Source organism: Protomyctophum bolini (genome assembly GCF_963924005.1).
Source record: "Protomyctophum bolini genome assembly, chromosome: 10".
NCBI lineage: Eukaryota > Metazoa > Chordata > Actinopteri > Myctophiformes > Myctophidae > Protomyctophum > Protomyctophum bolini.
This window is the reverse complement of record NC_137871.1, coordinates 10,443,091-10,587,269: the sequence shown is the minus strand read 5'-3', so window position 1 is coordinate 10,587,269 and position 144,179 is coordinate 10,443,091. Positions and strand designations below refer to the sequence as shown.

Genomic DNA, 144,179 nt, shown 5'->3' with positions numbered 1-144,179 from the left:
GCCACTTTGGCCTTATGCCCTTCAATAACCCAATTTGGAACCCCTTATGGTGTTAGCATCATGTTATGCTTTAGCTATTGAAAAATAGCAGATCTACAAGCTCATAGCGCGCCACCGAGTGGCGCGCTACGAGCTTGTTTAGGTCTGCTATTTTTGAAGAATCGTGAAATGTGACATGAAAGTGTTTGAGAACGACTGACATATAGACACAAACATAGCTTTTTCAAGAAAACAGTCAGGATTTAGAAGACATTTGCAGAATCGTTCCAAGGTCAAAATGGGTCAATAAATGATAAAAACCCAAAGGCCACAGTGGACTGTACTGCCCCATGCAGTGTGCCTGCATGCTGATTTCACCGTTTCTCCTTTGCTGACACCAGTGTGTTGATATTCAGAACTTCAGATCATTTGCTGTTATCCCATTTTGGGGCGGGAACCCCTTTTGGTGTTATAGCATTATGTTCTAGCTTTAGCTATTGAAAAATAGCAGATCTACAAGCTCAGACCTGCAAGCTACGAGCTTGCAGGTCTGCTATTTTTGAAAAAATCTATAAGAACCACTGACATAGAAACATATAGCTTTTTTCATAAAACTCAGTCTCAGACTATACAGTCCTCAGACAGACTGTATCCTACTGTATATGCACTGCTTTCCCACCGTCTACAGCAAATCTCTTCGCCAAAAATAGCCGATCCACAAGCTCACAGCGCGTCGTGATCGGCTGTTTTTTGGTAAACGTTCACCCAGAATATGCAATGGGGGGTTCAAGTGGTTCAAATGAAATCATCCCTACCCCTTCAATTCAATTCACTTAAAATAATTGTTTAATTTGATGGCTTGCTGCCCCCTGGCACAACCCTGCCAATGACGTCCTTGAGGTTGTTCCAAATGAACCCTTTAGTTTACAGGTCTAGTATTGTAACCCTGAGAGTTACGGGGGGGGGGAAGGGTCCTTGAAGGGTTGAAGGTTTCAGAACCAGCGCCATATATGAATTCAACGCCGTCGCTATTCCTGTGGCATCTTTTACTGTAGTAGTAGTAGTAGCTCATCTCTGTATAAGAAGGGACTCGGTGCGGGGGTGAGATGGGGGGAGCGGTGGGGGGGGGGGGAGTCTATAAATACATTGGAGTAAATCTAATTGAGAGTTCAGTGGGTTTGTGAATGTCGGTCAACCCTCCAGTGTCGGCGGCGGAGCCTCGCCCAGGCTGCACTGTGTTAATTAACAGGTGTTGACTTGCATTTGTCGCACAAAGCCACGATTGAGTGTGTGTGTGTGTGTGTGTGTGTGTGCGTGTGCGTGCGTGCGTGTGCGCGCGTGTGTGCGTGTGCGTGTGTGTGTGAGTTGGCCCGCGGCTCCTCCAGCCCTGTATCAACGTAATTTTCACGGTGATTCATATTCATCTGATAACCTATTAAAAGTGAGATCACGACTTCACATATTTGCAGGCCTAATTGAAACTATAAGAACGTGTTGATTTATTTACATGGCATGATAGCGTGTAATAATATAATATAATACAATTAGAATATACAAAACGATTTGGCGTGTCAGCAATTTTAGCTGAGGTTAGACAGAGATTGTCTTTGGTTACATTTAGGGGAAGGATTAGTGTTAGGTTACTCTGGTTAGCATCAAAGCAAACATACCCCCGGCCTAAAACACATATATCGACGATATACCTTGCATATAGCTGGTGCCGTTTCCTTATTTGACTGTATAGTTTCCTATTTCTGTTGGTTAATCGCTTGAACCCTAGCGACCCTGTTCTGGGTTTGGTGGAAATAGCTGAATTACAAGCCCACAACATGCCTCAATGCAACGCGTTGTGAAGCTGTTTTCGGGGGAAGATATTTTTGTGTATAGGAGGTGGCCTATATAGAGCCCTGGTGTAATTCCGGTCAACAATGTATACAGTTAAAGTTGTTTTTAACTAACCAAAATGTAGAACATGTGCATGGCATGTCTGAATATTCCCAGCGCAGTTACAATGGAGTTTCATAGCACAACAATCTAGTAAAAGCACCAGGTTTCAGCCACTAAAAATAAAAGAGCAACGTCTTCTTTTCCAGACTCACCATTTTGAGCTGATGTTCAACAATCATACAGTGTATGAAGACGAGGCAAGGCAGGGTCAGTTAAGGCAAGGCAAGGGATTTAGTTGACTCTGTGTTTAGAAAGCAGACCTCTCTCAGACCCACCTGAGAGATGTTTCATGATGTAGCACAAGATCAGAAATGTATTTTGGCCTTAAATCATTCAATGAAACAACTGTAGTATTGTGAAATCAATTATTTTACAGATTAGGAGTAGTGTAAAGATCTAACAACTTGGATGATATGGTCCACTTTCCTGGTATTAAAGGACCCGAGTGTTCTGAATCAACTCGATTTTTTTTTAGGGAAAGCTGTAACGCAAGGCAGGATGGAATGTCATGGAGGCCATGGTCGCCGACCGTAGCCCCTCCGTTTGGTCTTATGCTCCTCAAAAAATGATATGCCCTCCCTGGCACCTGATGCCACAGTGGCGTTATTATGTTAACCTTAGTTTAACCAGTAAAATCACATTGAGACTGCGTCTCTTTCACAAGTGGGAACTGGCCAAGAGGCAGAAATAAAAATTACACTTCAATACCACATCGTCAATGTTACATTTTGAACCAGCAAATACAACATCCAAATGTATCCCACCGCCGTTCTAGGAAAGCCCTGCTGTGATTGGCCAGTAGTCGTTGTGATTGACAGTTCTCGTTTTTGCGACCAGTCAAATTTACTCCTACAACTACAACCTATCTCAACCCCTCCCACGGGGCAGCACACCTAAACCTAACCTTAACCCATGTCTCACCAATGACTAGTCTAAACTAAGTATGCACCCCCCTAAACCTAACCCGGACGGCCTAACCTCAGTAAAACTATGCCTTCCCGGGAGCCAATCAGACACATGGTGAGGCGGGTCTACCCTAGAACGTTGGTGGGATTCATAATCACGCGCCACAGATGGTCCACACGGTCCCAGCTGATTGGGGCAGTGTCCTCTGCTCTGCTCTGCCTAGTCTACCCTGTCCATTTTATAACACCATTGTCTTTTGTTGAGATTCTCCCCATCTCCAAATGAGTCAAGTGACTCTGATTAGTCCAGAGCATGTATGAGCATGGTATTTTGTAAAAAAATATACCAATACATTATTTCGGTAACATAAAATGCATTATTTCCGTGGACTTAAAATCCTTGCTTCATTTGATGGCTTTCCTGTCCTGTCATTCGACCTTTGTACCCTCAAGACAATGACAATATCAAAGGCCAAGTGGCCTTGCCCCTAAATAATATGAACTTATAACCAAACCTAGCATCAGACAAGTCGTTAAACCTTGATATATTCTTAAGGTAGATAGAGGTTGTGGAATAGACAGAGATATCAGTTTCTACAGTCACAATATAGCCTCAATAGTCCAGAATGCCACAACAAGTGTGGTATGCTGTTACCTATGATTATTTGTAAGCCCTTGTGTTGATGAAAAAGTGCTTATTTTTGCTAAACGATGTACTGTACGTTTACCACATCTTTTCATATTTGGGACATGACACATTGGGACCTCTCTAGCCCTCTTTTTCCATCTCCATTGTTCTCAGTGTAGGAGTGTGTTTGTCTGCTGGAATAACAGTGAGTGTTGCGGAGGTTGTGGAGGGCAGAGAGACACACAGAGCCGTGCTGTTGGAGAGGCCGGGGGGAGAGAGGGAGGGAGGGCCGGGCGGGCGAGGCCTCTTGTAGACGGAGCAGCGTTTGTCTTGGCCCAACATTGCCAGCCCTCTCTCTCTCTCTCTCTCGGAGCTGCTCTGTGGTCAGCCGTGGCTACGGAGGCAGACATGCACATTCCCTCCAAGCCTATGGACATACCACCTCCTCCCCGCCCAGGGCCACCCCCCCCCCCCCCCCACCCCAGCCGGCCGGCTGGCTCCCAATCAGCAATGTCTCAAGACAGGCCCCCCCGTTCAGGACGCCAGAAGGATCACAATGTGTTCCAACTGGCTTTGCACAACAAACCAACTCAAACCAAACATGGTCCTCCTCCCTTATCTATATCACCCGGGCTCCGATAAGGACCAATGCATTCAATGGATAACAAGTCAGTATAGAGCAGTGTTTCCTAAACAGAAGGACGGTATAGGATGTTGGGATGGTGGAATGGTATAGATTATAGGGCGACCAAACATCGTGGTTTGGCTGGGATCGTCCCGATTTCAAACTGTGTGTTTCCCAAGTTCCGACAGATATCTCTAAAGCCCCAATAAGACACAAAGTGGTTAGGACTGTAGGATGGTGGGATAGAATGGTAGGATGGTAGGATGTTCGGAAGTATACACTGCCCCTCCCAGCCAATACGTTCCATGGTGGACTGGCAGACCGACGATAAAATATTGACTTTGCTTAGAGGAGATCTTTTAAGCCATCAAATCTCGAAAATCTTGATCAAATTTGACCAGCTCAGGTGTTTTCTGTGCTTACAGCGGCTGCAATCCAAACCATTTCCCGCTTTCATAAGAAGCACCTGTGTTTGGAGACTTAACATTCCACATACTTATCTGACCCCAAAAAAAAAAAGGCTCTTGTCTGAAACACACACACATGTGCTGAATAAACTCAGACGGAGCATGAAGATACATATTTTCCAAGCGGTATTTATAACAATAATGTGTAAAATGGCAAATGGCCTGACATTCACTTTCACAGCAACTGTATTTCATAAATATATATATATGATTTCTATATATACATTTGAGGGAATCTGCCTGTGTTCCAATGTTGCGTTCACAATCGGGTAGCCAAGTCATACACTCATACTGCATGTGGAGTATGCGGAAGTGCCATTATGTGCTCTGCCTGTGGTCTGACCTCACTCACTTCACCTCTGCGTTTTCTGCCTGTCCTGTGTTCACAATTGGGTGGCCAAGTCAGAGACTAGAGCAGAGTATGCGGAATAGAAGTACCGTTTACACAAGTGCTGTGCCTGTGCTTTGACTATAGGGTTGGGGACTCGGAACCGGGTCTGAAACAGAACCGGTTCCGAGATTGAAGAACCGGCGCCGGTTCCATGGTATTCGCATTAGCGGTTCAGCAACCGGTTCTTGACTGTCTTCATTTGGCCCACCTGTGTCGGATGCAAGCGGCTGTGGTGACGTCCGCCACCTACACGTGTGAGAGGGGTGGATACACCCACTGATCTAGGACCAGTATAGGCATGCAGACTTTAGGTCATTACACACTGGCGAATTAGCGACGCGATGCAAATAAGCGATCTGAAAATGCGCAATATTGCATGTTGCAGTTCGCCTGCGAATCTCTGCAAAATACGACACCAGAGCGAACAAATAAAGAGCGAAAACGGTCGCATTTTCCGCACATTCGCCACTGATGTGGAAGCTTGCATGGACTTCAATTGGTTTTTTTTAAATGCGAATTATTCGCACTAATATATCGCATCGCCAATTCGCCAGTGTGTAATGACCTTTTGAGCGAGACGGTCAGACGGAGACGAGTGTAGAAGTGTGGTTGGACTTTTCCAGTGGGTGCAAATCTTTTGTGCAAAGGTGGTAGCACGTTGACTTTAAGGACACCTCACCACAGAAACACTGTGTCGCATCGTGTGTCGAGTCTCCGAAGATCTACACCACCGCTGCTGTGTCAGCAGCGTTGAACATCATCGACATACGCTATAAGTCGTGTCAATTTCCTAGTAATCACGCCAGGGAATCACTTTATTAGGGCCCGAGCACTGCACAGTAGTGCGAAGCCCTACTGAAATTGCAATGATTATTATTATTTATTATTAATACCCCAATGAATCGCGTTGTTGAGGCGCTAAACGTAGTTGAAAAGTTGCAAAACTTTGCATCACACTTTGCACACACACATCTCAAGGTGCGAAAAATAATGGCTCAATAGCGCCCCCTACACAGCTTTGTGCTTGAAGCCCCACAAACCAACCAGTTTTTATTGCTATATTTAAATAGTTTTGAGAAACAAATTGTCCCAAAGTGACTGCAAAAGATTGCTTCTGTTTGTTTCAAAAAGCTTCATACCCTATAATACAACTCAATGCTGTACTCCCTTCAACTGTACAGTATACTTTCCCAAATTTCATCCGTTTAAAATGTAATATTGGCCAGCAACTCTACCTGTCTCCATTTAAACTCTAGTAGCCTCAAAAGTTATTAGTGCAGCCGTGCCCGGCAGCCGGCGAAAACTAGAGTTCTCAGCAGGCCCGGAAATTAAGTCCTATAATAATTACCTGTAGCAGAGAAGGTCCTGTGTTGTTGGCACTATTTGGGAACCGTTTGCTTGTTGTGACAACTGCATGGTGGCTTAAATATAACTAGTGGTATACGACAAGCCGGCTCAGAGCTCTGCTGACAGACATACAGGCACGCACGCATGCCTGCACGCACATGCATACACAGTGTGTATGCATTCTGTGTGTATTACACACAGAATGTAGGCCTACATGAGGTTAGGCACTTTGGTAGGTCCAAAAAGCAGCGTTGTAAATGAGATAAATTGCAATGAATGTGTTATCAAGTTCCACCACGTCGTCCACAAAGGGCTAAAACTTTCACATAAAGTAAATGTGCCAGGATGTGACGAAATGAAAAGGTTTGAGAACCATTAAAGGAGGTGATGAAGCTAGCCAGCTGCAGCTACTAGTAGCATGATGTCACCCTTTGGGGAGTGGCGGTATATAGTCCCAAAAAAGGCTCTGCTGTTGAACGATGAAAACGGGTGAACGGGGGAACGCATTGGGGGAGTTGGGACCCTTGCTTGTCACATTAATTAGCAGAGGTAGTGTGGTTCTATTTATAGAGCTGGATTATCCATCTATCAGCCTAATTGAAGCAGTCTGTCCACTGTCTCCACCAAGCAAGATCTCCTCGCTCTCTCTCTCTCTCTCTCTCTCTCTACCATGATTCTACATCGTCAATGTTCATCTATATATACTGTATGTTTGAGCCGGTAACAAGTTGTGAGCGCACACCTTGTGCGCAGTTCAGTTCGGCCAGGCATACGCCGTGGTCCGCGACGCATGCCGCCTACATGTGCCCGTGCTCCGCGCGGCTGCGATGCGTCACCGACCCCGACCCCTTGCATTTTCAACCCAGTTCCGTGTTTTCCCTTTCCGCGATGCGCTGCATGGCCACGAGATTATACATGCCATGTGGACAGCAGACACACAACATTCACGGAGAGACGACGACAACAACAACAACAACAGCAGCACGGAACAACAACAGCACACAACCTGCCCCAGCACAGCAAACAGTCGGAACTAAAGAAACACAGCATTGAGAAAGTTTATGGGATTCATTGACAGTAAGTGAATGAATGAATGTGTATATAGGTTCCAGGGGAGGTCGGCGACCCCGAAGTCTTTGGGGAGGAGGTCGTTTGCCGTTCGTCTTATACGGCGCACATAATACAGGAGCCTGAGAAATGGGAGAGGGGGAGAAAGTGTTCCACTTTAGCGACGTGATTGTAGGAGTTCTAGTGCCGATAAAGCTCCTTTGAGGGGAGCAGGGAAAGGAGCTACTATATGGAGGTGAATAGGGTGGAGGACGGGATGCGAGAAGCCTGTGGGAAAGTGGCTTGTGTGCGACGCAGCGAGGCGGGCGAAACGTGGAGGATTCTGGGTGGTGTGTGTGTGTGTGTGTCTGTGTCTGTGTGTGTGTCTCACTCGGATCGCACCGTGACACAGATTTGTAGTAATAGACAGAGACCCACCGGAGGAGGAGTTTCTAGTTTGTTACAATTGTATAAATCAACACTGAGAATTGTATTGTATTGTATACTCTCTCTCTCTCTCTCTCTCTCTCTCTCAGTCATACACAGGTGTTCATCTCCTATTAGAACAGGATATTATTGGTAGGCCCTGTGGGGATGAGAAGGTGTTTGAGTTGTTTTTAAGAGCAGCAGTAGAACAAGGTCTCTCTGTGTCCATCATGGACCAGCCTTTAAACTAACCACAGAGACAGACACGCTTTTTACCCTGCGACTGTTTCCCACAGCGCGCACACACAGACACACACATATTACCCCGAAACACGCACATGCGCGCGCATGCACAGAGTTGCGCACACCCACGCACACACACGCACATGCACGCACGCCCGATCACACACCGAGTATATATGGGCGTATCAAGTTGCACCTTGAGTTTAATTGGCCCAGCAGTACAGCGCTCTGCTGTCGACAATGACAAATCGTTCTTTCAGAGCCCAAAGAATGTGTGGCCAGCCAGCGCCATGTCAAAGGACACAGGACCACAGCAACAAAAAATAATAACATTGAATTGTCCGCTGGCTGCCGTTCAACTGTTGTCGTAACTGCAAAGACATTTGTTGAGGAGAAGAGATTTTGTTTTTATTTTTTTAAGATTGGGAGGTTTATTTATTTGGCTCCTTCCTCTGTTTTAGAAGGTCCCTGCTTGTCTGAAACCAGTGGCAAGGACCTGTCTGTCTGTCTGTCTGTCTGTCTGTCTGTCTGTCTGTCTGTCTGTCTGTCTGTCTGTCTGTCTGTCTGTCTGTCTGTCTGTCTGTCTGTCTGTCTGTCTGTCTGTCTGTCTGTCTGTCTGTCTGTCTGTCTGTCTGTCTGTCTGTCTGTCTGTCTGTCTGTCTGTCTGTCTGTCTGTCTGTCTGTCTGTCTGTCTGTCTGTCTGTCTGTCTGTCTGTCTGTCTGTCTGTCTGTCTGTCTGTCTGTCTGTCTGTCTGTCTGTCTGTCTGTCTGTCTGTCTGTCTGTCTGTCTGTCTGTCTGTCTGTCTGTCTGTCTGTCTGTCTGTCTGTCTGTCTGTCTGTCTGTCTGTCTGTCTGTCTGTCTGTCTGTCTGTCTGTCTGTCTGTCTGTCTGTCCGTCCGTCCGTCCGTCCGTCCGTCCGTCCGTCCGTCCGTCCGTCCGTCCGTCCGTCCGTCCGTCCGTCCGTCCGTCCGTCCGTCCGTCCGTCCGTCCGTCCGTCCGTCCGTCCGTCCGTCCGTCCGTCCGTCCGTCCGTCCGCCCGCCCGCCCGCCCGCCCGTCCGCCCGCCCGCCCGCCCGCCCGCCCACACTTCCTCTCCTTCAGTGACACAGTCTGCTCAGACCGGACCACTCACTCATTTCAAGCTACTGTACTATCTGTTATTTTCACAGTTGGTCCAAGTGCGGAAAGGTTTAGAAATGAAGGGGGAGGACATCCACACAATTTGTATTAATATCATGACAATATAATGTAGGTATCATATCATGATAGTCATAATGTAGTCACAATCTAATCTAATCTAGTATACAATAATATAACGTGCAATAATGCTGAAATATTTATTTCTTGTCAGGCCTTTTTATATCCCCCCCCCCACCGCCATTTGTATTTCCATTTTCTAGGTTATATTAAGATATTGTAAAACACTTTCGGATTTGTCCAATACTGTCCAATACTATTAGACTGCTCACACTGTTTTTCTTACATTCCTATTCTTTACTTTAATAGTGGTGGTTATACCCTATGCTTTTTATTGCTGTATCAAATCGTTTTTTTGCTTTGTATATGAGCAAAATACCACGGCAAATTCCTTATTTTGTATACGTGAAGGGAACACATTGGACCCATAAGCAGATTATGAATAGATTCAGATTCTGAATAGAAGAATGTTTGTGTACATGCATGTTTTCATGCACGCACGCATGTTTTAGTCCACACGCGTGCGTGTGTGTGTGTGTGTGTGTGTGTGTGTGTGTGTGTGTGTGTGTGTGTGTGTGTGTGTGTGTGTGTGTGTGTGTGTGTGTGTGTGTGTGTGTGTGTGTGTGTGTGTGTGTGTGTGTGTGTGTGTGTGTGTGTGTGTGTGTGTGTGTGTGTGTGTGTGTGTGTGTGTGTGTGTGCGTGCGCGTATTTTTATGGGTTCAGGAGAGGTGTTCCAAACCCAGCCTAAATGATTATGTCGCATGCCGATAATAGCCGACCTACATCTCACAACATGGCGCAGACGCGCCTTGTTGTGATCTTGTATACGTCGTTCTTTTCAGCACCGCCGAGCAGCGAATCGTGGCTTGACAGGGGACATCTCTGCACATAGCTGGCGTTCCAGAACCCCAAGAAGTCCTTTATTACTGATATCCTCCTGGCCTTTCTCATAACTGGGATCACATATTTGTGTGTCTGCCTCACAGCGTTCTCCCAGACAGACCAAGCGAGCACAGAATGGCTCCTGAGAGACATAACTGGAGTACCAGTGGTGGAACAATAACAATAACAATACTACAAAGTCGAAAAGTACAAGTAAAAGTCAGAAATTCAACATTTTCCTTTTCAAATGCATATTGGCCTGAAGTGTTTAATCTCTGCAGGAGACCATAGATCACCTGCATAGGTGGGAGGGATTCAGGCACGTACCACGAGACAGCACAGCACTGACAGCAGCTTAAGTTTACGGTTGGCACAGCTAAATACATTCATAGGAAGAGTAACATCATCAGAATAACAAAAGCATCAGTTATTCATTTAAAAAAAATCACAAACATAAACAGGAGTAGGCTTTAATACACAGAAGTTAAACAAACCAACAAAGAGAAGTATTGGTGAAAGACGACGTACTTCGTAGCAATATACCACAACATGGAAATACTCTGATACAAGTAGAAGTCAGCTTGTATTCAGGGTACCAACTATACTCAGTACTCATTATGCAGAATGTCCCATTTTTTTTTTTCATTCAGAAATTGCTGATCTACTGTATAGGCCTACTGAAAAAGAAAATTTCTCAAAAGATTGTAAGTACTGTACTTGATGTACTTAGTTTATGTACTTTCCACCACTGGCAGAACACATATGGAGTTACAAAGAGAAGAGCTCATTTATACTAAAATAGCCAATCTACAAGTTCTCAGCGCGTTCACAGTGTGACTTTGTGTGAGCTTGCAGATCTGCAATGTTTGAAGCGCAACATAAATCAAGCCCGAGGAAAGAACCCGATAATTTTTCAGGCTTTACTCATCCAAGGAATGAGTTGTTGAGCGTTCAATGAATTTCTCGGTGCTTCCAACACCCTGGCGCCGGCCCAGAGCGACCACAATCCCTATACTGTTGGCTCCGGTACTGGAGCGGCTCAGTGGATTAAGCGTGTTGCTCAAGGGTACCTGGTTTGTTGTTGAGCGAGCATATAGGGAGCATTAACCGCTGCTTTTTCCCCATCCACGTTTTTACCAGACGGCCCAATAGTGATTCCACTTGATGAATATATGTCGAAGACAAACCCGCTTCTCAAACGCTTCCAAGAGGCTGCTCCAAGTGCAATCAACCCAGATTCCAAATGAAACGTAGCTCTTAAGGCCACATGTGCTGCACATTTGGTAGGCTAAGATGGTCTATTTATTTTCTGATGCTCTATGTGTGTATCATATTATCCAAGGCACAAATCGCTTTTGTGCGGACAATGGAGGTCTATTCTATCCCATTCAATTCTAAATGCCCGTGTCACAAAGGAAATGACACAGGTACCGAGCCATGAGGAGAGAGTCTTCATGCTCGTTCATTTTCTAGTGTTCTTCATGCCATTGCTTCACTTTAGATTCTAAATATTTCTGTCAAAAACTTCTATGAAATCCTGGAAAAGGTTTAGAACAAGGGTCTTCAACCTTTTCCAGGATTTCATAGACGTTTTTGACAGAAATATCGAGAGATCATCAGTGGTTACATTTATTTCAAGGACCTCCCTTAAATTCCTGACGATTACAAATGGACAACATGCCATCCAATTGATTTTGATTGGTATCATTAAAGGTAGTTTAAGTGATATTTATTGTTTGGGTACACCAAAAGTTTGTATACTGTCAGAGTTACAGATTTGTAAGTGTCAATTTAGAGTCTCTAAATAGGTTTCTAAATTGCACTGGACCCGCTGGTGTGCATTCATGTTTTTGTTTGTTGCCTATAAATGTGTAGCCTGGCTTCTGGCCACTGCAAGGCTTATAATTGGATTCATGTTCATGTGTATGCTCAGACATTTAAATACTTAAACCCTCAATAAACCTAGTAAACATGACCTTTGGGCTTTGGCTATGTACTTGGTCTGATGTTTTTCTCTCTCCACACCTAAACCCTTCGCCCGAAAATCTACAAGCTTGTGCGCTTGTATATCTTATTCTCTGCGAATGTTCCCCCCAGAATAGGGATGCTCGGGTTCAAGTGGTCAAAAATGATTTGTGTTCCTATCACTGCAAAGACTTGTCGGCCCCCTTGTAGTAACACTGAGGACGCCCGGACCCCCTGTTGAAGTCTTATGCTTTGGAACTTCCTCCTCCTCCTGTGAGAATTTGTGCGTCCGCGTGTGGTGGAACATTATGTTTAAAACGTTGACATGTGACTTTTTCATCCTCCCAGCGTCATGTTGTTTTCACAGCTGCGCGACGCATCACGTAAAGCCCACAGGCAAGACACGCCACCAGAAATTCTCGACATAAGCGAGGCCGAGTTCACGCTAATCATCTCTGTCGATTTCCCTTCAATTCTCATGTTGTTATTATCCCTTTTTGCTCTCCCCCTCTCTCTCTCTCTCAATCTCTCCCTCCCCATGCATTCTCTCTCTCTCTCTCTCTCTCGCTATGTCTCTCAGACCTGGCAGATAACCTAGCCATGGATGACTTCACCTTCCATGAGCAGTTGCTGACCCCTCGCCTGGCCTCGCCTGGCGTCAGAGGCCCTCCTTCTGCCGCAGCTCCAGTCTGGAAGGGCTTCCTGCCCCCTGCTGCCCTTCTGACACTGTCCCTCCTCCTGCTGGGTCAACACTGACCGCTGACCACCTACGCTCCCCAAATACACCCCCCCCCCCCCAAACATGTGAATGCTGTGAAATATCCAAATATCACAAACATGTACGTACAGTAGCAGTAGGTTTTATAGTCGGATGTACAGAACGATCAACCATCAAACTCATCAAAGCTGGGATACAGAAAATGATCTTAAAGGTGCTGTACAGTATATTTACTTATTTGTTTATTTATTTATGTATTTATTTATTTATTTATTTATTTATTTATTTATTTACTTATTTGTTTGTTTATTTATTTATTTATTTATTTATTTATTTAAAAATAGCACTCATTGCTAATAGACTAGAGTGTTTGTTCAGTAACAGGAACTCATAGGATGCAGGATAGTAAAAATAAGTGAAATTGGAAATTAGTGCACAAAATTGGAACTGGAACACAAAGTGATCTTTCTGGGGTTCTCTCTCGTGATTGGATGAAATGTCTAACCCACCTGAACATGTATTTAGGCCACAGCGGTTACTGAACAAACACTGGCAATGATTACGATCGGAATATACTCGTGGAGCTTTAACAATTAACTTTTTATTTTAACTGTAGTTTACTTACAATCTCCTTTAATCTCTCTCTCTCTCTCTCTCTCTCTCTCTCTCTCTCTCTCTCTCTCTCTCTCTCTCTCTCTCCACAAGTCAAGTGTTAATTTAACTCTGAGATGGTGTAAAAACTGTAAATGGACCCATACTCATACCCGGGCCGTACCAAACCAATGGGCCTCATCATGAGGGTCCCCCTATTTCCATTTGTATACTATGAGAGTTCTAAATGGAGAAATTAATACTGAGCATTTTGCTTTGCATACCTTCTCTCTCTCTCTTCCTCTCCCCCTTTGTCTCCTGTCCTCATTGGTTGAAGAACCAGACCTTATTTTGTTAGGCTAGAAATCAGGCACGTGCACACATAGGAGCCAACCACTGCCCTAGCACCTGCCTCGTTGCCTTCATAGGAGAAAGTGTCCTTTTTATGCCAACATGAAAAACATATTTTGTCTTGTCTTTTGTCAAACCACATTTACGCTCTGCCCTGCTCTCATTCCAAACAAAGTCTAGCCTAGATTGGTTTGTTTTCCGCTCCTGATAAGTCTGACAAACTCGATTTGTTTTAGCACATCTACACTGGTTGGTTTTCAACCTGATGATTGGCAGAACACTACAATTTGAATGATAATATAATATTGCATAAAATAATGTAAAATGTCATGGTATTTTTTCCTTAAAACAAAACGAACGTATTTCCCCAGTGTCTCTGAGACATCCGTGCGTGTGAAACGATATTTTCTCACATGGTTGCTTGCTATGTCTATCTCATGTATTTATCGCCCCAAACTGTGAACTTGCTAGATTGCGTTATTTCGCTACGTTCTGCTTTTTAACAAGGTAATTGGTCAAATGATTGGGCATCCGTTTATTTTTGTAGGTTCTGTGTGCGCGTGCGTGCACGGGTGTGTGTGTGAGCGTGTGCATATGCATGCGTGTTAGGGCACCTGCCCTCCCTAAAGGCTGTACACGGCCCTGCTATAGAAATCAATAGAGGATCCGTTGTGTAAATAGAAAGCTGTGCTACAGTCCCATGGTCAGAGATGCCACCAGAACTCCTGTCCCGTCATCCAGTGTGACCACGCTGCTGCAGTGTGACACATTGGCAAAGGTTCACAAAGCAGAGCGTCTCCTATATTACTGTATGAGCAGGACTCTGTCATGGACCTGTGAACGGCCAGGGTTTTTTTCTGGACGACGGACACCCAACAAGACATTAACGGAGGGGCAGACCTTTGAAAAGGCTGTCTGTTGTGACTCCCCCTTTCTCAGCTGCGGATAATTGGCCCACAGGAGCAGCCTGCAGTACTAGTGCACGCAGCGGTGGACTTCAAGGGGTTGGCATGTCACTGTCACCTCCATCTCCCCGTGGGCTGAGGTGACAAGCCCTTTGAGACACGTACTTTAAAATGCTTCTGCTGTAAAGTGAAAATGCTCTATGTTCTCTTGTTCCCTATTCCTCTCTCTCTCTCTCTCATTGATTTTATGATGTTTTGTGAATCCAGTGCTGCTACTGTTGTCATTAACGGTTTGAGCTAATTTACCTTTCTGACAATAGTAGAGCGCTTCTGAGGTTTAATTAACCTAAATTTACTTGACATACTGTAAGTAAATTTCTCCTCTCTTACCATCAGTGCTTACATTATTTGTTACCATGTTGCATTTTATTCAGTATACAGCCCTTTGTCCAAAGGGCTGCCATAGGGCTACCATTACAGCCTGATAACAATACACATATGTATATTTCAATGTGTTTATGTCACATTTAAATACTGTTTCATTAAGTTATTATTATACAATTTCAAAAGGAAATGTCCATTAATGTCCACACACAGAGAAACGTGAAGGGTGGGTATGAGAGACAATGTAAATATGTATTGGCGATTGACGTCTTATGCTCTGTAGTTTGCATCGGGCAGGGGCTCAAGTCTTTTTCAGGTCTGGCTTGTGGATCTAAACACGAAATGCACGGGTTCTCAACGTGCCAACGTCCCCTGAGACTGGGAGGTCGAGGTTCAATCCCCGGCCGGGTCATACCAAAGACTCTAAAAATGGGACCCAGTGCCTCCCTGCTTGACACAAGGGATGGATTGGGGGTAAGTCCCTGCGACATACTAGCGTCCTGTCTAGGCCGGGGGTGTACTTGTACATCAAGCTGCCTCACGCTACAGAAACAGGAGATAGGCTCCTGCCCTATGGGCCTGCATGGCTCTGCAAGGCTACTCACTTACGATGTAGATTGGGATCCCGGAGATAGGAAATCTTGAAAATTGACCAATGCCTATCAAACTGTTGTAGGTCCTCGACTAACTTAAAGGGGTTGAGAATCACTGCTCTAATGGACTTACATTTGTACACGTACCAGACTTTGTCTGGTCCAAACCCAGGAGTCTAATTTGTGTTTACATAATTTTGAAATTTGAAACGAGATGAAAATGGGGAACAGTGTCCCTCCCTCTCTTTGCTCATTAAAGGTTCCAAGCCAGATGACTTGTTTGAAGAGAAAATGATTAATAAGTGAATGTCTCTTTACTTTTTTGCATCCCAACTGATCTCAGTGCAGCGAATGTCACGCGATCATTCATGCTGTCATGTTGAGTATCCAGGCCAGGGAACAGTGTTTGTATAACATGGTTTTGTTTGTTTTACTCCATGTTGATGGGGAAAACAATACCATTAAGCAAAATAAAGACAAAACTTGTTTTAATGAGTTCAGATTTTTTCCTAAGTATAACTGATGCAGGCTATGCATATGCATATGTGTATTATGTTCTTTTTCCTTTCCTAGTGACTTTTCCTTGACCTTGATGCAAAACGTCATGAGGTCATGGAAAGATGTGAAGGAGAATTCATAAGAAGTGATGAGAGGAAAGAAACAAAAGGTCCCGAGCCAAATTTAAAAGCCTGATTTATCGTTGGTAAGTCCAACTGATCCTTTTCATTCAGTGATTAGAAAAATAAATATTCATAGCCGATGTCACGGACTGATGTAATGGCTATGTTGTCATTTAGAAGAAATGTTCCAGAGATGCTAAAGTAGGCATGAACACACACTGCTGTGAGTACATGCAGAGAGAACTAAAAACTTCTGTAATTTCACAATTCACAGCTCTCTGGACATGCATGGCATGCTTATCTCAAGATAGGTCACACACACACACACACACACACACACAGGCACAGACACACACAGACACACACAGACACACACACACACACACACACACACACACACACACACACACACACACACACACAGGCATGCTTGAAACACAGGGCACACCCTCTAATTATATGCCAGGGTTACAACGAGTTAAGAAACAGTGTGTTAGATTATGCTTTTATTACATTATTCTGAATTATGGCTCATATATGTCTTCTATATCTTGTGTGTCATTTCTGTTACAGAATAAAATGTATTATGTTACTTTCCACCACTGTCAAAAGCATAAACGTCCTCCAGTCCTCTGTGGGCTAGCCGTTCTGTTAGCCCGGACAACCTGTCATTATTTCCTCTGGAGTCACCTGCGCCAGGTGACAGACACTCATTCAACAACTCACATAATTAAATGAGCTTCATTAGGGCTTAATTGTTTGTGTTTAGTCTGCGTGCAAAGCTGATCAGCTTTATTGGCATGGGCCTGTGGCCGCTCTTCTTGACTCACAGCTGCACACATAACACACTCGCACCGCAAACACACTTCAAACCCAGTGTCCCTTGAGTTGCGCTGTAACTTTTCACACCCACCCAGGCACACACGCACACACACACACACACACACACACACACACACACACACACACACACACACACACACACACTTTTTAAGATGGAAAAGGGAAGCTGATGATTAGGAGATGAGCAAACAAATGCATGCAGGCTGCAGGGGGAGCAGCCAGGCAGCTGACCCACGCAAGGCAAGGCAAGGGGGGGGGGGGGGGGGCTTTGGGTGTTCTCTGAATGCTAATGTGAGAGTGGAGAAAGGGCAAACAGGCTCATTGAAATGCAGAGCCCTGGTGTTTTCTTAGGGTAATATTGGGGCAACGTTTGAAACGGCACACATTATGGGAGTGAAAGGTCAATTTGATGTTAGTCAGCAGTAACAGTGGGAAGAGCTCGCCACCAGGAATTGTTTGAATTTGACTCTGTATGAGTGAGTGCATATCATCACTGCCAGGCAGAAACCTTCTCCATATTTCAACTTTTTATGTTTTTTTTAGGAGCTTGTACATCTGCTACTTTTGAACTGTTTTTAAATTGAAGTATAAGTGGATTTTAGAGCTATCGAACCAATGAAAAGTAATAAAAGTATCAACAAGAGCTTGTGATTCAATAATAACTACATTGGATCAATTGGAACACAGGTACTTTTTTCCATTTCCTGATTATTATTATTCTTTTTACATACAAGGTTTCCACCCGACAGCAATGATATTATGCAGATATCCCCAACATTTCATGGTCACACATGAAGACGGGGAGGAGGTAGGGGGGGGGGGGTCATCAAATAACGTGTTTTTGTTTCATAAATGATTGCCCTATCAGTATGACAGTCACACAAAAAAAAGCAGCGAAAGTAACCAATATGCTCACATTGCGTTACACTCTAAGCTTGTTTAAACTTCTGTTTAAACTACTTTTTGAGCGGTGCCTCCGCTCCATTACGCAGCTATGTGTGTCCCTGCACGTGTTCCGAGCACAGAAAGCTGCAACACGGTAACTTTGTCATTTCTCAACCCTTTCGGACGCGGGAAGGCTCGCCGGAACCGGGCCACCCCCTGGGCGCGTTCCTGGGGGGTCTGGATGTTCCGCGGACCCCCACCCCGTAACTCTGTCATTTCTCAAAGGTTTTTTCCAAAAATAATCAAAGTACAGTACAGAACACAGTACACTACAATACAGAGCACAGTACACAGTATAGTAACTATAACAATACATGTATAGTTGCACCGCTCAGTTCACACAGGTGTGATTTTATTTTTTTAGGTGAAGACTTTCACCTATAATGACATCATCAAACTAGGGATGCCAGGTTGAAAGTGGTTAAGTGTGTCTGTGTGTTTTATAAATATGTAACCAATGAAAAGTATTAACAGGAGCTTGTGACTGAATAACTAGCCTACATTGGATCCATTGGAATAATATATTTGTATGTGTGGACTGTGGACCATTCCAGTTCCAGTTTCACCAAAGCTGGTCGCTGAAATTCCTCTTGTCAGAGAGAAAAGCTGGAGACATGTCACGTCGTTCAAAGTTCATTCACGTTTAATTACCATGGCAGCGGACCATTTTCCCTGCTTTTGTTGGGCCATTGAGAGGAGCGGAGGGCCCACGCTCTCCCATGCGCGCCTCCCTAGCATCCTCCTGCAGCTACCCAGCAACCGCTGGCTACACAGCTTCTCCTGTAGCCTCTGCAGTCACACGCAAAGAATGGAGCCGCCCCAGGAATGTCAACACAAAAGGAGGAATGTCATTTTGCTGAGTGCTACCCCCCCAAAAACCAATGTGCATGCACGCACGCACACACGCACACAAACTCATAAGTGTGTACACGCATATGTGCACACATAAAACTTGCATACAAACACACTCCCCCCCCCACACACACACACACACACACACACACAAACACAAACACACACACGCACGCACGCAAGCACGCACACACACACACACACACACACACACACACACACACACACACACACACAACTAGCATGCTGCAAGCCCAGGCATGTTGGAAACACAGGGGGGAAGTAGTCTTAATATGACATTAAACATTGGAGTGGCTGACAGGACATTAATTGACAACTTTTTGAAAACTATTAATTATTAGGTTCTGAATCAGAATAATATGGTGGTAAATAAGGAGGAGAAATAATGTGCTCAGTTATAGGTGTATCTCATATATAACTTTTTTAGTCTTCCTCTTTGAATCCCCAACAAAATGAGAAACAGTTGTACCACTTAAGCCCTGTTTAATTTGTTTGAAGTAGCCGCACAATGCGTTGACGGGTTGTGAGCTTGTAGATATATTTTCACAAAATGTTGACAAATTGTTGACGGTCCTTCTCTTATCCCTGGCACAAAATACACGTCTTTTCAGACAGGGATTCACGAACAAATACATAGCAATTTGGGGGTCCTTGACATGAAAATGTTTGAGAAGCCCTGCGATAGAGACAGTCTAGTTTGCAACAGAGTGCCACATTTCATAACGGGGAGACATGTAGTGAACATGACGAAAACAACTCTGTTCACAGTGCTGTCTACATGTGCATGTTATCACTTCACTGTTTTCTGCTTCTTCATGAGTATTTCATTAGAAAGCCTACTTTCCTTAGTGGAAGCACTCTGAGCCCCCCACCACACATATAAACGGTACTTTTTGCCCAGAAAGGATTTTTTTTTCACTGGAGGACAAATATTCTCTATGATGGTAACCTCGCCTCACCAGGCTTTCCACCACCTCGGAGGAAAGCCTGGTCTCTGTTTCAAAAGTCCGTATGATCCGGGCTGGGGCCGGATGATGTGGTTACGTCATGTTGTAGTATTGTTTTGTAGTCGCCAGACAGGATGAACAGGCGGCGACAACTTCCTTTTCCCTCTCAATAAAAGCTCTCGCTTACGAGAGCTTTTATTGCTTTTAATCAAACAGGAAGCAACAAACAGCTTCCTGTTTGTTGTAGGCAAACCATTGCCTACAACATGACGTAAGCATATCATCCGGCTCCAGCCCGGATCATATACCGAAATGAAATGGTGCCCAGGCTACTATGATGGTATTCTCTGGGCAATATCGGTAGAGGGCGCATTGGAGTAACTAAAAGTATTTTTTTCAGTACCTTCTTAATTTTTATTTATTTTAAATGATGCAATTAAATAGCACTCGCAAGCGTGTCTTCTTTGCTAGCTTAACTGCGGCAAAGAACATGGTTGCTACGCGTTGGAAACCTCCTCACACATTGACATTTCGCCAATGGACAACTTTAGTTTTTTCAAACAAGGTTCATGTTTTAGGTTGTTATTAGAGAAAGTAAAAGATGAGTGTTATTTTTTTTCCATTTGCTGCTTTCTTTCGTTTTAGGGATTTTTGCTGTTTTTTTATTATTTACTACTAGAATTTCGCCGGCCTTCGGCCGGCGAATCCTAGTTACATTGCAGCGCAATATGGGAAGAAGGAAATAGCGGGAGGTGACAGACTCCACTTCATGTTTCAGCTGTGTTTTTAAACTCAGTAGTGTGCCCTGCACATGTAGTAACGGATGGGTTATAAATTATTATAATAACAGAAAGTGTTTTTTATTTCTCATAAAAACGCAAACATGGTGAAACAGCCTATTTAATTTATACAAAAGGAGAAGAGAGAGAGCAATGTGTTTGTGGCTCAAACTTTGTCTAATATTGTTTTAGAGCAGTGGTTCTCAAACATTTCCATGCCAAGAGCAAAGGACCCCCAATATTTTTTCAATCTACAAAAATAATCCCCAAATCGCTTATAAATTAAATTAAATTACTTACTAATCGCTTATTTGGCAACACTGGCCAGAAATTACCAGTGTTGCTTCTTTTTGTCTTATTTTGTATAGACCTAGGTGGCTTGTTTCTGCCATAGAGTTATACTGGCAACACCTGGCTTCAGCTAGCTGGTGCTGCTGCTCTCTCGTCTCTGTGTGTACTGTCAGTCCCAGCTCCGTGACTGGGAGATGGGACTGTCGATAGTCTGGATAGAACTTTCTGTTACAGTTAAATCAATATAAAAGTACCACACAACTGAAAAGTATTGCGACTGTGACGGCGATCATGTTTGGACATCTATGGACAGCTATTTTTCGTGGCACATTATGTTTAATCACAACAACGTCACGTTTACTTTAGCTCCTCAATGTTTGGGTCGGGACATGTATGTGTCTACGTGCGCTCCAGTCTTAAGCATTAACATTTCAATGGCCGAGGATCGTTAAGAGTCTATTGTTCCGTGTTGTTGTTATTAGACGTGTGACAACGCAACAATAGGAAGCGATTACCACGGTCCATTCTGTTGCTGGCGCTCCGAGTAAAATGATCTGATTATAATCAGCTGTTTTATGTGCGTGCGTGCAGGCCAGGGTGTCACCCAGGAACCGATAGAGAGAACCGAAATGTAATTATTGTAATGGGTACCCGGTACTCGAGCATGTTCGGTTCGGTACCGGATTGGTCCCGAGGTTCGGGACCCACCCCTACCCCCCCCCTCTCTCTCTCTCTCTGACGTTCTCTCTCTCTCGCTCGCGCGCGTTACTCTAACACGTCTTTCTGTCTTTCTCTCTCTCTCTCTCTGTCAGAAAGCGTTGTCAGTTTACTCACAGCACCGTCACTCCTGTCAGTTATTTCGTCGTGTATTGGTAGCCTATATGAGCCCAATATTGGCGTTACGCATTTCACTTGAATAATGTTGTGTGCGCACGTGCGCACGCTGAGAAAGACAGTTATGTAATGAAACTGAAAATTATAAGTGCTGCACTGCTGTCTCGCTGGCGTATAGCCATTCCTGTGTGTGTGTGTGTGTGTGTGTGTGTGTGCAGGCGTGTGTAGTCGGCATTGGCTGGCAGGCGAAAATAGCAAAAGCTATACGTGTAACGTAAATATTTCGGCACAATCCAAGTAGTGACAATGAACAATGTTGATTTAACTAAGGGATTCGCTGAGTGTTTTATTTTGTAAATACAGGGATTTAGAAGTGATAAGCAAAATAGTGAGCCAATAATTTCTCCCCTTCCTTCTGTCTGTTATCCTGCGAGAGCCCTAAAAAGCAAGATGGCTGCCGATTGCGAGCTGAGAGACGGAGAAAATAGTGACGTGTGAGCCGGGGGCGGGCCTCTGACAACAGCATGAACACAGGGCAGTGTTGCCAGGTTTGCGAATTGTAAGCGAGTTGTAGTGTGTGTAAATAGCGTGGTTGTGGCCTTGTTTTCTGCCCCTGTTGGGGCAACAGAACATGTCGACCAGTTTCTGTCAACCGCTTTTGGTCAGGTGACCAACTCCACAAATGTTAAATTAGATAGTCCTACTAGACCCCAGGAAATTACATCTGGCCACAAAAGATCACGAGATCTACTGAATGTGTCAAGACATATTGAGCCTACAACACACAGTGTGGCTTCCCCCCAGGCCTCATTCACATTCAGTAGATCCTGCGATCTTCTGTGGTCAGATGTAATTTCCTGGGGTCTATTAGGACTATAATAAATAATAAAATAATAAATTGCCATAATCTTTTGTAAATAAATACATATTTAGCCCCATGTTCGAATGCCCCGACCCCCCCCCCCCCCCCGTCAAAACAGCTAAAATCCCTAAAATGAAAGAAAGCAGCTAATTAAAAAAGTTTAACACTCATCTTTTACTTTCTCTAATAACAACCTAAAACATGAACCTTGGTTGAAAACAACTAAAGTTGTCCTTTAACCTTTTTAGATATCATATCTAGAGATGTCAACGGCAAGGTTACATGGAGCAAAAGAGGAAAATATTAATATTTTTATTTATAAAATTAAGGATATGATTTAGTTTTTATTACTTTTTTCTATTACACAGTGGTGAGAAACTTGGCACAGGTATACATTTTGTGACACCGATGGTCCTGGGAGTGAGGGGTGGGTGGGTTTGTTTTTTGTTTGTTTGTTTTTATGTTTCTTGTTTTTATTTTACTACATATGTAGGCCTACATATTACATATATCCTGTTCTTGTGTTTTGTTTTCTTTATTCATTCACAATGTCAGCATATTTAATTGTACTATTTGTGTCTTGAATAAAAAACAATTGATAACAAAAGAAAAACAAGTCACGTGGGAAGATAACAAGTAGGATATCACGTCACGATATTATGATATTATGATATTATGATATCCAAAATCCCACGCAAAATGTTGTCTCATTTCACGATATCCATATAATATTGATATATTGCCATGCCCTAATTTATATACATTTAAATGGTAAATCCAGAAATCCAACATTTAGTAGGCCTATGAAGTATGACTAGTATGTTAAACAGTAATAGCACACAGACACATCAGTTCTTGATCCGGTCCTGAGTTTGAATTGGTGGTCATTGTTGAACGAGAGAAAGGTTCAAAGTTTGAGGTGCATGTTCCATGTGCTCCACCCCTGGTATTTTGACTTACCAATTTTTTCTTTTGTCCCCCCGGAAACTAGTCCTAAAGCCCTTATACCTCTGTTAAAGCCACCCCATAGCCAGGGGGACTGTCGGGCTGTGATTGGGTAGTTGGTTGTCACGACAGGTAGGCCTATCTTTGTTTTAACAAGATAGTATGTTTTTTGTTTTTTTTATCTCAGTATATTTATTTAATTTTATTTAATTTAATTATCTAATTCAACTAAACATTTGGCTAATATTATTAGGGGTCAGGGGTAGGCCTACAACAGTTAATTGAAGGAATCTGTTGAATCAGAATCAGCTTTATTGTCACATTACAGGTTTACAGAAGTAAAAAAGTGTAGTATAAAACAGGTTCTTAGTGTAGTCAAACCGACTAATCGATTTAGTCGATTTTTCACATCGATACATTGATATGTACCGGTATTTATTTTATTAACAAAAAACGAATTTCTTGATTATTCAATGAAACAAAAAATAAGAATGGATAGAACAATTTCTAAGTAAATCAATAATACAATAATCATATAACCCAATAAACCATAACTAGATAGATACCAGTCCCCCCAGTTAGCAATTACCCTGACAACCAACTAGCGAATCACAAAGCTGACCGTCCCTCCAGGCTATGGGATAGACGCTACCATCCTGGCTCTCCACCGGGATTTGCAGTTTTCTCCTCTAGTCTGGATTTTCAGCACGAGCGACACAATCCAGTTTATAAGAAAAACCACCGCGAGCCGAGGACTGGAAGAAAATAATAATAATAATAATAATAATAAGACACTTTTCTGCAACTTTAACGCCTTTCCGTACTTACCTATCGTGCCTTTTCGTCGGAACCAAGCGGTGTACCATTGTAAACGTATAGTCTTCGAAGAACATTGCTTCTTAACTGTAAAAAGTTTTTATGCTTTTTTTCTTCTCTTAACCAATGTTTGGTTACTTTTTTCTTTATGAAGTCCGGAGGAACTCGACTTTTATTCTGCATCCCAGGCTCTCCTGAACGGGACGTGTTTTTTATTTGAACCGTGCTTTTTGAAGTTTGTTTTTCGGTCTTGTTTTCGAGGTAAATTCTTCGGTTTGTTGAATGAAGTGTCTGTTTGAACAACTTCACAGGCAGCTGAAGTTTAAAGTGCGTCCATGTGGAAACTCAACGTGGGACTTGTTGAAACTTCGTCCTACTTTATAAATACACCTGAGAGAGACTAGTAACTTTTCTTTTTTTTTTATACTTTTTTATGTAACCTTGTATTGGTGTTAATTGTCGCAATGAAGAAGATGTTTGTGTCGTCCACGGTGGGTTACACGTTAGTGTTGCTTTTTGTCTCGACCGTCAAGGCTCAGGCTGAAACTAGCAAGAAAAACTGCAATGAAGTCAGAGCTGCTTACAGTTCCAAAGGCTTCAACGTCAATGATGTTCCAAACAAAGGAATACAAGGTACGTTTAAAAACCTGTGATGTGTTTAAAACCGTCGCGTTGTGTTCAAAACCACTGCTTTATGATTTAAATCATGTTTTAAACCACCCAATGTGTTTAAAATCTGTTAAACAGTGACGTTACACACTAAACAAGTGTTATATGTGTAAAAATCACTGCTTCCATGTTTAAAATCACTGCATTGTGTTTAAAATCGTTGTTTTATGTGTAAAAGCACGGCGTAATGTGTAAAATCGCTACTTGACGTTTAAAATAACGACTTTAGGTGTCATTAGAAGTAATTGCACTAATATAAACTACTGTCACTAAAGAAGAAGCATAGTATTGCATTGCACTGGTTCTCAAAGTGGGGTCCGGGGACCCCCAGTGGTCCTTTTTTTGGGGGGGTCTAGGGGGTCCCCAGGATAATGCAGAACATTTTAGCTCTATTTTAGTTTTCAGCTATTCTAAAATGTCATATAGGCTATGTTGGCAAATTTGGATAAATGTTGACATATATTTTATTATATTTATTTGGTATCCCTGAAACAACATCCTTTCAGGTCTGCGGCCCAAATACATACCGATATTGGGGTCCTGAACAACTGTTCTAGTCTAGTCTACATGGGACTACGGTTTAACCATGAGGAAGGATGTTGTTTAGTACGGTCATAGTATCTTTGAACAGTTTTGTTCAAAGATACAGTTCCATGTTTTTAGAAGGCTGCAACTTTACGTTGTGGTGGTTTGGTTACATTGTAACCATTTGTTGCCATTAGTTCCTCACTCCATGCAGGAGGCAAATGAATGGTCTTCATTTAGGAAACAGTTGTAGGCTGTTCACAACAATAAACTACTACATCAATATACAAACACTACAGCCCACAGTCGGACACCGGGGCCTATGTTTATTTCTAAGCTTCCTTTAGTGCCGCTTGTGAGCTGATGAAGCATCCAGGACACCCGCAGTGATTTACTAAACACTCTTGTTGCATTTATGCAAACAAAACATACATATGTTATTTCTGTCACTGTGTGAACATGAAGGCCTCACTTTTTGTTTCAACCTGCTCATCTCCCCCGGCCTGGAATATTTGGGTCTATACTCTATAGTTTGAATAACATGGGCACAAATACAAATTGTGTGTATAGTTGTTAGGGGGACGGGGGTGGGAAGGCGAATCTATTAAGAAAATAATCAGTTAAAGTCCAGTAATGGAAACTTATTGGGGGGGGGGTTACAGTGAAGCCTTAGGGAGACTAGCAGGGGGGGGGGGGGTGAAATTCCACTGTGCCCTGCATACTTTAACCCCCCTTTTTCCTTTTTAGATTTTTTTTATGGTGGTTGAATTCAATATACAGTACATACATTTCCAGACCCTGCATTTAGTCTGTTTTAGGCTGCAGATTATTGTGGCTTGGGAATGTTTTCTTATTTCAAACATAGACATGGGTCAGTTAGACATCACCAGTGTCCTGTGGGAGTCCCGTTTCAACACATTTCCTAATGGCATGCATTTCACTTGCCTTAATGTTCTTAATTAGTCATTGTTACTACAATGTCACAGGGCGCAGAATGTGTTCCTTGACCTTTCCCCCCCAATGCTGAAAATTAAAGCATAAATTCAACTGACAAGGGTAACGGATGTCGGATGCGTACGTGGGCTTTATGGGACAAGGCTACATTATAAGTTTGCATTTTGCACACAGGATAATGAACCTGTCTTTCTTTAGGTCAGGGTCATGATGGCTCATTAGAATTTGATTTGTATGTAAACTGTCAGGCATTTGACACCAGCCCATAGGTCCCTTTGTCTTGTGGTCTGTATGACATTGTAATGCTAAGCAACACCGAGAGTAGCCCAACATGTCTGCATTTGTTGTGCTTAATGGTGTTGAATGTTTTCTGGGGGTTTGAATGAGGTCAGTTTTGGTGGAGAGGGTTTGCATTCTATACTGTCCACACACCTGCCTTTCCAGTTTTAACCCCATGAACCCTGGCATCCCTATTCTGAGGTCAAACATTTGGCAAAACAGCCGGGCTGGTAGATTGGTTATTTTCTGTGAATATATTTATCGTAGCGTGAAAACGTGATTGTGAGCGAACATTTGGGGCGAAAACAACATTGTGAGGTTGTAGATCAGATATTTTCGGAGAAGGTGTTTAGTGTCAAGTGAAAACAGGAGGGGACCCAGGTATAGGGCCCTGGGGGACTCCGGACAACTAAGTATAAAGGGGTTAAATGCATGTGTAGGCAACACCAACATCAGCCAGCATCTCTTTATCATTGGTAGAAACTCTGAGATAATTGGATCTATAGAAAGCCACAAGGTTTACTGTCATCAGGGAGGTTTGGGGCCATGCCCTTACCCCAGGACAATGCTTGGTGATAGCTGGAGATGTGAGGTCTGATTTGAGCCACTTCTGTTCGTGTTCGTCAGGGTTGTGTCTCTCTTCGTCTCTTTAGTGGGCTCCTGACATTAATTCAACTCTTTCTGCCATGAAAGGCTCTATGTCTGAATGGCAGGGGACACACGGCGGCACACTCAGACCTATATTTAAAGTCATACCCCCTCCGCCAGTTAATTAGCAGTTCGTATTATTATTGTTATTGTTGTTGTTGTTTGAGAACACTGGGGGTTTTTCCTGTGGTATATTATTTCAACTAATCAAACGCTATGTCACTGCCTGCAACGTTTATGTAACAGTTGTCTGCTCTCTGATACAATCATCATAAATCAAATCGGTGGAATGTGTGGCCTATTGGTGATGCAGCCCTCAAAATTGCCTCGTTCGCAACCACAAACATCTTTTGTTATTGCTGGCGGCACAGAGATAACAATGTTTGTTACCATTGAAATTACAGGCAAGCTTTAGTTAAAGCCAGACTGAGATTCAATAGAGAGATGTTTTAATGCAATAAAACTGTAAGGGAGACCCTCAGTGCTCCAGCTGAGACAGAATTAGGTGACACAGAGCAACAGCAGACTCGATTGTTGAATTCCATCTTGATCCCATGGTCCCAATCTCTTACCTCTCACGTGGAAATGGTTCAAGACCCAGTTTCCAAGTCGTATGCGGGTTTGTTTTGGGCCTTTTGCAGAGTACCATTTTTTATTTTTTTTACAGGAAATCTAGCCTCACAGGCTCACAGCCCTAGAAATGACAGACAGGAATAATATTATTGCCAGTGTTTCTCTGTGTGTGTGTGTGTGTGTGTGTCTGTTTCGGTGAGTTTCTTTGCTGGTAATTCTTCTCCTGTGACGGACGTTAAAAGATATCTTCTTAGGTACTTAGCTTCACAGTGGCGAGAGTGACGGGCTCTTCAAAAGAGGCAGAAAACAGACCGGTTAACGCTGTCCAGATCAGTATCTGTCATGTCAACAGGTCCTCATTCCCCGTCTGGCCGCTGTGGCTCTCCTCCTTTTGTAGCCCTTCAAGCACAATCTGTTTTGGTTTACACTGGTGCTCTGGCTCGATGTCATGCCTCAGGTATGGCACAATGGCGAAGATCAAAGACAAAAAAAGGGGAGAGGGTCACCGTGGAACATGCATCCCCATCTCATAATCAGTTGTATGACCTCAGCACATAAGCCTCCACACCAGTAAGCTCAAGACATTTTGCAGTGCCGGTGTTTTTAGCTTGTCGTTTCCCCCCCCTCTGAGACGGTGGCTGTGTGCCCTGCGTCGTTGACGCTTTGGTAAATAACAGGTTATGTTATTGCACTGACATTCAGTGGATAAGATAAGAGCGGGGAACGGGGACGTAGGCAATCTCGGGAGGCTTTTATAGCTGTAGGGGCCAATATTTAAGTGCTCCACTCCAGTCTATGTGACTGTAGCCTACAGTTTTAACCTCTGTAATAATTAACTAATAAACTATTAGCTCCCAGTGTCTTGCTTGCCCCTGAAGGTCAGTCTCAATAAATCTTTAGACAACTTTTTCTCTGGGAATGGCTTTCCAAGTCTTATCGTCCAGAATCACTTCCACAAATGCGTTTGGTAATTTTGGACATTGATGAAACGGCAGGGATTTCCTCAGTGGCTGCATGTTTAAGTGTGGTTTGCTTGCTAATATGCTCCGTCAGGAAATAGGCTGTTATAGCAGATGTGTTTGTCCATCAGTGGTTTTACATACACCATAACGCCTAGCAACAGTAGTCCCTGTAGTAGTTTTTGGTTTAGCATGAGCCTACATCAACCACTTAAAACCTATGTACTTAGTTGACCGAAGTCCCCCAGGACTCTATACTAGGCCACCTCCTTTTTTGCTCTACACTAAATGTCTTCACTGAAAATAGCTCCTCTACAAGCTCACAATAACATGTTGCGAGCTTGCAGAACATTTGTGTTTACTGGTTAAGAATACATTGCAAAAAGGTGTGTTTATCATGCACCAAGAAGGGGGACGGAAAGGTAATCATCTGTAACGCCATTGAATAAAGATCTTAATGTTCATTAGTTATTGGTGTATTTGTATTCATGTCAAACTTTATTTATTTGTATTAACACGCTCCCGTCCATCAGTATTTAAATCCTTATCTTTCAGTCGAGTGCCTTTTTCCCCCCTCCCCCCGCCTCCCGCCACATACCTCAGCAAACCTGTAAGTACAGAAGGAATTGCATTATGCTGGTGGAAGCTGGCAAGTAGCTGATTTTGATTAATAAGTAGCAAAGTTAATTTGGCACTGATTGCAAGAGTGGTGTCTAGTAAGCCAATATATATAGGATACGTAAAATCTACTAGCCTACGTCTATCCTTCATTTGGACCATCCTCTCCAGTGATTGAGATCGAGTTCTGAACATAATTATTTCTTCTATGATAGCTCACATTTTCTTCTTCACACACATTGTTCACTGATCCCACCAGCCAACGAATTAGGCCGTTTCTCCTGCCAGCAACACTCCATCCAAACAAGCTCAGAACCACCTTCTTCTTCATTATTTTCCAGATAGAATGGCAGTGTGGACTCTATCCTCTATCAGAAATGCAGCAGACCTGAACATCATTAAGCACTTGAACCCCAGCATGCCTAGGAACAGGGCCGGCTTTATGGCAAAGAGATTTGGTTTAGATGGGGAACAATTTGGTCAGAGTACAGTTGTAACTCTAGCTCGTTTCACTAAGACTAGAGGGTTTAAGTGGATGAATTATTCAGAAGTGAAAACTAGGTTCAAGGTTCTTTATTGTTAAGTCTTGTTTACTACAGGTGCATAATAACATACTTTTGTTCAGCTCAAGTGCTGTAGAAATAATCAGTTTAAATATCACCACCTTATGAATGTTGATTTGTGGAGAGAAACGCATATTGAACAGCAAATGTTAATATAAACTGGAACGGCTTTTCCAAAGAACAGCTACCTACTAGCTAGGGCTGAGCAATTTATATATCGATATTGTGGCATGAGACCAAATATTGCTTGGGATTTTTGCATGTCATGATATAGCACAAATGTTGTCCTTTCTCAGTTATGCCTGATTTTATACTTTAAAAAATAGTGAAAATAACAGATCTATAAGCTCACTACACTAGATCAGATGTTTTCGCTATTTTACATGGAACAGTGACAAAGTTTTCCACTGCAAGTAATGTAAGACAGTGAACATATTGTTATATTGGTAACATGATTTCACATTCCTGATTGATGCGATTGGCCACTGTTATTTTGACCCGATCTGTACAGCTGATGCCAACCTGGCCTCCCATTGGCGTTTGTTTTGACTGCATGTGGATAAATGAGACGATGATACAGGAGGAGTTCCTTGGCGTGTGGTGTTGTTTAAATCTTAAGGTCAGCCAGGCTTGTGGAGTGTTAGGAGATGACTGATAAAGACCTGCAAATAGAGGAGGTGGGAGTTTCCCAGAAGACAACTCACTGTGTAGCCTAAACCAAGTGGTTCTCAACCTGTGGGTCGGCCCAGATGACAATGAAGTGACCTGAAGTAATGCCTAAAAAATAAATAAATAAAAAGATCATTACTATAGTAATGACCACCACGCTATACTATAAAAACATTTGAATATAGCCGAAGCTCACACGACACCTCATGTTGGTGAGGTGTTGTGTGAGCTTGTAGATCTGCTATTATCACTTTATCTGTGGAACTGAGTCAAACCAAATGTAATGCCTCAACTCCTACAATTCCATGTGCTTGTCAAGGTGGTTTGACGATGATCCTCTTTTGCTTACTCCACTGAAATGAAATAAAGGCTTACAAAGCAACCGACAACAATTGCATTTAAACGGCGCAAATAGCTCATCTTTGAGCCTGTCGATTGGCCATTTTCATATTCATCGTGCGACAAAGTATTTATAAGGCTTAAGTGGTTAACACATAGGCCTAGACGAGGATGTGTGACGTTATGGTCGTGAGTGACCAGTTTAAAATTGGAGGAAATAGTTCCTTCCTGTTGTTGTTGACGAGGCTCCCAGATAATTTACTTTAAGCGTCATGCGGCTCAGGTCTTGTGAACCTGGTGGATGGGAGCCTGCTGCAGCTAGTGAGGGAGGGGACGTTGCTACACGTGCCCGGTGGGTCCACGACGGTGCAGCGCAGAGCTCTTATCGGCTTCCTGTGGCAGGGCTGGGCCCAGGCAGGCGGCAGCGCTCGGATCAGTGTCTCTCGTGGCGTTCGCCTCTGCCAGGCAGCAGCTGCTAGCCTTATCGGGGCTCAGAAACAAATAAAGCTTATCGCTGCTTCCCCCCCATAAGAAAATGAGTGTTGTTGTGCATGGAGGATGTGGCTGAACGAGCGGCGTACTTAAAACAGCGTGGTGTCACTGGTATGCTCCTCCTGGATCCCGGATTTAAAAGTCTTGTCTTTCCGTCTTGTTTCTACTAGGCCTGGTGTCGATTTCAGATGGCCTAGGCTAGTAGGCCTGTAAAGTTTAGAATGTTGCGCTTTGTTTCGACGTCGATGCCTCAACGTTACATTTGAGGCTTGGAATGTTGGAGCTTTTTCCCCCTTTTGGTACGCTCTGTAGCATCAGTTTGAATGGCTTTGCGCGTGCTCGTGTTTGTCCCGAGATTCCAAAACGCTATTTCTCCTCATCCTTTGGCTCTGATGGGTGAGCGACAGATCATTGGGGGGAGGCGGGTCCTTGGGATTGTGTGTGTGTGTGTGTGTGGTGGGGGCAATTGAGAACCCCCTTTATTAGGCCAGTCTTCCCCCACCACTCCACCCTGCATTCCTCATTGGACCACCAGTAGACAGACACACACACACACACACACACACACACACACACACGCACACGCACACAGGCAACAACAACAACAAAGACTTGTGGCATATGCAGAAAGAGAGAGGGGGAGGGGGGGGGGGGCACAATGTTTTTGTACGAAGGGGAAGATTTAGTGAAACAATCTGGGCCCAGGGAGTGACAGGGTGACACATAGCGGGGGAATCCAGGGAGGCAACATGGCTCTGACTCATCTCCCCTCCTCTTGTCATCCAGCCTGCTGCTCTCAGGTGACACACACATGTCTTCTTGTCGAACACAAACACAACACTCATGGTAATGTGACTGCGTAACATTTTTAGCATAGGGTGGTTCTTCTCTGCTTCGCTTCGTGCACCGTCGGCGGATCCGCGAGGGACTGTGTCTGAAATCTGGACCGGGCTTTGTGGGTTTCCACTGGGTGGAGGGAGCATACCCGAGACTCCTTGTTAACACGTCCTGTTTGCATGCTGTTAAGTCAGCAGTCTCTCTCTCTCTCTCCATATCAGTTAATTTCCCTCTGCCTCTCCTCCTTTGGGCGGTTGTATTTCAGTCTTAGTTCTTCCTTCCTTCATTATCCCTCAGTGAATTCCTCTCCTTTTTCTCCCCCACTGCATTTAACCTACTTATCTTGAACTATCTTCCCCCTTCTTTCTCATTCCGTCTCTTCCATGTCGGGTTTTTAGTTTTTACGGCGGTGTGAGTGCGGGGAGGCTTTCAGGTGATCGCCGTACCAAAACACAGAACATTTGTCTTTCCACACGTTTCCCCGAGGCCGTGCCTGGCCATGACACCTTCCCTACACTGACGCGTTGTCGTTTTAGTATTGTCACAGAGCTTTTACGGTGCGATATGTTACACTGCTTTTCCATAGTGCGACTCCTCCGACTGCCCAGTGCCTTTTGTGCCAGCGATGGCGGCTGGTGTGCTTTCTTGTTCCTCTGATATCCGAGCTGCTGTGTGTTTCTTTTGTGTTGTGGTGGTGTCACTCCGCCAGCTGTGAGGAGTGTGGCAGAAGGGCCTGTGGGCTCTGATCCCAAACTGCAGGGGTGGACCCTGAACCTCTTGCCCTGAAAGGAACTGGGCTCTGCACTCGCTGAAGTCACCTCCCTGCGTGGCTGCCAGGGAGTGAGTTAGTTTTTTAAAGTAGGTGCATTTTGCAGCCAAGTCTTTCATTGCTGTGGAGGCTCATTGGACACGAGGACCATGTTCATAATCGAAGACTGCCGTTAGTATGTGTCTGTGACTTTGTGACTCGCCAGAGGCCTGTGTGGTTGTAGAGAGTGAGAAGGAACTGAAGCCAGGGACTTGCCTGGGTATTTGGGCTGGAACCCCAGTGCTGGGCTCGGGCCAGGTGAGCTGTAATCCCAGCTAATTACTCCCATGGTCTACATCAAGTCTCCCTCAGACACTTCAGCTCAGCTTTCCAAAGTAATGGGTCACCTAATTACCTAATCCCTTTGTGTGCCGTTTGCACACTTGAAATAAAATAATTGTCTGAAATTGTCAAGCCAATTTCTTATAGCTCTGCTCTTTTATATACATTTTCTGCCCAACAAACAAAATAGTGGTAGGAGGAGCTCTGGAGAGGCGAGGGGTGATGATGCCATGCCTTAAAGCCGCTCATCAAAACTAATTTAACCCATTCTGACCTGAGATCAGATTCATACCAGGTTTCCACTGGACACACACTGTGTCTGATTAACCTATTCTGACCTGAGATCAGATTCTAAAAATGTCAGTCGTTCTTCGAATTTTTCAAAAATAGCAGACCTACAAGCTCGTATCGCGCCACTCGGTGGCGCGATATGAGCTTGTAGATCTGCTATTTTTCAATAGGTAAAGCATAACATGATGCCAACACCAAAATGGGTGCCCGGTCAGAATGGGTTAAAACATCAGGAACCCATCGGCAGAGGTCCTGCTGGCCGAGACACAATTAGGGGGGGGGAGAAAAAAAGAAACACTTTTGAAAGGATCAAGTAGTTTTTAAATAAAAAGCTCCAAAGCTGCAAATCATTTGGTCATTGAGTTGAGAGGGTGGTTCTCTCTCTGGAAGAAAAGCCAGGCTTTCTGTGCGACTGTGAGATGACCGCTAGGGGTTGAAATGTTGTGCACGACCAGCCTCATAGTGGCCATGAATTATCGACACGTCCGCTGCTCGCCGGCACATCGGGAACGGACAGAGCTATTCATTCACCAAAGCCCATTAAAAGCATTGTACCTTAAGGTTTAAGCTTTCTTTTGACAGTCGGCTATGAGTTGGTCTCTAAGTTCCCACCGCCCCCCCTCTCTCGGTGTCCAGTTTCCCACAGTCCAACAGGTATATCAGAATCACTGCTTTTGAGCTTCCAGAAACTTGATCTTCTACCTGACCTCATTGTGCCTGGGGGGGCTACGGGCAGGGCCTGTCCTGCCCCCAACATCTGGTGGACCTCACTGCTTTTTGGATGTCTGTTATAAACATTGTCCTCAGGAGTTAGAGGGGCTCGCTGGCTTTTACTGGCAACGCTGAAACATATTGTTTGTGTGTTAAATCTTTTAAAAGCTCTCGAATGTTTCGGCCAAGATGAATTTTTTGAATTCTTAGTGGCGGCGTTTAGAGGTGGTTGGGTGGTTTTAGTTAAATGTGTAAATGCATGAGAGAGAGAGAGAGAGATTTTTTTTTATCAGCTTGTGGACCAAGGCAACCTCATTGGCTGTCCTTTTAATCCAATGGGTAGTCCATAATGCTTTCCCATAGCTTCTGGTCACAGAATTCAGAGCAACAGTTTGCTAATTTACCGTTGCTACCTTACAGTATTGCAAACTAGGCACACACACGCGCTACTCTTCACCATCCGGCAAGCATGGGGTGCCCGCACTCTTTTGACTTAAGAGCTACTTAGTTTCAAAATGACCAGCTCAACAAGATCTACCCACCCCAAAACAATATTATCCCATTGCTGAATTTTCTTTTCAAAATGTATACCTGAAGGGGCTTTGGAATAGAGGTGTGTTACTGGGATGGGAATGGGAAATAGAGGGGGGGAAATGGAATTGGAACTGTTTTGTTTTGTATAACTTATGTAATGCTACTGACGTTAGTGCACAACACTCTTGAAAACAAAGTATTGCATTGTGGGTTTGAGCCGACCGGTCATTCAATACATTCAATACATATGGCAGATGCTTTTTTTAAATTATTATATTTTATGTGGTGATCTACCTGCACACACTTTGTGATCTACGATCTACCTTTTGAGTTTTGGGCACCCCTAATTTAAACTTAACACCCTCAATAAAGAATAGCAGACAAAAAAGGTGACATTCATGCACTCTTACAGGCACCAACAATCTACCATTTATCTGTAAACTTAAACAAAAATATGATCTAATAAATTAACAATTTGGTTTGAAGTCAACTTTAGATGTGAAAGGCACCTTAATTTAATTCTTGAGTTTAATATATAATATATTTTTTTTTGTAATGTTTTGTAAGATGCAGTCATGACGAGTCATGACAGTACTTTTAAAGGGGTTTAGCTTGGCACAAGCTGGCATAATATGACCGTCATTCCTTTTGAAAGTTTAGTTCAGTCTCTCTCAGGCTGTGAGTTGATCCAACAGTAGTCTCTGACAGCTCCTCCATGTTTGCACAGGGTCCAATGGTAAAGCACTTGGCCTTAAGTAAAGACGGTTTCTTCTTCATCTTCTCCTTTTAAAGTGTGTTTTCATTTGTGTGCCATGAGTCAGTCGGTAGAAAGAGGGAGGGCTGAGAGAGGGGAGGCGAGGGCCACGCCAAAGGAAGATCTTTTGTGCCTCTTCCGTCTTTCTCCTCCTCTTCTTTCCTTGTGATAATCACGCTGTGCTGTAACTTGTCCTCACTCCCGCTTGTCTTGCAGAAACCTCTGCCTGTCTCTGCAAATCTGGAAGATAACAGTCTCGCTGTCTCTCTCTCTCTCTCTGTTCATCTTTTGACTTTTTCTGTCTGTCTGCCACACACACACACACACACACACACACACACACACACACACACACACACACACACACACACACACTCACAGTGTAAAGGTGGAATAGATGGGAAAGGCAGCAGATCAAACACTCCTACAGAGCACATACCTGAGGAGGAGCTTGCGGAGGGAATGTATAGGATTAGTCTGCTGTTGACATGAATCATGGCCGCCTCCTCTCTGGATGGAGAGAGCGGATGTTAAGGCATGTTGCTGCTTCCCTGTGTGGATGGAAGGCAAAACAACACGGTTTGAACAGTCTACAAGATGTGCCATGCACGTTCTTGTCCGTTCACTGTTAAAGCTGCAATCCGTAACTTAAAATCTATCTAAGAGTATGCTACAAAAACATTAGTAGTTTTCATTGTAGTTGGTCTCCCTGCTCTTGTATTTAGAAATGTAGATCCTGTTTGTTCACCCAGATTGGGGGTCCTTGACATGAAAATATTTGAGAACGACAACGAAACAGGTTTTTCAGAAAACCGTCTCATTTAGAAGGCATTTTGTAGAATCGTCCTCGGGTCTAAATGGGTTAACCTGTCTGGGTGAACTTAGTTGACAAGTGGTATCGCAATAAGTTCAATAGGCAACAACATGCATGCTCTGCTCAAACAGCTTTCTGTATTGGTTCAACAGTTCAAAGTTCTGTGCTTGTGTGGGGGACACCGGGTTCAGTTCTTGGGTGGGACCATACAAGTTACGCATTGCAGCTTTAAATCGGCGTACTTCATAGACTAGGAGAAGTTGAATTGTGCAGACTTTTACAGATGGGAGTAGCAGCTGTTAAACAGCCAGTCACCAATCTCTGCGTTCATCACAAGGATGACAAACAAGCTCCGCGCGATTCCGCGAAAGATGACACATGGAAGCAGCACCGAAGTCAAACAGCAGATGTTCTTTTTCTCTCCTCTTCTCTGTTCACACTCCTCCGTTAACACGAGTGTTGCTGCAACTGTCCATTACTCTCTTTAGTGATTATTCTATCTGACTTTTCTGATCCATCAAGATTTCGAGAAGCAAGTCGTGAGCAATGTAGATCTGCTATTTATTATCGTGTGATTATAAAATGCCATGTAATGTAATAGCCCCGGAAGGAAGGGGGGAAAATATAACGCTGCCGGGGTCTAGCGTCTAATCGTCTATTTGGCATCTGGGCCAGTAAATGGTGAGATTTAGATGTTTTGTAATGTGCTTAGCTCCGGCTCTCTGTCTTGCACAGAGTGCATGTTTCCCAACAACGCTGGGAGACTGACCCTTGTGTTGCTGCGTTTGCGTATTTATCGATGTCTTGGGGTGTACTCTCATCTACAAGCCCCCCCCCCCCCCCACACACACACACACACACACACACACACACACACACAAAGAGAATGTTACCATGTTGTTACACACCCACTCTTTCTCATGACATTAACTTGACTAATTAACACACACCAACAGTGGATTAACCTGTCTGGGTGACTGACCATAGAAACCCACCCTCTTCTGTTCTCCCTTTTGTTTATCTTTATCTCACAGTACACACAGTCACACACACACACACACACACACACACACACACACACACACACAAACACACACTCTTTCCCTTGACCCTATTGGTTGTCATTATTTGCTACTTGTCGAGGTTGCTTTTTGTACCTGGGGAAGGGACGGGAGGCCGATTTAATCTCTCCCACCTGAACATTGTCCTGCTGTGAGAATCAAACGAGTTCAGCTGTCCGCGTCTGATCCGCTATATCGCACACTTCATGGAAATGTGTTTCACACAATCTGCTACTCGTCAGCTATATTTACCCCCAAACTATTTCACAGGCCAGGGGTCAGACAGTCCAGAAGAGACTTTTCATCTAGTGTTTTTCATTTTTTTCATAGCTATTGCAAGAGGACATTTCGTGGGCTGAATTCCCGCGTGTGTGTAAAGGAGGTGACTATTGAATTGACTAGTGACAGTTGGTGCATGTCTGACCACATGCTCCTTGTGAGTAGCGAGGGCATGTCTCTCCTTTCTCTGCCCTAGGTTTTCTCTCTCTACACTCGTATCTAAATAAAGCATAAAAATGCCACACACACACATACACACAAAAAACTTTAATCACTTGTGCAAAAATAGCCGATGTACAAGCTCATAGATCTGCAATTTCTTGCAGACACATTTTTGCATATAACGACATATACCCATAATAGTCATGTTGAAAAGTGGTTAAAACATTCTTCCAGCGTTTGCAAACAAGTAACGGTTGGGGGATAAAGTCACGCGTGCGTACAGCCCCTGTGGTCCGCCGTTTGGTCGCTGACTTTTAAAATGTACTCTGGGAAGTGCAGTAGCGAGTTAAATCATTGACAAAGCAGTGACCTGGGAAGTGGTGTAGGCAGGGAGCTTTTGTACCGCGGAGACAAAGGCAGAGACGCAGGCCTGGCGGGGGGAAGAGGGAAACAGACAGAGCAAGAGGCCAGGGCCGTGTTGTGGAATCCCCCCAGGGGCTTCTGGGTAAATGTTCATGGATGACAGCATTTTGGAATGTTCACAAACGGAGAGTTTTAATTGGCCAGAGAGCCTCCGACTGCTTTAGCAATCACACAGGATGGACTCTAGTGGCGAGAGAGAGGAGTCGCTCAGATTTATGAGTCTCAGTGTGCGCTTGTTTGCGTGACCGCGTGCCTTTTTAAACACAAGAAACAACAACAGTACTTCATTCATGCTCGTGCCGAGGTTTGTACATGGTGAAAGGGGCTCGTGCGGGGGAAATGATTTTTAATCTGCATCTGAATTCACTCTGAATAAGAGGTCGGCTGCTGCTGACGTGAAGGCCTGTTTGCTGCCTTGGTAGCTGCTGAGCGTTGTGGCCACTGCGCCTGGTGTTTCTAATGAGCCCTGCCCTGCCCTGCCTCCAAACGGCCAGCCCACAGCACACAACATGCATGCCTTTTTCATCGCTGTCATGCCATCTGAAAAGCACATTTTGGGGAGTTTGGTGTTTTGACAGCTGTGTTTCGGAGGAGGATTTTAATCCCCAATTTATTTAAGGAAACATCACTCTCCACGCAGGCGTTATTCAAGGCCTTGTGGCTTGACTGCTCAGCTGTAAAATAATTCACTCTAGAGAGAGTACTCGAGTGAAAAAACTCGGTGTCAGCCTGTCAGGAGTGTTCTGCTAAATGGAGTCTGTGATGATCAGATGCTGATGTTTCCCTGCAGATCAATGCTTATCACAAAGACTTTTGTACTGGCAACCACATTTTCTCGCGGTCGCTACTGGTCATCCTCAATTGTTGTTTGTTTTAACTTCTGAGGGCTCAGTGCTATGTCAGAGGTTAGAAGTGTCATGAGTGATCATGTGAGGCATGATTGATCACATGACCTTCCAGGATAAAGATAAAGGCAACGTTCTCCACATGGGTGCAGAAGCTGTTGTAACCGCAGGTAAAGCCCATGGTAAAATGGTACTATTTCCGTCTACTCGGCCTGTGTCTCATAGGAGGGCTGTGGACACCGTCTAATGTTTTTTTCCCCCCTCATTTCTTCAAGATTTCATTTTTTTTATTAACGTGAGAACAATGGCTTTGAATTACAGCTTGTTAACTTTCCAGGAATAGAAAGCCCAGCAGTTTGTATTAGCTTGGATGTCCCATCAAGAATGTCCCCGGTAGGCAGGTTTCTGAACCGTCCTTTAAAACCCATTCTGACCTGAGATCAGATTCATACGAGGTTTCCACTGGACACACACTGGTCTGATTGACCCATTCTGACCTGAGATCAGGTTCTAAAAATGTCAGTCGTTCTTCGATTTTTCAAAAATAGCAGACCTACATCCTACAAGCTCGTAGCGCGCCACTCTGTGGTGCGCTATGAGCTTGTAGATCTGCTATTTTTCAATAGCTAAAGCATAACATGATGCTAACACCAAAATGCCTTCCCGTTCAGAATGGGTTAACCCATTTAGACCGGGAATCCTGAAAACATAGGTCAGGATTTAGAAGGCGTTTCGCCCTCGGGGTCTAAATTGGTTAATAACTAAATAATAAGGATTTTACCAGGCATTACCTTTTTACAGATTATAAAGTGTGATTTAACTGCTGAAAGCGGTGGCCTTGCTGAGACGCTTCAGGCTGGCTGTGAGAGTCATGAGGTTGTTTGCCGGAGCGTTCTCATGCCGAAAACATCTTCCCGCCGCCTGCTAGGGTCAGCATATCTCCGTGGCGTGGGATATCCTGCTCGTTAACACACTTCCTCGTTAGCACAGCACCTGCCCTCCCTCTGGCGTCGAGGGGGGGGATATGTCTTTCTGCCGAGGGTTAATGCTGCAAAGACACTAAACGGAAACGCTCGTCACCTCAGCTGCCGCGGAAGGCCCGAGAGATGAATCCTCTTTTTTTTCTCTTTCTTGACACGAATGTTTATCATGACGTTGTGAGAGTAGAACACATGGGGAAAGTTCACGGAAGATTTGCAGCTAAGCTATTCTTCACCTTGTCAGAGGGACGCTGTGAGCAGATGAGTGACTATACCAGATGCGTGGATGTCGGGATTGCCTCCATTTTGTTTTTTTCAATACTACAGGCTGAGTAGTTCCCTTGCCACTTTTTTTCCCAGCACACTCTTGGACTCGATCCTCTCATGAAGTAAGACTTGAAAAGCATTATTGGTTTGGCTAAACTGCTGTAAACTTGTCATTCCACTCTTTTTTTGCGAGGCAGTGAAGTTTGGAGCTTTCCTCCTACTCTGATGAGCTCCATATGAGCTGTTCTGGTTCCTCTTACAGGCTGATATTGTTGAACATTTTCTCTTTCGCCGTAATCGTAACTTAACTGTCTCAGTGTGTTCGGTTTGTCTTGGCTTTTTAAAAGGAATTTATTTATAGTTGGCAACCTGGCTCTGTTTCTGTATAAGTGTGATAATGTTTTTTTGTGTGAAATCGGAGCTGCAAATGGGGGAACATGGCCGATTAGCTTTATGACTATTATATGGCTTATATACAGTACACGCATAAAGCCTTTTTGAACGATAAACGGTGACATTTCGCTTATAGCCTGCCACAGTTGCATCCTACCAGGTGTGTGACTGTGTGTATTGTTCACTGTCCAGGCTGCAATAACTTGTTAGTAGTTAGTTAGTTAGTTAGTTAGTTAGTTAGTAGTAGTCCTACTGTTCCCGTACTCTGCTGTACTGAGTGTAGTACTGTGTTGTAAATCATACTGGGTGCAGAACTAGGCGTGCACACATCTGCCTGGGTGACGGCAGACTGATGGGCGAGCCCTGGCGCTTTGGAATGGGCCGTCACATCAACATAATGGAATGAATACTGTACTGGTCAATGTCCATATATGGAGCGTGTCTTGAGTGTACATGGTTCGATGAGGTCAGATCAACATATGGAATGTCAAAACATGTAAGCTCCATATCGACAATAGATCTAAGGGCTTGAGGTCAGCTGTAGAGTTAAATTCTGACCGGCTCCATATATGTGCAGATCTATAGGTGATGAACTTACCAACGGGAAATGATATGGCCATATATTGACATTCCCATATATGGTGCCCCTGGCCGGCGATGTCGTCTACACCACGTCTACATATGCTCCATATATGGAGATCCCTGATGATGTCACGTGATGCCATGCATGATGAATCACTTGGGCTCTTGGCACTTTTCGATGACACTTTATGATGCGTCACTTTGTACTGTGTCTGTACTTGGTTGGCTACTCTTTTATTTTCTTCTCCTTTTTATCAATTGCACCGATGTGCTCATGCTATGTTGTCCTGTGCTATTTTGTCACATGTCTGTTGCTGTTCTGTACTGTTTTTTTTTAGTTTTTACGTTTCAAACCTCTACGAACTGCTGGAATTCAAATTGCCCTCCAGGTCCAGGGACATTGATAAAGAACTTGGACTTTAACTTGTCACGAGGCATGACCATATATGGAGGCATGGGTGACTAGACGTGATGTCACAATGCGTGGCCATATATGGAGGCGTGACTAACGGGACTGAAAATGCACGTTTTCATAGTAAATACGACTTGCGGTCACATTACATACACTGACCATGGCTCAATAATATTCCTTTCTTTTTTATCTTTTTATTTAATTCTTTACTGCAGGCTGTTATTGTATTTATCTAAAAAAAAAAAGAAGAAATAAAGACATTATAAAGCCCCTGGGTATAATAACATTTCAGATATCCGAGCACAGTATTTGATCTGCTTTTTTCATTTCCAAAACCAACTTTTTGATAGAAGAACCATTATATGGTTTTCCATTTATTGTTATTAAATATAATGGTTACTCCAGCTTTCAACGTCCTAGTTATTGGCCCTTTCTAATGTAGCAAAAACACTGGGTTTTTTTTAACTGAATGGATGAATGTTTGTAACCTTCCCTCCTCCTGCACTTTACCCCCCCAGGCTCTTACTGTAAATAAAAACCATCTTTTTGTCAAGCAGCCTAATTAAATAAGTTTCTTTTTTTACAATGCGGTGGAAAGTATCAAATTAAACTCCAGTATAGTTTTTCCCCCCTCCCACGCACAGGTCTAATGGTGTCAGACAACCTCAGGAGACACAGATTCATAATCGGTTTTAGTGTACGTTTTAACTTGCAAGGTCACTTGACTGGCTGCTCTCTGGGGGGGGGGGACAGTATGGAGGATGAAAATACACAAATATCAACACAGCAAAGTAGGCAATTTATTACAGGATCTATACAGAACATTGCTCTTGTTTATTGCACTGAATCAGCCGACCGTGGTACTGAAAGAAGAGCAAAGGGGAATATACATTCAGGGGCACTGAGTTGAATCAGTTATCATGCTGTATAATTAACTAGAGAGTACAGACATGAGTCTTCTGCAGTCTGCACAGCAAAACCCCCTGTTCAGTTCAGTTAAAAAAAATGGTGCACAAACTGTGTGCAGCCAGGAACCATTCTTACAATCTTAAATTGAAGATTCTGCTCAAAGTTAAATTAACACTGGAGATTTTGTTGTGTCTTGGCTTCTGTTTCAATTCAACATTGCCTTGTGTATTGGGTGTGCGTGACTGCGATACATATCTGTGTGCATTTTTATGGTCTATGGCAGTTGAACGCAGAAGGGAAAGTCCCCAGCAGAAACACTCACAGAATCATGACTGTGTTAAGGGGCGACTTGGAACATTTTATACCATCTTATTCAGCGGGTGTCCACGAATTATATTATATATTTCGGCAGAACGGGCAAAAGGAAATGCCAAAAAGAGAAATTAATAAGAAAAATGTTTTGCTTTCGCTGCACACTCGGGCTCGGAACACGGTTGGTAGACTGTTGGCAGACAGCTGAGTGACGGAGGGGAGAGAGCAGAGAGAAGACAGAAGGGGAGACTACCTGACATGCTGCAACAAGAGAGAGAGACAACAAGAGAGACTGCAGAGTGAATGAGTCTTAGGGAAAAGTAATTGCTATGATTTTAGAAATGAAATACCCGGTGGTTTTGCTGTTCTTTTTCTGAATCTCCTTTCTTTCACTAGAGCGTCATTCTACTCCCCTCTAATTTCTCTGGCCGAGACGGTAAAAGAATATCAAGTGTATTACAGACGTGAGACTCATTACTCACAAACTCACATTTGAAGCCAGCTGCACATGTCTTGCTGGACTCTCCTCCTCAGCAGACTTAAGGTCAGACAGCCTGCATGGGATTGCTGTAACAATCATTACATAATCGCCTGATTGCAATTATTTGAGCTAATCACATTTATTTTGCGTAATCATGAGAATCGTTTCCATTCATCTGTGTGAAATCGGCTGGATTAAATGACTAGACATGTAATATTTCCAATCCATCATTATGTCTTGACTCTTGACCGTGTTCAACCTGGTGTTTGGGCCCAGCACCATGGAGGTTGTGAGTTAGAATCCACCGTGGTGCACCTGGCTTTGTCTACACACAATTGGCCCATCGTCGGGGGGACGGAGGGAAGCTGGGTGGGGACTGGGCAGGGTACACTCACTGTCTGCAAGTAATCCGGTTGGGACGGCACCTGTCGGCAGAGAGTGTTGGGTGGGAGGAGTAGGACGAAGCGTCCTACCTAGAGGGGGCTCCTCACTGGTAGGTGAATCAGTGGAATACAACAGCAGTGACAAGATGACACAGAAATGTGTGTGGGGTCGAATCAATTAGCATAACGACTAAATTGGGGAGAAAAAAAGAGGTGAGAGAAAAGAAAAGTTGTACGTTAATACTTAGTTTAATACTTCATAGAAATATCTGTAAGCTCGTCGCAATGTGACACGTTTAAGTATATCGCCTGTTTTGGCCAGTGTACATTATTTATTTTGTATTTGTATTTCAGTGGGGCTTTGTATAGGTTATACAAGTTATTTGTCATGATGAGCAATGCCAATTTACAAAACCTAAATTAAAGGTAAACGGAAATATAAAATGTATGTATGCTTTACATTGTCCAATGGCAAAAAACACAATGAAATAACCGCAATTATTTGTATTGACAATTAATCGTCAAGAACAACCCTGTTGGGGAGCAGAAGAAAGTTGTCCAGCAAATGTCCCCCTCCCTAGCCTAGTTGTAGGAGGAACATGGGGAACTGATTGTTATGTCTGCAGGGCTGCTCCTAATGGTAAACCACATGAACTTCTCAAACGATGTAAAGATTTGTGTTTTTTTTGTTCTAAAAAAACATAATTTTATATATATATATATATATATATATATATATATATATTGCACATTATTTGAAAATGAATGTGCAATATTTTTTAGAAATATTTCAAAGCTATTTTGAAAATGTTAGTTAAAATGAATGTGATGATGGCGCATGAACACATTTAATTTTAATCCCTCTCTCCTTCTCTTTGAGAACCACTGCCCTATAGTACTGTCCTTATTCCAGGACCAACCGTCACTCTGAGCTTGTAGATCGGCTATTTTAAGCAAATGCATTTAGTGTAGAGGGAACATATTTGGGGGCCTAGTATAGAGGGTATGCGCGTGACATCGTCATCATCATACCCGGAAGTTATGCGGGAACGCCTACCGAGTGGCAAAAACTACTGTCTGGCCTTGACAGCCCCATACATAAATGACTCGATTTGCCATTCACTTTATGCATGCGCATACCCTCTATAGATGCCCGGTGGACTCCGGTCAACTAAGTACAGGGTTTAAATGGTTGAGTTGTTGACTTTCTGCCAATGCATGTGACACATTCACATCTGTAACCACGGCCCATTTGATTTATTGGTTGACGATGTTTTGAATTGGAGTCCTTCCTGTTTTTGGATTTCTTTTATTTTTTTTTCCTTTTCTTCTTTCAACGCAAATAATCCCATGATAGCAACAGCCAGCTTGGTAATATTAAACTATTAGGCTAATGTTTGAGTTGCACTGACTGAACTGCAATTGACTGATTTCAAGAAATTCACCCAATTCTTTTTTTTTTTATCCCATTTTGGGCGGGAACCCCTTTTGGTGTTTTAAGCGTTATGTTATAATTTTGCAGATGTACAAGCTCGTAGCGCACCACTCGGTGGCGCGCTATGAGCTTGTACATCTTGTACATGCTGCTATTTTTTAAAAGTCGTGAAAATGTGGTGCAAATTTGGAATATATATTCTTTCAGAGTGAACATTTTTAACTCAAATCTTTGCTCCTGGGAGGGTCCCTGGAACAACATATTTTCAGGTGGGGATCGGCGAAGAAATGCATACATAATTCTGGGGCTCCTTGACATGAAATAGTTTGAGAACCACTGACATAGAAACATAGGTTTTTCATTAAATTGTCATGATTTAGAAGACATTTTCGACGTCAGGCCTAAAAAGGATCCCTGGCTAATAAGACAAATATGCCTTAAAACATTATACTGGTCCTCTACAACTAAAATAAAAAAAATAAAACCACCTTAAAAATATTGTATTTCTTTCATAAATACTCAACAGCAAGTTCATGATGTCATAATGTCCATTGGACATATGGCACCATCAACTTGCGACAGGAGCAGTTGCTATTGAGTTAAAGATTGTCTATTGAGTGAAAGACGCTAGCCCCTCCTATAAACAGCTATAGTGTAGATTCTGTCTGAACATTAAATGCCATTGACAATGAATCGAGAATTTACGTCACATGTGTCTGAGCAAATCGGCTGGGTATGTCAGTGGCCACCCTTGGCCAATAAGGGACCACCATTCTTGATGATGATGTACGATGATTAGAGTGCCCCTCACTTCACACGGGTGTGATTCTTTTTGTATTATTTTTTATTATAAGCAGAGTGCAAGTATAATGTTTTAAGGCATATTTGTCTTATTAGCCACCTGTAAACCTATGATGTTGAACACCATATATCTGTCAGGTTTCTTTTGACATCTTTCATGTTCAAATGGTTTGCAGCTACAAGCTCTAGAGTCTCAAGCTTGTATGTCGGCTATTTTCTTCGCCGTTTCTTTTTTACATTTTGATGTCTGACAAATGTCCAAGTATCAAATACGACGGAAGCAATTAAAACCAGGAAAGGAGGACAACACACATCATGCCCTATTGCAATCCCAAAATCCCAGACGATATCTAGTCTCGTGTCACAATAATATTGATATAATAATAATATCACCCAAACATTTCCCTGGTTGGTGGTAACCTCATTCCCATAGCTCTAGTTTGAACTAACAAGGTTTGCACTGTATGACCCATTAACCATATGCAGCATGCCGTATATCTCATGGTTGTTTATCGTATGTGTGTGAGTGAGTGTGTGTGTGTGTGTGTGTGTGTTGTCTGACTGGGCCAGGGGAGTAGTTCGCTGTGGTTCACTGTAGCTGCCTTCTATTAGTGACAGAGATGTCAGTGGCCATTCTGTGGCCCCTAGGGGCCTCCTCCTTCCCTGCTCGCTCTCTCTCTCTCTCTGTTAGCGGTTTTAGGTGGCGGCCTGAGTTCACACAGGGGTACGGAAATAATCCCTCAGAGACTTTAATTTTTATGGCTTGTGATTGAAGTGTGTGGCTGTTAAAGTTTCTATTTATGTGTATTGTGAGTGTCTGTGTCTTTTACGGGTCTTAATTGCCTGTATGTGCGCACTCTACTCTCTCTCTTTGGATTTGTGTGGGAATGGTTAATGTGTGTGTGTGTGTGTGTGTGTGTGTGTGTGTGTGTGGCTAGAGGTGTGTTACTGTGTGAGGTGGATGTTCTGACTGGTGGAAGGGGGGGGTCAGAGGACGGGACCTCTCTCATAGGGGTGGCTGTTAACCCTTGACCCCGCTGGCTAAGCCTGCAGGGTGGTGGTGGTGGGGTTGGGGCAGAGGGGGAAGGAGGTCTGTCTGGTTCAGTGGCACATGATGGCAGGCCGAGGGGGCGGCGAGGTGTCTAATCTGGGTTTTGTCCGCGAGGCGTTTCCCCCTTCCCCCCACGCTGGTCTGAGAGGCAGGCCAGCGTCAAAGGGAAGTGACTTATTTTATGAGCCGTTTAAAGGGGATGCTGGTCTCTCCACAAAAGGAAACGCAGAGAGTCAGCGGAGCGCTGGATGAATACCATCACACACTGTCACATGTTTGTTTACAAGCTGTTGTCTCAAGCTGTTCTCTTGTTTTGAGCGCCATAAATAGCCATCTTTAACGTGAGTGACACTTGAGGACAATGATCTGCCTCTGTGTTCTATTTAGACATTACATCATTAAAGCTGAAATCCGGAATTTATTTTTAATGAATATAAAAGGTTATTTTAACCAATCTGTATGGTATAGCTTTCTTCATACAATATATTAAAGTAGCACATCTGCAGTGGTAGGAGGTGGTCTTCCACTGAGGCATTTTAGACCTTGGCGTCAGGTAGGACACCTACTGGTTGACAAGTAGTACTGTCCGGATGTCATAAAAGTGCAATATTTCATTGGACTTACATATTGCAGCTTTCAAAGGAGCTCAGTCTTACTTACTATTCATGTCGCTAATGGCAAAGAAACTACTGATGCGCCCGTTAGTCAACCAGTGTTAACCAACCTTTTCAAGCCCAAGAGCCAATTGTAAGTCATGATCTACCACTAAAATATGTTAAACACTTGTTTTTTTTGCGATTTCTGAGTTAAAAAATAATAATAAAACAACGCATAGGACATGAAATGAATTGCTTTTTACAGCACAATATTTAGTTTGTCAGTTCGATACTGACATTTACAGATGTTCAAATGACAAACGCATCTAACATGACCATATATTTGCACGGATATGGTGACAGATACAACAATACTCCCAGGGTCAGCCCACCTTTAATGAGACTGCTGTGACTGCACATTATCCGCAAGCGTTTTGAAGATGTGAGTCAGTCATACGAGTTCATTATTTGATTGCGTGTGATTTTATTATTTGTGAAAAGGCACATAAGTGGAGCCAAAGTAGGCATGCGGCTTGAGTGCACAAGACACAATCAGGGGATACTTCTCTCTGCTCACGAGTGACCAAAAGTCCTGGTCTCCAGCTCAGTCCTCGATGCCGTGTCATTAGTCCGAAGGCTCATTGTTCCGAAATTACTACACCCTATCCCTAGCCCTAGTGATGGCTGGCTGCCTGTCAGTCTGACGCCCGCTCACTCCGGGATCTACTTGAATGGCTCGTGCGAGCTACTGGTAGCTTGCAAACCCCTGGCTGGTTAGCCAAGGTTGAATTGTGTCATACAATCGGCCATTTTTGGCGTGTAACGTGATCATATGGCAACGTGTAAACCAGGCTTGACTCCTCCTAGCTGTTCACGCTATCATGTTCCAGGACGGGACCTTGCCATTTTTCTCCCGGTGGTTTTCGAGGAAAAAAAGAATTGGCTGCCCCGGTGTTTTTACAAAGTATGCATTAGCTAAGGAATCTTCAGTTCTGAGAGACCTAATCCTTTGAGCTAACAATGTCACATTTGTACAGACATTCCTGTGAAATATTGACCAGCTCACTTTTATTTGTGTACTTTGGTAACATGGATGTAGTGCGTTTGATTGGCTCCGCTCGGGACACACTGAATGGCTGTTTCACCGAGGTGTGTGTGTGTGTGTGTGTGTGTGCCCACTCACTGCTGACTTTGGGTCTCTTCCCTGCAGTCATGTCGGTACAAAGAACTATGTGTGAGCACTGATGCGATGTGTGAATGTGTTTAGGTAGTGGCTGCCAACTGAGTGTGTGTGAGAGAGAGAGAGAGAGAGAGGGAGGGCGAGAGAAATGAGTATGTATATGTGGGGTGAGAAAGTGAGAGAGGGAGTGAGTGAAGGAGGGGGGGTTAAGTGAGAGAAAGAGTGAGCTGAGCCTTATTTGGACTTGTTCCCAGACCGAGGGGTCCAGTTTAAGGGTTGAGGGTAACGGTAGGTGGGTGCTGCATCCCACCCGCCCAATGCTCTGTTTAGGTCATCTGTTTTAGTGAACGGTACCTCCAAAAGGACATGCCTGTGTGTTTTTCTCTTTTTTTTGCATGTTTAGCCCATTGACTATACAAGTCATGTATATTTTACATTACTGCTGACCGTTTCCCCAAAGCATGCTGTTGTTTGCTATTCCTTCCTTGGTTCCCCCCCCTGCCTTTCCAGGAAAGGTTTCCATTCATTTCATTACGGTATGAAAATGAACTTGCAGAGACTTGCTTGAGATACTGTACGTTTTCATTCAACTACATCTTTCTGTATGTGTAGTTTAACGAAAGCACTGATTTTAAGTTCAGGCATGAATCGTCTTATTGGGATTGTTTAATTGACAAAATTCAAACTTTTTTCATGGCATCGTGAATTTACATAATACGGGGGGGGGGGGGGGGGCTTCTTCACCTGGAAGTTGTAAAGAAAATTGTGAAATGTGGTTAATATTCCAAAATCCAGACTTCGGTCTATGATTTATTGATTTTGAAAGCAGTAATTTTAAGGAAAGTACTCAACATGCAAAAACACCGGTGTGGTCCTTTTTAAAGCGTTGGCCATTGTAATCCAAAATGTCACAGGTCATTCTAACAAACGGTCTTTCCAACCAACGTTCTTTCAACATTTCAGACAGGCATGATGTTTCTACGCACGTTCGCACAAGGGTGCAGCTAACGGTATAGTTGCAGACTGCAGTGTGTTCCGCCTAGACTCAGAGACTTGAATATAGATGCAGGAAACTATAGAGACCTCTTTAAGGATTGTCGTGAATACAGTTTAACCCATTCTGAACGGGAACCCGTTTGGGTGTTGGCATCATGTTGTGCTTTAGCTATTGAAAAATAGCAGATCTACAAGCTCGTAGCGCGCCACCGAGTGGCGCGCTACGAGCTTGTAGGTCTGCTATTTTTGAAAAATCGACTGACATTTTTAGAATCTGATCTCGGGTCAGAATGGGTTAATCGGACCAGTGTGTGTCCAGTGGAAACCTCGTATGAATCTGATCTCGGGTCAGGATGGGTTAAAAGTTCCATGTGCGTTGGGTTGAAGTGCTGCAGAGGCCAGGGGCTGGAGAGGGAGGCATGCAGGCCACGGAGCCACTGGCGGCCGTTGGTTCCTGACTGGAGTGAAAGGACCTCTGTGTTCGCCCTCCAAATTCCAGCAGCCACGTTTTAAAACAAAACATTATTGCAGCTGCAACTTTGCATTCACCCTTCTATGGTCAGCACCGACCTGTTAATTTGATCCTAAACTGAGTCTCTGTCAAAGGTTTCCCACAGTAGGCTCTGTTCCATTTGATGCTTTTTTTGATTAGACGCCCTGGCTGATGAGGTGTGTTGAGGTGTTACTGTTTTGTCCGACAACCTCTTCTCTGTCTGACAAGTGACACTTGTCTGTCACTCTCACACTGTCAACCTGTGTGTGTGTGTGTGTGTGTGTGTGTGTGTGTGTGTGTGTGTGTGTGTGCAAGGCCCGGGTCGGGTCTGTGATTACTGCTGGCACTCACAGCGTTTCTAGCACAACAAAATAACTGGACCCGCTTGTTTGCAGTTATAATAATCATCTTTGTTGACCCGGGTCGCCTAGGCGTCTACATTTGGCCTGCTACAGAAAATGTCTTTGCCGAGATTGTAGATCAGCTATTTTTTTTGCAGAATCTTTATTGTATTATTATGACATGCCCAAAATAGGTACACTATTCTGAGCATGATTGTGGAGATCAGCTGTGACGAACACGGTGTCGTCACCTTCACGGTGTTGACTTTCAGGTTTTAACCCATTCTGACCGGGCACCCATTTTGGTGTTGGCATCATGTTATGCTTTAGCTATTGAAAAATAGCAGATCTACAAGCTCATAGCGCGCCACCGAGTGGCGCGCTACGAGCTTGTAGGTCTGCTATTTTTGAAAAATCGAAGAACAACTGACATTTTAAGAATCTGATCTCGGGTCAGAATGGGTTCATCAGACCAGTGTGTGTCCAGTGGAAACCTCGTATGAATCTGATCTCAGGTCAGAATGGGTTAATGAATGGCTGCGCACGTTGAAGATCGCTCTGGGTGGTATAATTGGGTGTCTGCATGCGTATTCTCATAGAAATACATTGTGTATACTAGGGTGACCAGACATCCCGATTTGGCCGGGTTTGACCGTGTACGAATGCGTTTTGGGTGGGTTCATTGTGCAATGATACAGTCCTCAGAATGAGTTCTGTGTGTGTGTGTGCTGCTCAGTATCTTGTTGTATTAGTGAAAGTCTGCTCTGTTGTTGTATTATATAGTGTTGCAAATGTGAATGTATGGTATATAATGTGACTGTGTATAACAGTGTAGTATCATGTAATTGTGTATTGAGGGTCGTGTAGTTCTGTTTCTGTGTATATGCAGTGTAGTATAGTTTGACTGTGTGTACTACACACACATATATACACACACACAGGGCTGGGCTTGCTCTGCCAGGGCAATGAACCCATCACATATCAAAACCGATATTTAGAAGTTAGAACCAATAACCGCCTTGTTCATTCATAATAGTAGGTTCATCGATGATCAAGAAGCACGTCGAAATATTATACACGATTAAAATATTAATATTGTTTTCCACACTGTTGCTATGTCTTTGATGAAATGGTCTGCGGTGGCTGCTGTGAGCGTGGTGGACAGAAAGATGGGTTGTACTGGACAGGATTTTCAAATTATTTCCAGTCAGTTGTGTGATGAATTACTACACTGTACTGTATACACACAATGTGTTATTGAGTGTTAGTGTAAGGTTGTTGTTAAATGTTGGATATTTAAAAAATAGCAGATATACAACAAGCTCACAGTGCTGCAAGCTTAGTATTCATATTTTTTTTAACACACATATTCAATTCTGGCGGTCCCTGGCACACAACCTTTTCAGATGGGGGGTCCGTGGCCAATTACATCATGTCAATTTCCGGGGTCCTCAATGAAACGGTTTGAGTGCCTGATTGTTATGGAGCGTTCACACTGAGCACGATCTAACCCACACTCACACACTGCCCAGTCCAGCTGTGTGACTCTGTGTCTGTGTCAGAGCCCACACGGCGAGAGAGAGAGAGAGAGAGAGAGAGAAAGAGAAAGAAACAGACAGATCCTTGCCAAGTGGGGCTGCGCTGCTGAGAGACGCATGCAACCGTAAGGAGATCTAGATAAATCTAGATAACTTGACTCGTGTCATGAAAAAAAATGTCCCTGTCATGTCATGTTCTATCATGGTTGGTGGTATGGTATTTATTTAATTTCTTTGGCAGCTAAAGAAATGAAATGATTCTCAACCTGTGGTACTAGTACCACTAGTGGGGGTGTGTGTGGGGGGGAGTTTTGTTGTTGGCTTTGTTGCCGAGCACTGCCGGCAAACTAAACGGTGGCAACGCAGACAGTGGCTTAAAATGGAACTATAATAAAAGTGTAAAGAGAATATTTTGTCCAGCAGCAGCTGAACGTAAAAAGAACTGCAGTGGTGGTGGTCGTCTCGGAGTCAGTTAGTGCCCTTCAAATCTCCCTCCTGTGTGAATAGCATGGGATAGGTTGGGTGTATGCTACTTGTATTTGTTTGACGTATTTTAACGTCGTCATGGTGGTACCCGGAGAGCCAAATATTTTCCGGGAAAAAAAAGGTTGAGATTAACTTGAGAACCACTGTTTAGCTTGTTGGGACGCCAAGCTCCGCCTTCTGACCTCTGGTGATATGTTTCTATGTGTACATTCTGCACTCCTCCTAGCCCATGTATTTAATAACATAACTGCAGGAGTGGCTTACCATATTATGATATGACTGTTGGTTTGTTTGTTCATGTCAGAAACGGTCTGTTATGGGGAGTAAACAGGACATAATCAAATCAGCGCTCATCTAAATGAATCGTCAATCAGATTCATTACATTAGGCTAAGAATGATTCATTCTTAGCCCTAATTAAATGAATCATCGTTCTTTCATTATGAAAGACATTGGTTCATGTAACCGCAGCTGACAAGGTACAGTGCTATACACATTGGATTCCCAATGAGTTTTAGGATACACTGTGCTGGTAATAATAGTGCAAAAGGTCCTGATACTAAATTAAACAGGATTTCATGCCCATCTACAAGTACATCCCCTGGACATGATGCTAGTATGTCACAAACAATGAAACACCCCATGGTTTAAAGTTACTACAAAATAAATAAATAAACACATCGCTTCTCGCACTTCTCGATAATTCGATTCATTTAAAAAAAATAGTAATGGATAGAACAATGGCTTAGGCCCAAACCACACCAGCTGCAACTCCTTGCAACTGCCATTGGGAATAATGGTTGCAAGTAGTCGCATGTTGCAAGGACTTGCGGAAATGGGCTTGCGTTGTCGCCCATCGACTTCTGCGTGCGTACAGAAAAAGATATAGGCAGGTCTCATTGAAAGTTAATTACACTACGCATTAGTTTACGTCTGTTTAGTCAGATACTCAGATGGTCGGCCAGCTGTACCAGTTTACTGTTAACGTGGCTTATTTCTACCCTATAATGTTTTCAGATGCATATTTTAGCGTGATGATTAAGTTCAAACCGAGTAATACACTGTCTGGATGTTATCTTGAATGGGAATAAAAACGGAGGATTTCTGCAATCGGTAGCAGCTGTGCTGAACGGATGCACACATATGGGGAATTAAATGTGTGAGCTTCATTTTTATTGGCTTTTATCGATGTGGGCCTCGACACGTCATCATCACGCAGTTCGTTTTCAGGAAGTAATAAAAATTCGATTTTATGGACTTTTGATATACAAATACACAAATGAGAAGTTGCCAATTTTTTTGGCATCCATTGTTAGCTATGCTCATATGATGACCACGGATATGGTCTAAAAGTGTGAACTCCCTGACGAGAAGCTCCCGTCGCTTGCCGTCCCTAGAGCCTTATCGACGCGTCTGAACCCGTTGATGAAGACCCGAACATGTTCCGGTCGGTTGCCGATGTCGGGAGCGACGCTATTCATGTTGTAGTGATGAGGGGGATAAATTACTCCACTGTAGTCTGCTCGAGGGCTGACTACTGGTGTACTGTGTGTGAACTAGATACCATATTCTCAATACCAACTCTCAATTAATATATGTAATGCTAATCGATCAACTCCAGTCTCCAAATCAACTCCAAAGCAAGACTAGCGGAAATAATGCTATCTTTGTTTGTTTTGGTGCGAAGCGCTGTGTTGCCAGAGTCTGTGAGTGAAACAAGCGACGAGGTCTATGAAAACAAATCCAAAAGAAGCAACCAGTTTCACTACTTGAGCCCTATTAATTACATCATCTATTTTTTTAAATGAATCATGAAAGCAATCCCAAATAAGCAACTACACTTCAGGAATAAGCCCAAACAAAGCAACGGCAACTATGAATATTAAGCTATTTTACAGGACAACTAGCCCAAAGTCACTTATAATCAGCAGACCTTGTCGGCAGACTGTCTTCTGTCTTTTGTGCAGATACAAAATGCTGGTCTGTTGCAATATGAGAGTTTTTAAGTAGTCTTTTAACTGGTCTGGACAAGTTTCCTCTGTCTGGAGTCACCTTAACGGGAGGCTGTGGTGTGTTTGTCTTCAGTCAGTCAGAGTTGCAGTGTGTGACCGGTGTGGTGGTGTGTGTGTGTTTTGTCTTCCAGGAGCTCCTCTCAAGGTGTGTCCTCAGGGTTTCTCCTGCTGCACGGTGGAGATGGAGGAGAAGCTGAGCCAGCAGAGTCATTCTGACCTCAAAGCACCAGTCTCTCAGCTCAGCACCAACCTACAAAGCACCTTCAAACAGAAGCACAGCCACTTTGACCGTGAGTGCACCGTTTGTATTACTATCCTTTTTTTTTTTGAGTGGTGCAACCATAGATATATATAAGAAATCTAGACGACCCGCCCACGCTTGCGGGTCTTTGGGTCATGTTGTTTTTAAATGACCATAACTAAATTTTCAACCGATTTTGAAACGGTTTGGTTTGTTATAAACGTCAGAGACGTCTGCATACTTGTATGCTTTTATATGATGTTCATATAAAAAAATGATATTAAGCAGATAAACATAACCTGAATCATAGCTACGTTGATAACGTTTGTAATAAACCAACCCGTTTGTAAATCTGTCAAGATTTGAGCGAGTTATGACTATTTTAGTTTGAGCTGCCATAGAACATACTGTAGCCCCAAAGCAAGATGGCCGCCGGGAGACTCTGCCTTGAGCCATCTAGCCTTTAGACATGTCTATGGGTGCAACCACTCCTATAGACAGCTATGTGTGTCCCTGGCTGGCTGCCTGTCCGTCCGAGCCTGAACATTGTGTGTCACTGTTGTGCAGCCTGACACACACATACACACACACACACACACACACATATTAACTGTATGATGATTTTGGGTGTGACAGTACAGTAGAGGGACTCCCACACGGTAACTCTGTCATTTTTGGACGCGGGGGCGGGCGCGTTCCTGTGGGTCTGGAACTTCCAGGGATCCCCTTGGGACCCCCACACGGAGTTGCACCACTCACTTCACACGAGTGTGATTTTTTCCCCCCATAAAGCCGGAAATATTCTATCTACAGGCTCACATTGCGAGCAGGCGTGACACTGGATGAATCAGGAAAAACTCCAGCCCTAACACACACACACAGTCACACACACACACACACACACACAGGTTCACAGGTCAATTTTTACACACTAAAATTAACAGAATTTCTACTGTGTGTGTTTCCCATCTACATTGCTCACACACACACACACACACACACACACGCTCACACCCATGCACACATGTCGCACGCATGCACACACACACACGCGCGTGCGAGCAGAGATCCCCGTTTTCCCAGTGTCTTGTCCCTGCACCAGCGGCTCTTTTTTTGATGGACATTCCCACCTGCTCTGCGGAGCAGAGACAGTGTGTCTGTGTCCGTTGGTCCGTCCAGCTGTCTCTCAGCATCTCACCGTCTGGGCCCGTCTGTCCGTGCCCCCGATCTCAACGCTTCGAGACGGACCACACACACGTCTCTGCTCCGCTGCCAGGCTCCTCTCTACTTCCTGCCCTCTGTGTGTGTGTGTGTGTGTGTGTGTGTGTGTGTATATGTATGCTCAAATGTGCATGTGTGCATGCCTGTAAATATTGGTGTCGGGTTTCGGTTGCTGTGGGTGGGAGGGGAGCGTCTGGGTGCTGAGTCACTGAGCCCTGCAGGACACATCTCCAGATCGGTGCAATCCAGCCGTGACGCTAGAGCCGACCCATGGCAGATATCCGTGTTCCGATTCCGTGTTTTGGAGAGACCAACCCGGTCACTGGTGCTTTTGACACACGGTCTAATATAAAATACACACACACAAAGAAGTTGTATTTGACCACTTAGGCCCCATTCAAAACCTTTCAAAAGTCACGATATGATGGGGGAAAAAAATCACAACTAGAGAAATGGAGCTTACACCTGTTAACCAAACAGGAGAACAATATGAGATGGCTCCTGTGTTTAACCATTTATACGGCCCTAATATAAGTAGTTGACTGGGGTTACCCATAATTATACTACACCGTACACCTTCTAGGCTTCTACTTTTCCCTTAGAATAAAATATATTGTGTGTGTGGGGCACGGTGGCACTTGGCACAGTTGGTAGTGCTGTCGCCTCACAGCTAGAAGGTCCTGGGTTCGATTCCCGCTGGGGACGCTGTGGGCACTGGCGGCGTGTTCCCTCCTCCGCATCATCAGTGCCCCATACCCGAGGCGGGGGTTGGCGATGGGGCCTTTCTGTGTGGAGTTTGCATGTTCTCCCCGTGTCCCCTAGGGTAGATACCCTAACAAAAACATGCCGTAATCCTGGTCTCTAAAACTACCTCCCCCTGGCCAGCCGGGGCGCCTGATGGAGGGGAAAGGAACTGGTTGGAATAACGTGTCCCTTCCACGCGCTAGTGTCCGGCCCGGGGAAATTCCCCTCTGTCAGGTGAAAAGAAGCAGCTTGGACTCCTCATGCATAGAAGGAGGCATGAGGTCAGTCCGCTGCCCCCCCCCAGGTTGGCAGAGGAAGTGTAGCGCCCAGGATTACATTAGATAATTGGCACTGAGTGAAAAGAAAACTGGGTTACAAAATTGTGGGATAAAAATTAAAATAAAAAATAAAAAATAAAAAAATAAAAAATATTGTATTATCTAAGAATAACCGATCTACAAGCTCACACAATGTCTCCCCCCCCCCCCCCCCCCCCCCCCAGAATAGGAAAGGTAGGGTTCATATGCTTAATGGGTGTGAGCCTTGTTGAGGGTTGGTAACTGTGTGTGTGTGTGTGTGTGTGTGTGTGTGTGTGTGTGTGTGTGTTGCCGCCAGATGTGAGCAGGAATGTGACGTGTCGGAATGTGATGGCTGCTTGATCCCACTCCCTCTCTCTTTCCCTCTTTCTCTATGCCTCTCTCTATTCCCTTTGTCCCCATCTCTCCTCTCTGCCTCCCCAAAGTCCCTCTCTTCCTCCCATAGACCTCTCTCTCTCTCTCTCTCTCTCTCTCTGTGTCTCTCTCTCGGTCTCCCTCTCTCTTTCTCTCTGTGTCTATCATGTTTCATGGCTCTTGGCTCTCTAGTTCTCGTCCCTGTGCTCATCTCTCTCTCTTCAGCCGTCTCTGTGCATTTGCCGTTTCCGTACATGACTCGCGTAACCACCACGTCTCCCACCCCAATCTGTTTAGGGCCGCAACCGTCGATTATTTTCTTAGTGACTATTCATTCTATTGATTTACTTTTTCAATGAATAAAGTAATCGGGAAACTGTTTTTTTTTTTTTTTTTTTTTTTTACTAGAGGCCCTCACACCTTTGCCGATCCGACTGAGATGCCCATATTTGGAGATATCCCTATCAGTCCTTGTACCTTTTATAAACATATATGGAGATCCCTGATGTTCAGTAATAGTATATATGCTCATATGGACTAGGGATGCCGCCGATTAATCGATTTTCCGATTAATCATCGTAGCCTCCTAATCAAAAATCGACTAATAAGTAAGGCTGCATGATGTATCGAACATGTACCTTCATCAGAGTGGAGTATAAATCAAGTTGAGCAAAGCCACTCTTCTCTGCCCCTCTCTCTAACAGACACAGTTAACGATTGCTTGTGAAGTGCCTGCCAGACAGACAATCGGATGAAATGAAGGCAGGTGTAGAGTAGAGTGTAGACTAGTGAACTGATTTTTATTTTTTTGGGAGGTGGGTTCAATTAATCGATTATTAATCGGCAGAGCTGTCGACTATTCGATTTGGCTGATGGTCACTTTGTGGCATCCCTCATATGGACATGCCCTTGTAGAGCTGCCTGATTTGTTTGTGCCCGATGTCCCGACGACACATTTAAGTTTAGACGGCATGCTCCCTATTTGAGCGTAGCTGCACTGGGAACTCCGTATGTGGTTATGGCCGAGTTATGGTGACACGAGCGCTTTTCGCGTGACATCAGAGGTCCACCGACTTCAAACGCGGCGCTGCTGCGAGTCGCCAGGGACGAGTGCCGTGCCCGCCGTCGAGTCGGATAGGTCGGTTTGCCCAGAACTTCCGATCTGACCGATATGCCCATGTATGGTTATACTGACCCCGACTTCAAACTTGGGCGTGCTAATCACTGGGACATCGTTGAAATCCAAAAAGGTTGTGTGAATCACCGGTATATGGAGGACTGAACACTGTGAGAGAGAGAGAGAGAGAGAGCGCGCTGTGTGAGTCGTCGGTTAGATTAGATGGGGGTGATTCCTTCACAAAAGGCCCGCTGTGCTCTCTCTCTCTCCTCCACCTGACCCATTAGAGCTTTCTCTCCATGGATAAGATGACGGGGGCTCAGGTTGCCGCTTCCATTATTTTCTCGCTCTCACGTTGAGACAGCCCAGAAGCAGGCAACTTCCTGCCTGGCGGAACCAAACTGCAAGGAAGTGTCTCTCTCGCTCTCTCTCATTGTTGTATTCGCTGTGGCCGACCGAGATGCAGATGATGACGTCGCAGTCCTAATTGCCCTTCATCTGGAGTGGGACGCACGTGTAAACACAGCTGCGCACACACACACACACACACACACACACACACACACACACACACACACACACACACAAATAAACTGAGGAAGTGGAGTGTGTGGTTATACGCAGACTGTGTTCTTACGCCCGGAGGTAGGAGTCATGGCCAATTAAGTGCAGGACAGAAATAGTTGTTGCTGTGCCTTTTTCTTTCCGTGGCTGTGTTTGTCCTAGACTCAAGTCTGTCTGTCCAGTCGCACACTGACCCTGCTCCGAAGAGCCAGTCGTCGTCTGGGAGCTAAGCACTGGGATTAAAGCCCCTTGACCCTTCAGGGAGAGAGACACACACACACACACACACACACACACACAGGCCACGTCCATCCACACCACTGCAGGCTCACACACACAGCAGGAGGGGTGGAATCCCATAAGAGAAAGGGAGAAGCGACGGTGACTAATTGGCACAAATAGGATGCAATTACTGCCTGGGCCGGTCCTGGGAGGAGTGCACTTTATAGAGACCTTGGGGGGGGGGGTGGGGTGGGGGGGGGGGGTGGACAGACAGAACAGAGTAAATTCAGTCCTCCTTGAAGAAGGGAGGAGGGGAGCAGGAGGTGATGTGTGAGAGAGAGAGAGAGAGAGAGAGAGAGAGAGTGAGGGAGGGATGGATGGATATGGCTGGATTGATTGATGGATGGCGGGGTGGGTGGGGGAACAGTTGGATAGAGGGGTGGATGTGTCTCATGCCCACCAAAAGGAGGCACAATGAGAGAAGCTGTGCTTGATAGGGGAATGTTGCTACGTTACATTTAGCCCTTTCTCCCCGTGTCTTTCTGTCATGCAACCTTTCACCCACATTCTGTCAGCTCAGTGTGTTTTAATGGAAACCTCCTGAGGGGGAGCTGTTGGCAGACGCACGCATGTCATAAACTGTTTTTAATGACAATGCAAGATGCCTGTGTAATGCATGCATGCGCGCGAGCACACACACACACACACACCACTACTTACCACACACGCATGCTCGCACACACACCACTACTAACCACACATGTGTGCACAAGCACAGACACACGCACAATGTGCATATTTTAAGGCAGTATAATCTTTTTTTGGAGAACTGGTGGGTTGGTGCTGAATCCTTGTAGCGCATTATGGAACGTGGAGACAGTGTAACAAGGCAGAACGGATGAAGTGTTCATGTAACGGACAGGAAATGGAAAGCGTTACAATGTACCTTCCTTTCACTGACTTTAAACTTGTGCCTCATCTGGTAGGAGGAGAGGAGGCTGTCTTTTGTTTTAATCTCTGTCAATGGAGCCTGGCATTGTGTGTGTGTGTGTGTGTGTGTGTGTGTGTGTGTGTGTGTGTGTGTGTGTGTGTGTGTGTGCGTGTGCGTGTGTGTGTGTGTGTGTGTGTGTGTGGTGGTTTCCGGTATCCTTGGCGACACAGTGGGAATTTGGGAGTTAAAAAAGCCCTCAACTTTGCCCCCCCCCCCCACACACACCACCCCACCTCATTTGTGTGTCACTCTGAAGTGGAAGTGACAGCAGCACACACTGTGTGTGTGTGTGTGTGTGTGTGTGTGTGTGTGTGTGTGTGTGTGTGTGTGTGTGTGTGTGTGTGTGTGTGTGTGTGTGTGTGTGTGTGTGTGTGTGTGTGTGTGTGTGTCCGACCTAGTGGCTGATTCTGGAGTTTATAGTGACTCCCTCCCAGAGAAAGGGAACTTTACATTTTAAAGCCATACAGAGGACATCCAGAGCAACTGCACTGGAACACAAGGTGTGTGTGTGTGTGTACAGGGAAGAAAAGGGTTGATAAAAAGTGGGAGAGAGGGAATTGAAAGGACATTGTGTGTGTGTGTGTGTGTGTGTGTGTGTGCACGCGCGCCTGCCTGTGTGCGTTTTCACATGCACAGAATATGGACGTGTAGGATTTTGTTTTCTTTTTCTCCTTTTTCTGTGGAGAGAGACTGCAGTGGAATTCTCATTTTGTTCAGATTAAGAGTTTGAGTGTGTGTGTGTGTGTGTGTGTGTGTGTGTGTGTGTGTGTGTGTGTGTGTGTGGAATGGATGGGCTGGGGGTTCATGGGAGAGGGAGCTGGATTATTTGTGGGTGGAGGTGGTGTGTGTGTGTGTGTGTGTGTGTGTGTGTGTGGGGGGGGGGGGGGGGGGGACGACATTCCTAAGGATGAAGTAGGTCATTGTTCCCTGTGTCGGCCTGAAGAGAGCTTTCTGAAGCAACTGATGAAGTGAATGCAGTGAAGGGAGAGAGATGTGTGTGTGTGTGTGTTTGTTGCGGTGGTGGGGGGGGTTACAGGTCCCTATATGGAGAGACTGGACGAGGGGGGGGGGGGGTGGCATTATTCAGTAATCCTATTGAAAATGCTTCCCTCTGAAGGACAGTCCCAAGAGAAGCCCGGAGAAAGAAAGAAAGCGAATGGAATGTGACAACAGAAAAATGCCATTGACGGTGGTCAGTTTGAAGAGGCTTGATGCGTAGAGACGTTTTTCTTTTTTTCCCCCTCCTCTCAGTTGAATGGAGGAAGCGGCGCTCCCAGACTCCACACCGCCGCCTCGCTCCAACCTTTCACCCGCCGCCCCGCTTAACCCATTCTGACCTGAGATCAGATTCAAAAAAATGTCTTCTATATCCTGACAGTTTTCCATTCTGACCTGAGATCAGATTCTAAAAAAAAAATATTCTATGTCAGTAGCTCTTCGATTTTTCAAAAAATAGCAGACCTACAAGCTCGTAGCGCGCCACTCGGTGGCGCGCTACGAGCTTGTAGATCTGCTCTTTTTAAATGGCTAAAGCATGACATGATGCCAACACCAAAAGGCGTTCCCGCCCAGAATGGGTTAACTTCTCCATCCCTCTCCAAAAAAACCTCGGACCTCTTCCCATAATGCATTCCTCTACGCATGTTGTTCTTCCAAGATTTTTTTTTTATGGCGTGCGGTGTTCTGCTGAAATACTCTTCTGAATGTTGTTTAAAAAAAAATCTCTCTTGGGTCAAGTGGAATAAACCATCTTGCTGCTTGTGTGTGTCGTGTTATCGTAAATGGATTTCTGCAGTTTTTAGTTTTTAGACTCGCAGGGGTCCTTGAGGAGGATCCAGGGGGGGGTCCTCGGCTAAATGAGGAACAGTTGAAACTATTTTATTTTTGGCTATTCAAAAAATCTTGATTCGTCACAACACGCTTATGAGTTTTAAATCAGCTATTCATTTATTTTTAAATCTTGACAAATGTCGACAAATCTTTTCAAATGGGGGTCGGTGGCCTATTACTATCGTTTTGGGGGACGGGTCCTTCACGTGAAACCACAGACGACCTTGTATTATAGTGCTCGGCTCACTCACTCTTGTTCCGTCATGTGAAAGATTATCAGTGATAGTTGAATTACTATTGATGCCAATTTAGTCAACAACGTGTACAATAGAAGGGTTTGACACTCATCTTGGCATTGTCTTTGTGTGTGTGTGTGTGTGTGCGTGTGTTTGCTAAAGCCTAGGGTTTTGTAATGTATATACTCAAAGAGTTTTGAAAATGCGTTGCCCAAACAAGCAAAATGAAAACATGGGGAGTATCGGGGTAATGTTAGATAAAAATCAGCCCTCTTTGGTTTTTCAATGTGACCCAGATTCAAAGATGAGAACGGAGCTAATTAAATTTCCTTGCTTAACCCATTTTGGGCTGGAACCCCTTTTGGTGTTAGCTATTTAAAAATAGCAGATCTACAAGCTCATAGCGCGCCACCGAGTGGCGCGCTACGAGCTTGTAGGTCTGCTATTTCTGAAAGATCGAAGAGCGACTGACATGGAAGACATTTTTAGAATCTGATCTCGGGTCAGAATGGAAAACTGTCGGGATGTAGAAGACATCTTTAGAATCTGATCTCGGGTCAGAATGGGTTAAAACTGTCTCCATCTTTTGTAGAAGAACTCTGAAATGTTAACAAATGAAAATGGTTTGCCCGTGAACGTTTCGTGTTTATACCATCGACGGGATAACCTCATAAATTTCCCCCCTTCTCTTTACCAGAGTTCTTCCGCGAGCTGCTGGAGAACGCCGAGCGCTCCCTCAACACCATGTTCGTGCGCACGTACGGCATGATGTACGTGCAGAACGCCGAGCTCTTCAAGGACTTCTTCGCGTCGCTCAAGCGCTACTACCTGCTGGGCGGCGGCGCCGTCAACCTGGACGCCATGCTGGCGGACTTCTGGGCGGACCTGCTGGAGCGCATGTTCCGCCTCGTCAACGTGCAGTACGAGTTCAGCGACGCCTACATGGAGTGCGTGAGCCGCCACACGGAGCAGCTGCAGCCCTTCGGCGACGTGCCGCGCAAGCTCCGCCTGCAGCTGACGCGCGCCTTCGTGGCGGCGCGCACCTTCACCCGTGGCCTCCTGCTCATGCCGGAGGTGGTCCACAAAGTCTCCACGGTATGTGTGCTTTTCAATGCCAACCCGTGTGGCTCTCGTGAATGTACACACTGAAACGCACACACACACACACACACACACACACACGCAACCACTTTTTTGTTCATAGAGGTGTACGGCACACTTGCATGAGCAAGTTCTGCGCATCACGAACCCCGATATGATGACATCAGAACATGTTTTATATTAATTTCGTTGATGGTGATTATCTTCATTTGGTGGTGGGTATATAATATATTCATTCATGTGGTGGATATTTTCATTTCGTGACTGTGTTTTCATGATGGTGCCATCTTGGTTCCAGGGCTCAGTTGCAAGGTGACCATTTTGAATCCTAAACCTGCCGCGTGTGCCAATATCACCTATGTGGGGTCACGGGTGGAAACCTTGCATGTCCAAAACGGTTCCTTTTCAGGATGCGACGCATTGTTGGCGTGTGGCTATTTTCGCTTATTTCGCTTGACTCGCTTGTATGACGGAGTAGGGCATTAAATGATGAAAAACATCTTTTGGAGAGCAGGGGCTCCATTTTCGTCACCGCTAAACCCCTTATCCCTAAACTTCGTTGCCTTTTTTTTCCTATTTTGAAAAAACTTTTTTGAATAGTTTTAGATTAGATTATAGTTTTATAGATTCTACATTGACACATTGTGAGCTTGTAGACTGGCCAATTTAACTGTTTTGCAAAATAGTAAAAAAGAAAAAAAAAGGCAACGAAGTTTAGGGATAAGGGGTTTAGCAGTGACTAAAATGGAGCCCAAAAGGTTTCTGCCCGACAGCTATGAAATAGCCAACTGTTCCTCAGTGATGACCTTGCCTAATTTACATAGACCAGTGCAGTACCTCAGCATAACATAGTTTTTTTTTTTTACAAAGCTTTTCCTGGTAAGTTGATTAGAAAGAGCCGTGATGTGCACTTGAGCTCTTTGTTGGTGTGGAAGCTTCCATGAATCCATAATGAGGTCCTAATATTGAATTATCACGAAGTAGATTCTTTGTGTGTATTGTAGCCTACTGCCTAGACCTAGAGGTTTGTAATGGAATACTTGTATGGTATAGTGTCAATACGTTTTGCCTAAACAAGCAAAATCCAAGTATTGGGATATGCGTTGATAAAGATCTTCCCTCAGGCTCTATATTTTAGTGTTGCGCGATAGCTGTTACACAACAGCTGTCTTATCAGGAGAGTTGGTCTTCCTTCTGTCCTATCGTCTTTGGCTCTGAAACTAAAGGTGAACTCATCCCTCTCCCAAAACACCCACCGTTGAAACAAGGCAACTAAACCTTGGTTGTACTTGGCAGCTCCTAGGTTGATGTGTATAAAGTGTACTGTATGAGTATGAAAGGTCCAACAGGACGGAGATAATTGATAATGTGTGAGTCCATTTCCTTGTGTTAAATGTGTAAAATATAGTCGGCCAATAAAACAGTGTGGTGGTTTTCAGTAGAATTAGAAAAACCGATCACAGACGTAAAACAATGGCCGATTTTAGTTCTCAGTGACGACCAGCTGCTGTAGACTGGCTGATCGACTGACTGACTGACTGTTGCTTATTTTTTTGCTCTGGTCCCTCAGGTCACGGCGTCACCCAGCTGTGTGCGAGCAGCCATGAAGATGCTGTACTGCCCCTACTGTTCTGGCCAGGTGGCGCTCAAGCCCTGTCAGAACTACTGTCTCAATGTGATGCGAGGCTGCTTGGCCAACCAGGCCGACCTGGACACGGAATGGAACAACTTCCTGGGTGAGGACACTTCTTCTGTTCCCATGGGCCTGTGGTTCAGGACCCCTGTTTAATTCAAATGCCATGTCTTTGTGGGACCGCGGTCTACGCTGAAAAAAACTCCAGTGTGTAAATTTAAATCTAAAGAGTGTGCAAATGTATAAACTCTCACTGTTCCAGTAACTCCTCAAGGACCCCTGGCACTTTGAAGACCAGTACCTTGAAAGCGCTCTGATCTGTGTGCTGTAATTGTTTGCTTTCAGTCTTGCCATTGGGATGACTTGTCGTAGAAGATAACTGTTATTTAACGCTGTGAACTGGGACTTACAGTACTTGAAAGGGGAAAACCCTGTGTTTCTGTCAGTCGTTCTCAAACATGTACATGTAAAGGACCCCCAATTTTAGTTTAGTTAATTTGAGTTAAAATCGTTCGCTCTGAAAAGAAAAGAAAAAAACATTCACAGATTCAAGTACACCGTTCTTCCTTTAACTTATATTTAACTTTGTTTTCAAATATTATGCTTTGTATGGTCCCATTAATATTAACCTTTTTTTTTAAAGATGCATCATTAGTCCTAATGATAGGATTATTAAGACCAGGCAATTTTCACTCTGATGGCGATATTTGCAGAATACATTATTTTCCCTCTATGGGCACAAGTTCCTGTTGCATTTTTAAAAAAAAAGCAAATCTACAAGCTCGTAGCGCTGCACTCGGTGCCGTGCTATGAGCTTGTAGATCTGCTATTTTTCAATAGCTAAAGCATAACGCCAAAAGGGGTTCCCGTCCTGAATGAGTTAAGGAATAACATGTGTTGTGTCATTGTGACCAGTCTGTATTTAGATCCAGGGTAGGAAAACTACTGTTTTACAAATATAAATAGTTTTAAATAGAGTTATTAATTCTATTAATAATTATTATTATTTTTTAAGTAGAAAAAAGCATAAACAAAAATCAATGGCTCTGAGGAAGAGCCACTCTGCTCAAAACGTCACTCTGTTGGTAATAAACCCGTTGATCATTTGGAGAATGATCCTATTCTCTTTTCAAGTAAAGTTGTCTGAGGCAGAATCCGCACCATATTGGACACTATATATTTCGCCATATTTACTGTAGTTCAGAGATCGTTGCACATACCTCTCTCCATCGGGAGAAACATAAAACATACAAACTGCAGCTTTAATTCTAACACAAATAAATGGAATATACTGTTCTCACAGTATGTTATTCCAAAAGTGTTATCTAATCCTATACAATATATTTTTAGTATTATACAATACGGTTTGCTGTTTATTTTCATGTCCCACTCGATATGGGATTACATGACAATTATTTACATGACGAGGGCTACTATATATACTTTCATAAAATACATTGTACAGTTACTACAGTATACAAGTACACACTTGTTTGGCCTCTCTTTTATTCCTGGTACACTGCTGGTTTCTGCTGCCCCCTGGTGTTGTATCGACAGCATGAAGCAGCTTGCTGTGTGCTACTGCTGCTGCTTGCTGTGTGCTACCACCAAGTGGTAGTTTCATTTGTGTTGATTGAATCAATATGGGTTTCACGACTTAACATTGTTTTCATGACATTCGATTGTTGTGTTTTTCAGATGCCATGTTAAGTCTGGCTGAGAGGCTGGAGGGTCCGTTTAACTTTGAGTCTGTGGTCGACCCCATTGACGTCAAGATCTCCGAGGCCATCATGAACATGCAAGAGAACAGCATGCAAGTGTCCCAAAAGGTCTGTAGTGACATTCATAAAGAGTGTGGGTGTTCGTAGACTTCGTACGTAGATGCGTATGTTGTACGTGACTGCATGCACGCTCACCCATTCCCTTCCCTCTGTTCTCCAGGTGTTCCAGGGGTGCGGACAACCCAAACCCAGCAAGGCTTTCCGTGCCAGTCGCTCCGTCAAAGAGCCCAGCTTCACAGGTCGTTTCCGCCCCTACAGCCCTGACGCCAGACCAACCACCGCTGCTGGCACCAGTTTAGATAGACTGGTAAGTCCACACTTACACACTTTAAAAACTCCTTTACTGCCAGCATTGATTCTGCCTTACCTCTTATCCCTAAACTTATTAGCCATATTTTACTATTTTTTAAAACCCTTTTAAAACTTCCAAAAATGTCTTCTACATCCTGGGACCCCGGTCAACCAAGTATAGGGTTTAACCCATTTTGGTGTTCATTTTGGTGTTCATCATGTCGTGCTTTAGCTATTGAAAAATAGCAGATCTACGAGCTCATAGCACGCCACCGAGTGGCGTGCTACGAGCTTGTAGGTCTGCTATTTTTTTTATTATCGAAGAGCGACTGACATAGAAGACATTTTTAGATTCTGATCTCGGGTCAGAATGGAAAACTGCCGGGATGTAGAAGACATTTTTTAGAATCTGATCTCAGGTCAGAATGGGTTAAGTGCTGCTCATGGTTTTCCCCAGTTGACTTCCTCTTTTGCTTTGTCTTTGTTCTCCCAGACAGGGGATGTCAAGAAGAAGTTAAAACACGCAAAGAAGTTCTGGTCCACGCTGCCAGACACCGTGTGTGCCGGGGAGAGGATCGCACCTGGAGACGAGTGCTGGAACGGTACAGCAAAGAGCCGGTATGCATGGATTTAAAACATCTCTCGTCGCCCCCTCGACTGATTTCAGCCATTCTTAGAAGTTTAAAGAGTATTAGAATGTAGAACACATGTTCTATTGCTTAAATTGTAAGTTAACGTTCCAAAGCATCTCAGATAGTTCATTAAAGCAAAAGGTCCAAAGCCTCGATCAGTAACGTATTCTGGTTTGACTGAATGTAGAACGGCACCAGCTTACGCCCCACTATCCCGTCGTTCGTCCCTTTTTTGTCACAGGTACGAGTCTGTCGTCATTGGAAACGGACTGGCCAATCAGGTGTCGAATCCGGACGTGGACGTGGACATCACGAAGCCGGACGTGGTGATCCGCAGTCAGATCGCCGCGCTGAAGGAGATGAGCAGCTGGCTGAAAGCGGCGCACAGCGGCAACGACATCTCTGTGGAGAACAGTGAGGACGGTGAGTTTTTCCCCCTCCGCCTGTCTGTCTGTCTGTCTGTCTGTCTGTCTCCGGTTGTATTTTCGCTCTTTTGCATGACGATGTGGTTACTCGATTTGTCGATGAAACATTTAAAGAAATGTTCTTTTTAAAATGCGCTTCTCAATTATTCAATATACATCGACAAAGTAATCGATAGAATATTCGCTAAGAAAAGAACCCATTCTGACCTGAGATCAGATTCTAAAAATGTCTGTTTGAAAATGACAGTTTTCTGAAAAAGCTATGTGTCTGTGTCAGTCGTTCTTCGATTTTTCAAAAATAGCAGACCTACAAGCACCGAGTGGCGCGCTACGAGCTTGTAGATCTGCTATTGTTAAATTGCTAAAGCATAACGTAATGCAAACACCAAAAGGGGTTCCCGTCTAAAATGGGATAAAGGCTATAGTTGCAACCTTAGGTTTTCATCATCACCGTGTCCGTGCTGAGTTTGAATTGAATTGTGTTTGCAGACGAGTCAGACGGCAGTACGGACGAAGGGAGCGGGAGCGGAAACTGTGACACTCCGCCCTGCGAGACGGACGACATTTACTTCTCCACGCCCCCCGTGGTGGCGGGGGGGCCGCGCGTCGTCCCCGTCAAAGAGAGCCGGCCGGTGGACGGAGGCCAGCGCACGTCTCAGAGCAGTCTGCTGCTGCTGGTGGCGCTGTGTGTGCTGGGCCTGCTCGCCCCACACCTCAGATAAAAAGAAAAGAAAAACACCACCGCTTGGAAAAGGAACTATGGAGCGAAGGGGAAAAAAAAACTGTCAGAGAGACTTTTTAAGACAAAAGACTGCCTTCAGGACATCAGTCTTGTCCATCGCTGGGGGGAGACTCTTATTAATATTACAATAACTTCACTTTAAAGATTTTTGTTGCTATGTTTTTTAAAGGACAGTGTACAGAGATTTTACTTTTCTTTTCCAAAAACAAACAAAAAAAAGAATTCACCTTTTTACCCTCCTTGATGTTTTTTTCCGGGGGATAGATGCTCAGTTTCCTCGCTGCCCCTCTGAGCTGTGATTCCTCCTACAACATTACAAACAGTGTTCCTTTTTATATTTGACATCTTTATTTGACAATTTAATCCCACAACTGGTTTGTTGTTTGTTTGTTGTCATGATGGTGTTTGGTTGAGCGCTGAGTGCCTGTGCTGAGACGTATCTGCATTTCTGAAAATATGTTCATTTCTGTTATCTAGAGAGCAACCAAGAAATAATGTAGCAAGTAGTCCTATGTGTGTGTGTTTGAGAGTGTGTTTGTGTATCGTTATTGCATGTGTGTGTGTATGTGTGTGTGACAGAGACTGTGCTTCCATTTGAGATGTAAGCCAGTAGAACGTTGTGAAGCCGGTGAAAGCTGAGCCGGTATGATAGCAGTTTTTATTTTATGGACTGGCCTTTCGACCTCTTGTCAGAAATACTTATGAGAGAAATGACAACACAGGCATTTAGCTAGTTCAACTACAGACGGAATCATTGTGTGGTGGAGTTTCAGGGCATGCTGTGTGCTGAACGTGCATCTGGCATGTACACAATGTCGGTAGAGACGAGCAGCGTTCTACCTGAAAGTGTCTTGGTTTAGTTTTGTGTCGTGTGGTACAGTAGGTATCCCCAGTGTTTTGGAGCAGAGACAGACCCCACCCCAACCCCCCCTTAAAGAAGGTTAGCTGACAAGGACAAGTCCCGAATGCCCTCTGGTACTGTAAACTCAGTCCATTACGGAGATCTCTTGACTCCGTAACAGTCCGACCCGTTTAAAAAAAAGGACAGGATGCGACTTGTGTGTCTGGAATGTTGGAGATAAAAACCAGATAAGAGGAACGAAAGACATGATGGCTTTGATCAAAGGAAATCAGATCAAAATGACATTTTTTTTTTAAATACAGGGTTTTATGTTGAAAGCTGTTGTAAGTTTTAGCTATTTTTACTATGAAGATATCTATTAGGTACTACAGTGAGTTTTACTGCTAGTTTTTAGGAGCTGATGGAGGGGAGTTGTCCATTTACTCTCCCCTAACCCCCAACACCACTCCACAATACAGATTAATTTACTCTCCCCTAACTCTTTAGATTAGTGAACTGAATGGGTGTAAACACACACTTAAACAGATTGACCCACTTAATTCTTACATTTTTTTTTTTTCCAACTCAAGGCAACATTGAATGTCTATCACAAGTGCTACCAAATTTGATACATGTGAGAGTATCGGAGTTTGTTGTATTTTTATAAACCTTGGTACTTATTAGCTTCGTAATGTCAGAAACAAACGAATGTAGATGTTAATGACTGCTCAAGGTATTCATTTATAATCGGTGATCTGCGCACATTTTCTAAAGTTTGTTTTGTTCAGCTCAACATTCAGTTGTAGTTTGATACTCTGGTAATTTCTCCTCTTGACATAGTATGTCATCTCCGTTTGCTTTTGTACAGTAAATTATGTAACGGCATGTTTTTATTTTTTAATGCATTTGCAAACATGCTTCCAGAAATGACAAACATAATTATCTAAAAAAAACAAAAAAAAACACACACACACACACACACACACACACACACACACACACACACACACACACACACAGTATTCAGAATACATTGATATACATAATTTAGATGGAGAAGAATATTAATTTTACAAATTAACTGACTTATTTGTACTGGTGTCAGATGTCTTGATTTAAATATGCATTTTTGTAAAAGTATATATATATGAATGGATTTAGGTTTGTGTGCAGGTCTAAAGTGATTGGCTAATGTTAAGACACGTGGTGAATACTGGACATGGCTGTTTGCTCACAATCTTTGTGCCTCTCGTGTATCATGACTGTCAGGATGATTGTACGTTTAAGGGAGACGTTCCTTATGAAATGTAAATGCTCCCGGCCGGTGATCAGTACAATCAAGAGGAAACGAACCAGTGAAGGACATCAATACATCAAGATGTTGGACTTGGAAGGACTAGATGTCCAAGGAGCAGAAGAGCTATGCAAACCCCCCCAAATGGAAAGATATCCAAGCTATGTTTCGACAACTGAATTAGGCCCCGTCTGTATTTCCACTGTTTTGGTTCCTCTATTCCCGTGTGTATCGCCAACATTTCTACAAGGGCTCGTGCATGTGTTAAGTGTCATGTGGGAGAGCATGATGAATCCCCAGCTCTCTACAACTGTGGTTCTCATTGTAGGGTCCAGGAAACCTCAGGGGTTTCTTTGACGCGGCTGCAAATGGACCCCGACAGGTCTGTAACTCTGAGAGCATACAAATGGAACCAAATGGACCCTTAATGGGTCGATTTGTTTTCATTTGAATGCTCTCAAGAGTTGTTGGGGTTCGAGAGTTTTGAGAACCACTGGTCTACATTACAACTCCCAAGCGGGTGAGATGTTTGGGATGATGATGATGGTGGTTGTGGTGTGATGAATGTCTGTGCTTGCGGGCCACAAGGTGGCAGCATTTCCCAGCTGGCTGGAAGCCTTCCAGCTGCAGGGAGTTTTTCCATCTGATCCAGAGAGACGACTAAAGTCTGGTGACTATTTAAGTTGAGCTAGAATCAGAAGAAGAACCTCCTCCATCTGCCTTTGGCCCACAAGTACGGTTTCGGACTCTTATTCTGAGAGGAGAGCGAATGACTGAAAAGAATCAACAATATGTAAATATAAGGAGCAGCCGTTTTAGATGTCTCTAAAAGAGGCCATCAAAGTCCATCAGATTTTTACTTGTCAGAGTATCTCCTAAATGTTATGGAAAAAACAAGATGACATAGATGTTAAATTGTAAGAGAAAAGGTATATTAAACATTTCCTAGTCTTGTTCAAATAAAGACTGCCAATATTTAAATGGTTGTGGGTGTTTTTTTGCGGAGGCGTTTGCAAATATACTCTCTCCTTTTGGGATAATTAGCTGGTTTATAAAGTATTATTTTACGACATAGTATAGTATGCTGTCATCAAACCATGATTTTCATCACCTTTTTATCGTGGAAAACCATTAAAAACGTTTTTCCAGTGTTCGAAAGTAACTATGTAAAAGTACTGTAGGCCTACTTAGCCCAAGTACAATTTTGAGCTATTTGTACTTCACTCAAGTATTCAATTTCCAATACTTTTACAAATACTCCACTACATCTCAGAGGCAAATATTGTACTTTTATTCCACCACAATTATTTCAAAACTTAAGTGACTGATTACTTTGTAGATTTTGATTATTACAAAACATACACCACCTCTTCAGCCTATAATCCCTATATACATTTCGGCCATTTGAAAATAGACGATCTACAAGCTCACGTCCACCACTCAGTGGTGGGAAAAAAATCACACCCGTGTGAAGGGGGGGGGGGGCGGAAGCTCCAGACCCACAGGAACGCACCCAGGGTACCGGAGGAATTGCGGAGTGTTGCGGAAAAATTGCGTAGTGTTGCGGAAAAATTGCGGAGGAATTGCGGAGTATTGCGGAGGAATTGCGGAAAAATTGCGGAGTGTTGCGGAAAAAACGAATTGCTGAAAATTTTAAATTTTGAAATTGCGGAAATTGCGGAAATTGTGGAAATTGGAAATTGCGGAAATTGAGGAAATTGAGGAAATTGGAAATTGCGGAGGAATTGCGGAGAATTGCGGAAAAAACGAATTGCTGAAATTTTTAAATTTTGAAATTGCGGAAATTGGAAATTGCGGAACTTGTAGAAATTGAGGAAATTGGAAATTGCGGAAATTGGAAATTGCGGAAATTCTTAAAAGAAAGGCCTTTGGAACTGACAGGAGTTGACAACTGATGTTTTTTTTGTTTTTGTTTTTCACTTTCTGATATAAACTGGAATGTTATGATTTCAGGTATGACACTTCATGGCAGTCCATATGGATAACTTATTCAGTCTAAAATGCCTCCACATTTTATATAAAGATATCCTGTAATGTATTTTTAGATTTGTTTTCTACAGTGCAACCAAACAAACATGAGCCCATTATGCAAACAGCAGTGGTAAAAACACAGCTGTGTTGTGACGTCCCAACAGGTTTCTTCCACCGTGTACTGTATGTATGTGCTTGTGCATGCGAGTGGTATTTAGGCTGCCATGTTGAAAACGGAGACAATAAATGAATCCCTGTAATGCAAACACGTAAACACAGACACACGCGCACACATTGACCCGACAATATTGCCATAACCAAATATACTGTACTGTAGACTTTCCACATACCGGTACAATATTTTTTTTCCCTTTCTTTTATTATTGCTTCGTCTTCATGGCACAAATGATAGAAACAATACAATGATACTCATACTATTATTATTATTGTTTTCTTTTGCCATGCAAGCCTACAACAGTACTGCATCTAGATTAGCTTATATTACACAGAGGGGGGAGTGGGGCTGATTACTATCTGCAACTACAGCTGCTTGTACAAGTGAGATTAGTATGAGGATACAAAAAAAGGATTATATTATAATCATACAAAATAATGGTTATGATAGTAATTGCAATAATAGAAAAACAACAAACAAAAAAAAAAAAACATTCTCAGGGTGTCTCAGAAACTGTGAAAATAAAACAGGGAAGCCGTTTCTGACATTCATTCCTTCAGGGATTGTATATATATTCACATACATACACATGTGTATATATATATATATATATATTTATAGCCCATGTTTTTTGAAATTTTGGAAAAAAAAGTTAGCCTCGTTTCTCATCATTTTGGACCGTGGGCTATAGCCCATATCGTACGGCATACTATAGTGCGCAGTTTTTCATCATTTTTGAGGATTTGAAAAAAAAAACGAAATGACAAAAACGATGGGTTATAGCCCATGTTTTTTGAAATTTTGGAAAAAAAAGTTAGCCTCGTTTCTCATCATTTTGGACCGTGGGCTATAGCCCATATCGTACGGCATACTATAGCGCGCAGTTTTTCATCATTTTTGAGGATTTGAAAAAAATGACGAAATGACAAAAACGATGGGTTATAGCCCATGTTTTTTGAAATTTTGGAAAAAAAAGTTAGCCTCGTTTCTCATCATTTTGGACCGTGGGCTATAGCCCATATCGTACGGCATACTAAAGCGCGCAGTTTTTCATCATTTTTGAGGATTTGAAAAAAATGACGAAATGACAAAAACGATGGGTTATAGCCCATGTTTTTTGAAATTTTGGAAAAAAAAGTTAGCCTCGTTTCTTATCATTTTGGACCGTGGGCTATAGCCCATATCGTACGGCATACTATAGCGCGCAGTTTTTCATCATTTTTGAGGATTTGAAAAAAATGACGAAATGACAAAAACGATGGGTTATAGCCCATGTTTTTTGAAATTTTGGAAAAAAAAGTTAGCCTCGTTTCTCATCATTTTGGACCGTGGGCTATAGCCCATATCGTACGGCATACTATAGCGCGCAGTTTTTCATCATTTTTGAGGATTTGAAAAAAATGACAAAATGACAAAAACGATGGGTTATAGCCCATGTTTTTTGAAATTTTGGAAAAAAAAGTTAGCCTCGTTTCTCATCATTTTGGACCGTGGGCTATAGCCCATTTCGTACGGCATACTATAGCGCGCAGTTTTTCATCATTTTTGAGGATTTGAAAAAAATGACGAAATGACAAAAACGATGGGTTATAGCCCATGTTTTTTGAAATTTTGGAAAAAGAAGTTAGCCTCGTTTCTCATCATTTTGGACCGTGGGCTATAGCCCATATCGTACGGCATACTATAGCGCGCAGTTTTTCATCATTTTTGAGGATTTGAAAAAAATGACGAAATGACAAAAACGATGGGTTATAGCCCATGTTTTTTGAAATTTTGGAAAAAAAAGTTAGCCTCGTTTCTCATCATTTTGGACCGTGGGCTATAGCCCATATCGTACGGCATACTATAGCGCGCAGTTTTTCATAATTTTTGAGGATTTGAAAAAAATGACGAAATGACAAAAACGATGGGTTATAGCCCATGTTTTTTGAAATTTGGGAAAAAAAAGTTAGCCTCGTTTCTCATCATTTTGGACCGTGGGCTATAGCCCATATCGTACGGCATACTATAGCGTGCAGTTTTTCATCATTTTTGAGGATTTGAAAAAAATGACGAAATGACAAAAACGATGGGTTATAGCCCATGTTTTTTGAAATTTTGGAAAAAAAAGTTAGCCTCGTTTCTCATCATTTTGGACCGTGGGCTAAAGCCCATATCGTACGGCATACTATAGCGCGCAGTTTTTCATCATTTTTGAGGATTTGAAAAAAATGACGAAATGACAAAAACGATGGGTTATAGCCCATGTTTTTTGAAATTTTGGAAAAAAAAGTTAGCCTCGTTTCTCATCATTTTGGACCGTGGGCTATAGCCCATATCGTACGGCATACTATAGCGCGCAGTTTTTCATCATTTTTGAGGATTTGAAAAAAATGACGAAATGACAAAAACGATGGGTTATAGCCCATGTTTTTTGAAATTTGGGGAAAAAAAGTTAGCCTCGTTTCTCATCATTTTGGACCGTGGGCTATAGCCCATATCGTACGGCATACTATAGCGCGCAGTTTTTCATCATTTTTGAGGATTTGAAAAAAATGACGAAATGACAAAAACGATGGGTTATAGCCCATGTTTTTTGAAATTTTGGAGAAAAAAAGTTAGCCTCGTTTCTCATCATTTTGGACCGTGGGCTATAGCCCATATCGTACAGCATACTATAGCGCGCAGTTTTTCATCATTTTTGAGGATTTGAAAAAAATGACGAAATGACAAAAACGATGGGTTATAGCCCATGTTTTTTGAAATTTTGGAAAAAAAAGTTAGCCTCGTTTCTCATCATTTTGGACCGTGGGCTATAGCCCATATCGTACGGCATACTATAGCGCGCAGTTTTTCATCATTTTTGAGGATTTGAAAAAAATGACGAAATGACAAAAACGATGGGTTATAGCCCATGTTTTTTGAAATTTTGGAAAAAAAAGTTAGCCTCGTTTCTCATCATTTTGGACCGTGGGCTATAGCCCATTTCGTACGGCATACTATAGCGCGCAGTTTTTCATCATTTTTGAGGATTTGAAAAAAATGACGAAATGACAAAAACGATGGGTTATAGCCCATGTTTTTTGAAATTTTGGAAAAAAAAGTTAGCCTCGTTTCTCATCATTTTGGACCGTGGGCTATAGCCCATTTCGTACGGCATACTATAGCGCGCAGTTTTTCATCATTTTTGAGGATTTGAAAAAAATGACGAAATGACAAAAACGATGGGTTATAGCCCATGTTTTTTGAAATTTTGGAAAAAAAAGTTAGCCTCGTTTCTCATCATTTTGGACCGTGGGCTATAGCCCATATCGTACGGCATACTATAGCGCGCAGTTTTTCATCATTTTTGAGGATTTGAAAAAAATGACGAAATGACAAAAACGATGGGTTATAGCCCATGTTTTTTGAAATTTGGGGAAAAAAAGTTAGCCTCGTTTCTCATCATTTTGGACCGTGGGCTATAGCCCATATCGTACGGCATACTATAGCGCGCAGTTTTTCATCATTTTTGAGGATTTGAAAAAAATGACAAAATGACAAAAACGATGGGTTATAGCCCATGTTTTTTGAAATTTTGGAAAAAAAAGTTAGCCTCGTTTCTCATCATTTTGGACCGTGGGCTATAGCCCATATCGTACGGCATACTATAGCGCGCAGTTTTTCATCATTTTTGAGGATTTGAAAAAAAAGACGAAATGACAAAAACGATGGGTTATAGCCCATGTTTTTTGAAATTTTGGAAAAAAAAGTTAGCCTCGTTTCTCATCATTTTGGACCGTGGGCTATAGCCCATATCGTACGGCATACTATAGCGCGCAGTTTTTCATCATTTTTGAGGATTTGAAAAAAATGACGAAATGACAAAAACGATGGGTTATAGCCCATGTTTTTTGAAATTTTGGAAAAAAAAGTTAGCCTCGTTTCTCATCATTTTGGACCGTGGGCTATAGCCCATATCGTACGGCATACTATAGCGCGCAGTTTTTCATCATTTTTGAGGATTTGAAAAAAATGACGAAATGACAAAAACGATGGGTTATATATATATATATATATATATATATATATATATATATAGTAGTGCCTTTTTTTTAGAAAAGAAAATGACAAACACACAAGGGCTGCATTCTCTGAATGCTGTGCTGTGCAAATAACAGGTATATACACCCTCCCTCCCCCCCCCGCCCCCCCTCCACACTACCATGCTGACATTTCTCACCAACGCAGACACATACTGTACACACGTCTGTGTGCATTATCACGCTCACACACATTCACAAAGCCTCTGTTCGCAGGCTCGTTCAGAGCATTTTTCTAAAAAACAGAAATGCCATAAGCCGCCCACCATAAACAAGACAACAGGCTGCTGGGCTCTTAATCTCTACGAAGAGGAAGCGTGTATGAACAAAGTAAGTATCAAAGTTGTGACACAGGCCGGTCCACATCCATCTCCAGGCGTGGCCTGCCTCACATGGTCTTTCTCCTAGCCCCTTTCCTAAATGCAATCATCACTGACTGGACACAGCAAAAAAAGCCTTTTTACTTTTAGTGTTATCCTTCCCCAACTAGGTCAGGAAACTGATGCTTTTTTTTCCTCCATCAACTGACCACAGAGACCAGGATATCCCACGAATCACAAGCCACTTTAAAAATATAATAAGACCTACGAATTAGAACTGGGTACCCGCCAAAGTGCTCGGCAGAGTAAATATTCCCGCCACAGCCAAACAATACTAGCATTTGGCTCTAGCTAACAAAGGGTGGACTAAACACCAGAATAAAGACAAAGGAGAAGGCAATATGAAAAAAAAAGGAAATAAAAAAAGAAGCGCCTTTCAGGCTTTGGGGCAAATCATCTGCATCTCACCCACAACAAGTTGGACTTTTTGAAGCAAAATTGTATCTGCAGTTCTTAACTGTGTGATCTGCCTTCCTCAATCTATCTCCAACCACGAAATAAAAGCTCACAGGGGTGAGACGTCTTTCCATGGACAGGAAAGACCGTCTATAGCCCAATTCACACTTGGATGCGACTACTAGCTCACAACACACTGACATCCACGTGAGCTTGTAGGTCTGCCATTCTCGGTGTGTGCCACTGATGTGCAACCAAGCAACAATCTCATTGTGTGAGCTGTTCATTTTCGGTTCAAGCTACCAGCCTTAGTCAACAAATAAAGTACAACTCTGCATTGGTAGCATTTGGCAAGACAACTTTAGAAGCTACGATCATCGATCAAGTACTGAATGATGGATCATCTTGATGCACTTTGGCAACATCGGCCTTCACTGGCAACCATGTTAGCCCCTCTAGCTCGGTTCACGGATGTTGCTAAATGACCGCTTGAATCTACTCCAGCTAGATTCTAGAATACTGGGAAACATGCCTTGATGGTGTCAGGTAAATCCTTACAAACTGCCACTCATTTACCAATAAGCAGGATGTGGTGTGCTGTATGCCTTTTCATCACATTCGGCATAGTGGTAAATGGTTAGGTTTTGTAGCTTTCCCGATAGTGTCCTCTGGTCCAATCTGTAGAGGGAAAAAATATATATATTGTCCGTGGCCAATCATGCTTTAGTTTTAGAGATGGGACACATCGCTGGACAAACCCAACCAAGTGCCTACCTATGTACCTACTGCCCCCATAAATCCCCCAAAGATTAACACACACACACACACACACACACACACACACACGTGCATGAAGTGAATTGGAAATAGAGTGGCAATGTGACTTGGCAAAATTAGTTTAATGTCGTTTAATGCAATCAGATATGACTTTTCTGTTTGGATTTAAGGGCCATCAAGACCAGACCAGTTTTTTGCCACTCGGTAGACGTTCCCGCATAACTTCCGGGTATGTCACGCGCACCCTCTATATTTTCCAGGTGCAGCACAAAGTACACTACACAACAATAAGGTAGTTATATTCTTTAATAGTTTAATATATTAAAAAAGCATACATGGGACACAGTAAATGTATGACATTAGCAAGTATGCTACACAAAGTACACATTGAGGTAAGTATAAAAATTCCATCCTCCACCATGAACTAAAGCAACTTCATAACTGTTCTGCATTTTCTTCTAATGCATTTTAGACAAACAGATTTTAGTCTTCATAAATATGTAGTTACAAGCAGTATCTTATCCCTCTCTCACACACACACACACACACACCTCCATTTTTCAACTTCGTTCTTTTTATAAATCAGTGCTATTGAACACCCTTTACGTCTGTGTGTGGGGTTTTACAAAATATTGAACCAATGAATGAAAAGTATTAAAAAGCGCTTTTGACTAAACTTCCTAACCTAACTCCATTGGATTCTCAAACTGTCGTTCAAACCACATTACTCCAACTTTGGGGATTACTTTTTTTCCCCCCATCATTAACTTTGTCATTCTAATCAATGGACAAAATGACTAACTCCACATAAATGGTCAAAAATCTCCTAACTCAACTTGAGTTGTACAGGTACAAGTAGGGTTTAATATTTCCCCCGGATTTGGCTCATTTTAAATCCCGGGAATTTGTCGATCTTTTTCCGGGCTACCCGGGAATTCCCGACGAAAACAAACGCAAAAAAGTGCCCACTAAAATGCATTTATACGTACATATTTCATATTTGCAATAGAATAGTGATATTTTATTGTTTAAAACGTTTTATTTGAACGAATTATGAACATATAAAATGATTTTACCTAATTTAAAATATTACTAATGTATATAGGCCTATACGCTATTCAGAAAAAAGTGACACTTAAGTCACCCGCAGGTATTTAAATACCGCTTACGTTGATCCATATAAATATCAACAAACATGTTTGAAAATGATGGGAGGGTTCAGATTGGATATTTGACCACTCACAGATCAGGTGGAAAAACACGCTCTGTGTATCACCATATCAACTTTGATGATATGTGTTTTTTTTTTTATTCCTATTTCCTGAAAAGTTAATATTTTTGACCTAGTTGTTGTGTGTGTGTGTGTGTGTGTGTGTGTGTGTGTGTGTGTGTGTGTGTGTGTGTGAACGACTGACATTTTTAGAATCTGATCACATCTCAGGTCAGAAATCAGAATGGGTTAATCAGACCAGTGTGTGTCCAGTGGAGACCTCGTATGAATCTAATCGCAGGTCAGAATGGGTTAAAAACAAATTGTCCATTATGCTGCATCTTATTAACCTGGTTAACCACTCCCCTTGAAGACATTGCACAATGCAAAAATGTGATTTCAAGGGGAAGTGGTTAACCAGGCTAGCATCTCATGACAGCCATGAGAATACTCTAAAAGCCTGGAGTGTTGTGAAAGTTAGGGCTATTGGCAGCTTGGACCAACCTTCATGTTATGTAAAGGACGCATTGTGGCCACAATAATGATTTGTGACAAAGTAATACAATCAAAAATCAATAAATAAATGTGCATAAATTAAAACTGGCCATCGTGGACACAAAACAATGTAGCTAGTACCAAGCAAACTGGTTGACATGGCAAACCTGGAATACTCATCAAATATTAATCACTTTATCCCTTACCTATATAGTTGACCGGGGTCACCAGGGCTCTATACCAGCTCAGTGGTGTTGTGGTTAAGAGTGTCCATCCTGGGACTGGGAGGTCGGGGTTCGATCCGGGTCATACCAAAGAAAACTGGGACCCAATGCCTCCCTGCTTGGCACTCAGCATCAGAGGTTGGATCGGGGGGTAAGTCCCTGCGACATACTAGTGCCATGTCCAGGGGGTGTACAACAAGCTGCCTCACGCTACAGAAACAGGAGATAACATTTTTTTGATTTACAAGCTTGCAGTATGTTGTATCACAGAGCTTTGTGAGCGTGTAAATCTGCTATTTTCTGCTAATGCTTGCCTCCAGAATAGGGAGGCTGGGTTTCAAGTGGTTATAACCAATAACCCTAGCATCCCAGTTCCGGGGGGAACATTTGCCAAAAACAGCCACGTTGTGTTGTGAGCTTGAAGATCGGCTAGTTTAGGCGAAGAGATTAGTGTTTTAGTGGTTAAGACCCCCCTATTCCCACTACCATTGTTCCACATTGTCCAGGTAATCCTCTATAGTACCGTTCTCTTCTAGAGCCCACCACTGTGGGAGCTGCACCTCAGGCTCCACTGTCTCTCTGTTGGCCCCTCTCTGCTTTGTCTCCGTCGGGGGAGGACGGCCCTCAGGCGTCATTGGGGGCCTCGTCGGCCACCCCAGCCTCGGCGACAGTCGCCCCCGAAGCCGTCGCCTCCTCTCCTGGTGCCTCCTCTCCCTGGCCTGCCTTCGCTCCTGCTTCCGCGCTGCCTGGAAGCGCTGGAGGAACAGGTCTCTGGCATACTCGTACAGCTCCACGTCCCAGCGGTTCATCTGACGGATCCTCCTCTGCGTCTCTGGAGCCACCTCCACGCTGGCGGCCCGCGTGCCGTTGAGCTGGGTGAACGGCGCAATAAACTCCAGGTGGAAGGCACGCTCGAAGAGGTACTGCGTCTTGCGCTGGTACTCGGTCAGCCCGTAGAAGGCCATCCCCCGCAGGTTGCGCTTGGCACTCTCCAGCAGCACGCCCCAGCGCTCATCCTCAGTCATGGTGGAGACGTTGTAGCAGCCCACCAGGCTGAGGTCGGCCAGCATGCGGGTTTGCCGGTTGCTCGCCAGGTTGTAGGGACAGTCCATGAACTCCTCCAGGGAGCAGCCCGACCAGTCGTCTCCAGGGTAGCAGCTCGGCAGTTCGGACAGTGTGGGGGCTCGTCCGTCACACACGTGCAAGGAGGCCTTCCATGTAGCTCCACGCTGCACGTGGCGCCACTCACTCAGGTAGCGCCACACAGGATCCCGTAAGATGGTGATGTAATAGTAGTTCCTACTGGAAAGAGAAGATGGGACAAGGGACACAGTAAAGATATTAAGTCAATTGGCTATTACTTTTTTCTTTTTTTTTGAGCGATGCCTCCGCTCCATTGCGGAGCTATGTGTGTCCATATGTCTGTCCCTGTGTCTTTATGTATGTCCAAGCATGGAAAGCTGCACCACCTAAAGTGGCCAGTAGAGTACAGCACAGAGTTAAGTGGCACAGAGTACAATACAGTAGAAAGCACAGTGCACTACATTACAGTATACACTATAGAGCGTCGCAGTCCCTCCCCTTTCATAACGACGCCAGGCCCAGGAAATAATTCCCAATGCATTTTTCTCATAGACGGCCTGAAAAATTGTGTTTGATCTACAAGCTCGTAGCGCGCCACCGAGTGGCACGCTATGAACTTGTAGGTCTGCTATTTTTGAAAAATCAAAGAACGACTGACATAGAAACATAGCTTTTTCAGAAAACTGTCAGGATGTAGAAGACATTTTTAGAATCTGATCTCAGGTCAAAATGGGTTAAATAAATACTTTTTGAAATGTCTATGAGGAAAATTAACGGGGAATCATTTCCTGGGCCCTGGTAGGGGGCGGACTGCGACTCTCTATACAGACCACAGTACAGCAACTATAACAATAAATGTATAGTTGCACCGCTCACTTCACACAGGTGTGATTATTTATATTTATTTATTTTACTTTTTGAGGCACTTGTCCTTCGGATAAGTACGTTTCCGGAGCGTGAGCACACGCAAATACATTTTAAATCAACTAACTGTTAAGTTGGTTTTGGTGAATACATGCTTGCCTTGAATATTAGATGAATATTCTCAGTAACGTTTACAAATGAATAGCCCTAGAATGTCTGTGATCTTATCCACGCACTGTTATCAGACTGACGTCATCTGTATTTTAACTTGTAGCACTGCGTGTGCACTCACCCAATAATGAATACCTAAGACTTGGAGTCGTTTTGGGGACTAGCTTTGTATTCATTCAAAAGTTCTGGCAGAAAACATGCATTTAGTAAAATATCTCCAACTTTTCCACAAGCTGGACTGAACATGTATGGAGCACACAGAATAGGTTGTGAGATCAATTACCCCACACACCAATCGCAACACACCTGTCAAGTGTCAATGCACCCCATACATTTGTGCTTCCCAAACATTGACTGTTCCCAAAGGAAGTTTTTATATTCTCAGTCCAGCTTTTCCTTGTGGAAAAGTGGCCATATTCTTCTCAACACACATTTTTTTGACAGAACCTTCAAATGGATATGAAACTAGGACAATATCTGACTCTTAAGTCTTACAAATGAATAACTGGGTGAGTACACAAGCAGTGCTACAATTCTAAATGCCGACATGGTCAGTCTGCTAACCGTGTGCAGATATGACCTATCTAGCCCAAGATTTAGACACTCGTAGCGTATTTTTCGATTCTGACGTCACCACTCTCCACGAGAGTCTAAGCTACATTATGCCTTATTTCTGGTCGCGAGTAACTCTTAACTTGTACAAATGCAAAATCTAAGCTGCTTTCCCTGCGGCCCCACTTGTCCGGTTTGTGTGCGCCCAGCAATTACAACCTGTACTGTAGATCTGTAGTTTTCAATAAAAAAATATGTTTTGATCCACTCCGTCTCGGAAGAATACGCTACGAGTGTCTAATTCCTGGGCTAGGACCTATCTATGGCTGTGTATTTGGAATACATGAATTGTATGTAAGATCACAGACATTCTAGGACTATTAACAATATTGGAAAGGTGATTATTAGGAAAGCCAGACAATATTGTTGGCTGCTATAGAGCGCCGCAGTCCCGCCCCCTTTCATGACGACGCTAGGACCAGAAGTGAATTCCTCATTATTTTTTCCCATAAACATTTCAAAAACTATTTATTTAAAGACGATTACGCCACGGAAAAAGCCAACTCGAGTTGTGACAAATCACGACGACAAACAACATTTTGGGCCGAACAAATAATTACAAAGAAGAAAACTTATACTGGTGTAGCCACTAGCCAGTATAAGTTTGTAATTATTTTAGGGGGACGGACACTATCCTAAAGTGGGGCTCTTCGGTGCCACTGAAAATATCAGAGGAGCCGAAATCATTTCGGCACTAGTACCGCAGTAAATACCCATTCGAGTTCAATTTGTTGGCCGTGAAGCCAAGGAAACACCGGGAGTTTGGAAGCCACCCAAATTTCCAAATGCTTGTGACCGGGACAAGATCTCGCCAGAGCGGATACAGATACAGTAGCGGTCTCTCACTGTGATCTGGCTGCAGCAGCACTAGTATTGTCAGACCAGGGCAAGCGAGTAAATGCGAGGTACACAGTACACAAGTCACAAACTGTTGCTTTTCGGCAATAAATATGCCACGTAGTTGTTCAATATTAATATTAGTATGTAGCATTCATCTGACCTGTGCATATTTTGAAGCTCAAAAGCACTACTTTGTCACCTGTTGGTACCCTAAACAGACAGACATAGGGAGCCTAAGCAGACACAATAGGGACACACATTGCTGTGCATTGGAGTGGCTGCACCACTCACAAACGGCACATCGCGGTCTGAATGAGCCGTGTTTGAACACACCACAGTACAACATAGTGTTGGATGCACTGGAGGAGATGGCTGCTCTGAAACTGCAAACAGGGCACAGGGCTTGCATGACAGACTGAAACAAGGAAGTGTTGTACTGAGCCTCTCATGCTTGGCCAAGATGTTATCGCCGAATTGGAGATGCTAAATGTGTGTTTACAGAAAAGAAGCCAGACAGTGGCTTTCTGTAGTCTCCACAGTCCAAGACAGTTTAAAGACAAAAAGGGGCTCTCTGACCACTTTGATAAGATATTTGAGAAGGCACAAGGTATGTGTGAACGACTGTCTCTAGCCCATTTTGGGCGGGAACCCATTTTGGTGTTAGCATCATGTCGTGCTTTAGCTATTGAAAAATAGCAGATCTACAAGCTCATAGCATGCCACCAAGTGGTGCGCTACGAGCTTTTAGGTCTGCTATTTTTGGGAAATCGAAGAGCGACTGACGTAGAAGACATTTTTTTAATCTGATCTCAGGTCAGAATGGAAAACTGTCAGGATGTAGAAGACATTTTTAGAATCTGATCTCAGGTCAGAATGGGTTAAAGCCCATTGTTTCGCCACGCAATCCTAAACCCCGGCCAAAGATATTCTGGGCCGGCTGCTGCAGTGACACTGTCCGCAAATACCCTGAACTGGATAAAGACAATTTGGAAATTCAATTAGCCATGTTTAAAAAGTACAAAGTCAAAACAACTGCAGATGAAAACTCTACAAGAAATGAGTCCTGAGATGCGTGAGCTATTCAAAGACAGAGACATTAATTTTGTCAGATTGGTGTTGGTGGTGGCCATTTCATCTCTCTGCCGAGGCACAGCACAGCTTTAGTGGGCTGCGTAGGTTGAAAACGTGGTTGCAATCTACCATGGATCAAAAAAGACTCAATGGTGTTGCTGTATGCCATATTCACAAAGAGAGGTTAGCCAAAGTGGACAGAAGAGACATTGCTCAACAATTTGTGCAGGGGAATGATAGGAGGTCGGTATTTGGGTCCTTCAAGGAGCCTACTCCTGGTCATAGTCAGTGATGTTACTTGGCTGCACAAGTCATATGCTCTTTAGTCATTTCATGATTCTGTACTGTTGAAAATGTAACGCTCTACTGCAGATTGATTTCATTTAAAAATCACACCCGTGTGAAGTGAGGGGCGCTCTTGTCATCACACATCATCATGCATCATCTCATACTAGCTCATCAGAATGCCTGTTGCCTGTGATTGGTTTCAGCCGATTTGCTCGTTTAAATATGACGTAGATGTTCCCTTCAATGGCGACCTAATTTCTCCGTTCATTGTTAATCTTGAAACATTTGGGGACAAAAGCTGTATATATGTAGGAGTAGGAGGGCCCTCAAAAAAATCCATGTGCATTCACTGCATTGCATTTCATTCATTAAAAAAAACAATTACATTTTAAACCATCCGTCTGCAGTAGAATGCATTCATTTAAAAAAAATCCATGTGCATTTCATTACTTCTGTTGATCAATTGACTAGTTTACCCGTTAACTGTTCCATATGTTTATAATTGCATGGATTATGTCTATCATGTCTAACCCACTGTAATAGACACACACCACAACTGTACTGTACAGGTTCTCAAAATGCAAAGGCACACTAGGGTGCTGTGAAGATTTCATGCAGTTAATTGAATAAAATCCTATTTGAATTGATATAGACATGAATTCATGTGCATTTCATTCATCTAATACATCTGTATTTCATTTTAATAATCCATCTGTAGTAGACTTAATCGGGTAAGGACTTGCTTTACTGAATCTGTGTTAGCAGTGCTTTGCCTTGAAATCTGTGGAAAACATAACACATCTGTCCTCAGGGATGTCCCTTCTCATCCTACCTTAGACTCACACAAGATGAACAGCTTCTATATATATCAAGTATTTTCTGATACAAAATGTTGCTGCTTGTACTGTACCTGTATGACTACAAGGGACATAATCACTCTTGATTCTTATGTTTGTACTATTACTAACTCACCTAGGCAGGGTGGTCTTGGGGGTTTCACCATTTGTGTCCATGCGTGTTGGGACACAGTTGATGAGTTCTGTCCAGTCCGCATGAAGTCCACAACTCCAACCGGTGGAGAACCGAGAGAAGAGCCACGTTTCTCTTCTGCCAGGCCGGTAACAGGTGCATTTCTTCTGCCCTGCGTGACATTCACACGGCCGCTCCAGCTGAATGTTGCGCACCAGGTGGCGACCAAACGTCGTGCCCCCCGTCTTCTGGATGTGCAGAAACACTATGACGTCCTCGCCTTTGATGTCAAAGTCCACGACGGGGTTTAAGTCGGCTTTTGAGAAGTTGAATCGAGCGACGAAGCGGACCAGAGCCCCGTCCTCACTTGAGTACGGGTCCGTACCTTGTGTGTCGCTGCTGAATCCGGGATGGCTGGCACCGCGGGGGGCATTGCCCGGTGCCCAGAAGCCCAGGTGCAGAAGCTGGCAGTCGGAGCTGCTGGGACAGACGTATTGGAGTACAATGACGCCGAAGAGAACCAGCATCAACAGGAGGATCAGGACCCGGTGGTTCTGGCTGCTGGATTTCTCATCCATCTTCCCACCGGGAGAGGGACAGTTCAACTTTTGATGAATTGAACATGGTGGACTCTCTTGTAAACAAGTGTAATGCTTAATTGGGTCGTCCACTCACAGTTAACAGTCTTTGTATTGAGTTTGTGCTTGAAATGTACTGTAATTCTGCAAACTGTTAATAAATATTTTAATCAATCAATAAAAACAATAAAACATCACTAAAGCAGTTCGGGCCCCTCCTGGGGGGCAGTTTAGTTTAGATTCCACACACGAGCCATCGAGTTGTATTATAACCAAGGGAATATAGCCTAATAATTAATAACTATACGGTAGCAGCTACCAAAACAATAACAAAGCTGTTGCTATACTTGCTAACGTTAGCTTAGCACTGATTTCATGCGATTAAAAGGACGATTCGCCCCACCCGTAACGCGGTTACAACATTATATATTTACTATAATTCCAGCACTAGAGTTGCAATGAAGACTGTTGCATTTAAGTTTTGTAGTAAAAGTTACTACAGTCTTTATCTCACAAAATGTTACGCTAGATAGTCGTCCGGTCTAATCCTGCCCAGTGCCCACCGAGCTGGGATCCTGCGCTTTCTTCCTAAATCCCCAGAAGTCTGTGCGCTGGATCCCATAGCCAGAACGGACGTCAGCTAAAGCCTTGGGAAAGCCTTCCTCCGAGGTGGTGGAAAGCCTGGTGATGGTGATAGCGCACTGAGCGCACTGTGCAATGCAAACTAATAGGCGAGTGCGCTCCCGGTGCGCATTTCCGAACGCACCCCAGATTAGTACGAAGCGGTATGACGTATGAGTATGAAGCCAGCCAGAGCTAGCCTGGCGCAGCCACACTTCACCCGCCTATATGCATATAGGCAGCCCACAGCGCAGTGGTATATTAGTATCGCAACGCGAGGCTAAGCCAGAGCCATAGAGGAGTTACGACATTGAGGGGCAGAAAACAGCCCGGGCACGTGGTTCATGTAACTCGTTTGTCACTGTAAAAATTGAATTGAATTGAAAATTGAATTGAATTGAATTGTAAAGCCAATAGAAGTCTATATAGAAGAGAAGAGATAAATCATAAATGCCTTATTTAAGTTAACGCTGATGAATCTGATTAAGTGTTGTACTAACTATAACACTGTGTGGTAGTTAATTGCTCATGTGTTTTAATGATAGACATATTGGTGCATCATAAACATTAGAATAAATGTATTTTTTAGGCTATAATATGGGGTGCAAATTAAATTAATAGTGAAGTGAAAGGGCTATAATGGACACACATTTGGCCAACCCACTGGATTTTCTTTCTGTTTATTAAAGAGCTGTATAACCACTGTAAACAAATAGCCTACTCTAATGATTATTATCAGAATAGTGCTTGGTATCAAAACACTTGTCTTAACCAACAATATAAATTATCCTACCCTACCTTTATGTAGGCTATGAGAATAATGAGTAATCTAAATGTTTATACGTTTTCTTTGGGTAATACTTAGCTCTGGTCCATAGCTCTAATGCGCGCATTATTTACTGCGCAGGGCAGAATCGTAGAAGCAGTAGAAGGCTATGGACCAGAGCTAGGTAAGGTAATACTATAATATTGAAATGCTTAAATAGCCCTCCTCCTCGCATTATTGTTTTGTACACCAGTTGTCTTGGCAGGCAGGCGCAGAACAATGCTCATCTCCTCCTCATCTAGCTGAGGACCCTCTGGAGCCCCATAAGGACAACTCCTGCCCTGGGGGATCCTTTCCATGGACCCCAGTTTTAAAACTGGAGGTTATGCAATAACCATGGTTATATAAAGGATATGAGTGAATCAATTCACTATGGGTTATGTCCATTCTTGGACGTAAGACAGAAGAAATCTTATACACTCACGTTCTAATGGTATTAGAACGGGCTTTACGTCATGACGCAGTGCAAGTCCCTCCCCCGAGGCTATAAGTGCCTGCACTGCTGTCTGGACGTCATTCGGTAATACTTTCTCCTTCTGCCGTTAACAAGCTAGAAGGGCAATTTGGTGAATTGATTCACTCATATCCTTTATATAACCATGGTTATTGCATAACCTCCAGTTATATTAAAGTCTACTCGTGAATCAATTCACTATGGGAGACCTAATAAACTCCCTTCAAATCACTGAAGTACACACCCGTCCTCATGTGTGTCCCCGGACTGTGACGTCACAGGCGTGACGGTCACGTCCCCTAGGCTATGAGACAACCATTTCGAGGTCAGAAGGTCACCGACCTTTTGACTTTGATAAGAGGCGGAACCAAATGGACCCGTCCACATGGTCCCTGTTCCTACCTTAAGGAGCCGATGAACCACGTCATCTTACGTGCCCGAGGCCTAACCACTGACGGTCCCAGCCGTCTCATGAGTTCTGGCCTCAGTCTTATCCTAGTCGCTAATATACAGGCTTCAAGGTATATAGAGCTAGGTTGACTGTTTATTCACTTATGTGTTTACATATATGCATATATACGTACATATACATATATATTATATACTCGCTTCCCTTATTTCTATATATATATATATATATCTTAAAGGACATGCCTCACCGGGAAGCAACCTGCAGGATCGCATGTGCCACATTAGGTTCTGTTACATCCAGGTTATAGAACCTAGCAAAAGTCGAAGGCGAGGACCAACTTGCCGTCGTACAGACATCCTGTATCGAGATACCTTCGTAGAGCGCCCGGGATGTCAAAATACCTCTGGTGGAGTGTGCCCTTAACCCCACTGGTGGCACTAACCCAGCCGTGGAGTAAGCCATCTGTATGGCCTCCATGATCCATTGGGACAACCGCACCTTAGTGACCGGTTCTCCCTTTACGCTAGCACCCCAGGCCACAAACATCTGGCTGCCCTTCCTGAAGGGAGCCACCCTGTCCATGTACACTCGTAGGGCCCGCACTGGGCATAGACGATGCAGCCTCTCGTCCTCCTCCATCTAAGTGGAGGTGGATAGAACGACCTTAGGTCCACCGGAACACTAGTCAGGTTGGAATTCTTGGGCATGAAGGCCAGGTTTGGTTTTACCATGACCCGCATTCTATCCCCACTAAGGATAGTGCAAATCAGGGCTCACCAAGAGCGCCTCTGTAGATCGCTCTGTAGATATATATATATATATATATATATATATATATATATATATATATATATATATATTTTTTTTTTTTTTTTTTTTAGCTGTAGTGAGAGCCAATAGAAGGACAGCTTTTAAAATTAAGAATCTCCATCCTACTGAATCCAATGACTCGAAAGGTGCCCTTGTTAGAGCGTTCAGCACTAATGACAGGTCCCAGGAAGGAATCAGAGACTGAGTAACCGGGCGGTCCCTCCGAACCCCTCTTATGTACTATCGTATGAGTGGGTGTTCAGTGTTCACCCAGGGCCTTATCCCCCATGCCAGTATGACATGCTGACATAGCTACCAGATTGACCTTGATTGATGATTGGGACTACCCGTCATCCAGCAGACCCTGTAGGAGGGTCAGAGCCGTCCTCACTTAGGCCTGGAATGGTTATTCCTGGCCTGGTCTTCCTGCACCGTCGCTCGAAAACCTTCCAGGCAACATTGTGTTGTTTCCTAGTGGACTGGGCCCTAGCCCCTGAATTGTGGCCATCACGTTCGGGGGCAAACCCTCAGCACTTAAAAGTTCCTTTCACGGGCCAGGCCCATAGATCCAGGGTCTGAGGGCAAGGGTGAAAAGACCCTTATCCAGTCTGTGTGAGCAGATCCTTCCACAGCGGAAGCTGCCATGCCTGGTCGCATAGGAGAGAGGATATCTCTGACCTCCACGACCCCCACGCCAGAGCTATGAGAGCCACCTCTAGGCCCTGAGTTCTCACTCTGTCCAAGGTGGGTCGTATTACTTTTATAGAGATAAAACTTTAGTTGTAAAAGTATTAGTGACAGGGGAGGAAAGACAGGCCCTGCGGCCACTTGTGAGTTAGTGCATCCAATCCCAGTGACGAGCACCCTTTGATGAAGAAGAACGGACAGCACTTCGTGTTCTCTTCCGATTCAGACAGGTCCACTTTGGCTATGCCAAAAACCTGTCCCATAACTGAGCGGCCACTTCTTGGTGGAGAGACCAAACCGCGTAGCGGAGCTGGCCCCTGGATAGCAGGTCCGCTCCTGCATTCAGGAGCCCTGGGGCGTGACGGGCTCTGATCGAAAGGAGGTGTGTGTCACACCACGTGACTAGTCTGTAGGCTAGTAGATGCAGGGTCTTGGACTAAAGTCCGCCCTGCTTGTTGATATAACACATCGTAGTAGTGTAGTCCGTCCTTTCTAGGACGTGGCGGCCATGAATAAATGGTTTGAACTGACGCAGTGCCAGTAATACTGCCATCAGTTCGAGGTAATTGATGTGGGCGTTTCTCAGAGCGCCGCACCCCCCTGTTTGCCATTTCGTCGACAGTGGCACCCCACCCCGACGTGCTGGCGTCCGTAGTAGCCACTTTCCTGGAAGTGTTTATTCTCATAGGGACGCCCTCTGTAAGCGTGGCTCTGTTTTCCCACCAATTGAGTGCTTGAACGCACCCCACTGTCACTCTGACTCCTGATATCGGCGGTTGGAAGGAATACGTAGACTAGAGACTAGCCTCGATACCCAGGCTTACATTTCGTCTGCGCGAAAAATGAAACGTAGAGACCGCATCCATTCTTGGAATGGCCTCATATGTAGTCTGCCTAGACGTATTTAGTGAAATGACGGACGCCTGATCCTGAAAAGTGTCACACATTTGAGAAACGGTTCCACCCTCTTGGCTCAGCCTGGCTGAGAAGGAGAGAGAATTCAACGTTATGCCTATGCCATCTCATGCGTCTCTCAGGCGTCATCGTGCTCTTCGCATGATTTATAGTAAAAGGCCCAGGGAGGATAGCTGATCCACCACGAGTCTCGTGTGAAGCAGCGCCTCTGTTGGCTAACTTGCGCACAGCAGGAGATAGAGGAGACAATACGAGTCCCTTGGTGACACAGAGGAGCTAGTGCCGCCTGAGTGCATTTCACGAATACCCTGGGGGGTAGTGACATCCCGAACGGGATGTCACTACCCCCCAGATGTCACTGACGGGATGTCAGTGACATCCCGAACGGGATGTCACTTCGGATCCAAAGCGCAGGAGTTTCCTGTGTGGTGGATAGATAGGGATACGGAAAAAATCGTATTCGAGATCGATACCGCTTGGTGTACCGGTCGCCCTGGTGCAGAGAGTGCAGTAGGGTCGCTGCTGTCAGCATTTTGAATTTGAAAATTCTGAGGTATGTGTTGAGAGCTCTGAGATCCAGGAGGTCGTAGTTCCCCCCCCCCTTATTTTTGACCAGAAAATAGCGGCTGTAGAAACCGTCGTGTTGTTGGTCTAAAAGGAACCTCTCTGACAGCTTTTATTTATATATATATATATATATATATATATTATTATTATTATTTTATTTTTTTCATTTATTTTGGCCAGTAATTCGAGGATCTCGGCCCGACGTACTTCCGCTGCCTGCCCCCCATTTGAGAGAGAATTATCTTCCCGAACTTGGGTGGTGACTGTACAAATCGCAGTTTGTAACCCGTCTTCACTGTGAGTAATACCCAGGGGGACGCGCCACATAGCTTCCACTGTTAAAAACACGAGCTCCCTAGCATGGGATTCATTGCGAGTGGCAGCATTCCCTAGTGGCTTGGGGATGTAACTGTCGTGTTGCTCCTATCCTAGGAGCCTCTCCTCGCCTAATCGGGCTGGCGAGGAGAGTTTGCGGTCGCGACGTCTCCAGCCTGCGGCGAGCTTTTGCTCGCTACAGGCCAAAACGCCGTCCGTCCCACCGCTGTCGAGAAGTCTAGCGACTCTTTCCGCGGTGGGCTCATGCCCTTGTCATGTGGTTCGAAGTTGTTGTTTCATTGTGTTTTGTCTTTAATATAAGAGGCATCGATGCAATCAAGCGCTTTATTAAACATGATTTTGTACATTTGTGGTTTGTACACAGCCGCATTTTACAGCGGTATTCAACACAGCAACAGCTTCTTTTTTTTTTTTTTTTTCTAGAGGAATGTTCGTAGTCTCTTTCCCGCTCTGCGGTAGGCATTAACATTTTCCTCTTCCTTACCATCGGTTCCGACGTGGGGCCCGTGGCCTCTATGATCGGAATCGGGTTTGAACCTTTGAGCAGTCTTTTCAAAATTCACGCTATCCAGCGTGTCCGCAATCCGCATCGCCATCCACGGTAAGAGCCTCTGCCACGAGGAGTCCTCTGGGGGACGTACTCTCGTGGCTGCACTGGCTGGTTGCGAGCGCGGCCAGCTGCCGCTCTGTCGGCAGGCTAAGCACGAGCCTGTCCTTGCTCCACACGGAACTTCCAGAGCACTCTTGTGTTGCCTCTTTCAGCCGGCGGAAGGGCTGGGCCCCGCCGTTGGCGGACGATATGGTGGGGCTGGTTCTAGTAGTAGGTGACGCAGCCCCTCCGCATTCCTCCTGCTGTTCTTACCGGCAGCAATGAGCTCCGTCAGCACTGTGAGGGAGCCCTACAAAAGGGCTTCGGCATTCAGGGCTCTTGCCACGGCTACAAGGTGGCCGTAGGTCCGTTTGAGTGAGGCTGAAGCCGCCCTGTCCTTTGGATCTGGGAAAGCGGTTGATTTAGGGGGACTTCCCGAATGGCATTATTGCCTAATAGGGAGAGTATTTTGGTCCGAAGGATCTCGGCCGCCTGCCCACTCGTATGAGAGGATATTACTTTCTCGAACGTGGGTGGTTCCGCAGTGAATTGCAGCTTGTACACTGCCCGCCACCCATGGGTGTGCGTGTGCTACGCATTCTATCCATTTTGGAGGGCACCGTGCCAAAGATTTTGGCGTGGTGGTCCCGTCTCATGATGGCAGTGCCTTTGGTTATAGGCTCTGCCATCATGCTTTTGAAAATGTTGGCGTGGCGGCCCCGTCTCATGATGGCAGTGCCTCTGGTTAGAGGCTCTGCCATCGTGCTTTTGAGAAATTTGGCGTGGTAGCCCCGTCTCATGATGGCAGTGCCTCTGGTTAGAGGCTCTGCCATCGTGCTTTTGAGAAATTTGGCGTGGTGGCCCCGTCTCACGATGGCAAAACCTGCTAGAGGTTTTGTCATCGTGTTGCATTGTCTCACTGCCGCTGATCGTTGTAACGATCGGCGCGGTAGTGGGCTCATATCCCGCATGTTTACACAGGGGTACAGGCAATGATTCAGCTGATTCGTTCTGCACAAATGTATTTGAACCAAGGGAGGGACATGGGAAGCAGAGTATTCAGCGACACATTCTTTATAAAGTGCGGTGCAGCAGCAGCTCCTCTTAGGGGTAAAGCAGTATGAACATTCGAGTCCGGTGCTAACCTTAACGTCCTCTCGGCCTGAGGCCACTACGCCGTGCCTGGGCAAAAGAACACTGGGAAAATGAACGAAACTAAGACGTCTCCGCGCCTCAGTTTCATGTGGCGGTCTATGGTCACACATTTCTGGCATTGGTCTGGGACGTTCAGCGTCGCCTCGGCCTGCCTATAGTCATTTTCAGTTCATTTCAAAGGGCTTTATTGGCATGAGAAAACAACGTTTACATTGCCAGAGCATTTGAGAACAATACAACAATACAGTCAGAGCATTGAGAACAGTACAACAATACATCAATACCGTGAGAACCAAAATGATGTACAGTAGACGCACGTGTCGTGCGGGTCCATCCTTAGCATAGCGTTGCCACAGTGGTCTGCTCGGCATTGCTTCTGTGGCAGGAAAAACAGCCCCTCTACGTTGGCGACGGGCCGCCGCTCAGGACTTTGTCGTCTTATCTGCCATTTTCTTGCGGAATTCCACGTTCTCAGCAAAGAAAAAGTTGTCTCTGTGGGCATCTAGTGCCTCGACAGTAGGATGCCAATTGTTGGCCTGCTGCGAACTGGCTCGCGTTAGCTATCAGGTTAGCCGCTCCTAGCCTTGCTAGTTTACTTACCCGTGTTGGAAATTGTCGCTGTGGGCTTCTAGCGCCTGGACAATAGAATGCTAATTGTTAGCATGTTGCAGACTGGCTAGCGTTAGCTATCAAGTTAGCTGCTCTTAGCTTTGTCTACCTGTGTTGGAAATTGTCTCTGTGGGCTCCTAGCGCCTGGACAATAGAATGCTAATTGTTAGCATGTTGCAGACTGGCTAGCGTTAGCTATCAAGTTAGCTGCTCTTAGCTTTGTCTACCTGTGTTGGAAATTGTCTCTGTGGGCTCCTAGCGCCTGGACAATAGAATGCTAATTGTTAGCCTGTTGCAAACTGGCTAGCGTTAGCTATCAGGTTAGCTGCTCCTAGCTTTGCCTACCTGCGTTGGAAAGCTGAGTTTTGGTTTTGTCCGGAGCTGCTAGGTCTATCACGGAAACAAAAACAGCTTATTTTATCATTATTTTTCTTCGTGAGTGTAGCTTACACTAAGAAAAAACACCAATTCCACCTCGTGGTACCGAGCAACCGAGGCCACTCGTCCTGTTGAGATATATAAGGAAATTGGGCCTTTCTCTTGTGATTTAGCTTGTCTGTCTTAACGCAGAAGAAGAAAACGAATGACGTCCAGACAGCAGTGCAGGCACTTATAGCCTCGGGGGAGGGACTTGCACTGCGTCATGACGTAAAGCCCGTTCTAATACCATTAGAACGTGAGTGTATAAGATTTCTTCTGTCTTACGTCCAAGAATGGACATAACCCATAGTGAATTGATTCACGAGTAGACTTTAATATAACCAATGCACTGGCTTGATGGCCAAGGGAGGGAGGGATGCGATGACGTCAGCACAGTGTTGCCTGGGAGAGAAGACAGGCAGCAGGGTGTGGGTCCGGTCCGCTCCGCTGCTGGAGCTCGCTCTCTCTCTCTCTCTCTCTCTCTCTCTCTCTCTCTCTCGCTCTCGCTCTCTCTCTCTCACACACACACACACACACAGTCACACACTCACACACAGCTTTGTTTTTATTACGCTGCTTGACACATCAACACCCTGCATGCACATAATACTGTTAAGTATCCGCTGATCTGAGACCGTTAGCTTCTATATTATCATGTGAGTCAGACGATCAACGTCCCGGACGAATTTGCAGCCAGGGCCGCCGTCTGTCTGCCCGTCCGCCCGCCCGCCCGTTCGCACAGGCAGCTGCCGCATCCTTCCACACTGCACAGATACACCGCTAGCACTTTAGCCTATTAGCTAGGCTTGGAAAGATATAGCAAAGTGTTATTTTTTCGTATTCTTATTATCACAATTTTTCGTTTGTTTCGCGGGTAAATTTATTAGCTGGCTTTTGCTATCGAGCAGCAAGCATGGACGACAAGTCTTTCACCAAGGAGCTGGACGGATGGATCGAACAACTCAACGAATGCAAGCAGCTCTCAGAAGACCAGGTCAAAGTCCTGTGTGAGAAGGTAACGACATGAAAACCATGTTTTATTTCATTCCGATCGTGAATAAGAATCAGTTGCCTATAACGTCAATGCTGGCCTGGTAGCATCAATAGCAGCAGCACCCCTTTCCTCTCCTCTCCATCACATGCAGGGACGTTATTTTAGGCCACATGCCAAGAAGATGGAGGTTGGAGGCGAGTCAGTTACTCTGTTTTCATCTTCGACGCCCACTTTCATTCATTCACCTTGTTGCTGTGTCACCACTAACATCATCCCATTATATGCGTCCCAATATCCCAAGTATAGCGCCATTCAGTGAAGTACTTGGCATTTGATAAATATATGCATTTAGGCTCAAACAGACTCAAACCATCCCTCCAGACATCCCAAAACAAACTGGTCAGGCAAGTACTTGGCCTTACTCCCAGAACCCACCTCACCCCTGCCCATTTATAGGCTGGAATGTCTTAGGGTTGACCAGAGCCATATAATAGAAGAGTTGCAATATTGGTCACGTGGTTCATGTACTCGCGCGAGCCCATAGACTCCAATGCATTCCGTAAACTTCCGGTTGTCCCTATTTGAAGCCTTCAATTAGGGACAAACCAATAGAAGTCTATGTAGCAGAGCCGCCATTGGACTGGCCGCAAGAAGTGAACAGAGTTTGCGTAACTCTGTCTATACTCTATGGCTCTGGGGTTGATGACATAGGCTACAGCAACTTGCGATGGGCCTGGTCTACAAGTTCCACTACACCACTAAGATACCCATGTACCTGTCAAAATACTTCCTTAATGTCAACAAAGTCCACAATCACAACACCAGAGGGAGTTCAGCTGGAGACGGTGATCAGAGACCAATGCCATGTCACCGCCAGAGACCACAAGTGTCCTTGAGCAAGACACTTGAACCATTCACATACTCAATGTCTTGTGAATTGTGCTTGGTAAGCAGCTACACGCCGAAAATGTAAATGTTCAAAATGAAGTAAAATAATGTTGAGAGTAAGAAGAAAATAAGTCCTATGTATGCTTTTCTGTTATGTGCAAACCAGTATCAGTCAGACAGGAGATGAAATGCAGAATGTACCTAGTACCTATAATGTATCTAGATCAGATGTCATGTACTGCATATTCAGATGCTCTTTAAAGATTTTGAGGTAGCTACTGATCGAAGTTTACTTGAAATGTTGTGGCAAAACTGCTGGTCTGGTTTTAGATGCCGCTTTCACCAAGGCGTTTCACATCTGGGGTCAGAGTTTAAATAGATTCAAAGTGTGTGCATTTATAGGAGCAGTTTAGAACGGTTACTTGCTTTGGTATGGTGGACAGGCGTTCAAATTAATAAATGTCAATCAATCAATCAGTCAAAATAGTATACCAAGGGCCTTTCTCGGGCCCACCTCTCCCTGTGTTTTAGGATCCAAGATGGCCGCAGCACTTACTGGGCTGCGTTCACAAATTCAAGACACCTGTCTTGCGTTTGTCTTGTGTCTGTGTTTAATGGCCACTCCAATGCATTTTCAATGGAACCCCATGTTTTGTCCAAACATTTTGTTTGGACAAAGCTGTGTTCAGACACAAGTCAGGTGTCCGACACAAGGCAAGTGTCTTGAATGCAGCCCAGTAAGGTCATATGTCAACCCCGCCCGCTCACCTCTGCCCCACCCTCTCCTGGTGCTGTGGCCATCTTGGATCCTAAAACACAGGGAGAGAGGTGGGGCAGAGAAAAAAAAAATGGCCAATCTTGCCACGGACACGTTTGTCTGTGTAGGCAGGGACATGTTGGTGACACGTGAATCTTGTTTGCGTCCAAGCATAGACATGGTAACGCCCCGCCCGCCTGTGATTGGCCTACCGACACTACCCGTCTTGACTGTCCCCCGAAGTGGATATATAAATGCTGGATAGTCAGATTCGAGGTTACTCTCCGTGGTGGAAATAATACAAGTAGCCTACGGCCTACGGCCTACGGTATGACAAGAGAACTATAACTTGTAACTTTTATTTTTGTAGAAGAGGCAAACTAATAATATAGTTTATACCGTTTGCTTTGATGGAATAATTGATTGAACATGCACTCCGTATTTGATTTGGATGTAGGCCTACTCTAAAGGTGTTTGTGTTGATTGTGTAATTTGTTTGTAGCCTATGTGTAAACATTATTGTACTATAAAAAGGTCTATTTTCCCTTCATCTTTAGTGTAATAGTATTAGTTAACTATAATTAGATTAATACACGATAATCACCACGATAATCAACACTTTATTTAGAACACACTCAAATCATATTACGGAGTGCATGTTCAATCAATTATTCGATCAAAGCAAACGGGATACACAATATCAGTTTGCCTCTTCTACAAAAATAAAAGTTGCAAGGCTGCATTCTCTTGTTGTATTATTTATTTCTCAATCTCAGAGTAACCTCGCGTCTCGGAGGACAGTCAAGACGGGCAGTGTCGGTAGGCCAATCACAGGCAGGCGGGGCGTTACCATGCCTCAGCCATGCCTATGCTCGGACACAAACGAGATTCACGCGTTGGTGACCACTGCCTGGAACACCCTCAAGGACTACCAGGCCACAAATACCCATTTGATATGATTTTCAATCATCTCTGGGACCCCAATTTTGGTTCCATTTGATTCCCATAATGTTGACAATTGATTAGTTAGCCCAGGGAGCGGTTAGGGGTTCACTAGTTTTGCTCAGGGACACTTCAGCACGTAGAATCAGGGCTGGGCCAGTGGGGCGTGAACCAAGGACCTTCCGTTTCCCAGACAGCCTCTCTTTCTTACCCTCTCAGCTCTCCTCCTAAGCTCCTCGGTCTGCCTCCTTCACAGGCTAAGGAGATCTTGACCAAGGAGTCCAACGTGCAGGAGGTGAGATGTCCGGTGACAGTCTGCGGAGACGTGCATGGTCAGTTCCACGACCTGATGGAGCTGTTCCAGATCGGCGGGAAGTCTCCCGACACCAACTACCTCTTCATGGGAGATTACGTGGACAGGGGCTACTACTCTGTGGAGACAGTCACACTGCTGGTGTCGCTGAAGGTAATGAGTAACGACAAAGTATAGCCTCAAAAGCTACAGTGTTAACTTGAAGAACAATGTTATGACCTGGAACGGGAGACACACCGAGGTTGAGGTATAAAGCTTTGTTTTCACGCAACCGTGATGTCTGTAATTATTGTTTAATATATGCGATATTCCCTCTAGTGTTCAACGCAAGGACATGCATTAATTGTATGGATTCATCAAAATGATCATCTTAAATGAATTACCCAGTGAAAAGCACTCAATAAATATTAACATAGTCAAGCAACTGGAGCATTCTGCTGTGTACTGGCCCACAATGCATACATGCTCTCTGAAATCCGTAGCTACTAGCAATATTTGAATTCCTTCAACGTCACACCAGAGATCACAGAGATTCCCATGGGAATGAATGGACTAAACCAGTGGTCTGGGGACCACTAGTGGTCCATTTGGTTTCATTTTACGCTCTCAAGAGTTACATTATTGTTAAACATACTGCATTGATTAATTTAAAAGAAGTACACAATTAGAGAATGTAAAAGAATTGTTATTTTGATCAAAGTTATCTCTCCTACCAACATCAGTACCAACATGGAATTGTGGACAAAATCTTATCCAACGACAACAAAATATTCTAAGTCTTGGTTCTGAGAGGTTAAACTTTTGCTAAACCATTCTGGTTTTTATTTTGTTTTAAAGTTGATTTAGTTGCGCTGCACTACCGTTTAAAAAATGTTTCTGCACTATTTAAATCTTGTTTTAAAGGAATCATTTATCCCTAGATTCGTCGAACACACGGACACCCTCAGACTTTGTACTTTGTTTAGACCGATACACAAACAAAATAATAACTTGCTTGCTTTAATCCACTGTCTGCCTGTAAGTTCTGAAATGTGATATCAGTCCCACTTGTCACAATGAAAACATTCTTAATTTATTTCCCTAAAATGATTAACATTTTGAGAGATTTGTACGGCTCTAGCAATGATTCTCAACCCGTTTAATTCCAAGGACCCCCAGTTTTACATGCATATATTAGTCTACAGACCCCCACTTAATGGCATTTCTATCTCTGGGACCCCCGATTTATATTGTAAAATCAATGTTAATTTAACTCTGAGAGCGCACAAATGGAACAATTTGTACACTCAGAGTTACAGACCCATAAGGGTCCATTTGGTTCCAAACTATCATTTAGCTGGGGACCCCCCCTGGAACTCCCTCAAGGACCCCTTGGGGGTCCCCGGACCCCACTTTGGGAACCACCGCTCTACATGCATGTCTTCCTAATGAACACGGATCATATATTCTCAGGTACGGTACCGCGAACGAATCACAATCCTTCGAGGGAACCACGAGAGCAGACAGATCACACAGGTGTATGGCTTCTACGACGAATGCTTGAGGAAATACGGGAACGCCAACGTGTGGAAGTACTTCACAGATCTGTTTGACTACCTGCCGCTCACTGCGCTGGTAGACAACCAGGTGAGATGACGAGGAGGATGTTGATGATGCATTCAGAGCATGTCTCACTGTGTAATACACAGGCCTGTACCTGTAGCTATCGATTGTGTTTTATATCTATATACTGTATATATAGACCCAAAATTCAACTATACATATCAAAAGTAGGAATTGAAATAATCCCAAAAAAGTAGCACATCCAAGAATTCAAATGAATGGAGGGCAAAGTACTCACATTTCCATTTTGTTTTTAATTGGCACACACCAATAAACACTAGTTTTCTTAACCCATGGGTAGCATGAACTTGAGGCTTCAGAAAAAGTCATAGCTCTATTATTTCAGTGCCTGACCTCTTTCAGATCTTCTGTCTCCATGGAGGACTGTCTCCATCAATAGACACATTGGACCACATCAGAGCGCTGGATCGTCTACAGGAGGTTCCACACGAGGTAATGCATGCTCCACATTCATTCCTCTGTAGCTTGTTTAAAGATGCTGTAAGTGATATGTTTTTGTTAAAGAAATATATGTTCTTGTTCTGGTTGAACTGTTAAAGCGTAACCTCTTGGAACCCCACCATCCATATTCTGGGTGGGACATTAGCCAAGAATAGCGGATCTACAAGGTCACAACGCATCACAGTGCGATGTGTTGTGAGCTTGTGGATCAGCAACTTTTGGCAAAGAGATTTGGTGTAGAGGGAAGAAAAAAAAATACAGAGCCAGGTCAAATTGACTAAGGCTCAAACAACAGGCATTCTGTAGTAGCTCTGCTGTTGAAATGTCATTGCATACCCGGGTTTGAACTTTGAATGTATACGTATTTTCTCACGTCATTGTCAGTTCACTAGAGTAGACCCCTTTGATCTCTAAAGTATGATCTAACTCTAACATTATGTTTCTGGCCACCATTTAGGGTCCTATGTGTGACTTATTGTGGTCAGATCCGGATGACCGTGGTGGTTGGGGTATTTCTCCTCGTGGTGCAGGTTACACTTTCGGGCAGGACATCTCAGAGACCTTCAACCATGCAAATGGCCTAACGCTGGTCTCTAGGGCCCACCAGCTGGTGATGGAGGTAGGTTGATCTTCTTTAACCTATAGGGCTGTATTTTGCGTGTCTTAAGTACCAGGTCTTATTCCCTAACTTGAGTAAACTAAAGACCTGGAGGCGTGATCAATGCCATTTGGCTATTCTGAGTGGCCATAGGCCATAAGTTTGCGTCAGTTTGTGTTAGGTTAGAGGACATCGATTTATATCACCTGGTGATCTATGATGACGGGTCGTTATGGCCCCTACACACACTGTAGGAGTTTTAAAAGTTGTCGGCGAGTTAGATCATTGTGTATTTCACACTACAGGAGTCTTTTTTTTTAAATCGACACTAAAACACTAATCCACACTAAACGATTGGTCGCCGACTAGGCATCAACACACTGCAAGAGTTCACCAAGATGCGATCCAGACCCGATATAGGCTACATCATTTGTTTCTTTTCTCCAATTCATTTTGCCGTGACACAAGCACGAGACCGACACAGGATCGACGCCTCTCTCTCTCTCTCGCTCTCTCTCTCTCTCCCCGTGCATGCAACACACAGGCTACACAGCGAAATGTTTGTGACAGCGTGTATAGCCTACATGGGCTGCAGCGAGACAGGACGTTAAATCTTGACACACACACACACACACACACACACACACACGCACAAGGTCCAAAAGTAGTATGGAGCCCTGGTGGACCCCAGGGATTATACAATGTTTTAAGTGGCCACACTCCCTGTGATTTGTATACCTGTGAATGTGACATTATCATGATGGTGTCTCTAAAACAGTAGTCCTGAAATGTTGGAATTTGAAAAGTGGAATTTGTCCTTTTATGTCTAAACAGGGTTATAACTGGTGTCACGATCGCAACGTGGTGACGATCTTCAGCGCGCCAAACTATTGTTATCGTTGTGGCAACCAGGCAGCAATCATGGAGCTGGACGACACACTGAAGTACTCATTGTAAGTATGAGGTACACGTTAGTAACACAGGTATAGTGAGTTTAGTTCTTAACACTATATAGCACATTTTATTTAATAAATCAGCTGCAACTCAATGTGCTTCACAGAAGAAGAAAATATGTAAACAAAGGTTGTTGTTTTAATTTAGCTATTGAAAAATAGCAGATCTACAAGCTCATAGTGCGCCATCGAGTGGCGCGCTACGAGCGTGTAGGTCTGCTATTTTTTTTAAACCGCGGAAATATTTATTTCAGAAAACTGGAGGATTTAGAAGATTCTTTTTAAATTTCGACGTCAGGCCTGAATGGGTTAAGTTAAGATTTTTGTCCACAGAGCCCACTGTTTCAAAGTCTAGGACCTTTTATCATGATCATGCTATGATGATTAAGTCATCAAAGGTCCGTAAAAGGTCCATAGACTTGGCTGCCACTACGTCATAGGTTAATGTGGCACCCACCACGTCATAGTGCACTGTGACACCCACTACATCATCCATAAAAAGTCCATAGACTTAGGTCACATTCTCACCAGAGAGCTTTGCTGCGATTAAAACGAATCCTGCTGCGCATTTTCAGAAAGTGCGCTTCGTTTGGCAGGTGTGAAGGCTCATTCAAATCCTAATGCGCAGCAAAGAACCGCATTTTACTCCGCCCAAAAACGGGGGTATCGCTTCGCTTCCAATCGCACTTGACTACGATTCGGTGCAGGTGTGAATGCAATCCGCAGTAAATAAAGGAAATGAAGCAAACAATGTGGCGGGTGAGGAGCTGAACACAGTTGGAGACGGAGAAGGCATATTTTACGCAGCGCAAAGATGTCCCGTTACTGTGGATAGACGTGGTCGAATGAGGAGACTGAAGCCCTGATCGAAATGAGGACGTGTACATTAATCAATTGCTTAAGAAAACACATAAAAACACTGCAGTGTAGCCTATTATAGCCTACAGAATATTCTGTCTGTCTGTCTGTCTGTCTGTCTGTCTATGCGTGCCGTAAACATGGAGTGCTGTCACTGTGTGGGGACTGGGGAGTTATATCAGTGCGCTCATGCAGCGCTGTGCCAAAAGAACAGTGCGTAGAGAGAGAAAGAGAGAGAGAGGGGGGGGGGTCCCAGACGGCACGACACATGCACGAGTGTAATTTTATCACCATAGATTTCACTGTGTAGGCTAGTTTATGAATGGAACACATTGATAAAGGTCCCCCCTGCTGCGTTTCCAATTGCTGCGAATGACAGTGTGAAGGCAAACCGCAGGCAATTAAATATGCAAGAATCCCAATTTCCCCGCCTATACGCATTCGAGTCTACCGAAGTATTAGGTGAGAACTTAGACTAGTCTGCCACATGACGTCACGGCGGGAACACACAAAGGCCACATGTTGGAGCAGCCGCTCGAAAAAACAAAAGGACAAGGGCTGACAATGATAAAATAATTAGCATTATGTTATGCTTTAGCTATTGAAAAATAGCAGATCGTGGCGCGCTACGAGCTTAGGTCTGCTATTTTTATTTTAATCGTGAAAATGTGCCTCAAATTTGGAATATATCTTTTCAGAACGAATGTTTTTAACTCAAATCTCTGCTTCTGGAGGGTCCCTGGAACAACATATTTTCAGACGGGGGTCTCGGAGGCCAATTACAGATCATTTTTGGGGTCCTTGACATGAAATATTGAGTGATACAGGCCTAGAAACATATAGGTATTTCAGAAAACTGTCAGAATTTAGAAGACATTTTTCTCAGACCTAAATGGATTGATAGATGAGAGCTTCGTTGTTCACACATGGTTTGCACGTTTCAGCTTACAATTTGACCCGGCACCGCGTCGAGGAGAACCCCACGTGACCCGACGCACGCCAGACTACTTCCTTTGAAGGCCTTCGTTACCGTTGAGGAAGTCAAGAACGGGGCAACTGGCCACACAGAGGTTTGAGGAAAAAGTATCCATTAACCCATGGACCAAAAATGTGTGCCATAATTACAATAAAATGGAAAATATGCCACATGTAGTCAAGACCACATCCATCCTGGCAACCTTCTCCTCTCTGTGCATGACGTTTTTATTTCTAGAAACGATTGTCATTATAAATGGAACAGTCACATTACCTGCTGGTTTTGTCAGGAGAATATATTTGCAATGAATAAAAATAATACTGAGATATAAATGCCTAAATGTAACTTTTTGTGTTAGGATGTTAAAGATGACAAGTGTGTCACCATATACAGTATAAAAAGCTGCATCTTTCACTTGGCATGGCCTCAAATTAAAAGTTGCAGTAAATATGATGTGAAGTTTCTTTTCTTTTCTTATTTGTAACTGAGCGCAATGGTTTTTTTTGTGAGGTGAGATGATTGAATTAGATGTTTAAAAGGAATTTGTTCTCTTTGCACTTTTGTATTTGATTTTTATCACATGGCACTGACCAACTGCATTGTTTTTATACCCCATTTTAGTGTTAAGTTACAAGTAGCCCTCTGCTCTGCTGTCTCGTGAGTCGTGAGAGTTCAGCTTGATTTATACTTTGTCGTACGACGGTGTCATTTGGTCAAAAATAGATATTTGCTATTTTTTACCAGCTCACAACATACCGTAGATGTGACGCGTTGTATGTTTGTATATCCGCTATTTTCAACATGTAACGCTGTCGTGCGACGGAGTATAAATTAGACATTATTGTATTTAATTTCAGTAGGAGATATTGGTACAAAATAAATCCACTGTACAATAACTTAATGTTTTGCAGCCCCAGCTATATGAAATAAAGATTGAAGTTACTCCTTCATTTATGTAGTTTGGTTTGGTGTATTTGCCTTACAGCTTTCTAGAAGGATCCCATAAATCACCACTAGGTGGAGGTATAATGTCAAAAATGTCTCTTATCATACCATGACTGTGCTTCTAGCCCTACCAATGACCACACAAGTGAAGTGTCCAGGAATTATTAAGGTAAATAGCATGAACAGTATGACACATGGCTATTTGACATAGAAGGTGAAGTGAGATTATAAGTAAAACCCTTGTTGATAAGAGCCTATAATCTAAAAGCTATTATCAGCTCTTATCTTATTAGTTCTAGATTAACAAGATGTATACAGTCAGTCAGACATACCAGGGCTACCTCAAACTCTCCTGTTTAGCATTCATGGTCTGGAGTGCAATTAACTGCAGTGTTGTTAGCTAGTGTTTACATGGGTGGTTACAGGCTACCTTTGCATAGTCAGTTTGCTTGCCGTCAGTTCCAGGTGCCAGACGCAGTGCCAGCTGCCAGCCTCATCCTTCTCTCTCTGACCTTGGCCAGAACCAGCGGAAGGCCTCTGTAGAGGGCCACGTTTCTGATGTCGTCCGGCCATGATGTGACGTCAACCTCCTGTGCAGACACAATAATCCAGAGCCGTTGTTCTGTGAGTTGTCCATGTCTCAGCCCTGTACAACATGCCACGACAGGCTACTACTACTACCGGCTCCACTGTAGCCACGGTCAGCCGCCTCTTGAGGTCATAGGCCATAAATCATGTCTGGTTTACAGATGTCCACAACCTCCTCGGTCCTCATCCCGTGCAAGGCATTCCAAGAGCCCTCCACCACCAGTGACACTATACATGATCTGTACATGTGCACTGCACACGCATATAGCCGGTATTACTTGGTTTGATTGATTGCATAGGCTACTTTATTAAGAGTTTGCATGAACGTACAGTGGTTTCCATTGTGGTCCTGTATTCAATTCATCAAGACATTTAAAGATACAAAAACATACAAGAAATCATCAACAATATGAGCAATAAAAGTATATTTACAGAATAGGGGGGGTTATTTCTGGTGTCAAGTTTAGGAGACTATGACTAAGAAAGGAAAGAGGCCGCTCAGCTTGTAGTCACGATGCCATTTTCATTTTCGGCAACAAGTTGGTATATATCATACCCTGAAGAAGGCAACTTGTTGCCAAAACGTTGGACAAATAAATGTTTATCGTGACTACGAGCTGCAGTGCGGCCTCTTTCCTTTCTTAGTCAAAGTTTTATCTCCTGCGGTCAGCACCTCCCCACTACTGGTGTGCGCTCCTACCTTTTTGTTTGTAAGCTTAGGAGACTAAGCTAATTTGCCAGACAGGTTGTAAAATTGCAGGTGCTCTTACGGTTTTGAAGGAGGGTAAGAAGTAATTAAGTTCATGGCTGTTGGTAGGACATTCCACATTGTGGTGGCATATCAGTAGAACAAATTTAACGCCATGATGTTTGTTCCCAATCTGGTTTGAGCGAGACCAGTGGAGCTCCCTCCGGTGCCTGACCCTCAGTGGTGCCTGTTGGTTAAGGTCAACAGGTAGGCTCTGTACATTGAATCCATGTACAATGCAAGTGTTCTGATTATAGCTAGTTTCTCATTAGTGTGTGTGTGTGTGTGTGTGTGTGTGTGTGTGTGTGTGTGTGTGTGTGTGTGTGTGTGTGTGTGTGTGTAACAGAGAGAGAGGGAGAGATGTAGTGATAGTAAATGCTATAAATGGTATTCGAACATTGTTTAATATCTTATTTGATATCTTACTACTTAAACCATGCAGGTTAATTGACAGTTTGTTTTTCTTCATGACTATTAGCCAGCCTGCTTAGAAAGGAAGTCAAAATATGTTTCGTCATCCGTCAATTATTAATAATTTACTACAGTACTTGATAGTGAAGTCAATGAAAAGGTCTTTGAAATAACGGATGTGAAACACAAGTGTCTGAAAATAAAAGCACACATGAAGCTTGTAGTCCCTTCAACGTTTACATGCCATAGCAAAACGTCTGTAGAATAATGTAGTTTGTCAACGGAAATATGTCAATTTAAATAAATGGTAGATTTATTTTCAGAATGAAAACAGAACAAATAGGATGTAGGGCTACATCATCAATATTCTCTTAATTTTATAATTTTTACCTGTATCATCATATTCATTCCAATAAATTAGCTAATCAGAGATTATATATTGTAGTATATAAAGCCATATTGGCCATATTATATTTGGGGAGTAGGCTATACACTATACAGCAATGTATGGATCCACTGCTCTTCTCAATTTATATGCTCCCACTCGGCCAGATTATTCAACCACAACATACATTTTCACTGCCGTGCAGACGATTCCCAACTATACATCCCGCTCAAACAAAATGATGCAGACAATATACCGGTACCCCGGATCCTTGCATGTCTCTCAGATATGAGGATGAGTCCTATTCGGCCCCCCCAAACTCCACCACCCTCATCCAGACACAGCTAGGCAGCCATCAAAAATGTTAAAACCTCAGCACGAAATCTGGGTGTGTGGTTTTGATTAAACCTCTCTTTTGAATGATGCCCAAATAACAAAAGTTGTACACTGTACAGACATGCTTTTTCAGCTGAGAAACATTGCCAGAATGAAACCATTCCTCACACCTATACAGATCTTGAAAAAGTAATCCATGCATTAATTTCTTCGCCCTGTATTTCGGACTCAGCAAAAAAGCCATAGCCCGCCTGCAACTAGTTCAAAATTCTGCAGCAAGACTCTTGACCAATACTAGGAGGTGTGAACACATTACTCCAGTACTGGCCTCCCTTCATCGGTTGCCAGTACATTTTAGAATTTGATTTTAAGATGTTATTGACTACTTTTAAAGCTGTGTGAGGGCTGGCCCCAAGTTACATTTTAGCTACCGTATGTTACAGCCCCACGACCCCGCACGTACCCTCAGGTCGGCAGGCAGGGGTCTCCTGACTCCTTTTAAAACAAAACACGTTACCATGGGTGATAGGGCTTGGGGCCTTCGCAGCTAGGGCACCGAAACTCTGGAACGGCCTACCCCAGAACCTGAGGGACGCACCCTCAGTGGCTGTCTTCAAAAGACTTAAAGAAAGAAAGAGAGAAAGAAAGAAAGAAAGAAAGAAAGAAAGAAAGATAGATAAAAGTGTGCTATGGAAAAGCTTTTACTTTGAAAGGGAGATTTCTCTCACTGGTGGCGGATGTCTCTCGGTCTGCTCACTACTTCCACCTTGACGCTGCTGCGTGACAAATTAGCTTCGTTGAGCCTGTTTTGGAGACAGCCAGGACCGTGGTGACTGACAGTGGTGACAGAACATAGGAGAGAACCCACAGTCACAGTGCAGTAAGTGACATATACATCATGCATTAATTGTGTTTTCTTTAGTAAAGACAGATGTTTGCATCAACCGACTGTCACGCCGCGGCTCCGTGCGTCACATCTGGATGGATGAATGTGTTTAAGTGGACTAGTGAGGATGATGTGTGGATGTGGCAGCTGGATGAGACTAGTATAAACCACAACACCACGGATGCTGTGACCGACGTGTGGATTTTGTCATGACTAATAATAGACAATAAATAGTCTATTTAATAACGACAGTGTGCTCATTTCTGATAACGGGCTGGAATCGTTCCGCTTGATGGTGAAACATATATCGACGTGCTGCTGTGATCTGGTCCAGATCTGGCTGGTCTACTCTGTCTCGGACTGGACTGTCTGGACAATTAAAAGCCTACGGTAGATTAGAATGTTATAGCCTACTCCGCGGTCTGACAGGACCTGGTGGAAAAAAATAACTGATCTATAAATTAAGCTTGATGGTGTCAGTCAGTCAGTCAGTCAATCAGTCAGCCTGCATTGTCACCGTCCGTCATGTGAAAGTTATCTGCGTAATTAAATGAATGAAATGGTTTGCTATTTTGCTATATGAAGCCAGCGCGTTAATAAAAGGTGCGATCCGTAAGTTTTATCATGGCCCTTAAGCCACGTACGGTGTAACGGGGAGGTATTACATCGCGTCGCAAAACAACGGAGATTCGAACCCATATCCATATCTCCAGTCCCCCCCGTGGGAAACCAAACATCTACCGCTTCAAGGCGGAATTCCCTGTTATATTGGGATTTTATATATGTGTTCATGGCAGTATCAGGTCTACAGTGAGTACAGTCTACTTGTCAGCAGCACTGGCACTGCAGATCAATCTTGGTTAAAATACAATAAAATGTAGGCCATAAAATTCGGTACATTCAGTTCTTCGGATTGTAGCTTTAAAGTGTATTAGTTAATGTGTAGACACGCAGGTCGCGTTTGATTGGCTTAGAGAAGGGGGCAGGTGCTGGGGGTTATAGATCAAAGGCCGCCTGCGACAAAGTTCAAATTGTGCCACTTGTCACTTTCCATTAATACTGCAGCATTATAATATAAAACTGGCGTTCCATAATAACTCTTACTGCACATTGTGCACAATAATTATTGATTAAATATACATCCTATGCGGAACAACAGTGAATAAAGAAGGTGGGGGACTGGTCTTGTGAGAACCTCATGGCCTTTTAATTAAATTGGGCACAGGAAAAGCACTGAAGCCACTTGGTTCCACACGGAATTCTCGTTTTATTATTGTCAGTCCAGCGGCCATCTTGGATGCAATTCCAAGAGGAATTTCATCATCCTTTGGTGCCGGTCGTCTGACGTCTGGTACAAAATCACGACTTGTTTCACATTAGTGAGACTGTCAAATTCGAGCCTATACTGTGGCCCACATGTCCTCCTTAAATGGTGCAAAAGTTAATTGAACTAATCAATTTAATCAATATATTTTTTGATAATAACATTAGGCCTGTCGACTTAAAAAAATATTCAATCTGCAAGCTCACAATGCGCCATGAGCTTGTAGATCAGCTATCTTTGCGTGTAGCCAACGTGTAAAATAAGGCTTAAGTGATTAATCAGACTAATTGATTCAGTCGATTAAAAATATTCTAAAATCAAAAAAGTCACACCCGTGTGAAGTGAGGGGTGCTCTTATCATACGTCATCATACATCATCTCATTCTCAACCAATGGCACATCTGGTTTGTGTTTACACACCTTTGTCTTCAATGTTTGTGTTTACAATACACACATTTTCAGTTTTGTTAACTGGATCCTGCTGTACACACACATGCATTGATTTGTGTACATGCGCACAAGTCCACTTTTCACCAGTTTACAGTCACAGTTTGGGGGATGGGGGGAGGGGTGGCCTAGTCCACTTGAGCGCTTCAGAACTGTTGTGTCAGGTCAGCCATCACCATAGCAACATAATGCTGAATCAGCAGCATGGTAATTCAGGGAGGAAGAAAGACTTTCTTACTATGGATAGCAACAATAATTTTGTCCTTGTTTCTAAACCGGATCACACGGCTAGTTTTAGAATACTATAGGCTTTCCTCCGCAGTGCAAAGCCTAGTGATGCATTGCAAGGTCAAGTGTCTGCTGATATTACGACCTACGACGGATAATCGAATGTGCTGCTGCCTTGAAATTCAACATCTTGTGAAAGTTTATCTGAAATGTCATTGTTTTATTTAGCTGCACCAATGAACATCCTGTGCTCGACCCGAGGCTTTCTTCACCCTCCCAATGACTGATTGTGGGGGTTTAGCAGAGATGGAGTACTTGATGAGAGGCTGGGGAATTGGGAATTGGCTTTACGAAATTGGGACTTGGAAGGGGAGAAAATGTTTTTCTTTTGTCTTGAAGGGGCATGTTTTGCACAATAACATAGTCTTTTCATTATGTCTGCCCACGATCTCTGTGATTCATACAGTACGTTTGTTTACCTCAGTCACTGATACTAAAATCTGATATTTAATTTTTTCTATGAACCTGTGACTTGACACCCATACTGTTATAAAAAATATATTTAAAAGAAAGAACATCCTGTGCTCGAGATTAGCCCAAGATTTAGACTTTTTTTAAGATTCTGACGAATCTCTCTACGAGAGTCTAAGCGGCTCTACTGCCAAACGTTCGCCCAGGGCGAACGTTTGTGCCTCAAAATCACTCTTACCGTGTACAAATGCAAAATCTAAGCTCCTGTATCCTTTGCCCCATTTGTCCGGTGGGTGTACGCAAAACAATTACACACCGAACGACCGTAGTTTTCAATTAAAAAAAAGGTATTTTAATCCACTCGGTCCATACTCTGTCTCTCAATCTAACCTGAATCTGGCGGCCATCTTGTTTTTCTCTCCATTGTAAATGCGTAAAAGCGCCCCTAGCGGCCAGGGTTCTGTTGCGCATGAGATTCGGAAAAAAACTCTACGAGAGTCTAACGGCGGGGCTCCACTGGACGCGTGTGACACGGGTCAAAAAAACAGTGGAGCCCCGGCATAAATCTTGGGCTAGCTCGAGACAGTCCTTCAAAAGATTGTTCATTATATAAAACTTGATACATGTGTTATTGTTTGCGTTTTTAATCCTTAGATAATAAACATGGCAGCAGAGCTATCCACCGCCATAAACATCAAGGAGCCACGATGGGACCAGAGCACCTTTATGGGCCGAGCCAAACACTTCTTTACTGTCACAGACCCCAGGAACATCCTGCTGACCAACGAACAACTAGAAAATGCACACAAAATCATCTCTGAGTACAGGTAAGATCCTACACAATACCACCAACCCTTAGAGAACCAACTGCCCCAGGGACAAAAGAGCAACAAGTCAGACAGCAAATGAACATGTTCATTCATGTATATGCAATTTTGTCAATAAACCTCCATCTAGCAAAAGTGGAAAAGTCAGTGGAATGTGCTCACACTTGTATATATATATTTTTCTGTTGCTCATGCCCACAAATCAGGTCCCACCTGATGTGTAGGAGTTCTGACCATCTCAGTTACTTCTATAGATGTCTAAGCTGTGGACCAGTTCCACTGAAATCCTGATAATAATGGCTCAATTCTCATGTTTCGTATTCATTATCGTTTGCTATTATCATTGCTATTGCATATTATTTTGTCAATTCACGAGCATAATTGTCTTTCAGACAAGGTGTGGTGTCTCCGGACCTGACAGAGGACGAACTGTGGAGGGCCAAATATATTTTCGACTCTGCCTTCCACCCAGACACCGGCGAGAAGATGGTCCTGATCGGTCGCATGTCGGCACAGGTTCCCATGAACATGACCATCACCGGGTGCATGATGACCTTCTATAAGTGAGAGCTCTTCCTCTGAAGTCTGCAGCTTTGCCGTTTGCGTCATGAGTACATCCACATAGAACACGTAGCGTGGCGATGTGGTGATGTAATAAGTAACATTTTATGCACAAATAAAAGCACAGACACTGTATGAATGAGGCATCATTCTTACAGGCACATCAGGCACCAAATGACTAGAGGGTATGTGTGTGACATCATCATCATACACGGAAGTTATGCGGGAATGCCTACAGAGTGGCAAAAAATTACTTTCTGGCCTTCATAGCCCATACATCCAAACAGAAAAGTCCTATTTGATTGCATTAAATGACTTTAAACTTTGTCACTCACTTTGCCACTTGATCTGCCATTCACTCGATCTGCCATTCACTATAGCTGAATGTGAAATATTTATAGTTATATAAAATACTCGTGGTGTATAACGAGAAACAGTCAAAACACCTTCAATGTTCTACGAACACTCACACGCTCTGTGTCTCATACGCAGTAAAACCCTCTCTGTTAATTTATCCATTTGTAACTCAGAGTATGAGAAAAAATAAAGGGAAGCTCCGCACACTCAGATCTGCGCACGATCAATGTATTTATTTAGCAAGCTTTCGGTCTACTGACCTTCTTCAGGCATGGAGAACTCAGAGTACAAATTGGAATCAAATGGACCCTCATTACAGGTCTATAACTCTGAGGCCCCTTTTCCACCAGGGCTGAACCGGTTCAGTTCTTATTTCCCACCTGATTTTGTTTCCACTGACAATGAATTGATTGCCCTGAACAGGGAACAGTCAAACAAACTACAGTACACACCAGAAAACCATGCGTAACCAAACATTAACCCTAACCGTAACCTCACAGAAACTATGCCTAAAACCTAACCTCAAGCACCATGTCCATCCGAGGCAAAACACCTGGAAAAGAGGTTATTGTGATGCAGAGTATATACACCCGTAACACTGTTCTTGTACAGTGCAGCTTACGGAGATAACATTCTGTTGACCGTGTACTCTCTACAGGACGACTCCAGCAGTAATTCTATGGCAATGGATCAATCAGTCCTTCAACGCAATAGTCAATTACACCAACAGGAGTGGAGACGCCCCTATATCAGTCAGGTAAAATAAATCTTCACTTTTTCCTACATTACTGAATGCATGACCAGGGACCACGTGTACTACCTTCAAAGACCACCAGTGGTTCCACGAGCCACCGGTTGAAAACCTCCGTTTTAGAATATGGACACGGGGTGGTATTATGAATCCTCCCATCTATCGAGCTTTCTCTTGGCGTGTAACCAGAAGCCTTTCTGTTTGCAGTCAGCTTGGCACAGCCTATGTGTCGGCCACCACAGGGGCAGTCGCCACTGCTCTGGGACTCAACGCACTAACAAAGGTAATCCGTTCATGTGACGACCTATTGTTCTCATCATCACCACCAGAAAGGCTGGGAGGCGGAGATTATGTTTAATTACTGCATTGACACGGTGAAATTAGGTGTGCACAAATAGCTTCTCTGTCATGACGAACGCAGACAGTGATTTATACACAATTCTCTTGTAGCACATCTCTCCTCTGTTTGGACGATTCGTTCCATTTGCTGCTGTAGCTGCTGCTAACTGCATCAATATCCCACTGATGAGACAGAGGTAGTATATGCACGCATGCACACACGCTTTCACCTCCAGAGGTCAGGGAGGGGGTTTCCTGAGAATTGGTCGCTTCACTCAGACATGATACTGATTACATCCAATTCCCCACACACACACACACACACACACACACACACACACACACACACACACACACACACACACACAGTGTGCATAGTTTCCTCTCTAATGCATAATGTGTACTTTAAACAACGTGTGGCAGGATAAATCTTGTGACTTGACGGGACATGTGTTGTTTGCAGGGAGCTGAAACACGGCATCCCCATTACAGACGAGAACGACAACCGGTTAGGAGAGTCAACCAACGCGGCCAAGCAGGCCATCAGCCAGGTGGTCGTCTCTAGAATCCTCATGGCCTCTCCAGGAATGGGTATGTAAATTAGAGTTTTCTGTGACTTTGTGTCTGGACACATATATGCCCATATAAGGACATGGCTGATGTCACAGCCCTTATATAGCCAGTATGGAGGTCCCTAACGTCAGTGCAAATCAGCGTTGTCTCCTGTTTTGCGCAAAGTCAGGCCAGTGCTCAATTGGCAAGAGGGAGAGAGAGAGAGAGAGAGGGGGTATTTCACCCACACAAAGCCAACTAGGCCTTTTACAAATTCAAATAAGGCAGAGATTTTCAACTGGTTGTCTCTGACCATGCATTCAGTCATGTAGGAATGCATTTGTTCTTCCTTTTCTTCCCCGTGTTTTTGAGGGGCACTAGCATTAGTGTTGTTGAACACATACACAGCTTAACGTCTGGAAAGATTGCACGACTGACCCACGCAGGTGATGGCAATAATACTAATAACTGTAGTCTTTACTGTGCATTACGTGAAAACTCCTGTCAGGCGGTTGTTAAGGTTGATTGAGTCGGATACTGTTTCTCCCTCTAATATTTCCTCCTAGGCTGTTTCTAGTTCTAAATAATGTCATGCACATTTGTACAGTGCATCAGCAAGGACTCGAGGAGGGATAGGCGGTTGCCCAGAACCGCCTATGTGACAGATACAGCGATATCTATAAGGATGGGTAAAATGCAGGGAACAATTCTCCCCTAGAGAGGAAAAAAAGGATTTAAAAATCAAACATGCATACCGTTAATGAATGCGTGTCGCTTGCTTCTTCTGTCTTGCTGAAATTGCAGAATGTAGTTTTCTTAGCAGTGGTATAATTTGTGCAATATTTAAGAATCAAGAATCATGACCTTCACACCAACACACCTGACTGTGCCAATTCATTTCCTGATTGTGTGACATGACTCATCACCAATGTGTTAACTGCCCCCTTGTGGCATGGCATACTAACTACCCTGAAATATAACTAGTCTGAGTCTAACCAAAAACAAAGAAAAAACATTACATTCAGTGTTACTGTCTTTTGGAAAGACATTAAAACTATAAATGGGCCTAAAAAGCAGTACTGCCTTGCAATATTGAAGGTGTGTCTGGTGCACATAACATAACTGAACAAGTTTGATTGATTGATTGATTGTACATATATTATGTTTTGCATTGTACACTGTACTGAAATGTTCTCTTTCAGCTATCCCACCATTTTTAATGAACCATTTGGAAAAGAAGGCCTTCTTGAAGGTAAGCATCTTTCTGAAGCTTAACATTTCAAAATTTAAACAATAAAAAAAATGGCTTGATATTAAATTGTATTCGGATACCATTTAGTTGTACACTCTCTGGGTGAAATGAACACTGAGGAATTTTAAGAGTGTACTGCCTGCTTATACATCAGAGGAGTGAATGGAGTCACGCTATCTTTGTGTTTCTCTGGTTGGTCTTTTCAGAGGTTTCCATGGATGAGTGCACCCATTCAGGTCGGCCTGGTTGGATTCTGGTGAGTGGTCCGATGCTTCAGCTGATAAGACAACCATTTGCAAATTCTTCTGAAATTTCAACTTAGTAAAGAACAGCTGAAATGAAAAATATGCCCTTCACACATTTAGAGTATATCTGTGGTCACAATGGGGACATTACACACACAACAAATAAAGAAATGGGAAGGATAGCTTTGATTTAAAATAACTGAGAATTGTAGCAGACCTGCAGATTCCTGGGAGTTTGTTAGTTGGTATGTGGTGCATAAAAACTCGACCCTGCTTCTCCACCTCACGTTCCGATTCAAATCCTACATTACTAAATGAATGGTCAGGGACCACATGCGATACTTCCACAGACTATTTTGGTATTTTTATATACAATCATTATAATTAAATAAATGTATATCTTTTTCATAATTTCTTTCTCAAAATCTCAAATCTTGCCACGGACATGTTTGTCCGTGTACAGACATGTTGGTGACCCCTGCAGATGACCGTTCGATACAATTTACAATTTAGGCATTTAGCAGACACTCTTAATCCACTCTAAATCTTGCTGAGACACAAGTCATTGAATCCTTATATATTTGTATTGTATTCTTAAGAGATTCTTAAGATTGACTTTGTAATTGTGTTAATGTGACTACACCACAATTTGTAGCTTGGGTTTGTGGTACCCGACCATCGAAGCTAAGCAATGTCTTGACTCCAAAAAACAATTACTTCAGTTCTCCCTTTGTTTCATTGTTTAATGGAACACTCTGGCACATGCGATCATTGATTTGTTCAAGGACTTTGCAACTTTGCACTTTAATAAAGTGCATGAATTTGGACCATCGTCTACAGTAATTATGAGAGAGTTCTATCCAAATGTTTGATTGTAATATGATTGTGTTTCAGTCTGGTGTTTGCCACGCCGCTGTGCTGCGCTTTATTCCCACAAAAGAGGTGAGTGAAAGATGTATGAAACTTGTACAGTCTAATCATAATGCATGAATACAATACTGTGATTGTGAGGGTTGATTAACTCCACAATGAGCCAGCCTTGTCAACATGTTTAGCCACGCTGTGTTTCAATGTAGATAGGATGTTTATTATCTAATTATTTTAGGCAGTCTTTGCTTTTATTTAGACAGGAGAAGATAGTGAGACGAGGAACAATCTTATACCTGTACCTTTAACTGTAATGTTCAAAAATAGCTGATGTACACGCTGAGCTTGTATCTGCTACTTTTGAATAGCCCAACACGATCTAAAACGAACACAAGATCTAAAACGTCACAGTTGCTTTTCCGGTTATACTGGGTGAAGAGATAAGATAATTCTGTTGCGTGATGTAACCAGATTTCCAAATCAATTAAAAGAAAAATAGAGTGGTGGATAGAGTACTTAATGAATTTCTCCGGCTCTGCTGGTCACGAAATTATAATTGGCTTAGGACAAAAACTAAGACATTTTCATGAATTCAAGGCTTCATGGGGTGTGTAATCGAAAATAAGTCACCTTTTTGGGTGAACTAAAGAAGATAGAAATACTCTGTTACAGGTAAAAGGCCTGTTTTAAAAAAATGACTTGAGTAAAAGTACAAATGTATTGGTGGTATGTACAATAATACGTGGTTAATAATCGAAATCTGCAAAGTAACTAATTGTAGTGGTGTAAAAAGTACAATATGCACTCAGATTTAGTGCAGTAGACGTGTAAAATACTCAAGTTAAGTCAAAGTCGTACATAAGTACACCACTGGCCACCACTCACCACCCACAGTAGAGAGAGTGCTTTTTTTTTAATCAGCAACACAGCAGCAGAGGTGCAGTCAGTTCATGCCAGCTCTTCTTATGCGTACATGTGCAATGCATTCCTCAGCTCCATGTCCGTGAGCAGTTTGGAAGCGGCGCTTCAGGAGAAGATCCGAGCCAACCATCCGGGGGTTGAGAGAGTCTACTTCAACAAAGGACTATGAGCGTTCATCCAGGCCCGTCATGGAAGCACCGCCATGCTCCGCGTAGCCACCATGCGTAGCCACCATCTCAGCATGCTCCTCAGCTCTGCTCCGGCCCTCCTCCATTAGTCAACGTGCCAAAGTTAAGTTTGATGTTCCGTCTTCATTTCAGGTGCCACTTCCCAGGACGTCTTATTTTAATGTCTTAATCTGTGATGATCGTCGGTTAATTTTGTGCAAAAGAAGATGTATTCACGGTGGACCTTGATGAAGCGTCTGATGTCCAAGAGAGTACGTATCGTATAGTAGTCGGACCTTTATTTTTTAAACTCATGCAGTATCTTTTTTTTTTTTAGGCTTAAATGTGTGCTGCTGCCAAGCCGTTTGCATTTTTATTTTATGACCTGTGTTACTTGATGGGGTCACCACGATCTATTTGTATCTCAAAGACGTCTTGAGCTGTTGTACGACAGCGTGGCGCTCAGGAAATACCAGATTAAAATGTGTAAATCTGGTCTTGTCTGCGTACCGCACAGTCATGCGACAGCGCATACATTATTACTCACTCAGTATCTGCCAAATCTCCAATGAGGTTTTAAGACACCGCTCGTCTATTATAACCTCTCACTACGTTGTATTATTTTCCAGAATAACGCACATTTAGAATTAGCAAGTTCATTTTGCCAAATGAATGCATCTCACCAAGCCTTTACGATCGATATATCCAGGGCTCCTCCCAACGCAATAAGATGCTGTGACGTCACCATCGAGGTTAACTTAACGATGCGATGTAACAATGGTGACATCACACAATGTGTTATTTTAATAATAATAATAATATAATATAATAATATGTTAATGCAGTGGTTCCCAACCTTCTCTGGATTGGGAACAGTGGAAATGAACACGGCAAGCTGTCTGCTGCCATGTTACAGTTAGTGGTCAGGTGTTTTAATGATCAATCAGTCAATTGGGTTTCCGGCTTGGATCAACGGAGCCAACAAGAAATACCATGTGATTTTCTTTTGTTTAATGATGTTATTTTATCATTAAATCTTCCACTTGCAATACCCTCACCCAGGCCCACAGTTTGGCAATCACTGTCTTAATGTAATTCATCTTTGTCACAGGCTACTATTTACTCTGCTCGCCAAAAGGTGCATGATCAAATCACTCCTCATAAGCATGACATTACAGTCATTGCGTCACATTCCAGGGGCTTCTAGGGTCTTTGTTCAGGGCTTTGTTCACATTTAATTTAAGTATGACAAAAATAACGTGCCAAAACAGCAAAACATCTCTGTCTAATGTCTTACTTTAAGGACAATATGAGAGCTTAGGTTGAGTTGCTTTCATATATTCTTGCCTTAAAAGGAGCAAATACCTGTGACTCCCATCTACCGTTCTTCTTTTAAACTGTGCCTTTTCTCATCTGTCCATCTGTGGTCGTTGGACAAGGGCTTTCATGGCTTAATGCCACTTATCAGAGGCCCACTGAGCATTCTATATTATTATTATTCTTATATTGTAAACTTTTAGCTACAGCAGATGGCAAATGATTAGGTGTAGACATAGTGGCTAGTTCTGGCTACCATTGAACTTCACAGCTTTCTTGTCACGTGGGTAAAATGGTGTATTTTTTTTATATTTCTTTTTACAAGGAAGTAAGTATAGGAATAAGAATTTCCTTTTTCGAAGAATACTTTTCGGTGGTCACCTCTTCACCGAAAACTAGACTATGAATAGGCCTTAACATTCCTATTATGAGTAAAGACAGACAGATCAGATATTCTAGATTGAAATGAGTAGAGTAAGATACATACTGTACATACACATACACTCTTGAGGTATTGACTCCCTTCAAGGCAAGAAAGATATAGGTGCTACTTATCAAAAGCCATATTTCCACCATTGACATCTTGCAAATCATAGGTTGGACACTTTGCCAAGAGCAAAAGTCTGCTGATCCTAAAACTGACCTAGTTATTAGACTCCGATGTGAAGAATATATTGAGATAAACTACAGCGTGATATGAAGTTGGTATTGTTCTAAACACAGCAGTAGAAGCATCCGGCAGAAGTTTGGGGCAATCTCTACTGTTATGCGTAAATGTTTCTGTTTTCATGACAGTGGATTTGGTTGGCAGGCAGATGAATCGGATGTATAATATAACAATACTAATTGGTGTGAGCTGTCTCACAGTCCCAAATGATAATGCCAGCCTTTCATGTTTGGACAGAGATTAACAGATTGTTGCACTACGTAATTCTGACTCAGAGGAATACATTACAAATGCCCACCATCTTTACACACCTGCATTAATGGGATAGATCCATGAATATTTCATTCATAACTTGAATTCTAGGTCTCTTACCCCAGAAGACATGCACTGAAATGTATTGGCCAGTTTTAAAATCAAGGAATGAGATGAGACTAACAAATCTTCAACAAATCAATTTTTTCCCCCTCTTTACAATTACGTTAAGTGTTGTTTTTCCAGTGATTGGGCCAGAGATATAAGGGGGGCAGCTATATGTTCCTTCAGCACCTGTTAGCAGGATTTAAGCAAATATAAAACAGAAATGAATAAGTGTGCCAGGTTTCACTTTCAACCTGCTGACCATGTCGACTCAGTGAATATGTCAGTGTAACTCAGTTGGCTACTTTCCAAGTAAAGTAGCCATCAGAATCACATGCTACTGTAATGTATACTACTGTAATGAATGAATGAAGTGTCACGCCACCTCGTGGCCCATCCCTCATGGGATTATATGACACCTTTTCATAGTTACAATTATTCTACTGTAGATGGAAAGATACTGTATAGTATACTACTATAGCTACCGAGGAAACTTTTGCAGGGAAAGCAGATGTTCTGAAGTTTTGTCCAGACAGTGGCACCACCTGAATGTGTGTGTGGATGACTGATTGATCCCGTTTGCATTGATTACCTCGAGATACAGCAAGTGTGCAGTCGCCTAAATTCAAGCTGTGATATTACATCTAAAGCACAAGGGAACACAGGGCTGAGGGAACATAGATGATCCCTATATACATACATGACATTAACTCACAAATTAGTCAAACTCATTTTGTAAATTTGCTGTATACATTCCATTATTTTTGTTCTATCTTGATTCTCCTCACCATTCTGTGGTTTTTGTAAAGGTGTTAAATGTTTAAGTATTGAACGTATCTATTTGCATATTGTTGTATACTGTAGGTACAATGCATTTATTTGAGGTTGTCAGTGTTTTCAGAGAGAACCCACGGCTTTGCAGCTGTTTCCTGTAGTAACTGATTGAAGTGAGGCTCATTATTCTAGTGTTAATTAGTGACCGAATGTAGGATATTAAATGACAACGGTTAGTCTTAAACACACTGGTACTACATGTCATACTGTGTATAAAAGACTGTGGAAGCACAATGTTGTGACAGGTTTGACCTGCATATTTTCATAAATGTCACTAGTAATGTGTTTCTTGCACACATGGCTCTACAGTACACCATTAGTTCTCAAAGTGGGTCCCCAGGATTCCAAATGGACCCTTACAAGTCTGTAACTCTTACAGGGGTCCTTGCAATTAGGAATGACTGCTCAACTACAGTATATGCTTGATTAGAGGGACTCAGACAAGATGTGAAGTGAATTCTCTGGAAACCTTCAGAATTCAGGCTATTTGAGCATCCCCTTGACTTCTGACCTCACATAATAGATCTAGGTAAACCTGCTGAAAATATTTAGTAAACGTAACTCAATAAATAACATTTTCCACAGGCTTTCAATCAGCCAAATCATCTCAAATCTCACGATAGCCAAAGCGATACAAAATCCACTCAAAAGGAATAAGTCATTCAGTTTACTTTATATCAATTGAAATGATTATTTTTAAGTATATAATGAGAAAACTGTGTCTAATTGTTTTGCAGTACACTGGATTGAGATGCTGTAATGTTGAGACTACTAGATGAAATAAAAAAATAGTTGATGAAATCATGCATGGAGGATATGGTGTCGTTCATTGTGACTAACGCCGCCCTCTGGTTCAAATTTGGCACAGCCTGCTAAGATCATAACATTTCTATCAATTATTCACTCTTTTCGCTCTCCCTCTCACATACTGGCACACAAATCGCATCAGATGCAGTTAGAGGTTCAGCGTATTAACTGCGATTACAAGACTGAATGTCCTCAAAAAGTTATACTGACACACACACACAGAAGACTGGATACGCTTTCGTCAAACATGTTCATAAACAAAGCTGGATAAAACAGGTTTATTTTGATGAAATAATTTATTTGATACAAATGGACGTAGAAAGAAAAGTGAAGACAATATGATTAACGGGTAATCTTCTGGTTTCACAAAGACCGACCTGATGGAAATGCACAGCAAACGGATAATGTGTTGATTTTATGATACAATATGTTACAGAAAAGATACACAAGTTATACTTGTTTATTTCCCCAAAGCCAAGTCACAGCCTGCACTGACTGGATGTTCTGAACATCCATCAATCGCATCCATAGTGTGTGTACGACGTGCTTCACGTACTGTATCTCCAGAACCATCCAACCAGTGCAGTGTAAAAAATAAAACTGATAAATAAAATCACCTGACAGGCAATATGGTGAATGGCGCTCATGGAGTCTGTACTGGAGACTTTTAAAGGGATATTTCACTTTAAAAAGAAAAACTTTGTCATTTCATAGTAACACCCCGGACAGTTTTTACTTGATTCAGTATTTATTGTATATATATATATATATATATATATTGTATTGTATAGTATGTATTGGATATTCATTTTAGCTGCCTCGCCCCTCCCTATACAAACCCATTGTAACTTCTAACTCCATTTTAACCATGATAGATTAATCAAAAACACCGGTCCTTTTTTCTTGTGACTGATACAGTCCTTCTAATACGTGAGGGGGCCGTGGTTTTTCATTGACTGTTTTCATACATTTTTTAATATTATATTCTTTAGTCTCTTCGGTCCTGCAGCAGCTTCTCCCTCCTCATTATTTTCCAAAAACAATATTTAAAAATAAATGAAAACAGTCAATGGAAAAACCACGGCCCCCTCACGTATTAGGACAAAATCAATCACCAGAAAAAGGACAGGTGTTTTTGATTAATCTATCATGGTTAAAATGGAGTTTGAAGTTACAATGAGTTAAAATTAAAATTAATATCAAATACCTAATTACTGAATCAAGTAACTTAAAAACTGTGTTCACATAAGACCGAGTAGACGATGAAATGACCAAACGAATTTTTGAAAGTGAAATATCCCTTTAATACAAAGTATCCACAGACAGCGGGGACTGCAATGATAATTACAATTAATTAAATCTGTGCTTTAAAAGGCAATATTTGAGTTTACGTAACTTGTTTGTGGTAACTGCATTTCACCTGTACCCACCCTGGGGTGGTACATCCAATATAAACCTTATGGACACACATAGGAATGAATGACATGTTTCTTGGAATAAAAGCTCAAAAAAGATAAAACAATGCATCACTTATTGTTTGGACAGGATATAAAATCAATGCATTTAACATTTTGGTATTATTTTCCATTGGATATGTGGAAATGTAGCACTAGTTTCACGTTGTAACCAGCAAATGTCCATTGCAATCAAAACACAATTCACTTAGCATGTAACTACAGTTTTATCCATACCAAGTAACACGTAATAACTGGAACACTCTGTCTTTATGAGATATTAAATTAGTGTTCTAAAAGATAGAAGAACACCGAGTGGGCCAGATGACTATACCATCCGTCTACAATACAGATTATCAGGGACGGGATCATAGGACAGTGTGTGGAGCCTATAGTTCCATTGGGCCCAACAAATTAACCACTTTCACCCTGGCCTCCTTATTTTGGCCATGACATTATAATTATGCAAACATTTCCAAAATATATAAGTTTGCCTCCGTGATTCGTCGTAAGACAAAGTAGGGCTTAAAACCCATTTTGGGCAGGAACCCATTTTGGTGTTGGCATCATGTCATGCTTTAGCTATTGAAAAATAGCAGATCTACAAACTACATAGCGCGCGCTACAAGCTTGTAGGTCTGCTATTTTTTGAAAACCGTCAGGATTTAGAAGAGATTTTTTAGAATCTGATCTCAGGTCAAAATGCGTTAAAGAACCACCATTCTTCCGTGCGTTAGAATCTGATCTCAGGTCAGAATGGGTTAAGCGGTGAACGCACACGTCACGTCTTGATTCCACATGGTGGACCGTAAACTGAGAGAGACCAGCAGTATCCAGCCATCATTGCTGTCGAGCGGAAGTCGTTACTTTTCAGGAAATAAAAAAAGAATAACCCGTGTTCCAATAGATCCAATGTACTAATTTAGTCACACAAGCTATGGATACATTTCGAGGGGTCAATATTTATAAAAATCCACAGCTACGATTGAGTCAATATTATGGTGAGCAATGAGTTTCATTTTCTTTGCATAGTAACTGTACAAACGTTTAAGATTTTCACCAATCATTTACATTTGAATTTGACAAAGTCACCGAAATTACGACTCGTCACTTTTATGTGTACCATCAGGTGTTTTGACTGTTACAACCGTCATTACCTTATTTCGTTCCCATAAGATGGGTTGCCACCCGACAGCGACGATGTGTGTTTCATTGAAAATGTGCCCAGAATAAAAGGCACCAGGGTTAAAGTGGCTAAACTACTGCGGGAGAAAACTATATGGCTTGCTTTTTTTTTCCCAGCCTGCCCTCCTGTTGAACCTCTTCAGAACAATGGCGTCTGATTCAGTGAATTAGTGACTTATATCACGGTTCAGTCTGTTCTCTCAGTTCAAGGTAACCTGCCCCCCCCCCCCCCCCGCCTCAGCAAAGTGCTATCTTTGGAATGTTCTTGGACTTTGCCAGAGTGGCATATAGATTGGCACTTGGGTAACATTGACTTTACACAGACAACTAAACTCTACTACAGGCTAATATACTTGGTCGAACGACCCTTTTCACACGTAACTGTAAAACAAACAAACGAAACAAAAAAAAACATTTGAGAATGACATTTTGTGTGTGTGTGTGTGTGTACCTAGTTCATTCTCAACGTGTTGTTCATTTTGGGAACCCGACAACAAACTTCTGCAGTCCGACAAATGACTTAATTTTCCTATGTGTACAATTTAATGAAAACAATGATAAATAAAAAGAGAATATAAATAGTCTTTGTATTAGAATTGTATACTATACAACAGCATTAAAACTCCATTGTCTTATAAGTTGACCGTGTCAACTCCTACATGAGGCACCGTGTCTTTGGATTGATGTCACAGATTGTCTGAGAGAGGACGTCCTCTACATGTGGACCCCTGTGTCAGTGGTTCCCAACCCCTTTTCCTTGGAGCCCCCCCCAATATCCCCCCCCCCCCCCCTCCCCCCCGCACGTGCAAACTCGCATACGCATGTATAATGTATGCAATTACGCATGGATACACCCGCGCATGCACGCATGTTAACCCAATTAAGCCCCAAATACTTCTACAACGAATATCAGAAATAGCTGATTTACAAGCTCACAACACCTTCTTGCATTGTCAGCGACATGTTGTGAACTCTGCCATTTCCCCCGTCGCTATTGTTGAAACATTTACAAAACACTTACCGATTTTCCGCATGACAAATTGCACCGATATCAAATTGGGAACATACATTCAGTGGATTAGAAACGAGTTAAATGATGATTTTTGTGCAACTATTTTGGACTACCTCCAAAACAGACACAGGACAAGGCCTCACGTCGCCCCCAACACCATGATCATTGGCACCCCCCCCCCCCCCCCCGGACCCCAGGTTGGGAACCACCGGAACCACACTCTGCTACATCGTCCTCTCCACCTGTACTGTACTCTACTGTACTGTACTGTACTGAGGACAGCGGTGACCAGAAACGCGCTGCGTGTGCACGCGACTATCCAGCATGTCTGAAGTGCATGTCGTTAGAGGGTCATCGCCATACAGAGAAAAGCGTCTGCCCCGGAGGGCTTTCCTGCACTAGATAAGAGACGGACCATTATAACCTCTCGCCTCTTCCCCACCCTCCCCCCACCCCCTAGATCAGGTTAGCTTAGCGTAGCATAACGGTACAAAGGGCCCAGGAACCGGCTCCGAGCGGCCTGAACTGGCCCTCGGGCGGGGGGGGGGGGGCTTTTTTTTTTTTTGCTCAGACAAACTCCTCGTCGCACAGGGCTCCTCCTCCGCTCACCAGCAGGGAGTGCTTGTCGGCCTCGCTGAGCGCCATGCTGTTGAGGGAGTGCTTGTCCGAGCGCATGGAGTTGATGGAGGCCTGGCTGTAGTTGACGATGCGGTCCAGCAGGCTGAGCTTGGGGGAGGGGCGGCGGAGCTCGCCGATGCCGATGTGAACGCTGACGTCGGACAGGCTGCCCGGCCTCCTGGGACCGCCGCAGAGCTGGGCCTCGTACTTCTCGGCGCTGGGCTTCGTGTAACTGTACGGAGGGGGAAGCATAGATAAGCATGGAAGAGATATTCATTGCTATATTCGATACTAAGACTGAGTCAGGGCTAAGTTCTGTTCCGTTTCACTCGTGCAGTGATGTAAATCATCATTTTCATGTCAAAAATAAAGAAATGTATGGCTGCGGACCGCCCATGTGAAAAGAGTTTGTGGCAGGTTTCTTTTTTTATCTCCAAAAATAGCAAACGTATGAGCTCACGTGTCACATTGCAACGCACTGTGAGTTTCTAGATCTGCTATTTTCAAATAGCTCAAGTATAAAAATAGGTTAAACTGTTCCTCACTTTGGCCCTCATTTATCAATCGAGTGTAAAATCTGCCACAGATTCGAGTGCAGGTTTCGTAGTACACCCACGTCGCCACGGCATTTATAAAGTGATCGCAAACAGCTGATCCTTCCTTAATTTCGTTCTCACGTTAATAAATGTGACGGCTGAAATCTATCTGGCACGCCCTATGAAATCAAGCCTCGCCCTCGTTTTTGCGACTGAACACATGTTTACGACCTGTGGGAACCATGGAAACCATGGAAAAAAGGTTTCTCCCGTGCCTTGCCCGCCTCACGCACCTCTCTCTCACACACACACACACACACACACACACACACACACACACACACACACACACACACACACACACGCAGAAGCACACGCAACTTGCAAGCCCACTGGTGTCTTGTTAAATAAAGAACGAACACCTGCATGAATTAAATAAAGTTGTAGGCCTACCCTGTCTGTTTTCCTCTCACCTCGCTTGCTTTGCTGTCATGTCCACGCATGCACGCATATACATGACACATCGACATCGCATCGCCATGAATGGAATTAGTTTGTAGGCTGGCCTATATTAATTTTACCCATTCGTGCGCAGTGCACGGCGAAGGCGTGATACTGCGCACTGCTGTGATATTAAAGTCCTGTGGGTGACATGCCTGCATGAGAGATAGGCTATCATGTCGTCAAGGCAGCTCACAATCAACGTTTATGTAGTGATTTGATCATTGATGAACGAATCATAAACATATGGATGAAGGCTTGCCGCTTGCGCTGGTATGTGTTGGCGACGCACGCCGCGGTCCCGTCCTCCCGACCCCCGAAAATGATCTCGCTTTTATCTGAACTGTCAAAACTGTCTAAGCACTTATAAATGGTGAATGATTAAGCCCCTTACGCCTATAGCCTGCTAGTACTTACTACAAATAGGCAAGCTGTATTGTATGCTTGTCATTGTCACTTGGAAATAAAGGCGTGCAGTCCATTCATGCCTTTAAAAAAATAATAATATCATAATCGCATATGCCGCATCACCGTGTCCGCATGCGCTCCAAAATCATCTCACAAGTGCGCTCGCATAACAAGTGTTTGATTAAGCACAAACTAATACATTGTAAACATGTTATATTGTTTTTAATTGCGCGATTTTAATTACTTGTAAAGTTGGAAATCTCTCTTTTGTTTTTTACATACACATACCGTTTTATATTAACATTTTAGGAGTGAAAACATATGTTTTGATGCCTGTGACAGTGTCAGCAGTTCAGACAAGGCTGCTCCGCTTGTGTAAGACAGAAAAAAAATGCGTACGCCAGCTGAGGAGCAACCGTGGATTTTCAACGTTGTCACGTTCAATTTCAAGCGTTGGCGGAAATGGTAAATGTCAAAAATGTCGGTAATTTCGGCGTGCACCCATATTTTGGCGTACACTCGATTGATAAATGAGGGCCTTTGTCTTTAACCCATTTTGGGGCGGGAACCCCTTTTGGTATGAGCATTATGTTATGCTTCAGCTATTGAAAAATAGCAGATCTACAAGCTCGTAGCGCGGCACCGCGTGGCGCGCTACGAGCTTGCAGGTCTGCTATTTTTGAAAAATCGAAGAACGACTGACATAGAAACATAGCTTTTTCAGAAAACTGTCAGGATGTAGAAGACATTTGTAGAATCGTTCCCAGGTCAAAATGGGTTGAAGACATTTTAAAATACATTAATGGGGTGGAAGTATAGTCTTACCATTTGAGGAGGAGGGAAGACATGACGACAGAGACCGACGACAGAGCCATGGCAGCTGAGCCCATCCAGGGCTGTAACACCAGACCAATGGGAAGGAACACACCTGAAAAAAATGAAATATAATGAACATAATAAAGACAAGACAGTCAGCGATGCAAGAAGCACTCCCAGTTTTTAAAAAGCAGAAACACCTCATTGTAGAGTAGACAACGGAGTAAAAGTCCTGTATTCAAAATGTTACTTTATTAGGAAAAGTACTCACTATGCGGAATGTTTTTTTTTTCTTTTTACATTTTCAAAATGTACAAGCTCACAAATCGGTAACTTATTACAAAAGTTTTCATATTAAAGTACAACAAAGCACAATATTTGCCTCGGAGAAACTATTAAGCACTGAAAAATGGATATAGTAAATTAAAGTAACCAATAATTTTACTTACTTTACAAGCACTGTGCTTGAATAAATGTTCCACCAGTGAACACAGTCTGGCTACATTTCCAAACAAACATGACAATGTATGGTCTGCTGCCACCTACCTGCAGCAATGGGAATGCCAACCAGGTTGTATATGAGAGCAAAGACGAAGTTGATTCTAATCCTCTTGACTGTTTTCTTGGACAGATCGATACTGGCGACCACGTCCAGCAAGTCATTCTGACACACGGTGGGGAAAGGGAAGCAACGTTTAGATGATCAAATAAAAAATACGGGTATATCATTTACAAAAAGGTACCAACTCTCGTCCAATAACGGACAGAATAGAAGCCCTGTTGGAGGAAGATTGACCACCTCCATTTGACAGAAAGAACTCTCGGAAGAGGGTCAAAAGGTCTGCAACAGTTTACACACTTTAACGTGACAGCCATTTTAGTGTGATGAAATATAAAGTAAAGTAAGTGGTTGATAATACTAATTAGGCATGTAACGATTCACTCAACTCACGATATGAGGTTCACGATATTTAATATATATATATATATTTTTTTAATTTTATATAATTTATCTTCCCCCCTGAGATTTTTTCTTTAACTACATTGCAAAAGAAGTAGCATTACTTTTGATAGTGCAGAAACATAATTTCCTTCCTTGATGAGCATCAACGACCACGATCACATTAGATTCTAATGTGATCCTGGGCTCTACACACCCTCCACCAACCTAGTCCCCATATATGGGGACAAGGGGAGAGCAACGGACTTGAACTCATGCTTCCTTCATGCCTGAGTGTCCAAGTTGCTCCTTTACACCTGACAGGGGAGAGTTTCCCTGGTTGGACGTAGCGCATGGAAGGAACACGTTATTCCAACCAGTTCGGAAACATAGCTTTTGACATTTTTTTTAATCTGATCTCAGGTCAGAATGGGTTAAAAAAAAAAGGAGACTCACCCGGATCAGAACCACGTCGGCGGCCTCTATGGCCACGTCCGTGCCCGTCCCGATGGCGATGCCCACGTCGGCCATGGCCAGGGCGGGCGAGTCGTTGACGCCGTCGCCCACCATGGCCACCCGCTTCCCTTCCTGCTGCAGCTGCTCCACCTTGGCCACCTTGTGGGACGGCAGCACCTCGGCGAACACCTTCCTGATGCCCACCTGTTACCAATATTACCAACGTTAACACCTGTTACCAATGTTATCCAATCAATCAGGAGGGAGAGAAACACATTATGGGATATTATAGGAAGGAAAAACTAAGTGATAAAAAAAAATCAATTAATTACCAGCTGCATTATTATTATCGGTGGGTCTGCTGCTGACGTTATGCCACTTTTTAGCTGCGCTCCGCTGTTATGCTCAAATTAGTGACCCTAAAGAATCCTGAGGCAACATGGCTGGAGACGAGGCAGACAATCAGAACTGCTCGACTAGCCATGCCGTGCAGACGATGGGATGTTATGGGTTGTTGCCAGTGGTGGCAACTGTCGTGACAGAAATAAGCTAAGCAGCATCCAAAAAAGAAAAAAAAAAGTGAATGAATCCATGTAAGGCTGGGAATACGCAGGCTTGGCAACCAGCAGGCAACCAGCAGAAAATGATCTCCAGTGTGTACTACCCGGTCGGGACTCTGGCAAGCTCATATTGACCAGCCTTCCCAACCAGTAGCCATTCCCTCAACCAGTAGCCATTGTTGTTGTTTTTCCTTCCTTCCTCCCTCTGTGTGATGACGCTGAAAACAGGCCTCGGCGCCGATTGGTTGTTCGTTAGACCCACCCCCACCAACGATTCTCATTGGATAATACATTTTTGTACCGAAGAAATGATAGGTTCACAGTGCAACACCAGACCAAGAGACGCAGTCCACTCAGAGATGGGGGGGGGGTCTTTGGGCTGGATCCAGGCTAGATAAATTCTCTTTGTGGGGTTCTTTCCCCCTCTTGTGTTTTTTCCCTTTTTACACACACCACAACTCCTTAAGCACTATATAACAAAAAAACATTGCATGGATGCACCTGGGACGCATCCTCAGTGATGTATCCTGAGGTCAACGGGGTTTCGGGTCTCTCAACATCATACCCCTCACTCAGGTGACCCATCCGGGAGTGATCAAGTCCCGACTTACGTCCCAGTAGAGCTACCTAAACGCAGTGATCAATGCCATTTGGCTATTCTGAGTGGCCAAAGAGCATTGATCACGCCTCCAGGTCTTTAGTTTACTCAAGTTAGGGAATAAGACCTGGTACTTAGTCTTAAGACACGCAAAATACAGCCCAGAGTTCATAGACATCTCCTGACTACCCCTCACACAGACTGTTGAGCTGCAGTGAACCGTATGATTGGCCAATGGATATGTATTTTTATTCTTACTTGGCCATTGTTCACAATTGCATCGAAAAACGACACAAAATAAAATCATTTGTTTATGAAACAGGCCACATACATTACGGCATCTAGAAGATCTCGTGTCTATATGAACTGGCAAAGCCAGTTCATATAGACATACTTATTTAGCTAAACAAACAACCTTCTTTTTGCATGCATGGCGTGAGTAACGCTTCATTCATGCTTAGTCGAACGACAGCGTCACTCGCTGGAAATAGCCGATGGAACAAGATTGTGACACATCTTTAGACAGAAGATTTGAATCACATTCCAAACTACCTACGAATGTGGTTAAAATCTGATAAGCTAAAAATTGTTTTGATGCAATATATGCTATTCAACATAAAAACAAACAAATAAAAATAGGATTTGTGCCGTCAGTGTGAACGGAGCCTAAACCATGCGACGATAACGGAGTTTTGTTTGCGGTACCTGAGCGGCGATGGCGCGGGCCGTCTTGCTGTTGTCGCCCGTCATCAGAATCACCTCCAGGCCCATGCTGGTCAGAATGTGCACGGCCAATTCCGCCTCCGGCTTCACCGTGTCTGCGATGGCGATCATCGCACACAGCAGACCTGCAACAACCGGCAAGAATGGAACGTTTCTCAGTGGTTTCTCAGGGTGGGTATCGGTAAGATTATTCAGTTATAATTTGTTTATTGGTTCTAAATATCCATACGCCACAGAATAAAAGGATAAAGATAAAGGCTGACTCACTGTCTATGGCCACCAGGACCGCAGTGCGTCCTCTTCGCTCGTGTTCAATCATGGCCTCATCCACGTCAGCTGTGATCTGGAGACCATTCCTCCTCATCCACTCTCTGTTCCCGATGAGGACCACATAGGAGGCCGTCTGGACCAGGGCTGTAAAACACCACAAACACCTCCAGTGTTACTATACTTGTGAGGACTTCAATATGTTAGGAGGGCAATTAAAACCCATTTTGGGGCGGGAATCCTTTTTGGTGTTAGCATTATGTTATGCTTTAGCTATTGAAAAATAGCAGATCTACAAGCTCATAGAGCTGGTATTTTTGAAAAATCGAAGAACGACTGACATGGAAACAGCTTTTTCAGAAAAAATGTCAGGATTTAGAAGACAATTTTAGAATCTGATCTCAGGTCAAAATGGGTTAAAAGAAAATGCAATTTTTACAATTTTAACCCCAATGCCCGAGTTATACTACCCAACCCCTAAACCTAATCCTAACCCCCAAACGGAACCAGTATTTCTCAAATTCTAATATATTTGCGGGGGCATTTGAACCACAAAAGTATAGTAAAACAAGGGCACACGCACACACACACACACACACACACACACACAGACACACACGCAGCCCCAGGACTGTCCCCAACATACCGAGTGGCTGTGGGTCCATGATAAGCGGATGGGAGCCCGTGGAACTCCTGGAGTCGGCGATGTGGACGAGGATGCCGTTCCTCTGGTTGTTGTCCTCGCCGTCGCTGTCCTCCTGCCTCAGCAGGGACTCCGTGTTGCTGACCATGCATTTGATCCCGCAGCCCGGCACCGACTGGAAGTCTGTGCACTTCCCCAGAGACTCCGTGCCCAACTCCTGCCGACACACAGAAACAGAAGACGCGTTCAGCAAATGATACAATGATACAAGATCCAATACAGACAGTTGGATAAGTTGGAAACTACCAACTTATTGTTGTTGGGTCATTTCTTCAATGAATTTACTTTTAGTCTAAATAAATACATACATACCGGTAATCAGATCTTATAATGACGCCAAAAAAGACATGGCGAGTGCTCATACAGTGGCCAGCGGGAAAGCTACAGTACAAGGAGGACACCCTAAAGGCCACGGTCTTGATCCAGAGAGCCAGGGCTGGACTGGCCACAGGTCATACCGGGCATATTCCCGGTGGGTCGCGACCGCCATGATTTAAAAAAAAAAAAGAATAAAAAGGGCCAATAGGCGGCAGGCCATTCTGCCAGTGCCATCATGATAATGTCACTGTATCAGTGAGTGACAAATAAACCCTCTACAAAAAGGGTTGTGTAGTTGTCTGTTGGTTTGTATTGTATCATTTAAGTTGTTCTGTAAAAGTGGTGGTATTAGGGCTTGTTTGTTTGTTTATGTGTGCCTCGACGGAGCGGGCGGTAGAGTCTCTGCTGCGGTATCTGCACGCCGGTTGTGGTGGGCCGGTCTGGGCCAAATTCACGCGGGAATGACCGGCCCGAATTTAATGTCCCAGTCCAGCCCTGCAGAGAGCTGGGAGGCTTCCAAACAACCCCGTTTCAACTGGTACATTGCGGTCAAACACGGTGTAGCAGCAGAGTTCGACAAAGGGCATCCGCCACCAAGCCGAACAGGATGGACAGCTTTGAAAGAGCAGTAACCACTTCGTCCCCCTGCTAGCCACCTAGCACGCCCACAGCCATCACCCGCCCTCACTGCAATTGAGTATCGGCCTCGTCATCAGCCATCTACGCTGTAGGATCTTACATTTTAGATTTAAGACCACAGATATAAAGTTAAATAAGTCAATAAATTCGAGAAATTGAATTAAATCTGAACCTAAAGAAACATCTTGAAATTACTCATTCTGTACCCAGCAGTTGTACTGTAAATAGCACACAATAGGAATTTCACTAAACCGATTATGATATATTCTCTTTTTTTATGTATTTTATCATTTGTTTATTATTAGTTTTCAGTTGATCAATTCACTGATTATTCATTTAAATCATGTCACCAATACCTGCCAATATTATGAACTTAAGAAAGTAATGTTAAGGTGCTTGCATCAGACATCTTGCCAACACCTGGGTAATATTCCAGTTCTCGCCAAGATCTGAAATCAGATTTATACACAATACTTGTTTTTGTCCATTTTTGTACGCCTGTCTCGAAAATGTTCAAAATGTTTTTAATCATAAGCAAACATGGAGATACAGACAGAATGCGGGACGCGAGTTGAGACGGACCTGTTTGCAGTACTTGGTGATGGCTGCCCCCAGGGGGTGTTCGCTGTTGTTCTCAGCGGTCCCCACTACGGCCAGGAGGCGTGAGCGCGGCATCTTGTTCCCCTCCACGACGATCTTCATCTGAATGACCTTGGGAGAGCCGTATGTAATGGTCCCAGTCTTATCGAACACCACCGTCTGGACCTGCATGGAGATAATAAAACAACCACCATCTAAATACTGACAAACAACATTTGAGATTAGAACAGAGCGCACCACTCTACAGCCTGGGAGCGCAAATCTCTTTGATGTGGTAGAGAGAAATAGCCACAGTCCGGTGTTGCCAGACAATCGGACATGGTCGCGAAAATGGCCACTGACAAATGTACGGCCACTGTTTTGGAAACCAATCATATCACTGGCCCCAATATGCGGGACGGCCCCAAAAGACTTTGGATTGGTTATTTTTAACTCTCTAATTGTTTCCACTTGGTGCAAGGAAGGGTGGGAGATTGTTAACACACAGCTTGGTAGCCATTTCAGGCATTTCTGGTCCTAATGCGGATATCATTGGAGGACCACCCTTTTCCAAGGATCACACTGCATACCTCAAAAGAAAGCTTAATTTGTACACTCCAATAAAATTAAATAAAGATTTTACCATCTTCCATTCTGGAGATATTGACCTTTATGTAACACTTGCTTTTGTAGGAACTAGGAACGTGCTGTTCTTGAACAGAAAGCTGAGTTATGGACCATTTTATGTCAGACATTGACAAGCAGATGTAAAAATGAACACAAAAAATATCCTATACATACTATACACCGAATGAAAGCCCTGAATGTCTACTTTTACGAGGAAAGAAAGTACACATTGATCCCATCTACCCTTCCGTCGGTAATTGGCTTTTTTGTGCAGCTACAGAATGAGCGTAGGGACTGAGGGAACATATTGGGGCTACGTTAGTACTGTTATTTTTTTTATTTTTATGATGATGATGACGGCTAGCAGTCATCATCATCGGGGAGACGGGCAGATGAAACAATGCAAAGACGTGTTGTCATTATTTATCCATCTATGTACGTGTCTGTGTATCGTCTGTATCGTTCCAACTTCCAACTGGCCTCCAGTTCCACACCCCTCCGGTCCTGTTTTCAGGAAGGGAGGGGGAGAGGCAATTTTCTTTATTTTAGGTAGAAACTAGAAAGGTGATTGAAAGTAATCAATAAATAAAAATGCGCTAAACGTAAATCGGTGTCCCGCATCGGAGCGTTGGGATTTGAACCACGTAATAAACTGTGTCCCGCATTCTGTGTGTGTTCTTCTAAACACATAGTGTGTTCTGTGTGTTTAGACACCGTCTTGTGAATCTCTAAATTCAATAAGGCTATATATATATATATATATATGAACAGGGTTCTGGTTCACCTTATGGGCCATCTCCAGTGGCTCTCCTCCCTTGATCAGGATGCCGTTCTGGGCTCCGACGCCGGTCCCAACCATGACGGCCGTGGGGGTCGCCAGGCCCAGCGAACAGGGGCAGGCGATGCACAACACGGTGATGGCGGCCTGGAAGGCGAAACGAATCACTGCTTCCGTCCTGGATATGCTCTTGTCATAACCCTGGAGGACAGAGACAGTCACTCTCGGCATCAGAAAGGAATATACACTTATACAGGCAATGTAAAACAAAAAATAATCACACAAAAAGGGTACAAAATCTGTCCTGCATATTTAAATTTGAAATTACATTTAGCCATCGGGGCCTGGAAGATGAGATTGAATGAGGCACACAACTTTTATACTTCATAGTAAGTGATCACAAGTGGTTCATTTTATCAAATGCTCAGAGATTTCAAGGTATTCTTTGTCGTCTCCTGTGTACATAAGGCACATGAGGTGAGGGTGCGGCACAGACAATGCTCCCTGTCTTTGAGGAGCTGGAATGAAGCTCCTGACTCACAGGGAAGTACTTCTCCACGAGAGGAAAGTCCACGAAGCCGATGAGGATCCAAGACAGCAGGGTGAGAACAGAGACCACCACGATGAAGGGGACGAAGTAACCGCTGATCTTATCTGCATACTGCTGGATAGGAGCCTAAATAGTACAATACATAATAATTATCTGATCTGCATTACTGCTGGATAGGAGCCTAAATAGTAGAATACATAATAATGATCTGATCTGCATTACTGCTGGATAGGATTTTCTCAGACTTTGCATGCATGCACGCTCGGTGTAGCTCTGCCGTAAACGGTAGAATAATAATGGTGTGATCTTCATACTGCTGGACGGGCGCCTAAACAGTAGAACGCCAATGTGAACACACTTCAGTCAATGATGGCAACAGTGATGTCTATTTTTGTGAGCCTTGTAAATCTGCCACGTTGCTACTTTTGTGCGACACAAACAGTATGATGAATTAGGATATCAATTTACAAAAAAAAACCCATAAAAAGTTGAAATATGGATATACGTTTCCGCCAGGCGGCCTCCCTCGACATCATTTATACATCCTGCCCCGGTGTAGAAAGACCTTACGCAGAGGCACGAGCGCCAGTTATCTCCTAGAGAGAACTCACGACGACTTGCCTTCGACGTCTGAGCCTCCTCCACCAGCTTGACGATCTGCGACAGCGTGGTGTCCATGCCGACGTGAGTGGCGCTGATCAACAGCGCGCCGTTCTGGTTGATGGAGCCGGCGATCACCGTACTGCCCGGCTTCTTCGTCACCGGCATGGCCTCACCTATAGCAGCACAGGTCAGTGAGGTCACACATCGTTACAACAACGCGACAGGAGCGTGGGGCGTTCTCACTTGCCAACGAACACACGACAAGACGGTTGAATGAAGTGAAAGCAACGCTCCCCCAAAACAACAGGTTTGGGGAATGATTACATGAAAGTCACATGTGCAACCAGTAGCTAATAAGTGGAATTGCCTAATAAAGTGTTTATGGAAAGCGGTCATCTTGCAGGCTAGCTTGACTGTTGAAGCATGTTTGTTTAGTTTACGGAATATTTTAGATGCAGTATAAATGAACTAGGGGTTTGATCCCAACCTGTGATGAGAGACTCGTCGGCCATGGAATGACCCTCGATGACGCGTCCGTCGACTGGGAACTTCCCTCCAGGAACCACCTTCACCACGTCGCCCCTCTGGACCAGCTCCACGTCCACCTGCTCCTCACTGGAACAACACGCGCATCGTCACAGAGCACACATTTATATCACTACGGAATTCAGACGCGGTCGGAAAAATATCTTTTCGTTATGTCGTTTCTACACCGCTCCGAAGCATTTACACTACTATTATTTATTTTCTATTGCCCGTTGTATCATGAGCTACGTCAAAAGTTATTTAACGGATGCAAAAAGATATAGATCTCATGTGGTTGCAAGTGATGCAGAGCGACTGAGATGGATTTTCGAACGGAAGATATTTGCATTAGCGGAATATATAGAGAAAGCTTGGGAACATACGGACAAAGGAAACTTATATGTGATGTATTTTTATGTTTTTGCTTATTTCTGTTCCGTTTTTGTTTTTGCCAAATACTTGGTGCAGCTTCTGTGTGAACGTTACGTGATATTGTTTATTTATGTTGTTGGTGTCTTATAAATCCCGTAAGGGATGGGTCTTAACAACAAGACACGAAAATAAAGATGAATTGATTAATTGAATTGATTAATTCATACAATGAAAAGTAAATGAAAGTATTTCTAACACAGGAGGGGTTTATTTATGCTCTACCAGGCCATGGACTTTGAGATTATCCTAATCGTCATTTCAACATGAAATATGAGAGGTACTTTAACCCATTTTGGGCAGGAACCCCTTTTGGTGTTAGCATTATGTTATGCTTTAGCTATTGAAAAATAGCAGATCTACAAGCTCATAGCGCGCCACCGAGTGGCGCACTACGAGCTTGTAGGTCTGCTATTTTTGAAAAATCGAAGAACGACTGACATAGAAACATAGCTTTTTCAGAAAACTGTCAGGATGTAGAAGACATTTTTAGAATCTGATCTCAGGTCAGAACGGGTTCAGAGCACACGGCGCAATGTACCTGAGAACAGAGCGGTCACTGTTGAGAGTGACCACGGTGGCTTCGGTGGCCTGCAGCGACATCAGCTTGGACAGAGCTTCTGACGTCTTGCTCTGAATGAGACACGCATCGTTTATGAGCCACAGACAACATGGTCTTTTGTAACACCGATTATGAATAAGCAGCCAATGAGGTCTTCCGTTAGACTATTTATGTATCACAGACTTCTGTAACATTTGAACATTAAATACAGTTTTTAACGTTCGTTCAGTGGGATGAGGGACCACACTTATATCTTGAATGCTCAAATTCTACAATTCTATCATTACAACATTTAGACATTACATATCACACAAGCATAAGGCTTTTATAACATAATTGCCCTCACAAGGTCACACACACAAACACACAAAATTGGTTAATAAGACTAAATCAGTTCATTTGATTAGGACACACATTGAATTCAGATTTATTTGCTGTATAAAGTTCACGACAACATGAACGAGCGTTGCTGCGCAACGAGCATACCTTTGCTATCTGTTCCAGCCAGCGGCCCAGGGCGATGAAGACAAACAGCATGGGCGGGGTGTCGAAGAAGGTGATGGGGTTGATCTTGGCCTTCTCCACCATGGCCACCAGGAGGATGACCACGGAGTACGTGAAGGCGATGGACGTGGCCAGAACGATGAGCACGTCCATGTTGGCGGACCGGTGTTTGAGTGCTTTATACGCTTGGACGTAGAAGTAACGGCCTCCGATCACCTGCGGAGAGAGGGGGGGGGGGGGAGGGGATGATGACGCACACACACACACACACACACACACTATTTAGTATGTTCAGCACAGTGGTTCCCTAAGTTAAATATATTTGGCCGCAATATTTGACAATATCGACGCGCATGGCAATGATACTGTCAGTGCGTCAGGGCCTTAACCCATTTTGACCCGAGATCAGATTCTAAAAATGTCTTCTACACCCTGACAGCCCAAAATGGGTTAAGGACTGGTATGCTTGGATCACAGGTACAGGTAGAATGAGGTTGTATTAGTCAGTATTATGACAGAGTTACTGTGTGGGGGTCCCCCATAGAGTATTAAAAGGATAGAGACTGAACTGACGCGAAGCTCCACCCCCTCCGCTATTCATGTCAGTGGAAGTTGCTCAGTGGCGTTTTGAAGCACCCGGAAGGCTGCCGGAAGTACTGTCTAATTCCGCATTTTTTCGCTGATTCAGCATTTGGGCACCACATTTTGGTGTCCAAATGCGGAAGTGCAGCTGGGCTTTAACATTGAGCGCTCGGTTGCACGGGTTTCCTCGTCAAGAATCCACGGGTCCGCCTGCAGTCCTTCCTCTTACCACTAGGGCCCAGCGCTTCAACATTGGAGTGCCTAGCTGGCCCCTTGGGGTCCCCGGAAAACATCCAGACCCCCAGGAACAGCCCCTGTCCCCCATTGGCTGAGGTGCAGAGAGTCACAGAGAGGCACAGGTGCAAAACATTACTCCCTAATCAAAGTCAATTACAAACAGGTGTGTGTGTGTCGTACCTGCACGGGCACACAGAACAGGAAGGAGAGCAGGTTCATGATGGACAGCCCGTCCAGCAGCTGTCTCTCCAGGAACATGGTGGAGTGGTAGAGGGCGTGGTCCTCCTTGGTGGCGTTGTGGTGGTGGGACGTGCTGATCTGGTGGTCCACGATCATCATGTACATCATCATCCCCATCACCGGGACGCAGAACACGAAACTGACCAGGAACGAGTTCTTCCACCTGGGGGGGGGGGGGACAGAGAGAGAGAGAGAGAGAGAGACCGTTGTGCTTTAGGACATTACTCTAGCCCCATTCTGACCTGAGATCATCTTCTACATCGTGACAGTTTTCTGAAAAAGCCATGTTTCGGTGTCAAGTCGTTCTTCGATTTTTCAAAAATAGCAGACCTACAAGCTCATAGCGCGCCACTCGGTGGCGCGCTATGAGCTTGTAGATCTGCTATTTTTCACTAGCTAAAGCACCACATAATGCCAACACCAAAAGGGGTTCCCGTACCAAAATGGGCTAGACCCGTGTTTCCAAAACACTGCGTCAGGGCAGATACATTGTTATGGGTCGTGACTGAGTAAATATCCTTTTTTTCCCCTCCATTTCCTACGTTCAATAAATACAATCCTATTAAGTCAAACATTTTCGGAGATAAGCATCTCAAAAATGTTTTCAAAAGAACTTCATAATATGTGCCAAACTACAAGCTCACACAACGTGTTGCATTGAGACATGTTGTGAGCTTGTAGATCTGCCATTTTCACTAGTTTGGGTCCTGGGGGGGGGGGACGGACGGACGGACGACGACAATCATTTCCTGGGTCTCGAGCTAAAAGGTTTGGGGACCTACTCCTCTTCGTCCCCTATCCTATGGCCTATGGGACATAAGACTTCAATGAGCACTCTCCATTGCATCCCATCCCTGGAAGGTTTGAGAACCACTGCTGTACAGTTGACACCAATTGGCCCAACAGTTCGCGATATAACCTCAGTGCTGGTGTGTGTGTGTGTGTGTGACATACATGTGCAGGGGATGTTTATGAAAATACGGAACAAATTGTGTCCCGTAATGGTTAAAAAACTGGACCCGAGATTTCATTGGCAACGAAAAGGGAATGGCTCTTACTGTTGTATCTCTGTGCTGTGGTCCAGGTGGCTCCCAGTGCGGTCCCTCTTCACCAGAGATGCTTCAAAGCCCAGATTCTGTCACAACAGTCACACTCTGTCATCTCATCTGTCATTACACACTGAAACGTGTCAATCTTCTTCTCATAAATATAGTAGGGCTGGGTCATATGGACATAAATTCAGACCATAAATATTGTGACAGTAATAACATATTGTGACAAAATTCATGATTTATTTTTAATTTAAAAAAAAATAGTGAAATATTTATACATTTTCACATTTTTTTCAAAATATAAAATAAGGCTATAAAAAAAAAATAGTCACAATTTTGCCATATCCTAATTATGCAAAAACCCGGACGATATTTTATCTCATTATATAATATGGATACATTTCCCAGCCCTAGTATAAATATGAGCCAGATATGAAGTAGGGATAAAAGGAATACCTCTATCAGTTTGATGACATCTCTTGGGCCCGTCACCTCGGGATCGTACTTGATGTGGGCTTTGTTAGTCGCCAGGGCAACGGAGGCGTAGATGATTCCCTTCTGCTTCATGAGGTTGGACTCGATTTTGTGAACACAAGATGCGCACGTCATTCCCCGGACCTGAATGAAGTAGAAGGGAGGCAAACTAAGTAAATTTACAAATGTATAAGCTCGTCTCAACATATTTGGATATTACCGGAAAGATGACACCATACATCACTCAGTGAGCGACAGACAACAACACTTGTCAGTCACTTCAATTGCACATGCATGAATGCATTGTCAGGGAACATATGAATACACAAATGCATAGTCACATTTTTGTTGTTTTATTTATGTTTCTTCCCTGTTGTGTCTTGAAATTAACAGGGAATTTATATTTTAGGAACAGACCTATCCCACGTTTCGCCACAAGGTGGCGAATCTGCCCAACAGGTTAGTTATCCCATTTTTGGGGGGGGGGAGCCCTTTTGGTGTTAGCATTATGTTATGCTTTAGCTATTGAAAAATAGCAGATCTACAAGCTCATAGCGCGCCACAGAGTGGCGCGCTACGAGCTTGTAGGTCTGCTATTTTTGAAAAATCGAAGAACGACTGACACAGAAACATAGCTTTTTCAGAAAACTGTCAGGATGTAGAAGACATTTTTAGAATCTGATCTCAGGTCAAAATAGGTTAAACTGTGAGTGACGTCCTTCTTCAGATGCTACGAGGACGAGAAAGAAACAACAATGAACTGTCTCTGTCTCCCATCTTTCCCTGTTTGTTCAGGTGAACCTGCAGATCCGTTTAAAATATAGATAATCCGTTTACCGAGCCACAGCCACACCCCAGGTGCAACTCATCGTGTTGCAACTCTCAACGTGTCTCATGTAGGGATGTACAATATCGATTTTTAAAAACCCGATAGATAACTTCCTGCTCCTCAAGACCGATACTAATAACTGCTAATAAAAAAAGACATACTAGTGAGTAACGGTACATTCAACATAGCTTTGACATAAGCTGGGTGCTTTGTCAGCAACTAAAATACTTTAGCAGAACTGCAAGCATATGAAAATATATAAAATAAAGAATATTATCGGAGCTATTACTAATGTTTTCGGATTTATCGGGATGTCATAATTCTTGATATACTTAGTTGATATACTGTACTAGACCCTCTCTTCTTTTCTAAATACCTTCGCTGATAACGGCCGATCTACAAGCTCACAATGCATCGCAAGCACCTTCCCTTCAAAATCGGTGATATACGATTCGATTGCCAACCAGCAAAGCTAAATTATCATGGTCAAAGTGTGCTGCCATTGTCTAAAGATGAAAAAAAAAGAAACCCAGAATCGGCACATGCAGAGTTTGACGTGAGAAAAAAAAATAGCTGCTGTGCAACTGTGGTCATCGTCGATGCCGTTCACTCACCACTAGCTCCAGACTTCCATCAGAGCCCTCGTAGTTCTCCATGACAGACGCGGTGAAGCCGAGCTCTCTCACATACTCGGCA

At 43.6% G+C, this 144,179-nt stretch overlaps 6 protein-coding genes across 8 annotated transcripts in view; 4 read left to right on the top strand and 2 right to left on the bottom strand.

Annotated features, from left to right (window-relative positions):
- The window catches only part of gpc3 (glypican 3), a gene marked incomplete at its 5' end in the record, with an annotated part of 154,228 nt that extends 141,416 nt beyond the window's left edge, over positions 1-12,812 (top strand). Inside the window, one exon of the mRNA XM_080773341.1 lies at positions 12,629-12,812. Coding sequence (XP_080629467.1) covers positions 12,629-12,804 — 176 coding nt within the window. The 3' untranslated portion in view covers positions 12,805-12,812. The remainder of the gene's footprint in view (positions 1-12,628) is intronic.
- Positions 12,813-24,233: 11,421 nt separating this feature from the next.
- On the top strand, positions 24,234-72,639 carry gpc4 (glypican 4). The gene is made up of 9 exons (XM_080774609.1): positions 24,234-24,978; positions 55,213-55,371; positions 63,616-64,013; positions 65,590-65,755; positions 67,351-67,481; positions 67,594-67,740; positions 68,218-68,342; positions 68,598-68,779; positions 69,271-72,639. The coding sequence occupies exons 1-9, from the start codon at positions 24,810-24,812 to the stop codon at positions 69,501-69,503; spliced, it is 1,710 nt and encodes a 569-aa protein (XP_080630735.1). The 5' UTR covers positions 24,234-24,809; the 3' UTR covers positions 69,504-72,639.
- A 7,098-nt stretch (positions 72,640-79,737) lies between these two features.
- On the bottom strand, positions 79,738-88,417 carry hs6st2 (heparan sulfate 6-O-sulfotransferase 2). 2 transcript variants are annotated; one of them, XM_080774032.1, is made up of 2 exons: positions 87,270-88,417; positions 79,738-82,670 (listed from the first exon to the last, which is right to left on the bottom strand). In XM_080774032.1, exons 1-2 carry the CDS (start codon positions 87,842-87,844, stop codon positions 81,851-81,853), a joined length of 1,395 nt encoding a protein of 464 aa, XP_080630158.1. In that variant the 5' UTR covers positions 87,845-88,417; the 3' UTR covers positions 79,738-81,850. The 2 variants fall into 2 exon arrangements, with proteins under 2 accessions (XP_080630158.1, XP_080630159.1); XM_080774033.1 differs by having other exon boundaries at positions 79,738-82,667.
- An 8,243-nt stretch (positions 88,418-96,660) lies between these two features.
- Positions 96,661-106,538, top strand: LOC308322617 (serine/threonine-protein phosphatase 2A catalytic subunit alpha isoform-like). Its single transcript, XM_080773986.1, has 7 exons — positions 96,661-97,260; positions 100,083-100,292; positions 101,592-101,765; positions 102,105-102,194; positions 102,661-102,822; positions 103,636-103,754; positions 105,557-106,538. Exons 1-7 carry the CDS (start codon positions 97,159-97,161, stop codon positions 105,627-105,629), a joined length of 930 nt encoding a protein of 309 aa, XP_080630112.1. The 5' UTR covers positions 96,661-97,158; the 3' UTR covers positions 105,630-106,538.
- Positions 106,539-109,788: 3,250 nt separating this feature from the next.
- Positions 109,789-123,132, top strand: sfxn1 (sideroflexin 1). The gene is made up of 11 exons (XM_080774034.1): positions 109,789-109,881; positions 113,012-113,184; positions 113,577-113,747; positions 114,761-114,859; positions 115,061-115,136; positions 115,304-115,389; positions 115,656-115,783; positions 116,947-116,996; positions 117,203-117,252; positions 118,136-118,183; positions 119,102-123,132. Exons 2-11 carry the CDS (start codon positions 113,021-113,023, stop codon positions 119,196-119,198), a joined length of 969 nt encoding a protein of 322 aa, XP_080630160.1. The 5' UTR covers positions 109,789-109,881; positions 113,012-113,020; the 3' UTR covers positions 119,199-123,132.
- A 3,902-nt stretch (positions 123,133-127,034) lies between these two features.
- Positions 127,035-144,179, bottom strand: part of atp7a (ATPase copper transporting alpha) — a 31,751-nt gene continuing 14,606 nt past the window's right edge. For both annotated transcript variants that reach the window (XM_080774459.1, XM_080774458.1), the window contains exons 8-25: positions 144,098-144,179; positions 142,637-142,798; positions 142,187-142,263; positions 141,069-141,291; positions 140,052-140,285; positions 139,545-139,636; positions 138,537-138,664; positions 138,068-138,222; positions 137,438-137,572; positions 136,903-137,097; positions 135,495-135,677; positions 133,899-134,112; positions 133,253-133,399; positions 132,968-133,110; positions 131,105-131,308; positions 130,255-130,372; positions 129,718-129,820; positions 127,035-127,679 (exon numbers count right to left, since the gene is read on the bottom strand). The exon at positions 144,098-144,179 is cut by the window's right edge and continues 82 nt beyond it. In XM_080774459.1, coding sequence (XP_080630585.1) covers positions 127,397-127,679; positions 129,718-129,820; positions 130,255-130,372; positions 131,105-131,308; positions 132,968-133,110; positions 133,253-133,399; positions 133,899-134,112; positions 135,495-135,677; positions 136,903-137,097; positions 137,438-137,572; positions 138,068-138,222; positions 138,537-138,664; positions 139,545-139,636; positions 140,052-140,285; positions 141,069-141,291; positions 142,187-142,263; positions 142,637-142,798; positions 144,098-144,179 — 2,878 coding nt within the window. In that variant the 3' untranslated portion in view covers positions 127,035-127,396. The remainder of the gene's footprint in view (positions 127,680-129,717; positions 129,821-130,254; positions 130,373-131,104; positions 131,309-132,967; positions 133,111-133,252; positions 133,400-133,898; positions 134,113-135,494; positions 135,678-136,902; positions 137,098-137,437; positions 137,573-138,067; positions 138,223-138,536; positions 138,665-139,544; positions 139,637-140,051; positions 140,286-141,068; positions 141,292-142,186; positions 142,264-142,636; positions 142,799-144,097) is intronic.

What these genes read in the sequence shown, in the direction of transcription:
- gpc4 (XM_080774609.1), top strand. Translation starts at nt 24,810, where the DNA reads ATGAAGAAGATGTTTGTGTCGTCCACGGTGGGTTACACGTTAGTGTTG. An exon ending in GAAGCACAGCCACTTTGACC is followed by an intron (nt 55,372 to 63,615) that starts GTGAGTGCACCG and finishes TCTCTTTACCAG; the next exon opens with AGTTCTTCCGCGAGCTGCTG. An exon ending in GCATGCAAGTGTCCCAAAAG is followed by an intron (nt 67,482 to 67,593) that starts GTCTGTAGTGAC and finishes TCTGTTCTCCAG; the next exon opens with GTGTTCCAGGGGTGCGGACA.
- hs6st2 (XM_080774032.1), bottom strand. Translation starts at nt 87,844, where the DNA reads ATGGATGAGAAATCCAGCAGCCAGAACCACCGGGTCCTGATCCTCCTG. An exon ending in CCCAAGACCACCCTGCCTAG is followed by an intron (nt 82,671 to 87,269) that starts GTGAGTTAGTAA and finishes TTCTCTTTCCAG; the next exon opens with TAGGAACTACTATTACATCA.
- LOC308322617 (XM_080773986.1), top strand. Translation starts at nt 97,159, where the DNA reads ATGGACGACAAGTCTTTCACCAAGGAGCTGGACGGATGGATCGAACAA. An exon ending in TCAAAGTCCTGTGTGAGAAG is followed by an intron (nt 97,261 to 100,082) that starts GTAACGACATGA and finishes CCTCCTTCACAG; the next exon opens with GCTAAGGAGATCTTGACCAA. An exon ending in GACACACTGAAGTACTCATT is followed by an intron (nt 103,755 to 105,556) that starts GTAAGTATGAGG and finishes TGCACGTTTCAG; the next exon opens with CTTACAATTTGACCCGGCAC.
- sfxn1 (XM_080774034.1), top strand. Translation starts at nt 113,021, where the DNA reads ATGGCAGCAGAGCTATCCACCGCCATAAACATCAAGGAGCCACGATGG. An exon ending in GACTCAACGCACTAACAAAG is followed by an intron (nt 115,137 to 115,303) that starts GTAATCCGTTCA and finishes ATTCTCTTGTAG; the next exon opens with CACATCTCTCCTCTGTTTGG. An exon ending in ATCCCACTGATGAGACAGAG is followed by an intron (nt 115,390 to 115,655) that starts GTAGTATATGCA and finishes TGTTGTTTGCAG; the next exon opens with GGAGCTGAAACACGGCATCC.